At 34.6% G+C, this 139316-nt stretch overlaps 1 protein-coding gene across 1 annotated transcript; it reads right to left on the bottom strand.

Moving 5' to 3' along the window:
* Nucleotides 1-25059: 25059 nt before the first annotated feature.
* LOC138327587 (uncharacterized) lies at nt 25060-129637 on the bottom strand. The gene is made up of 17 exons (XM_069273785.1): nt 129520-129637; nt 84099-84602; nt 68903-69018; nt 54474-54633; nt 51158-51191; nt 44645-44789; nt 41486-42250; nt 36023-36187; nt 35709-35794; nt 35354-35454; nt 33789-33859; nt 33292-33399; nt 32617-32687; nt 32274-32394; nt 31894-32058; nt 31579-31666; nt 25060-31264 (listed from the first exon to the last, which is right to left on the bottom strand). Exons 2-17 carry the CDS (start codon nt 84577-84579, stop codon nt 27243-27245), a joined length of 6699 nt encoding a protein of 2232 aa, XP_069129886.1. The 5' UTR covers nt 84580-84602; nt 129520-129637; the 3' UTR covers nt 25060-27242.
* Nucleotides 129638-139316: the final 9679 nt, after the last annotated feature.

Here is a 139316-nt window from a genome sequence, read left to right as displayed (position 1 = left end):
AAACATCATCACATAGGATGCATCATCATGATTTAATGTTGCATCTAAGAAACCGTTTAAAGTGAAACTACACCCAACTGTTTTGTAATATGAGACTCATTAGAAATGCTTAAGATTAAGCTGCAGGAACCTGATTGATAGAATATCGAGGGACATCGATAATTTACATTGTATAACGGTTCTAAAAATAACATTATGAAATGTGTTTAGTATATTTTTTATTACATTTGTGGAAATATCTTACTAATATCATGAATGAAATAATGGCAAGAAGTATACATAAAACTCGTTGTTTTAACATTGATTCAGAACTCTGACCATGATATTTACCCTAACCTCCGATATTGACTCCGAGTTTGAGTTAAATTCATGGTCATAAATAGGCCTATCATACCGTGGGAAAATCCTCCCCAATTTGTCGTCCTTAAACGTTTTCGTTTAAAGTCAAACGATAAAAAGGATAAATCGATCTATATTAAGTTTTGGAAGACCTGGTCATTCGTGACGTGTTTGTTTACAATCATGGGGAGATTATCGACTTTTGTGTATAAATATACAAAATATTGAACTGGAGTTAAAGTCCTCCTTTGTCAGCCACGAGGCCAAGTTTTCTGCTATATTCTACTGACCGTTAATGTAAGGATTAAGTCGTAACATCAAACGTAGTCGAACGGATCCAACAGAGCTTTTCATTCTAATCAAAGGGTCAAACCGTCACGAATTATATTCCGGAATACGTTTAAACCTATTCCAAATACATTGTGTGTAATGCAGTACCATCCGATAAAAGATGAAAGCTACAACTCCCATTTGTGTACACTGCCGTATTCACGGTTTCACCGAAAACGCCTTCGGTAATTGGATTTTGAATATTTCTTTAAGGAGAGTAACGTTATGTACTCTTACATGAATTAACAAAAGGTCAGCTGGTTCTGTTGGGAGTTAAAAGGTTGTATCAAAATAATAAAACAATTTCTTTTTAAAGGAAGCAGGGACTTTCGCTTATTATTAAATCCTGGCATATTATGCATTATTTCATCATCTGAAATAATAATCACATTTAATTACAAATTCTATGGTTGTTTCATTGGTCTTCATATCATTGAATTAGCAAGAAGCATCGAATGCATTTCAATGAGACAGCATCTTGAGTTATAGTCAAACACGGCTTATTACAAATTTGATTGCAGAAATTCTACAATTGTTTGATAAGGCTTCATATCATCATATTAGCAACGACCATCGAGTGTTTTTTTGACAATGAGACAAGTTGTTTTCAAAGAAGCAATGGTACAACAGCCCAATGAAGGCAGTCTAATTACTTAACAGAAGACAGGAATGAATGTTGAAGGACAAAGGCTTACCATCAATGGGCTTTCCTTCAGAAGTGGATTTTACTGTTCAAAATTATGAAAATAGGAGAGCAAACATGCAATGAAGTCATTTAAGATAATGATAATTGTTTTGCTTTGCATAACTTTCATATATAGAGTATTCGTATGTGTAAGTAATACTACCAGGATATAAACTGCTCGTGACGTTCACAGCTCGTTTTTGTTTTAGAAATATAATTAAAATGTGTTAATTTTGCTTATTTAGATATATTTCTTGATATTTTTTCTTTGCTATATTTTATTTTGTGCTTTGCATAAATCATAAACCAGGAAGTACGGTTAATATCTTTATAAAAACATATCAAATATATACAAGACCGGGAAGGAATTTCCGTGTATTAGTTATATAACGGTTTTATACCCAAACTAGATATGAAATAGAGCCTACACGTCTCTACCTACAGTGTAAATCACAAAAGACCACCATGTTTAATTTTAATTACTTATTTATTGAGTTACTCATGTCAAACAAACGAAAACATCTTGTCGTTTGTCATCAAGTCCTTGTTTTGGTGTTTTAACCCTTCAGTGAAGGACTAGAAATGAAATGGCTATGCGCTTGACTTCGTATACGTCTATATGAAAGGGAGAAGCCGCGGCGATTTGTCAACCAAATTGACACTTTCAGTATGGTGTCTCTTGTCGTGAGGTTGTGTAATAAAACATTCTGTCGCAAAATTGATCACTTTGTAAATGTTTTTATTTTCCGCCTGACCGAATTTTAATTCTTAACAGTTTTATTTCGAAGGAAAATTAATTCGCACTTTTTAAACTTTCTTTACGAGAGTGTCCATTAATATTTATATTTCGGTCTCACCATACATTTTGCGTCATCATACCCTGGGATCTTTTCTAAGGTTTAATGCCGATTGGTATTCTGTACACATGGACTATAGTTGATAGTTCAATATGTTTTTATCAAATTGTGCAATGTCATTGGAAACCAATTGATCAACGATGTTTAACGAGTTGGACACACGACCTAGGGAGTAGTTTAAAAATCTTGTTCTCACAAATCAGCACAAGATAACACTCGATCTGCATTATCAGGAACCCGTGGCGTGTTTGGTATTATACAGATATGTTCCGTCTGTAGCTGACGACACACACTAGATCAGATAACGGCGATGATATCGCTAATGATAGAGCACGCAGACTACTATCTCAAAACAACATACGTATGTCCCATAGAAAATATCTATAAATTGCAATTAGATTTTGATATATCATGATATTACAATATTCGGGCCATCTCTACCCCCAAGAAGCTGATATTATCAAGTTCTAATTATTTGTAAACATATTGTTTATTTATGCAATTGCTTATCTATGTATATTAGTGTTGGTAACAGGCCTTATTTATACTTATATACGATAATCACTCAACAAATCGTCGACCCCCTGCATAGTCATTTTACGATGCCCTCAGTGAACTTCGTTTACAATATAAATTTAGTTACTTGAGTAAGGTCATATCAAATATTGAAATACTCATTGGGAATAAATAAGCTTCTTAATCAGATTCCTATATGAAACAAAGTGTATTGATATTGAATGTATCGTAGTAAGGGTACCTATTGGTTTAAATTCGTTTTTTCTTCGTCTTCTTCTTAGGGAATTTGCGGAATAGAATTGTAATGAAACATGCATTGCTATGGACTTTTCATGGGTCGAAATTTAGATATTGTCTGATTGCAGCCAAAGTTGGTATATAGAATGCAATGTTACGGTCGTTAGAGCGTAATGGTCATGAGTTCAATTAGCAAAAAAATCATCAAAATTTCCATATTGACATTAGATTTATCAAAAACAATTAACCCTTTAATAATGCTTTTTTTTCATTTTTTTTTTTTTTTTTTTATTTCAATATTGAGTGTCGGAAAAATAATTATGTACAAAAATATGTATTCTGATTACTATGAAAAATAATTTTTATGAGCATTTAGTTTTTATTCTAAACTTCTTATGGGGACGTTTTTGTGATATTTTAATTCATATAACGTTGTACAAAACGTGACTTTTTGTTTACACAGTTACTGAGACTATCATAAATATCAAAAGGAACTTTTGGACGTGTGTCTGTGTAAATGCTACTTATAGCATTTGACGCATCCCCGAACTATTTTAGCGTCCAACAATGTCAGCAGCTGTAAAGTGCCAGCTTAATCCTGACTTAGGGTGCCGAATATCTAATAATGTGTTCTTAAATAAATATATAAACAATTTAGCAACTTTAATATACATTATGTCGTAAAGAAACGTTTTAAACCATGACTCAACCTGTCTTTATGATAGACAAAGGTCGCGTGGCTTACTGACATCCGGCCTTTATCTCCGAAAGTCATCAACTTACTGGTAACAAAATAGTTCCTTGGTAGTCATACACACAGCCCAGGGCATAATTCGAATCTCGTAATCATTTGTCTCCGGAAAGAATGTTTAACATCTCGGTTCGTCCTGTCGCCTGTCTTTCAAAATAAAGATAATGAAAACAAAATAGATCTGCCCCGTTTATTTATTTATTGCGTTGACGTAAGATGATATTCTTGGTTTTCTTTACAAAATGGTTCATTATCCTATAGAACAAAGAAAGGCCATGAATCATTAACTATTGTGTAGTATAATATAATATACTGTTAACAATGTGATGTGGCGAACTATGTGGCTAAGGATAGTTATCGGATACTTCCATATTTGGGACATCTAAAACAGTACAACACATAGATATCATTACGTCATCATTTAATGCGCTCTAGAATTTACCAATTTTGGTTAAATAAAAAATTTGTATTCTTTTGAATATACTTCGATAGACGTTTTCTGTGACTTGTATGCGTTGTTTTGATTTGTTACAAAATTCACTTTAAGTCAACGGGGAGTATATTATGTATTTATTGCAAAGCAATGGAGTCACTTGTTAAGTTTTTCTTTACCTATAACGCATTTCAAAGTTGACCCCCAGTGTCAGTTATGTTGTAACCGGGAAAGAAAGCATCGACATTGTCAAACGTTTCACTCATTTCGCAATCAATATTTCACGGTTTCCAACTGACTTAGTAATGGACAATGGTATGAAATATACACCAAACACCAGAAATAGATTACAGATGTAACTTTTAGATTAGGAACAATACAATAATGAACACTGTGAAACTGTTTGTCTGTTTGCAGTGTATGAATGTACTTCTAAAAGTGTGTCACAGAAAAGTACATTATCCAGTTACATGTATGTCCACTAATTTGGTATGTATACAGTTTCACAGAATTTTGCACTTTTATTGCGAAGAAAACAAACATCTTTGAAGCTGCTTATCTACTTTGACAGGTATATATCTTAACACAGCAGAAGTATTATAGTGATTTATGTCAATTTTATTACTACTTACAATACGCCTCAAATAGTTGAACATTTCAAGGCTTTAGACTTTAAAACTTAAGGGGAGTTGGATCCATTCTTGGGCTTATGACACAAATACGACCAACAATATAAAAAAAACAAAGGATGCAACAGAAGAAAAATATCAAAGTGGCGAAATAACTTATTGTTGTCAACGATACCTTAAATAAACAAAACTAGGTCATTAGTAATAATGTTGCTGTATTTGTATACAATTATGTCAGAAAGGTTAAATATCTACTACACCAGGTTTGTTATCTAGATTGAATCACAAGGTTTGAAAGTTAAACGTCTGGTTTGTCTACTAGATTATGATGAACTGTGAGGCGCCATAAGTATGACCATTTGGACAAAATTTGGAAATATAGCTTATATATGTCATAGTTTTTCCATAGAAATATTTCTTGAAAGTAAAACGAAAATGCTGCCCTGAAAACTTGCTCTGTTGATATGAATTGTATTACGCAAAGTTATTTTGGTGTTATGTTTTAAGTTAAACTAACATCGAAAACCCGTACTGTTAAAATCACTCTCAACGTTCGATTTTAAGTGTTCATACAGTATTGAACACAATATCGCACAAAACACGAATCATTATCCTATAACACATTGAATACGTGGATTTCTAGATGTGATAATATCATTGACCACAAAACATTTCCTAGATGTTCAATAGCCATTTGAAGCCACACTTTCTTTTATTTGTACGAAATATTTGATGCTAGTTCCTATGACTGTTGTTGTTTTAAAATCATTTCTCTAGAGTCATACATGCATTTCAGAATATGAAACCTACTTGTAAAACACTCTCGGTTATTGAGACCTAACAAAAGAGACATTGACCCGTTTTATGTAAAACATTAGATGTAATGTCCGATAATCTCTTTGTTGTTCTTGGTGTCACTGAACTATCCGGGAAACTTGAGGACATTTTCAGTATACATTAGTATAATAATAGCAAACATTAAAATATGATAAGGTTCAATATATCTATTCACATGATGGTTCGATATTTTACGAACTTACAACACATTCCCAAGGTTTTTTTTACCTAAAACGCATAACTGGTTATTTGCGCATACAGAAAAAATCACGTTTTTTTCATAAAATAAAAATAACACAATATTTCACAAAATCTCGATACATGTATATGATATCTATTCAGGTACTTATTATTGGAATCTTTATACTTAAAAACATATGTGCTATTTATTCATTCTTTAACAGATTTACATTGTTCTTGTTATATATGAACGATTTTATCAGTGGATTAAAATTTTCGTGATTACAGCTTTAATGAGAATTTTTTTTTAATTTTCGCAATATAGCTATAAAGGTATGTATGATTTAAGATGCTCCACCGCCGACAGATCATAATTGATACTCATCATTTAAACAATAATCGGTGTTTAATCATGAATGCAATTTATTATTTTTGATATTTTCATCTTGAAATAAGATAAGAAGCGCAAACTTTTCAATGGTAGTGATGTTGTAAAGTAAGTAGCTTTTTTAACTGAAGAAAATACTAGTTTGTCTGCTTTTGTTTTTTATTGAGATAAAATACTATTTGTCAGCGGTGGAGCATCTTTAAATAACAAAAGCGACCATATCAATGTGACGCAAAATCACAAAAATATCATCCTCACAAAAATAACTTGCTATACGGTATATTTCTCAAATCAAATTATATGACCATGTTAATGATCCGCAATCATACTCGCGAAATAATCGTCTATACGGTATTTGCTTCACTAACCAAGAATTTTGCGAGTTTGTAAACTGGAATTTCGAATTTTAACATATTTACGATAGATCTAATTTAACTAAAGACAATGACTGAGAAGTCAAAACATATTAGTATTCTATACTATAGAAATGATGATCGAAACTCCTTGTTCTTTTAATGCTCTCACGACTCATGGAAGGAAAGCAATGCCAGCGGAGACCTACTGATGGCCCGGAACCGGAAATAGGATATCAAACAACTTCAAATGAATTTCAAGTCAAAACATCAAATGTTTCCGGTAGCAAATTTACCTTTGTGAGTGATTTGATGGCGTGTCGGAAACTCCATGTGGTCTTATTTTATGCTACACAAACATGGTCACTTCCCCTCCAGTCCCCCGCGTAGTGTATGTAAATACATAGGTACGGGCCGTGGTGGTAATGACCCCGGTCAGCAGGGTATATAATTCCTAATTGTTGACAAAAAGCCTTCTGGAATTTCTAGCCCTAGATTTAGTTAATAGTAAACATTATAATAAAATCTATTGTCTGCGTTTGAAAAAAAACAAACAACAAAAACATACGGACTGAGCATTGATTCTGGTACTTGAAGATTAATAATTTTTATCCATTCTTTTGTTGAAAATGTGTGCCAATTAAGATCTGTGGGGATGCGAAAAATTCCCTTTTCCCTCAAAATGTGTTACTCTATGCGACGACATGTTTAGCAATTTCATGTCTGACGTAAATCTGTCATTGACGGAAGAAGGTTCATTGTGGTAAAAATGTAACACATTCAACTGTTGAATAATGCATTGGCTTTTTATGTCTACATTATAGTGTATCTAAAGTATTTTCAATTTTACCAAGAAATGCTTAAAGATATTGTCAGTAGGTCATATATATACATGTGACTGGTTCATTGTTCTTTTCGACTTTTAAGTTTAGGCTTCGACGTTGATACCTTTGCTTAATTGTTTTCCTTGTTTTAAATTCATTTGATATTTTCTGTGTTAAGGATTCAGCACATTTGCTTTATAAATCTCCTCATTGCTTAAGATTTAGCTCACTGGCTTAATTATTTTTTTTATTCTCTAAGATTCAGCACGTTTAACCATTCACGTCATTGCAGAGTGCTGGAAGGGAGAATCAGCCTTTTGACGTAAAAAGGTGGTGGCAGGATTTTAACAATCCTTTGTTGTATGCGATTTAATGCTAGGGTATTTATTTGAGATATATATATGCATATATTGACCCTCTATCTCTAATAGCTGTATCTCCATAGGTGGTTCAAATAAAATTAAAGTTCAGATTGTTTTTATAAAGAGTTGAGTTTATATAAGATTACACTTAAGTTTACTTTTAATGAGCTACCGTTACCCAGCGTGTCATCCAGGATTGTTAAGTAAATTGAGAGGCTTTATGAGGCCGCAACCTGTAACACGTAAGGAATGGGGGGTGGTTGGAGGGCATACGAGGTGAACAAATATAAACCCACACGGAATGTTCGCTATTTAGAGGTTAAATGTTGAGGAGGTCAAGTACACTTTGATACCAAGGTAGCACTTCAAAGGCATGACGAACAAAGACGGTTAGAGATGTTAAGGTGATACCGTTTTTTTTTACCTTTTCGTTTAATTATAAAATTATAAATATTTGACTGCAGGCATTTAGGAACGTTTCTTGGAAATGAATTTTTGGTTATCTTAGTTCGCAATGTCCATGAATCCCAACTGAGCTATCGGCCATTTGCACTTTTCCTTCCATAATAGTTTTTCACCTCTACTTAGATCTATTTTTAGACCAGACCGATCACCTCGCATCGTCAATACTTTAGTCATATGTATTACCAGCGAACACTAGAGAGACAAAATATCAATAAGTCAATAATACACCAAAGACGGACTTTTTCGGTCTTTTTTTTTCTAACAGGCATAACACTTTTTAATTTCAATGTGTTTTTTATGTAAGTGGCTAATTACAGTATAATAACAGCTGATAAAATAATAGAAAAAGTACCAGACAAAACATATCTTAAAAACAGTTATGTTGAAATTGTGAAAAAAAAATCCCATCAAAATCTGATTTTTTTGCATTAATATGTCAGCGTTTCCTTAATTCCTTGTGAACTGGATTTTTACATCGTAGCTTTTACTCGCTCAGCCATATTTTCTTTGCTTGGTCCTGTTTTCGTATTATATTTTTCCGTTAGTTATGCCTTATATGAGTAGGTAAGTGTCTTAGCGAAGCTTTATATAACTTAAAAGGAAACCTAATAAACTTAATAGTACCTCTTTGGACCCTATTTTGTACAGATCGCCGGGTCATTTACAAATCTCCCCTCACACGTTATTTGAGAGGAAAACCATGACCTATTGAAATCTTGGCCAAACATGTCACGCCCCTGTTTGCTCTGGTGAGCTGACCAAACGTTGGAACGAGTGTTGACAAACACTACACAAGTAGCAAACGCATAGCACGTGTTGACTTTCGTGTCAATATTGTCGAGTTGAAAAAAGGGACTTTTGCGTCATGTGGAACTTCATCCTTAGGATAAACAAATAGAAGAGTTTGAGTGACAATGCAAAATTGAGATTTAAATTTTTCTCAGCTGTGTACTTCATACCTCTCAAAACTTTGTATGACTTTGGTTAACAACGAATTAGGATAAAATGCATTGAAAGGATAATTTAGATATTTTATCCATATTTGTTTAGAAAATATCAAATTATTTACAATCGTTAACCACATGAAGACCAAGGAACAGAATCACTTACCATATTAAAATTAATAATATTGATATTTAGGTTTCAGAATGTACCGAAAGGACACCATGTAATCTGGTCAGATAAATTAAACAGATATCAGAAGTAGTCCAACGTAGCAATCAAATACATGTATATGTATCAACATGTTATGTTTATATTGTGAAACGCACCGATTTCTGTATCGTAACAATTTCCATGATGTATTTTAGATGTTACCAAGACGACAAGGGCCGCAACTGTGTATTGCGCCTCGAATATGATTGGAATACGAAAACAGCTGGCTGGGTGAAAAAGAACAACATATGTAATGAACTAAATATGACAGGTTGTCATAACAAAAATGCGTTGTATTTAAGGAATTACAACAAAACATAATTCTGGAATACAGTGTTATACAAAGAACAAGAGCGAATTATAAACATATGATATATCTGTACGGGGATTAATCGAAAAGTGCAACAGTAGGTCTCAAGCACTTATACAGACTTTTGTTTCTTATTCAAAACGAATCTTATCGTTAATTATGCGATGTCACGTTTTCAAAATGAGAAACAAGGTAGACACTTACATTTATAGCAAGTAACAGGAAGAGTTGCATTTGTAATACACAGGTAAAATGCAAAAATAAATAAATAAAAAACCCACCAATGCAGCAACATAAAGGGTCAAGCAAAATATACCTACTTGGGAAAAACGTTTAAAGGAAACCGACTTCTGTTTATAATTTACATAAATTATGAATAAAGTCGAAAACGTGAGCATTAAAACATTTGGACAAACCCTTACGGTTTGCATCCATTCAATTTAAGTATTTCATAAAAGTAGTTAATGTTGATAAAGCATGATTTGGTCGTAGATTTTAAACAAAAACAGGATGGGATGCGACGTCGGTAATGGGGTTCATATTCATCTTTATGATATATGCAATAAAATGGAGCATTAATTCAAATAAAAAGATTTGTTGAAATTTGTTAACAATTGTATATCACGCGCTCTAATTTTATTATCACGTGACACATCCTTTTAGTATTGTTAAGGACTGCATTACATGGGGATAATACTCTCTTTCATAAATAGAATTAATGGATTTCTTCTTTTTTTAATTTGAATATTTAATGCCATTCCATAACGTTGTTATGTATATAAGGGTGTACATAACTGTATGCTAACAATACAATACGTTATCTGATACATCGATAATGTCAATCAACATTATATGATGTATGTAAATTAATGTCATTTTTGTACACATCTTATTACCTATCTTTGTAACGGATAGCGGTTAACACCCACATGTTCATGCAAGGCCTTTAGATATTGGATGAATTCTGCATATTGTTGTTCCGGTAATTTAAAAGACATACCATGAAATTACACAAAAATGTGCATGAATGATGTGATATTAAGTCAAATATATACTGTATAATACCACCATACCGATAATACCAGATAAAGCGATGACATGGTCTTCAACTCATTCTTTTTTACCATTTTTGGGCATGTCAGTAAACTAATGTGTTAAACTAGAAAGCGAAATCGAGAAAGACAGAAATTGGAAAAAACAACTATTTGTGATAAAAAAAACCCAGACTTGACTCCTGTCTATTAGGACTAACCATTATTGGCATTAAGGTTAAGATCTAATATGAATATATTATTTCATAATCGCCAAAAACTAGTTATATATGAGTTGAAAACCAATAAATCATAAGCAAAATATAAGAGTAAATATTTTCAATGATATACTTGCCTTATACCTTATATTCAAAGAAGGGGAAAAAGGGAGGGGAGAAGACGAAGAGGAAGAAGAAGAAGAAGGAGGGGAGGATGGCCATGACGACGATGAAGAAAAGTAGGCGGTAGAGAAGAAGTTACGACTATGTTTAAATTGATTTAGAGTTAAGATTATATGGTAAAGTAGACTGTTATAGCCATGTTACTGTGTTGTAATTATATTTGCCGTGGGAAGATACCACGGGCGTTTCTGATTTACTTATATCAACCTCCGGACTGTGTGTGGGTAGACACTTTTAAGTGATGATCTATTATTTATGATCTAGGTATAACTGATGTATAAGGTGAAAGCAATATATAAATATCAGTCATACAAAACATATGACTCAATGTATCCCCATTTAGGTTAATAATAACAGTAGATTCTTACCTCACCCACCTGTAATCATTATGCTAGAATACCCATATGATATGAATGAGATACGATATAGAGAGTCAGATCACTTGTTTAACATACGCATTAATTACAGTGAAACATATTCTCTATGCTCATTATACATTTTAATGGTATGCATCATGTAATTGTCAGTAACATCATACCACAAACAGTTTTCTCGGAAATGACATTTAAAGATTTTGGAAAATAGAAATACATCCTGTTGTCAGTTCTAAAAACAAAATTAAACGAGAAAACATGCATTTTCGGCGGATTACATGCTGAGGTAGGTATGATTTTACAAGTACTTATAACAAACTTATATCCGGGCTAGTATTCGTAGGTTTTTAATGGGACTTATCTAATGACATGGGTAAGAATCCGGGCAGTATAACTTACGATATCATCACCGAATCGACATGGTATTTCTGCATGTTTACATCTGTAAACTGAAGAAAAAAACCATTATCATTGAACAAACTTGCATAAGACACAATAAAAGCTCCTCAGTTACAAAGTTCATGCAAGATAAACGATAAGTACGTGACGGGGTATGAACACATGTTGTACTACAATACAGGCAAAAACTCTTTATTTGCGCTTGAATGTATTTCGGAGAACCCGATGGTAAAGAAATGAAAAGACTGATGTGCGAGAAATCATCATAACCGAAACTATTGCATTTGGCCTATTTTAAATTTCTTTTCAAATTATACGGTTGTGCACATGGCTATGGGAAATTTGTATAGCCAAATTATTTTAGCATTATTGCTAAAATGCAGGTGGAATACTTATAAACATTAATACCGTGAAATTGACCATGTAATGATCAAATTTCGTGTGAACTTGTTAGGAAATCAACATGAAACTGACACCGAAGCATTAAATCCACAACCCGTAACATCCCAAACACAAAATATAAATACATTCATAAAACTGTGAAGACATTGGCGGGTCGCGAACCTATAAATCATGGCTCTGCCCAGTGACTTTTGAACCAATATAATTGATGGCACTATCTATCAACAATATGTAAATTGGTCACGGATTACCCGAATTTCTCATCTGGAATAATGATTTACGTGGTACCGATATCTGTCCAATTTTGTGTCAGCACTCCGATATCAGTTGGTGTTATGGGAAAGCGTATAGTTGCATTGAAGAAAAAAAAAAGATTCGTCGAGTTTCTTACAAATTAAATGTTATTGAAACTGATATTGAACTGTTATTTCTTTTCGTTTAATAGATATACATATATATATATATTAGATGCACAAAATTATACAGATGAAACATTTTGATAAAACACAAATTTTTGTTGGCTATCCCTTATATGCATACATCAAAATAAAAATTCAGGAAAAACTTTAGACTTTTTCAAAAGAAACCAATTCATGTAATGAGCAATATCAATAAAATAAGTTAAGACTTAAAATGCAGTATGCTTTTATCAGTGTGAACTTCATAGCAAACAGTTATATGTCAGCGAAAATGCACGTCTCGATGAAGCATTTTTTATGTGATATATGCCCCCGAACAAGCATAATGTAATCCTGGTCAGTAAGATATCAAAATGAAAATAAAGATTGTCAAAATTACATATGCTGGTAAACTTAAGATAAGGTTGACTAAAACAAATACAAACATATGTGTAATACGTATAATATATGTATGAGCAGTTACCATAGCACAGCATATTTTGGAAAGAACAGTGTAAGACATGAGAATGGCGTTTCCGATATTTCCCCGTTTGATAAACGATCTGGCCTCCTATTACCACACACAGAGGAAGACACCTCAGCAGTGACTAATCACCGCTATAGACTTTTGACCTTCGATTCAAATCTAACCTTTTAGAATCGTAATCACCCTGTTCACACCTGTCGATTTAACGGTTTTATATTTCATAAACAATTTAAAGCTCTCTTTCATGAAATGTGGCGTAAATAACGTAAAGTAATATCACAAGAGAGTCACCCGAGGATCGAACCTTACCGATATAGGTCTCGCACTCTTCACATTGCTGATGGTTCGGGTCGTGGGGTTAACATTCGTGATATATTGATTTTAGATCGATATTTGATCGTTGAAAACCGAATGTTATATTGACGGTTGATTGATAAAGCATTTCAAGGCTACTTTCTCTATATGTTCGGCCCTTGATGCGGCGACGTTAGGACTAACGGACATTTTATCGTCGGTATCCGCTATAATGACAAATAACACGCACATACTAACGCACAAATTGTTCAAATTAATACCCGATGGTTTTCATTGAAATGTCAAACAAAGAAACATTTATTTCTGAAAACCGACATTTCGCGCTTTCATTCCTAACGCCAGTTTAAATGCGATTTCTTTTATCAGTAACAATTCAAATGTTTATTGTACTAGTAGTTGATTCTTATTCGCGACGATCGAATTTTCAGTATATACATAGTGCGCCAGATAAGCGAAATATAATCGTTTGATGGTACAAGACCAGAATAACAGGACAACGCAACCAACAACAACTTTCAACTTATGATATATAATGATGAAAAAGTGAACAATTTTCAACAAACTTCATAGCGACAGCAAGTGGCTGCGCACACCACCCGGAAATTCTTTAACATTACAAACATTAAGGTTGCGACGTTTTGCACTCAAACTATTTGAAGGCAATTAAGGATCAACCAAACGTGACAACAGCTCATTTTGATAATATGTTGCTTTTAGATACACTCACGGAAACATGTGGCCAAATATTCTGGTCAGTCGGCCAATATAATTATCTCGCCTTTCAGGAGATACACCAATTTAGTTAGTGAACACCTTCTGATTACAAAGTACAAAATTAGAAAAAAAGTCTTCGCATGGGTCATTGTGTGCATTTATTTTCGTATGAAATGAAAACATTCCTGGTCGTTGGGAAGCTTGTTTTCATTACGTCGTAAACGTGTTTCGATCCTGCCACCGAGGTCTCCAAAGCGTTTGATAGGGTCAAACTCAGGTCAAATTTAATGAAGCTGTAAGATGCTAGAATGCGGCAGCATGGGTCATTTTAGGCCAAGGAGGTCAAAAACGTGGTTTACACTATGGATCGTGTGGGTTAGCAATTGTGTTTGATATTATATTTACATGGATATGGCCATTTAGGGTTAAACATCCTATCTACGTGCTGAAGCGAATCATTACTTGAGATGTGAAATCAACACTGATTTATATAAACATGAATACCAAATTATGTTTATCCATCTCACTGCATGTTCAGTGCCATTTAAATAGGAGACCACTGTGTTATTTGATGTAAAAGTATTGGACTTCACTACTGCCTTTGACAGTGTCCACCTGTAACACTGTAGAAGTTATATTATATGTATGCTTTATAAATCATGTTTACGAACGTCGTCGTGGGTATGTATTATTGGTAAATAATGTCCAGTGGTAACCAACCATAGGCTGTATTATAAAGAGGTTTTAGAAATCCTGTTTTCAAATCTCATCTTTGTCATGCATTATATCTAAATCTTGAGATGAAGCTGAATCATTTGAAATAAATACTAAGGCAGATGAACCTTTCGATTAATTGAAACTGTTACACACACACTTAATCTAGAAACTTGATGGAAAATGTTTTCTTATATAATTAGATCAAGAACAGTCATGTTCTAACATAAAAATAAGCTTAATATTGGAGAGTCTCTTTAATAAGATTTTCATCAAATTGAGTTTCAATTTTATTTTCATCAAAAAGGAAACTATAATATTTCATGATATCACGTTACCTAAAACGTTACCATCATGCTAAAATATAGAACCTCTCTGGTCTCATCACACATATGCTATTTCATTGCCTTACATACTCCTAGTACTCCTTACGTACTCCTACGTAATCCTCAATATTAGAAGGAAACATTCATTTTACTCCACAATCCTACTTTTCCAACAGAAATATTCGTGGAGTGCATCGTTGCAAACTGCCTATTATTTTACACATTGGCCATGGCACAGAGGATGAGTTTAGTTAACAAGTCATGCTTCTCTTGACATCTTTCTATAATGCATACAGAGAAACGATGTTAGGTAATACAGTGCATTTCCAATGCAAAGCTTAATATCTCGGCCTACAAATACATTCCTCTCATGGTACTGTATCTTTGGTTATCTAGTACACATACCTAATGGATATAAAAGATTAATTATGTTTTTTTGTTGAAGAAGTGATAGGGTTATACTCTGTCATCTGTAACGTAGATGTATGAAAGGGTTATATTAAAATGTGCATACCGATGCCATAAGGATATGTGTATCAATTTAATTCAATTAATGATATAAATTTTAATTTAACAATAAGCTGTATGCGGTGACTGAAATACGTTGGTCTATGCATGGGTATACGTATGGTAAATGCATGTAATTATCATGAAAAGATTTAATATAGAAATGGAAATGGAAGATATGAACATTTTCGTATAAAGACCGTATATATTTTAAATTTTTTAACGCAAAACTGACCTTTTTGAAATAGGGATTAATAAAAGAACGAAAAGATATTTACTTTCGACTTTCGGAGCTAAACCTTATAACTTATCAATAAAATTGGCATCAATACTGATAATGACCTTCAAAAAAGCTTGCACAAATAGGCATTAAAATACACACATACTTTGCTACTAGTTAATTTCTTTTATATTATGTTCGAACAAAGAATATGATATCTAAAGATCGATTCTACGCGATATTTGCATATTTCAGAGAAAAATCTGTTTTGGTTAGTTAATTTTGTTATTTCACTTTCGTTCCTATACACACATGTAAATTACCCCTGCCAGGTGGAGACACGTTCAAGTATACTTTCACCTTATCTAGATTATATGGCACATATGGGGAAAATGCTAGACATGTGGGAATTGAAATATCTAAATCCATCCGTAAAATAATCTTAATATATGCAAAACAATTCGCCTTCTATGTTGTGATCCCAGGCCAGGATGTCTCCCCCACGATGGTCGAACCTTTTGACAAGAAGTGGAAAGGGCGCTGTGAATGATTCTACCTTTGTACCTCTCTATAGATGATGCCGTTTAGTTACCAGCCCACGTATTAGTGGTATAAAAGTAAATTTGGATAGATAGGTATTATATAAATCCTCCTCCTAGGTTAAATGAACATCTGTGGATGATGGTGTATTATCATGTTTTATGAGTCACGTATGTTTACTCATACCTCCCTCAATATATACACACTCCAGGTCAAACCTCTGTAATAAACATTTTATAATGCCCTATATCAAATTTCAATTTTTGAATATTTATTAAAAATTCAAAGAAATTTGAATTTATTACCTATGTACAATATTAACATCACATTAAGATGTTGTTGTTAATTAAATTCATTCTCACATTACTCAGGTACGTGTGGTGGTAGCATTAATAATCTTGTCTGGAAGCCCTTTGTTTTGTTGTTTACACAATGGATACCATGGTTACTGGTCACGTAAACAGAATTTGCAACCAACATTTATTATACACTGTATCATATTTATAGTCATAGTTTCGTTATCAACGTCATTATCATATTTCGTAGCTATAATGAATATTTATATATGAAGCCAGTTCTGATGCAAGATGTTAGGTCCAATTTGACCGTTCTTACTTTCGAAATTGATTTGCAATTGAAATACCAATTGTGCTTTTCCAATGTCTGAAAGGATTTTAAGTATATCTGATATTGGCAGTCTGTTAATGTTTGTTTGATTAGGCTTCACTTTCTACAAAATGCTAGGCTTATTTATGGACAGCATCCCCTGTAAGCAATGTGTTACACATGTAAATGTCCCTATGTTTTGGGAGGCTGTGGTATATTCGTATTGTGTTGTCTCCTAGTAATAGTTGAATTCTTTGAAACTTAGTCGTATGATTTATCTGAAGTTCTACGATTCCTTATATGTTGTGATGTTAGCAGTATCAACACAATGCGACCTTTCTCGAGAATGTGAACTACAATAAGTTTGACTTTTGGATAGTGGCGTAACAGAAATCATTAAGCCTTTTCTGCTGTGAAGTTTTATCGGAGGATCCATAAAGATCTATATATTTCTGTTTTTAACCTTCGTCTTAGCGTATATAGATTATTACTTTGCTGTTTCTTACTATCCCTTATTGTTTCGTTGCCTGTTTTATTATAATTACGACTATGCAACTAAATATAAATGTAAGGAATATTTCTATTTGTCGTCTCGACCAACATAAACTAGAATATGACAAACCTTGAGATATTAGTAAATCTTAATGTCTTCTTAACAAATATGTTTCTTCGTTATGGTAACGTTGCTGAGTCTTCAAAGAATAACGAATAACAAATTGTGACATACTGAATGTTATCATTATGTTAGCAGATAAACCTAGATATCTGCATAGATGTATGCATATATATTTATCGGTGTATAGTATGCAAATAAGCAAACTAGTGTTAATAATAATAATGTTTAAAGCATTTTAAAAGCGATCGTTATCTGTCTCAATAATAGAATTAGGATTATACCAGTAGGAGATTATAACCAAAGCTCTTTGTAATCTATAAAGCACTGCTTGAAATAAATACAACTTTAAATTCAGAAATGACTTGCGATTTTCAGATTTCAAATTTATTCCAAGCATGGTAGATGATTGAATAGAAATATGTATTTTTATCAAATTAAACGTTTTATGCGCACGTGAGTAGAAAGTTTTCTTTTGCTATACCTGATGAGAAGTGATATACCTGCTGACGAATGAAGATAGATACCTGTGGCTTACGTAACCAGACACAGCAGGTATATAATTTTGCCAAGACCTCCTCGTGACAAAAAGTTAAAAATAATATTACTCATCACCTCACGTACATTCAAATTAACCTATCTGTCAATTATCATGACGATATATCTATATGCGGAAGACAAAACTACTTTCTTAAATCGACCGATAATTACACATGGGATTTTAGTTTCCTAATGATCTGTTGATCGATCCATTTAAATCTATTATTAGGCGCATAATAAACATTTATTACATAACAGTGATAGTCTAGGTTTTCCTATTCAGATTCTGACATATTGTTACAATTCACTTTATCGCTGATATGACGTGGCCTACTGTAAATGAACTTATTTTCCCCACGGATTAATCCCGCGTCAAATGGAATAAGCTTAATTTTGAATAATTGAATAAACGATGCCAAAATAATTTAAAATGTTGATTTAATTTCGCCTTTACTGTCATAAAAGTGTTAATAGATCTGTGATCAGTACTATTTTACGACGATACGAATTCAATTTCCCTAAGAAACACGCGAAAGTAATTTCAAGTTATCAACCTAGAGATGTATCTTACATACGAGTTTTTGTTTTGTTCTTTCTATGTTATTTAATCTTTATTATTAGCAATGAATAATGTGAATAGATATGTCAATGTTGTAATTTCAATTTCGATTATTTTTGGGTTTCTGTACATCTAATCTGGCTCGCATTAATGATGTTTCTTCTGAGAATAAAAAAAAGTATATTGCCTGTAATACGTTTTGATATATTGCTATAAATACATCATTCATAGTATCTTCAGATACAGCAGAAAAAGTTTTAAAGTTTTGATTTAAATGTTAACCTTCGTCTGTTTATCCCAAAAATAAAAACAAATAAGTTTGGTTATCTGCTATAATATAAATGGGATAAAGAAGCTATCATCATGTGATGATATCGTGATGTACATGAAGGTGTTATGAGAACAAGGTCTACGTCCCCACGATTGAGACGTCGTGTGGATTTCTATCTAGGACGGTGACAACTCATTTCTATTCAGTAGAAACTCTTGATGAGCACAGCTTTATCTATCTTCACAACTGCGCAACATAGTCAATGATTCTTTCTCGGCCGCAGTTTCGTAAATTTCACACATGATTGAAAATGACTCATGGATTTATTTTAAAGGCAATACATGTGTTTAGAATGATGTTATTTACAGAAAAACAGATCCCAACTGAGGCTTCTGCTCTCCCACTAGGGTCGGGAATCGCTTTTTAATTTGTAGTGGGAGAAATGGAATATATAATATTACAGTTTGAAGAGGTAGAATTCGTCACATGGCCTTATGGTTTGCTTTGAATTTCTCATTTAACACCGAAAGTGCAACTATTGCATAAGCTGTAATCATCCATATGTCATTGACATTTAACATATTCTTGATGTTTTGATCCATAAGTGACAATGTAAACGTTTGAAGTATCTAACCAGGTCATCGCATTATCATCTTATGTTGATGTTTAAAATGTCGGTGTCAAGTTCGGGCCTCATTTACATCCGCAATTGCGGAACAAGCGTGGAAATATTGTCACATCATGATAATCTGAAACGTCAAACAACACACCAAAGTCCCTGGGAACTAGTGCTCACTGCTCAAATGTCATCACTTGATATTTGTTTATATTTGTTTGTATGGTTGTTTGTGTTTACGTCTTCAAAACACCTATGGCCATTGACGTATAAACGCTGAATATCAACTGTTTTTTATCTTCAAGTTATGTTTGAAGTTAACGCCAAACCACCATATTTGAGCAATAATACGTTACCACCCTTAGGCCATGGGCTAGGAGGGTCCCACATGCACCCCCCCCCAAACCTCCGAACCAATATTTTTCTGAACCCTTATGACCCACTGATCACAAATCCAAATGTTAACATTGCATAAGTTGGGATGAACTTCCGGTTATGACGTCATCAAGATGGCCGCCATCTCGAATTTCACTAAAAATTGAAAAATAGTCATAACATTAACATTTTTCAACCGAAGTAGACAAATGAGGTACCAAAATGACCACAATAGAACAACAAATACATATCAGGACCAAAAAATCCAATATATGTAGTGATTTCTACGCAGGAAATGAAAAAATCGGATTTAAAGCTCAAAAATGGTGATTTTTCAGCAAATTTTTCATATTTTGTTTGACGCAGCAAAAATGTTTCCCAACAGCAATCTATTATTTCTAATAAGTTTTTTGACCACTTGTCAATCAGTTTAAGCAACAAAAACAACCAAAACCAATGTTAACATCGTATAAGTTCCGGTTATGACGTCATCAAGATGGCCACCATCTCGAATTTCACTGAAAAATGAAAAATAGTCATAACATTGGCATTTTTCAACTGAAGTAGACAAATGAGGTATCAAAATGACCACAATAGAACAACAAATACATGTCGTGACCAAATAAGCCAATATATGTAGTATTTGAACGCAGGAAATGAAAAAAATAATATTTCACTAAAAATTGAAAAATAGTCATAACATCATAACATTAACATTTTTCAACAGAAGTAGACAAATGAGGTACCAAAATGACCACAATAGAACAACAAATACATATCAGGACCAAAAAATCCAATATATGTAGTGATTTCTACGCAGGAAATGAAAAAATCGGATTTAAAGCTCAAAAATGGTGATTTTTCAGCAAATTTTTCATATTTTGTTTGACAAATGAGGTATCAAAATGACCACAATAGAACAACAAATACATGTCGTGACCAAATAAGCCAATATATGTAGTGATTTGAACGCAGGAAATGAAAAAAAAAATATTTTAAGCTCAAAAATGGTAATTTTTCAGCATTTTTTCATATTTGGCTTGACGCAGCAAAATTGTTTCCCAACAACAAATTGTTATTCACAATCAGTTATTTGACCTCTTATCAATCTGTTAAAACAACAACAACAAAAAAATATATAGAAATGCAGCAGAGATTTGTTTATACCATCATTTGGTTTACAAAACATCACCGGATGCGGCATATGATTGTTATTTTTTTCCAAACCGCTAACACTACAGTTTCCTGGTGTCTTGGAATTTCCTGAATATAACATTGGCTATTGACGATTTATATCTTAACAAATTTGAATTTAAAGTTGGCTGAATATCTAAGTGGGACTTCAAAAAAATCCATTTTCATGCTCGAAATTTTGTAGACTAGTAGCCTCTCAAACTGAATTATTACAGCAAAACGCTAACTAATAGCTATAGGGTATCAAATTAAAGTTCCGTAAATACCATGACCCTTTTCGAAACATATTGTGTCTTTTAGAATGAGCACATCCATTGTTTATTTCCTGTGTATAACGCAAGATATAAGATGGTTACTGCAGTGTCACATATTTCTTTCACTAGTTCTTAATGCTAATCATTTTCGTTGTGTGTGCTTTCTCGCCAGAGTGTCGTCTTCGACCTCGGTGACCTGATGTGACATTACATTACCGGGTTACCATCGTGGTTCTAACTTGTCAACTGTCCATGGTCAGAGTTAAGATCAGAAACATCGGCTTCAGGGATGTGGGAGCTCTTCCTTCTTCCAACCTAGTTTCACCTAGATTCACATATCGTATATGATGTTCCAGACTTCCCCGGCAAGATGGAAAAGACACCAGATCAACATTCTGCGGAGGGTTGAGTTGGTTCTCCTTAATTCGTATGAAGCACAATTCCTAATTCTTGTGAACCTCAGTGACCATAGGTGGCACAGGTGGATTCTTTGAGGTCATATATGAGGTCTGCAGTGAAGTTTCACTCTTTGCCAAGTCTGGAAAGCACTTTAGAGAACTTTTTACTGGAGAGTCTTCAATGGTCTCTTTGCGCATACACCAGACGTGACACAACCAGCACCTTCAAGGGAGTGGGAAAAGTCAGACCAATGAAAAACATTTAACATTTATGCCCTCATTAATTACCTCGATGATATCACCAGTGCCATTTATGGTTGCACGAGGGTCCACAAGATTGATGAATAGTACTTCATACGAATTATGGAGTTATGTGCAAGAGAACCAATTCCACCATTGGAAGAATGTGCATCTGGTGTAATTTCCATTATGCCGGAGAAGTCTGAAACAGCATATACGTACGATATGTTAGAATCTGAAAGAGATCCCACATCCCTGAACCTGTTGTTCCTGATATGAACTCTGGTCATGGATGGGTCATAAAAGGCTAGAACAACACTGATAATGCAGTGTCACATTTCGACGAATTGAATACTGATATCTCGAGTACTCTGATTCGGACTGCATGTACCAGCTACCAGATATGCCGAGTCTCTTCAGTGGATAGGTCAGTGAGGCGAGAAAGCACGCACAATGATAATGGTTATCATTGAGAACCAGTGAAAGACATATTAGTGACATTGTAGTAACCATATGACATTTTGCTTATGCTATGCATAGGAAATGAATGTGCTCATTTTCAAAGACACAAACGCTTTGGGAACTGTTAATGATATTAACGGAAACACATGCTTAGCTTTGGTTACATTTGTTACGCTATCAGTAGGTGTTGTGTTATTTTTGAGACGCTGCTAATCTATAAAATTGAGGGTATAACAATAATTCTTTTTTTGCATTTCTATATATTTTTGTTGTTGTTGTTTTAACAGATTGATAAGAGGTCAAATAACTGATTGTGAATAACAATTTGTTGTTGGGAAACAATTTTGCTGCGTCAAGCCAAATATGAAAAAAAATGCTGAAAAATTACCATTTTTGAGCTTGAAATATTATTTTTTTCATTTCCTGCGTTCAAATACTACATATATTGGCTTATTTGGTCACGACATGTATTTGTTGTTCTATTGTGGTCATTTTGATACCTCATTTGTCTACTTCAGTTGAAAAAATGCCAATGTTATGACTATTTTTCATTTTTCAGTGAAATTCGAGATGGTGGCCATCTTGATGACGTCATAACCGGAACTTATACGATGTTAACATTGGTTTTGGTTGTTATTGTTGCTTAAACTGATTGACAAGTGGTCAAAAAACTTATTAGAAATAATAGATTGCTGTTGGGAAACATTTTTGCTGCGTCAAACAAAATATGAAAAATTTGCTGAAAAATCACCATTTTTGAGCTTTAAATCCGATTTTTTCATTTCCTGCGTAGAAATCACTACATATATTGGATTTTTTGGTCCTGATATGTATTTGTTGTTCTATTGTGGTCATTTTGGTACCTCATTTGTCTACTTCGGTTGAAAAATGTTAATGTTATGACTATTTTTCAATTTTTAGTGAAATTCGAGATGGCGGCCATCTTGATGACGTCATAACCGGAAGTTCATCCCAACTTATGCAATGTTAACATTTGGATTTGTGATCAGTGGGTCATAAGGGTTCAGAAAAATATTGGTTCGGAGGTTTGGGGGGGGGTGCATGTGGGACCCTCCTAGCCCATGGCCTAACTGGGAAAATCAGATTGTGTATTTCCGTTGTTCGGTATTATAATTGTTGAACCAGAACGCATAAACTTAGATCGCTCAAATTGAATATTTAGACGACTTCGGTGCAGCCTTACTATATTATAATCCAATGATCGCCCACTTTCCCATTTTATGATGTTAATTTGTTCAGTGCTTTCAACTGCCATCATTTCCCAAGGTCATTTTATTGTTTCAATAACATTATACTATAACACATACATGTATGAGCAATACTAAATAGGCCGTCCTCGTGATTTTGTAGTTCTACTAAGAAATCATTAATTGAATCGGACATGGTTTTGTTTTATGTTATTATGCTATCTGGGTTTATTAAACTTGACATTTAAATGTTCCTCCATTTAAGTGTGATAAGCATTGCCATTGTAATATTTAGTGTAAAAAATAGCAAATATATTTCTTGACTAAGTTTGATTTGTGGAAAGGTTGTCACTTTCAAAGGTTCAATTTTCGATCCTTACTTCCAAACATAAAAGTAAATCATATGATGCATTTGACTCGAGGGCATGTCAATTTCAAAAGATGTACTAAATCCAAGCAACATTTATTTGGGCGGACATTCATTAGACCTAGTAATTACCAGGAAGTCTGGGGTCAGCCCTTAAGTTTTTGAGAACTCTGGGGTCAGCCCCATATCTGTGAAAACTATGGGGTTAGCCGTCAGCCCCCATGTCTGTGAGAACTCGGGGGTCAGCCCTCATGTCTGTGAGATATCTGGGATCATCCTGCATGTATGTGAGAACGCTGGGACCAGCCCCGAATTTTGTGAGAACTCTGAGGACAGTCCCCATACCTGTGAGAATTCTGGGGTCAGTCCCATGTCTGTGAGAACTCTGGGGTCAGCCTCATGTCTGTGAGAACTCTGGGGTCAGCCTCCGTGTCTGTGTTTCTGGAGTCAGTCTCCATGTCCCTGAGAACTCTTGGGTCATCCCGTATGTCTATGAGAACTCTGGTATTAGCACCAATGTCTGTGGGAATTCTGGGATTACCCCCATGTCTGTGAAAACTGGGGTAAGTCTCCATGTCTGCGAGCGAGTACTCTGGGGCCAGCCACCAATTCAGTGAGAACTCTGGGGTCAGCCCCATGTCTGTGAGTATTCTGAGGTTAGGGCCTATGTCTGTAAGAGCTTGTGAGGAATTTTAGTAACTCTGGGGTCAGTCCCATGTCTGTGAGAACTCTGAGGTCAGCCCCATGACTGTGAGTATTCTGGGGTTAGTGCCTATGTTTGTAAGAACTTGTGAGGAATTTTAGTAACTCTGGGGTCAGCTCCATCTCTGTGAGAACTCATCATACGCAAGCACTTTGAAGATGAATGATAAACGAATTTTTTAATTATACATCATGGTTTAATTTATGTAATAAACATGATAAACATCACATAACAAATCTATGTAAACATGATTCCGCATTTCAACATAACATTAAAATGGTCATGTGGTTGTATTGTTCTATATAAATTGTATGGTATATACATACACAATGGTAACAAAGTGTTAAAATTGATACATTTAGCAGATAATGTATAAACGAGATATTATTTATAAATGTAAGGGATAACTCCCTTCTGTTAAGTTCAAATTACTAACTGTTTTACAAATAATGTTACGACCTGATAATGGATAGGATGATGTCAATGTTTTGTCATGAAAACAATGAAGGCGTATTAATACAAATGTATTACTTGATATAATTGATTTATATAATTGTTATAAATAATATGTCGTCTAGGCACCACGTATTACTAGTAAAATCATCTTCCTTAAGCGGAGTGAAGTAATATTGATTATTAATATTTCAGTAAATTTTATTTCCCACCTATTTTACCAGTCAAAATCATCGATATGTTAAGGAATATAGAGTACTGTATATGACTGGATCAATGAAATGGCTCATTAAATATATTTCAACAGATAAAGCAAAACGGTTACACGTTTGTAAATTGAATTAAATTAAGTTTCGTTGAAATAACAATTAAACGCATATATCGATTATCTATGTAACATATATCTGATCCAATGAAAGACAATGACGATTTGCTTTATCAGGAAACCTGACTGCTGGTCGATGGATGGAATTTACGATGAAGAATTTATGAATATATTTCAGTTATGAAGTTTATGTTACAAAGGAAGACAGTAATTTTTTGGGCGGGGCGTTAATATGAATATATGGCTATGATATATTTAAAATCATTTCATGATCAATGAATATTAGTATTGTTATCATTTAAAACATAATGAAATGCGTTCTATGTTGATGAATATTTTCCCTGCAGTAAGATTATTTAACAATCAACAAAAAGGTTAAAAGACATAATCCTTTAGTCTGAAAATTCTCGTAAAATATCAGGTCTCGGGTGATATTAACCCGTCGTTGCATATTACAAAGTGACCTCCCTTGCGGTAAGGCATACATTGTGACGTCATCATTTTATGAGTGAAATTTATGTCTGAAAAGTATGACGCTGCGCTCGCAAACACATGGCGTCACATTCAATACCTACGCTGAAGGTCAGATAACTATGCAATATGCAAATACGGAATTCGTTTGAGGACATTCATTTTACGAGTACAATACCAGAATGAAAGTACGTCTGTGCTTGTCTTTGCATTGTTGCGTAAGTAATATCATCGGGTTACTTCTCAAAAATATAATTATGATTTTCAGGTTTTACATATAATTCTGGCGAAACTCGTGTTCATGGAAAAATGACAAAATCTTTTGCGAAACATGAACACTGTAAATAAACGACCGATTTTGTTCATATCACCGACAGATAAAACAAACCCTCATATATCTGGCTATATTTTACATCTACACTAAAAATACTAAACTAGCAAATGCTTCTTTTCAGAAGTAGTTTTCTTTCGTAAGCAAATTGTAAGTGACTAAGCATGTCACTTTTGTAAGTGTTACAGGTGCATATGAAATAACGATAGCTTTGCCATCTGTCTTTTTCTTAATTCTACGAGACCAGCTCTATATATGTAAAATAAATAAATAGTCTAATTATGCCCTTGTATATTCGATAACAGATTTAACTATTCGAATATCCTTAGCGGATAATGTCAGTTAGCGTTTTCTACTAAATTGAGGGTTTGTTTCAATTGTTCAGCATTATAACTACTGTTTATGTAGTAACTCAGTTATATTTAAACATATTAAATACTATCAAGGACTAGATAGGTACAGATTCTTTTTCTTCACCATTTAAAGTTCCCATTTTGTATTCAAGGACTGCCTAGTTCGTCCATAGCACTTATAATGTTCAATACATGTATAACGGTACAATTATTTCCGATGTTTGTTAAGGCACATATCGGCGTATAGCTGTCCGAAATATTTGGCACATTGGAGTATATCAATAATAACATACGTATCACTAAGAATATCACAGGCCCTCATTTCAAGGGGTCATTCACCACTGTCATAAATATGACGTCATCATGTCTTATATAACACCACTGCATCCGGATATGACGTCACATTAAACCACGAAAGACATTGTCACTTTTTTACAGTCTTTTTTGTCGATTCTGTTTTCTTAATGTCTATAGATTTTTTGGGACTGGTTACTTTCGCCTTATTCACCATTCTTTTCATGAAAGATGATTTTTCGCCACTCTCCGTTCCCTGCTCATCGACAGTCTCTAATTTTTTAGGAGTCACGGCAGGTGCATCGGGTTTCACTTTATTACCGCCTAGTCTCCCCATGAAAGATTTGGATTTGTTCTCCGTCGATTGTGCTGCAGCCTCCTTTGAACTCAGAGGATATTCCTTGTGTGTAAGTCTACTCGCTGCAGCCCTTGCAGCAGGCAATCGCATGCTGTTATGTCGCTTCAAAGGAGAAGGATCAAGTGTTGAATTTGAAGGAGGTGCTGGGGCCCTACCTTTAGGCTTGGCCTCGGCAGTTTTCGTAGTTTTGCTTGTAGTCGGTGTACTCGTTGATGTTGTGCGAGGAGGTGGTGTCGGTGGTGCGGGTGATGTAGCTCCATCATCACGTAATTTTGAGGCTGATGATGCTGTAGGAGACATAAAAGATCGTCGTGGTGTTTTGTCCTTTGGTTTATCTGAACCAGCCCCGATAGCCGATAGTCGCTTTTTCTCTGCCGAAACTCCTACACTTGGTTTAGAGGTTGTTGATGTGACTCGTAGTGACTGAGTCCTTGTCAACCCCCTAGAACCTGATGAGGGAGTGTGAGAGGGTGTTGTTGGACGATCAAGGGGCGTAACTGGCCGAGAGGCAGAATGAGGAGTTGTTGATCGTGATGAAGATGAAGGTGGGTGGGGTGTAGTTGAACGAGACAATGGCGTACTGGCACGGGTGCTAGTGTTTGAAGATTTCCTGGTCGGGGTCGACTTTGAAGTGGTTGATGATTGGATGTCAGATATACCACTCACTGACGAAACAATGCTGGTATTTGATTCGGTCGTTTTAGATTTGTTCAGATTAGTTCTTGAACTTTTATGTGACGCCTTTTGGTTAGGCTTTGTCGAAAGATTTGCTGGAGTACTTCTCCTTTTGTTTTCAGTTGTCAATGATGTACGCGAAGTCTTTGTTCCGCTCGAAGCAGTGCCTTTCATATAACTTGGAACACGCTTCTGCTTCATGGAAATGTCGGAATTTTCAGGCATCGCAATTGGTGCTCCTTTAGGTCCTGTTGATATTGGGCTTGCTGGTGAGCCTTCGCGAAGTGTTGCAACAAGATCCAAGTTGGAACTCCAAACATCTTCCTTAGACGTTCCATGGCCACTATCTGGTGAAGTAGCAGAATATTCTAAAGAAGAATCCAAGGACGAATCCTTCAGGTTTGTGGCAACTACAGCTTCAGTCCATGATTCTGTTCGTTGTTTTCGTGCTGCTAACTCAGATTGCTTTTGAGCGCGTGCCACTGTGATTTCCTGTTTTTGTGGGACCAGAATATCCGGTTCACTTATCTTATCGCTGACAAGCGACTTTAGCGAAGGTTCTGGTTTGCGACTAAGCGTAGAGATCAGTTCTGATTCTAATGTACTACTCATTGACGTTCTTTGTGAGACGGTACCCGACATTGTCTCAAATCCTTCATCACGAGCGCTGTCACTGCTGCTGGCGTAACTACACCTTGAGCCAATATCATTTCGAAAAGAGTCACCACTTCCTTCAGATTTATGGTTTATTGTCAGGCCATTGTGAGTTCTTGTGATATGCGACTCATGATTGGATCGAGGTGAAGCAGGAGTTTCGTCCGTTACATTATCATAATAGCTTTGTCTCCTGCTCGTGTTTCGTCTCTCCTTCCATTTCGAAAGGAGAGTGTGTGGAAGCTGATCACCCTCTTCTAAATCAGGAGTGTTGGCTACTGTATTGTCTATTTCTGATTTTTCTATCATACTGGCCGGTCTTCGACGAGGTGGAGCAATTGGCTCTGAAGAGTTAAAGTCACTATTCACTGACGAACGCTTTGAAGACGCTAACTGATCTGTACTAGAACTTTCAGCGTCACTGTATGGTGTGTCACAACGTAAAGTTTCCGTGGAGGTACTAGTAGACTTGATGGATAGTCTGCTAGAACTTTTCGGACTGTCACTTTTGTAGCTTGAAGCCCGTTTTGGTGATGATGTACCGTCCGGTGGCACTTCACTGTCACTATCACTAGTTTGAATGTAAAGACAGTTTCTCCGAGGATCAGTAGTACTCAGACGGCCAACACTTCCTCGAAGTGACGATCTTCGCTCAGATTCATTAAAGTCAGACTGTTTTCCGTCAGCAAGAGAAAATTCACCGTTTTCACTTGCAGCTTTCCTAGCAACAGATTCATCGTAGGACTTCGACCTGCTCATGCCACTCTTTGCCTCCTTTAGAGCCTGGTCAACCTCATCGCGTTGCACGTCACTCTTCCATCTGCCATTGCTATTTTTAGATTGACCTTTATCTTTATCACCAAAACGTTTAAGTTTGAATCGCATGTGAGCGGCAATTTTCGCTGCTTTCTTAACTGTAGAGTCTTTGTCCTTTTTGTCTTTTTCTGGCGATTTGCTATCACTTTCACTTCCAGAACGGGATCGGCCTTTTGGTGTTCCCGGTGATTTCGGTACAGGGTTCATAGCTGCTGTCACCGTTGTTGTTACACTTTCATCTGTGTCCGATTTAGGTTTGTCATCTGTTTTAAACGTTTGCATAGCCGTATGTACATCCTCCATTGACAAATGAGATCGCAGTTTCCGTTTGGATCTACGTTGTTTTAATGCTTCCGATTCACCTGCAGGATTAGATTTGGACTCCGGAACAATTTGTTCGCTTTCAATGGGCTCTTTCCTCTTTTCGTTATCCTCAATTTGCTTAAGAACTTGGTCAATATCTGTTTTTCCAAGATCACTATGCCAACGACGGCCAATCTTTTTCTTTAATGAAACGGAGACATGAGGCTCTTCTGCATCGTTGGTTTCTTCTTTAGGCTGTACGTTTTCTAAAAGCGATTTAATCTGAGATGGATCAATGTCTTTTCCACTAAATCTTCGTTGCATTCTATCGCGACTTTGCTCCAGCGAATTTACAACTGTTGTCTCTGGTGTATCTTTTGTTTCACTAACTTTAGGTATTTCTAACCTTCCCTTTTCGTCAATGGTCTGAAGACCGCGAGGTGTTGTGTCAATACCACTTCTCCAGCGAGGAGAAGCTTTCGCATCAGTTTTGTCGGCTTCATTTGCCAGTGATGTAACCTTGTCTCCAACAGGTGTGATCGGACGAACAGACGTTGGATCGGGTGATTTAGTATCACGACGAGCAGCTAGCTTTCGTCTCAACCGATCTCCTACAGAATTGTCACTGTTTTCCTCCTTAGATTCGTGATTAGAAATTGCTCGTTCAACTGTTGACTTTTCCACCATACTTTGGACCCGTCGAACGGGTCTTTTCGGTGTATCATCTTCAATTTCACCCGATAACGGTCTGGCATTACCAAGTGATGTTGGCGTTCGCGATCTTCTAGGAACGCTATCCTCTTGTTTTAAAGTGTCTATCGACGGTGATTGTGCACGCTCACGATCACCAAATACATCGAGAGATTTGTTCTGTTGACGTTCGTTTCTTTTTCTGCGTAAACTACCGAATCGCTCAAATTTGGATTCAGACGGTTTCGTTTGGGCAGTCATTAGGATCTCAATAAGATTGTCATCCGATCCTTTCAATATTTTGTTAGAATTGATATCACTCGCGTCATCCAAACTACTGCATGTACTCTCCGAATCCGCACTATCGTCAGGCAAGGGAGCGGAGTTTTTCTTTCGTAAACTCTTCCGACCATAACCACCCCTTTGGAATCCTTTGTCTTTTTCCTTCTTGGAGGTTGAGTCGTCATTCAGATTGTTTTTATCACCACCCAAACTGACTTTCTGTACTTTCTTCACAGAGAAATTATTATCTCCAATTCTTCGACCAGTGAATCCCCGTCGAACGTCCGCCAATAATAATTCCACAATGGAACCTTTTGGTTCTTTTAGTTCACCTCGATCCATGACCATCTCTTCTGGTGACTTCACATCTTCAACTGTAAAAGAACACACAATCGTTAATATGATGTAAACAGCTTGATAATTTATTTGTTCCTATCAATAGTAATTCATTAAAAGTCCATGAGAAGCCTTTATCTCGGAGAAATTTAGAATTCCAACTCAGTTAGGCGTGTCAAGTCGATGAAACACTCAAATAATACCTCAGTTCAGTTCGCGTGTATTAGAATATAATTTTATAATTTTGGTTTCAAAACATTCTCTTTTACTCGCCAAATTGCATCATTAAACGAAAGCATTGATTGACAATGACAATGTCTTTTACTCTTTTTGATATATCTTTGATATTTACCTGGAGAGTTCTTGTTCTCATTATCCTTCATTTGTTGTTGTCTTCTGGCCTCTGCTTTCTTCTCTTGTTTCTGACGTTGACTGTTTTCCTGTTCAATGAAATTTAGACATATAAGTGAATTGTATTAAAAAGTAGATTATTATAAGTTTGACAGATACTGCAGAAGCAAAAGTTCTCACGTTGATACTCAATCCTATTAAATAAAATTCGACTAAAATAATTTGGACTTAAATTAAGTGCAGAATGCCTTTAAAATGTTAGCAGCTAATTAAAATAAAGAAAGATATTGCAAAACCAAAGTGAATTTTAACTTACCGTTACTGATTTCTTAAATCTTTCACAGAACGTGTGAAGTATTTTGAAGCATTCATCCAGTTTGAAGGTGTTTCTATCTTCACAGAAGAAATCCGCTAACTCAAGACGTAGATTTTCCATGTCTTCCATATCTGCCTGCAATTCCACTATGTCTTTTTCTGCTTCCTATAATTAGAAGTAACTAAATTTTAATACTGTAATTACCTGCATAAATTACCTGTTACTCAGTAGTAAACTGTAATATATTTCAATTTAGAATGTAATGCAATAGGAAAGAAGTGATACAAAAAGGAATTATTAATCATAATTTTATAAAATTAATTCCTGTAGAACTGTAACACATTTGATATCTGTCCTTTAACTATAGGAAAAATACTTACTGTTAAAAATCCAGTCATTTGCGCCTTAAAGTCAGGACCCACTGTTTCCAGTTCTTTTGATAGGGTTTTGACCCTACCGGCAAGGTTGGCAATGTCAGAGCCTAAGGTTTCCAGAGGGGCCCTGCAAAAATAAAAATCAAAAATGAATTTTACTTTAGATATCATTAATATATTTCTTTATTTAAGTGTGAGATGATGTAACTTCATATCGAACTTTTACTGCTAAAATCATAAAAAAGACAAATAAATATGCGGATCCTAATACCACCAATGGCGAACCGAAACATGAATTAACCATAACGACTCTGTGTATGTAATTGTTTGAAAGAAGACAGATCCTTACTGTGTTGCGTCTTTGAGATACTTCAGCTTCTCTGGGAAGGTCAGGAGTTCAGGGTTTTTATCCTCTGCTTGCTGTAAACATCAAATACGATTCCTTAGATTTTGATTGCATACGAAATGTTCATTAGAGGTTATAAATACTTATCACTAAGTGTGTAATTTTGAAAATCGTGCGTAAAAAACCCCCAGCTATTTATGGGTTGATCTTTTGCTTTTACTAGGGATACTAGGCATGAACAAAATCATAGTTTTATTTCTGTTTTTATTTACATGCGACACAGGTAAAAGTCATACGAGGTAGTATCACATATGTCAATCTCTGTCGCTCAAGGTCAGTCTCTCGTCTGGTCAAAAGGGAACGTGTTTCTGGACCACAACAATTACCACGACAATGAAAATATCAGTCACGCCCCTACTGACCTTGTTACAGTTTAAAAACTGCTGAATAATATAGGATCAATCGGTTACACGGTTTTTATCTGTTCGAGTATTATTGTGGTTTAGCCGTCTTAAGTGGAATATCCTCCATTCATTCAGATTTAAATTGACAATCCTTGAATTGTTTACGTTTTAACATGTTCAAGATTATATGATGCAGCGTAAAATTAATCAACATTTGATAACATCAGTGCGAGTTATTGTAATTATATCTAAAAATATCACAGTAGGTACTCACCATTATGACAAAATGCAGGAGATTCATTCGTGGTTTGTTTGCTCTGGTTTCCGTCAGTTTAACAAGAGACGAAAGTTTGAATCCAGCAGCATCACCTGCATAGTTTCCCTATAACAAAATTTGTCATTAACAAAAAGCTTGACACAAATTGTTCATCCTTGATCATTATCAGTTTTAAGGGTTCAAATAATCGCCGATTCAAGCATTTTTTCATGGAGGAAGCACAATTATCAAGATGAATGCTATTTTCATTTTTGTGTATTTATACAATGAATCAAACACAAACTTCACAGATTTGAAGCTTTAGATTATACTAATCAAAACTATTAAGTGAAGGCAAAAAACCATTTAATGTGATATAATTAGACTAATGATAACACATGTTGAATGACAAAATCTTCAAATGGTTGAGCTAGATGTGAATTGGCTATTAAGAGCTGTCACTGCACAAAAGAAAACTAAACCTATCCTATAGAGAATACACTAAGATAACCTACCCCATTTAAGTAATTTCCTGCTATTAGTACCAGGTAAAACAGTTCTTGCAGATCATCATGTGCCTTTATTTCTGAAAAGGAAGTAAAGAAACGACTATTAGTATTCATTGTAGATGGGAATTTTTCTCTGCCTAAATTATATTTATAGTTGAAAAATGTATATCAAACACATGTTGTTATTATGCTTTGTTAAGCCCATCGATTCAAAAGATTTAGGTAAGGTATACAAACAAAATAAAATTCTGTAAGAGCAGCACGTTGGTCTTTCTATCACTAAGATGAGAGGAAGTTTGTTTGAGGAGGTCACGAAATTATATTAAATTTACTCAAATATTTTACTTAGAGGCAAGAATTAATACTAGAAAGTGTTGAAACAGTTATACAGAAGATCAAACAGATTTACATTATTGTGACCCTAATTTATATTTGGATTAAAGACGAGTATAACCAATGGTAGAAGCAACGCTTTAAAATCATTAATTATATACCAATATAGTGAGTATTCTAATGTTTCAATACAGGACGTTTGTACTCCAACTGGGTCATTAGGTTTCCTTTCACGTGATTTATAAGGGTAGATCGAATAACAAGGTGTTTGAACCGTCGATAGGATTGGTTCAAAAGCCACAAATAACTATATCTGTGTGTATGTAACAATACACCCACATAGGGCCTAATACCTTACGACTGTCAACATGTTTACAAGATCATTTACCAGCGTCTTTATACACAGAATATATCTAATACACAAGTAAATGAAAATATTTTTGAAAAAAAAAACCAGCAACCTTAAGGCAATTTTAATTTGGTTTTAGAGAAATATGTTCAAAATGCATAAGAAATATATATAACTCAGCGTTTCGATAGCATCGAGAATAAGTGCTCTATTTATGTAAATATATATATATAAATTGTTTTTCTTTCATGTATTGTTACTTCGACCCAGTAGCCTATCGCGTTCAGCTTTGACAATGTTAAGATTACTCTAACATTAAAACGGAATTGATAGGGTTTAGCTCAAAATCAAACAAAGTAGAAAAACACCCTTGAAGTGCTGGGAAAATATTTAATTAGTAAATGTTCCTATTTTAAGATTTCTGCTTCACGTTTCAATAGGGTCATCGTGTGTAACGGTTATTTTAAAAAGGAAAATATTTAGGTCATTATGCTATGAAAGAAGGTTTTATATATAGTGGACATAGGTATTACACACATGAATGTATTCATTGGGTGCTCTAGCCCTTGCATAATGAATGCCAACCTAGAACGCTGTATATTTCAACTTGCCATTATGGCCGATTTGAAGAAAAGTGTCACTACTTCTTAAGTATTCTGTATTTGCATATGACAGAGTTATCTGCCCTTGCGAATAAGCATTGATTGCGATCGTAACTTCACACATTTCAGAGAAACCGACGTGAGTTTCGCTTACATATAATGTATATATATAATGTAATGAAATAATGGATATCCGCAAGGGAGCAAATTTTGTAATAGCATATGCAAAGACGGAATAACAATTGGTGATCAAGGAAAGAAAGCACAACAGCGTCAAAGTGACTTACCATTGGCTGTTTCTATGACGGCTTCCACGTGTGGTTTGATGTAATCCATGTTTGCTTTAAACTCCTCCTTAACTAACATGCCCTCTATTCTCAATTTGTACCTAAAGCGAAAATTATATTGATCAATGATTGGAATACTAATTAGATTTGTTTATTTTCAATAAAATGTGTCATATTCTTAGGCAAAATAAATTGTGAAAAGCACTTATTGGATTGTTTTGCCATTGATTTTATTTCCAGATTTAAAAGTATTCTATTTCGTAGATCTTAAACAACAGCCGAAATAAAATTGGCAAATTATTTAGATTTCATTTCCATGGTTTATTTCTGTGAGAGAGGAGAATAAATCACTTACTGAGGTAGTCCTAGTAGACATAGGAAGAACTGTTCAGCACTACCGAGTCTGTCTTTGTCGCCATCAAAACTCTGAAGTCTTTCAATCTATGAAATAGATACGCAATTATGTCACTAAACGTCTACAAATGTCATCATGCTTCGATGAACTCTTTTGTATTGAAATTTTATGCAGCACCCAAAGTCAAGCATATTCTCTAAACGGAAGCGTTCTACAAGGAACAGTCATAAAAAGGCATTATTTTTATTACTTTTGTAAATTGTTATCCGCAATGTGTTTATCAAAATTGTAGCAATACCAGAAAAACAACGTACCTCATCTTGATCAGGCAAGATTCTGAGTAAGCCCTTCAGGCGCTCTGATTCAAACCTCTCACTGGCCCCGTCTCGGAGAAGCTGGACAATCTGTTCGTTTGGCATGCGGAACTGCCTCAGGAAGATGTTTACATTCAGACTCCGTTTGCCGTCTAAAAGATTGACCTGATGGATGAAAAGGACAAAATAAATTCAATATCACCAGGGAGACATACAATATAATCACCCACCTCATAAACGAATGTGAGTTACTTTGTGAGTGATTTTGTTGAGTTCATGTAGCTAAAACAGACCATCGTGTGGTCAAAGCCTTATAATGAGATTCGTCTTAGGTCAAAGAGTAAAATAATTGTCTATGGAAATAGTTCATATATTTAATGATAACAATGTTACATAAACTTAACATCAAACATCAGTATAAGCGATACACAAGAAGGTAATGTATAACAATATCACAAACAAATCTATCTAATGTTATGAGTAGAACGTGGAATGATTCTCAGGTCTCGCTGCTGAACCATCACTTGACAATATAATTAAAAGTCGTTTACCTCACACTATTTAGTATTTAGGTCAACACCTCTTATCTGATATGTACATTTCTAATTCGATTTCCACGACTTGTCCACAATCGCCCTGTTCAGAGCGACCTCACGTATTTCTCCAAGCAATTGACCTAGCATTTTAATGTTCTTTATCTGAATAGTGTCATTTGTTTGGCGGTCACTATCTGATGTAGTTTCGCCCCAAAACCGCCTTTGATTATACCTTATTCCATAGTTAAATTGAAATTAAGCTAGATTCCATCAGAATCTCACTTAAAATACACCTGTATTCTTGTAGTGTAATGAACTTAACATGACAATGCGTTCGACCTTGGTCCAGTAGGTACGAATGTGACATACAGGCATGTATACATTGACCGGATGTAGTAAGCCATATGTCCAGATATCGATCTTAACTTTGACCAGTCATCTATGAATCATCACCTCACTGGGCAATTCAATTCACCGATACTACTGATTTAACCTTGTTCAATCCACATATCAAATCATATACCTATCCGCTGTTTTTTTATGGAACAAAAGTATACAGATATGTTGATTTTTCAAATACGTGACATATTCGCTTAGGTTTATTTTTGCGGTCACTAATCCCTAAAATTCGTAAAATTCATAAAATATATTCTGTTCTGTTGTTCAAAAGTAGCCTTTTTTAAAACAATTTGGTGGTGTTAAGATATTGCAGATTTCAGTTAAAATATGAGTATATCTATATTGTGTAATTAGTTTACTGCGGTCAACTACTTGACTTGTCAAAAAAAAAAAACCGATATGACAATATGACGCAAGTATACAAACGTCCTATATCAATGTTCTAGAAACCCCAATGTCATACAAGATAGTTTTATCCTAAATATTTTCCGTGATATAAACGAAACAGAAATTGTCTAATCATTGTTTGATCTGTGTGAAAAGCTCTTATGGGAGATGTGAGAAGGTGTGGTATAGAAAGGTTGCTCTCGAAATACTTCTGTTTCTACGTGAAAAAGAAACACAAGCCTGAATATCATTGCTTAATCTTCTGTACCGTTATCATCCTAAACATGTCACTCACACAGTTATATCACTACCCGGCATGAACTATGTACGGCAGCGCAAAATCACTAAGGTTGTCATTTTCGAAATGCGGACTAGGAAATGTTCTCAAATCGCTATGGTTGTCATTTTTAAATGCGGACTGAGAAATATTCTCAACTCACTATGGTGGTCATTTTTTAAATGTGGGTTAAAAGTTCTATTCAAATCATTAAGGTTGTCACTTTTGAAATGCAAGCTACAAGTTCTTCTTTCACTAATTCTTGGAATTTCTTATATCGACAAGATAAGATATGGCTATACATGTATCTATTACGAATAAGATACACTGATATCAAATCACTAAATCTAATATATCGATCAGTTTTTGGTTTGTGTTTTTTGCGGCTTATTCGCGTCCTATATAAATGTATATACACACATTCACGATATCTCAAATACCATATTCGTGTTTTGTTTAACTGTGATCTCATGAACATATCTTACTGATTGAGTTTGAAGAACAGAAGACGTTTAAATGCTATTGAATAGTATCTGTATATGTAACGCTAGATGGCTTTACACAGAGACCTCCTGCAGGGCCAGTCCTGATCTTTCTAGTCTTAACACTTTGTACAGTCTTACATAGGCTTAAACCAAATCCGTTAAATTTCCTATTGTCAATATTACAGAATGAACACAAGACATCGCCGGTAAATGTTCGATAGTTATTAAGATAAATTGAACATTTAACCGATAAGAGCGTTTGTATGTTTAAGACCTAAAATTCCAATCAGAGAGATAATTTATTTTTTACCGTTCATTCTGACAACGTTTACGTCCGCAATCTATGAGAAGGGTCTGTATTATGATATCGTGTCTTCCCATAACAGGTTTACAATATGGCCATTTTATCATTTTATCTTTCGGAATTGGCATGTAGAATGTCCTATGATTAAATCTGAAATAAAGACAAGATTATAGTGTCGCTTCTACGTCATACACATATAATATGTGCAAATGTACCGAACAAAGGGGCATAAGACGGAGGTATTCTATCTGAGGTTTTATTGGACTCGGAATTGAAACCAAACCATTGCGGGTTTTTTTCAGATAATTATTTTCTTTATCTTATCATCGCAATATTTCTCCAGATCGACTTCATGATAAAAACAACCCAGGTTTGCATATTACTATTGGAAAATTATCAGCTAATAAAAGAAAGCAATTATAACCCGACGGTTTTCTTGAAAATATATCGCTACTGAGTGATTTATTCATTAGTTGTGATTTTATTTTCATGGTGCATTTGATAACTTATTCAGGTTTTATTTTAAAAGTTTAAATTCTCACATATCCAGTACTATCACTTTTTATCCAACTTAGGTTTAAACGGAATCAGAGAAAAGGTAAAAGTTAAAATATATTTCCCTAGAAACATTTAACTTTCATATCATTATATCAATTTTATGGAATAGCAAAGAATTTCTTTCTCAGACGTAAAATATCTAGCGAAGTAGGCGTTCATAAAATCTTTCAAAGATAAAGTTTTCACTTGAGTGCGTATTTTGAATATTGAATCCATTTATTAGAATAACTTGTTTTGTAAGTTATAATTTATGGAAAATGCTTATCATTTATTAAATTAGGATGGGTAACTCGAGGAAAAAATATTTCGATTCCGGAATCTAAATCCTTTTTAATATTAGGATGAACATACGGACGTAGACATACTCTACAAACGTTTTGCTGAGATAGGCGAAACATACAATACCATTATATATGTAGATTGTAGATGAAAAGATGAAGAATGGGTTAAAATACCTGCGGAATAGACACAGTTTATTCAAACGGCGTACTGAAGAGGAAAAACTATTTCAGATATGTTAGTTTAAACCGGAATAGTCCATCCTATATTCATGGTTGACAAGTAAGCCTTTGTTGAAGCGACAGATACAGTTACACAAAACATGCTCGTATTTAAGCCCAGGGGCTAGGTATTACGTATACGGTATATATGAGGTTACCCACACTCCTTAACCTCAATCATATATAATATATTGTCATAATGGCTCTCGGCTATATAACATCCCGAGCGGAATGAAGATAATGACTAAAAAGTGGGAGTATTGCTTGAAGGGATGTTCATTAACAGACAAGATCTTTGAAATTATTCAAAAACAATGAAGCCAAAATAAAAAAAGACTTCATCTTGGAGATGTAAGGCTTTCACGATATTTTCAAAGTGTCGATAAATATTGAAATGATAATGAAAATATGACTTAGAAAATCGGACTAAGAAAGGACTAGATAAGCAGAATTTTACAATATTGCTAACATAAATATATTTAAAATTAACTTTCACACAAAAAGCTATTTTTATTTAGAAAAAAACATTGAAAATGTGTTTTATATTGTAAAAATGCTTCAGGTTCCTATATAGGTAAGCACTGATAGTGCGATAGAAATACCTTTCCTTAAAAGTACTGAATACATTAACAAGTTTTAATTTTGGTGCCCCACTGTCTACGTGTCATTAAAGTATATTGCAGTTTTTGTGTAATACTTTCTGATTAAAATCTGTGGGCGATAATGGCTGTTTTACACTGCATATATTCTACAGTACCTCTGGTTCGGTGAAGACGATATATAATGGTATCTTGTCGTGAAACTCATTAACATGGCGTCCCCTCAGTTATGATGCTGACGTAATCTGATTTGTTTTAAATCGCATTAACTCGTCGTGGTGGTATATAGAACGTATACTGCTATATCATACAACACTTTTCATACACAACAGTAATCTGATAACATACACTTGTATGCACAAATATGAAAATCCGTGAAATGAGTTTTCGTCCTATGTATTCAGACCTTATACTTTTTATGAATTAAAACTTTTTTCTTTTTTAAATGATAAAATATACATTGGACAGATTGTGTGACAAGACTTACAATATGTAGTATAAATCATTTCATTTGACTCTTGCAATCTACATCATCTGAGGAGACATTTGGGAGGAGAAGAGAAATTTGCCGCCATCGTTTATGATTTCTTTTTTAATTAACTGTCATACAACAAGGACACATTTAAAGAATGGTGACCTGCTCATTTTGCTAGCAAGGACATATATCAGAACAGAGCGACATTTTGTTTGCAATTTAAACGTATACCCTGACATTTTCTGTCGGTATGAAAAGGTGAATGCTTCATGTTTACAGTCGGAAAAATGACCATAAAATTCATTGTTCATTCATATATTAGCATGTGTTAAAGTTAGTCCTACTTTACATCATCATGTGTCTGCTCGAGCGAGAAGATAGAACACGAGATATGATTTTAAGGTTATGTGTTTTCGCCTTTGTTCTCTCAGTAAGTGTTTGTCTGTGTATTGACTCATCGTTGGACAGGTTAGATCTGAAATCTCGAGGTTAGAGGAAGTGCTGAATCACCCACCGTCGGCCACACACTACCACTCATTACAGTCTTCAGAACTTTTACACACACAGAAGAGCCAAACAGAAAATTTAAAATAGAATATTTATCTGTAAATCTAACACCAATTTCTCCCTTTTACTAAACTTGTCGAAATAGATTTCTGTTTTGATACTCCTTCTGATCGTCACGTATGCGCTTTTGAAGTCTTTCCCTATAGTACAAAAGTTTGTCAGAATGAAAAAAAAGACTGGACAATGAAAATACTTACATCCCTATTCCGTATTTGCATATTACAGAGCTTTCTGCCATTGCGGGTAGGTATTGATTGTAACGTCAAGTGTTTGCGAGCATAACATCAGTCTTTTCAGACAAGACGGTGTGTATTTCGCTAACAAAAATACAAACATATGAAGTACAATTATAAAATATAAGGATAAGGCTTCTCACCTCTGTGGACTCTTTCTTCTTCCGCTCCAATGTGCCTGGTGTACCGTTTTGATTTGTCGTGACGGCAGTAGTTTGTGGTGATGGAACACTGAAGAGTTCTTCAATTGCCTCAAAGTCCATATTACTAACGTATCCATTAAATCGGCGTCCTGCAGTCGACCAAATGTTAGGTTTACCAGAAAGCACTTTGTTTGTCGGGATTTTCTGCCACTGCAGTGAACGCATCTTTGTTTTGGGTTTGGGCACGTTTTGCTGAGGTAGTTTAATTATAACACCATTTCGGGCATTTGGTCCTTTTAGGTTGAATGATGGTGGCGGAGGGGGAGCCCCTGGCATTCCTGGCGGTGGGGGTGGTGGTGGTGCGCCTCCTATACCCGGGGGTGGAGGGGGAGGAGGTGGCGGTGGAGCCCCTCCCAGTATAGGAGGAGGTGGAGGGGGTGCAGCCGGGGGAGGTACAGGTGCAGTTTTTGGGGATTCATTACTGTCCGATAAACCAGGAAGCGCGATAGAACTGGAACTATTTCCACGTCGCGGTGATGTCACACGCTCATGAGCCTTGCAATTTGGACATTGTAGTCCGTCCGTGGAGCGTTCACGCTGTCTCAACAGTTTTTGTGCATCCGCCTCGGATTCCACAAGGGTAGCTCTGCATACTAGTTTTTCTACGGTCTGCCAAATTATGTCACAATTGGCATCGTTTGGGTCAATTTTAAGCATGTGTTGTAGGCACGTGAGGAAATGGATCTCCTGAGGAGTATCGTCCACCTGGAATGTAGATTGAAATGTTCTAACACATGATGTTTGATTTCTTACTATAATACATTGATATCAGATAAAAACACCTTACATTATCTTATTATAAATATCATGTAGAATAACAAACTATACTCAGTCCACCAAATATTTACAACTACACTTTTTCAGTTAAATTTATTTACTGGAAAACCCACACCGTAAACACATCAAGGACAAAATAACATTTTACGCATGGCGACATTAATTTTCATGCATATGTCTCCATGCTATGAGATCAAGACATGATATTAAATGTAAACACAAGAAATAAATAACGACCGATTAATCATATTCACGAAAAAATAGACAGAAAATGTCACGACAATTGAAATGTGTATTTCATTAAGCTTGAATAACAGACAGCGATCAAACGATCTCAGCAAGTAAATTGAATTGACATCTACATACGTTTGACGGATGTGTCACTGAAAACGGTCAACATGGTTACAGTCACCCTACCTGTATACATTGTGTTGTCATGATAACAGTTTAATGTCCAAAGTGACAGCTGAAGTGTTGCCGTTCTGTCAACGTTACGGCCGCTTAAATGACCATCAACAACCACACTGACTTTTACCAGTCCGGAAGTGTGGATTAATTTCAGGCTGCACTGGCCAACCCTCAAAGGCTTATTTACTTCGACTAATTTCGTCCAAAGAGAGCTAGGTAATCAAAACATAGGGCGCCCTGATAGCTCTTTGTTTCTTGTTTTCAAAGCAATCACTGCACTGTTGTTTGGTAAATAACATTATTGTAAACTCGAATTAGACACAAAAGGTAGATCCCAAGCTATAATACACCTGACGTACGACACCTGGCGAAGGTGTTTATTATAGTATTACAGAGGTAGCTTGGTGCTCTAGTTATTACCTGACTTAGCGCTATCGTCTATATATGACGGACAGGTATAACAAGACGCCTATGCGTTATTATATAGGCATTGGTTCGAAAACAAAAACATCAAACGTAAACCGATCATAGAAAAAGTTCACAGCATGATTTCTACTGTCAGACGGTGTTATGGGATATTAAAGATAGTGATGTCACAGTATATTCCCACATTGGAATGTTTTGTACATAACAAAATGCAACCAGTAGAAACGAAATTATGATTTGTCATAATGTCTTTATTGTTGTCTTACCACTAGCCGTTGTTAGTATCATTTTATTCTATGTGCATTTTTACGTAACATTTGAATTCAACGCAGGGGAACAAACCATGAAACCTGTCAAACCAAAGATATTTTAATTGTCCTTAAAGTTGAAGGAGAAGTGATACGTTATGGCTTAGAAATGCATTAAAACGTTTTTTTAAATAATATTTTTAGTTAAAAGGAACATTAAGTTAACCACAAACATCCTTCCACCGGAAGGAACTCCGACACATTTGTGTGTTTTTGTTACTTTTGTATATAATTGAAATCCGCGTTGGTGTATCATCGCCTACAGAAGATGATTAACTTGAGTTTGGTGTGAGATTTGTGATGTACAATGGGAACCCACTACTGTTTTCACAATCGATATGCATGATAATGCAGCGAAACGTTTCCAAATCACATCAAATACATACGAGGCAAAGATACAGGGAATTAACATTCACATCATGAACAACTATAGTCTATCAATTCAGCAGTGAAGCAATGATAAGATATATAATTGATCATATGACAACCCTGCCTTATGTTTACATTTAAAAAAAATGTTTTACGTACATTTCACTTTCGTTTCCTTGATCTAACTTTAAGGGATTCACAATATCTCTGTAGTTCTGCTTTATCCTTTTTAAAACCCGTTCGTGTTACCTTTTCCATACGGAAATAACAACGTGATCCGCTACCGCCAGTGCGGTGTTGCTATAATGATTTGCTCGGGTATCCGAGATAATTAAGGTAAGAATTTCGTCAGATACGATAAATATGTGATTGTGTATTTGTCAACCTAATCAAAGTCGAATGTTTTACTTGATAAATGTTCGTCGGCTATCCTTACTAAACAGTTGACTTAGTTACAATGCAACACATTGGTATGTACCTAGGAACTGTTATCATACTTAGTGTTTGAAGATACCGGTGTTTGTGAGTGCAAAGCAATGATCAAAATACAGATCTGAAACTTTCTAGGAACTGCGTTGCTATATTTGTATAAGAGTAATAATACAAGTATATAATACTAGTAATCGCAAAGAATAAATGAAATGTATATCTTTATCATTAGTAATTGTTTTATCTTGTTTGTCATTGATATTAACAGAGGGGTAAATGGTCAATCGTTCATGCGAACTACCTCCATATTACACCAGAAATTAACGCAACACATTGATTTATTAATTTATGATAAGATTGTAAAATGCGGAAATACACTCACCGTTTTAAAGATGGTATGGAAGACATCGAGGGAGCAGTTGAGGTCGACACCTTTGGCTCCAGGAAGTTGTTCATCATCATTTGCCTTGTGCTCTACGAAAACATCCAACTGTACGTTGACATTTGGGTCAAGGTCATCTTGTCGGCTACAAAATATTCAAAATGGCGGTTTTACAATGCAAGGTAAATTGTATTGTGGATTGTGGTGCAATAATTACAATTATATGGAACATATCTACAGACATCAATGGCACATGAAAACCCTATGTTAGTATTCGTACTATTGTCAAAATGTTTTCCAATAGCGAAAATACTTTTTGGTAATTCTGAATGATTATGACACGATATCTTCAATTGTTTACACGTTGGCATAATAATAGTGTTTAATCAAATTAGACTCTCAATGAAATACACCCTATTTTGCAATGAAAGGGTCATTAAAAGCCTGACGACAAATTTCCTGCTATCTAACAGTCATGTCTCTGTGTTGCCTTTAAAATAACACCGTACTTCAATCGTATCGCCTGTGTAATTATCGAATGAAGAAAACGGAATCTAGACCTAGTTTCCGTATCAAGGACGCATAAACTAATACCGGATTTTGAAAAGTCATAGGGGTTTTGTATTTACAAATGAAAAGTTGTGATCGAATGATCGTAGTGTTATTGAATTCAAGTATTTAAATAGAAGGTCGGAGGAAGTTTTAATGATAAAGGACAGACTATCCCGTGTAGTCTGTCCGCAGGGCGGTTACACAACAAACACTCCAGTCTGGACAGGACTGTCTAGTCGCTGTGGTCAGCAGGGATGACCTTCAAATCCCCAATGTAGGATATCATTAGATTATACGGTCTCCCTATTTTACAACGACATTCAATGTTTGATTTAACACTTTAACCCTCAAAATCACATCAAGATTATTTAAATGATATTAGAAATGAATTTGGAATTTTCGATTTGTAATTGAATCCTGTACCTAGACCTTATTAAATATAATAATAAATCAGTGATAAATATTTTTGATATTTTTTATCATTCAATTACTTAAAAAACTTTTATAATCTTTTATTAAAATCTCACAGTTGATCAGTATATTGGCAGAGGAGGTTTAGAAATACGGCTTTTTGGGTGATTTTCAAAATAGAGCGAAACTCAACAATAGTTATAATTGTGATGATATAATAATTCGTGATAATAGTAAATTGTAGATAATTGTGATAAAAGTAGGCATTAATTGATCGTTTAATGTCCTTATTGACAAGTTCGGTCAGAATTATTTCCGGAAAGTTGACATTTTTATATGTTAGAATAGCAACCACGCCATTGTTTATCACAGATGCCATGTCTTTCATAGCGACAGTACGTTGAGAAGGTAAATATTATGAAGAGTGTATCCTCATTTGCACAACTCGTGTCCATTTAAAAGTTTTCATCAAACAATTATTTAGAAATATCGTATTTCATTTCTTTGTGTGAAATGAAAGCATGGATTTGTAGATAAAGGTAAATTTGATTATTGCAATTACATCTATAGAAAACTTTTCTAGACCGTAGTTGGACAGGTCTGTCTGTATGTGTTTAGGGCACGCTGATGGACAAGGGCGAATTTGTAGACCGTTTAGATAGTATTTGTTTATCAAATATTTATATAAACGATATCATTGAGGGTCCGTGGAGCAGGTTAAATGTCTGTACAATGAAACTCTCCATGTTTGCGTTTTTCTCAATATTACTTTTACTTTTATCTAAACATGAAAGACGTTCACATAATAAACGGAGTCGATCTAATATCAACGTAACAGATTGGTGATGAATGTTCATGCTTGTGAGGTTTCTGTTTGAAACATATAATGTATTGACATGTAGAAGGAAAGTATATCTTAGAGCAATGCATTTCTCAAAATTGATTAGGGAAATCATACAATAAAATATCATGGCCGTTAATTCAACAGATGTGTGATATACTTGAAAAATAGCCATAATTTGTGGGAAATTAGTGTCGTTTATTATATAATTGGGACAGGAATAAACACGAATTTAGTTTATATATCATAAAACCCGCTTATTGTGTATAAACTATAGACAATAATACAATAACTCCATATTCAACACCAGTCTTGATTGCGCCGGAATACGCAAGATCTGCAGAACTATTGTCCTTTTATGATCTCTTGTAGGCATTTGTGAGCGATTTGTCTTGAGTAGGAATCTCAAGGTATTGAATTGATACGATATGTGAAGATACTAGCCTACAGGAGTATTGGAATATTGATAAGTTACCCCAAGTTTAGCTATGTTAAATAACAGAGTCGTTTTATATTGTAAATACACATATACACGTAATTTGTCTAAATAACATAGCTTTAATGGTTAGAAATCTAGAAATGTATATTTTACACTCTAAATTGTGTATTTCGAAAGACATTCCATTGTTTTTGTGGTATCGAAATTGATACGAGCTAACTACGCAGGTCTATATTCTAATTAATGTAGAAGTGTGGAATTACATCATTATCAATTCTGAAAATATTCAAATCCGACAAAATATAACACCATGTTAAAGTGCACCTGAATAGTGCAATGAAGATCAATTAAATATCGAGCACTAAATTCAAGTATCAGAGATTATTCTATGCAAACATGAAAGAACTTGAGACAAAAATGACTACTTGACGGTTAAAGCTGAAAAGCGTTATACCAAGGACTTACTTAGACGTCGGTAAGACGGGCCTCGGACATCGAGATATATGTTTTGTTTGTTCCACTAGAATCATGTTTAAGTTTAAGATATATCTCAATCATGTTCAAAGCACACATCCACAATGATTAATGTCGGTGCGACAAGTATGAGCCATAATTTTGAAAAGTCATATTTTAAGACGAAAAAGGACGGGGGATTATTGCGCGTCAAAGAAACCATTGTAGATCGCATTTCAAGCAATTCAACAAACAGTGGCTATTTCATTTGTGAAAAGTTCAAATTCTGACTCACCACGCTACTGCTGAATTCCAGACCAATCAGTTTTTCCGTTTGTGGTTACATTACTTACTTAGACCCCATTTCTTTATTTTAAAAGATCTATGTATGATTCACGCGCGTGTGTTCCAAGTTAAAGGTACATAGCGTTACTTCACACCTTCTCCATAAAATTTGTTTAAAATTTTAAAAACTGCACATTATCAAATGCATACTTAGTGCACACGGTACATTCACGCTTTAAGCGGCAGGCTTAAGAACGGTGTGATAGCCTACTTAAAATTCAAGAATGCGTAAATGAAACCAAAGAATGTTGCTGTCACGATGAACAACTTAACAAGATGATACGCCTTAAGGAATAAAATACGATTGCTAAATTCGAACAAAAAGGTAAAACAAAGTTTTCTTCATTGATGTTAGAGTTTATGTAAAATACTTCACCACAATTTCATTTTTCTTCCAATATCCACTATTTCTAATAATTAATTTCAAATAGCATTAAACACATCTATCTATTATGTATTCAATTAATTATTTCCCTATGGTTATATTCCAGGTTAATGCAACACTCCCTAACATTTAAAAACAACATTGGGTACATTGTTTTCATTAACATATACTATATGCCATATGGAAAGACTATGGAGGAATTTATAGATCAATTGGAGAGCTTGTCTACGCTTGCCTAAGCTTGCCTACAGGGTGAGTATTTTTTTAAAAGTAAATAAAAATGAAAATGCGCCGCGTTTCTCTAAGGCACTGTTCCTAACACAACATACCTAGCTGACACCACGTGACATGAGGTTAATACCCGCGCTCTGTTAAAGGGAGACTATTTTTGAAATTTGAAATAAATCCTAAGGACTGGCAGAAGTCCTTGTACCCATTGACGAGAGAACATGATTGTGATAAAGGAGACAAGGCGTCCTGGAGCGATCATGCTGTGGCCACGAGTTGTTTAGTGGTATTTTGTGACAAGGATAATCTAATTCATTGATAAGACATATTTTACTGAAGTACATCCGTCTTATTAGTATTTTCAAACCTGATCAATTGCAAATCGGAACCTGGAGTTTTATACAGCTAATGGAGTTGCGTCTCATCTTTGAAGACATAGATATTTAGTTATATTAATTTGTTACTTGAATATTTCAACTTTCTTACTACTTAACATAGCATATATTACATAAATACTTATAAAATGTTATAAAGTCAAGGAAGTCACTATTACTTTAAAGTTTTAATATTGTTAAAAACAACACTAGACGTATTTAAAACATCTAAAGGCAAGCATGCAACTTAAAACGCAATGAAAAGCCACGGGATGCCGTAAATCGTTCCTACTTCTGACACAACGACACCGGAAGTCGACTCGTGAAGGTGACAGGATGGCTAGGGCATAATCTATCACGTCACTACTGGACTGTTTATGGCATCCTCAGTCACCCCAAAGTGACCATTGAGGGTGGGGCAATTGTCGATCTAAAGTCCTCTTAAGACAAATATTTTGACCGGCCACTTTAGCACTACAAGGCCCCCTGCGTGGAAATTATGCTGTCCCTTTATTTGGTAGTGTTATCGGTTATAGCCAATAGACATAGCGAATAACCCTTACTTGGAGATTATGTCCACTTACAGATATGACGGGTCTGTGGACCTGGTGGGAACTCTCGATGACTGGGCGTAAGATTGTTTGCCTCTCAACAGTGTAAAACAATATACACTATCATTTTCACGGGTATATATCAAACAAAAGATGTAGTTTTATCGTCCCTTAACCCCTTTGTCGAATTCCAATGAAAAAAGTTATGACGCCTAAAAGATCATAAGAGAAATCAACCACAGTTATGTGTCAAATATGCCACTGTGGTTTTGAAGCTAATTTCGTATTCCAAATTCACGAACATTTCAAGAGATCAATCTTAACTTCGAGCGAGCGCTATCGATAATTTATTTCACCCTTTATCTTGACTATGGACCAACATTCCAGTAGTTTTCCGGATTTGTTTTGCTGTCGACCACTATTTGTTTCGAACTTTACAAACACGTTAGGGAATCTCCGGTCTTTATCAGAGAGATTTGTACTTAACCAAACAAAGATGGCTGAAGTTAAGAAGTTAATCTCTACAAAGTGTGCTTGTCTTTATACACCCTTCATATCAATTACATTTCTATGTTTAAGAGATTCAGATTATTTACTTATGAATGATCCAGCATCTTCGCGTTAAATGTTATTATAAGATTATTTTTGACGTCGATCTTGTCAAATGACATGTAGATATACTGCAGTTGTTTCTGACACACGCGAACAATTTAGCTCTTTTGGACAATTGTCTGAGATCAGAATAATATTTCTCAGGGACATTTTTTAATAGCCAGGTTCAAATAAGTATCTTCAAGTTTTAAAGGTAGAGGAATGAATACACGGTGAAAAGAAATCGACCCACGCTCAGAGACGGACAAATAAACAGCGCGAGTTTCAAACTTGTAACCGAGAAGCGGATGATAGTGGCAATACGTCAAAAGACCTTAACCATTTGATACCTTAACCATTTGATACCTTAGCTTCTACTAACACCAAGGGATCAACATGTACAGAAATTATAAGTATCAGTAGCAATATGTAAATTCATTTTTCAAGCATTTTTACCATAAAATAAAGCTACATTATTACTTATGTACCATTGGGATTAAGGTCTTAGGGCACTCCAAGGTGACTTTGAATATGTATCATACCGTCAGAAAAGTTAAAATGTTACCCACAGAAAAGAAATGGGAAAGTACACAATTTATATCATTTTTTCTTCATACCATATACACACATAAATCAATTGTTTTAAGTTATTGTCAAGAGGTCACGTGATACTAAAGTCAGAAACCGTGAAATATATGTGTAGAATTGTCACGAGCCTCTGTTCGAGGACACGGGATGTGATACTGTGACGCGAATTGAACATACTGAATAATTGTCACGGTATAACTTCAGTTTGATTGATTGTCCAAACATGGTGAAGCGTCGTTAATATGCCAACAGTGCAAGTAAGAATTAATTACAGTATGACATTGAAATCCATTGGATGTAGCATTCGCGGAAACTCGTTTTTCATGTATTGACTGAGATATATTTCATGGTCTCCACACGAAAGACGAAATCTCCGAATACCTCTGGTAACACTTTAACAATTAACAACACACGATACAGCGCCAGGTACCTTGAGATTTCCATCAAAATGTTATGTTTTTTGAAACGACGCAGGAACCAGAATAAATGTGACGCGAATAACACAACAGATGTCAACAAATTGATCTTAATTAAATTTCGCTTTTGACAAAAAACTCAAAAGAGGAACGAATTTGAGGTTTCGACGACAATTCATGATAAACTTAATTTGTCCATGCTTGCTTACATACATTTTCAGAGAATGGCGGATAATACAGAAAGTGCGTTCTAGCGGGAAATGTGAGAGGGATTATTGGTATTTAAAGGCCCAAAAACTCAGTCTTGTATTAAACTCTCTAAATAACTCATTAACTTACCGTAACTGATTGATGATTTCCTGCAATTTTAGACCTGAGAAAGAAAAAGAAAAGTCAAATCATAATATATCAGTAAAGTACAGCCTTTATACATTCGACAAAAAAGAGAATACTCCACATACAAAACACTGGATACTTTGAACCACATACATATATACGTTATACCTTCATTATCATTACGGTAACCATTGTTCGGTGTACATTTGGAAGGCAATCAAAAATGAATGGTATTTCTGTATCGTGTTAATTCTTTAATCTTGTAGATATATGACGCAGGCAGAGAAAGCAAACATTTATGAATGGAAAAGTTATGGAAGAAAACAAGTTATTGTTTTTTTTAATAAAAATCATCGAGTAATGCAAATTGTTATGGACAGCTACTCCTTGTGGGAGTGTAGAGTCAGAACAAACATGTAACAGAAAAGCATGTTGTAATGCAGGAATGTTCAAGTTTATATGTCAAGGTTCAGATTTAGCATGTAATAATATAAAGTTCGTTTGGTAAAAGACTACAGTTTGTTATATAGTGAATGGATCTTGAAGAAAATCAATAGGTGCTCTACCACAAAAAAAGGAAAAAGCTTTTTGCTGGGCTTATGTTACAATATTTTTGATATATATTGTTCTGGGCCAACAGAACATAACGACAGATAGCGATACGATTATATTGCTTTCAACATAAACTACTGCGTGTTATATTTAATATGTTGACTTGAGCATCTCATACATTTCTTATTGAAAGTAGTTGAGAGGTTAGAAGTCTGAGCATGTGATAGCCGTGGACTGGGATGTGACAAGACAGCTGAGGAGCTCATTTTTGTACGGGCTGACAACCCATAAATCTTCACACTTAGTTTCACTAACATCTTCCCCCACACTCCAAGGGTGATCTATTGCCATCTGAATACATTACAGACACTTTGAAATACAATATGCAACACATTAGGAAAGTACAAGTGTCAATTTTAAACCTGGCGATTTGTCTGAACTAAACTGCAATGGTTATAATTAAGCCAGTTCGAATTCTTGTAAACTATCTTTCTATAGATACGAAGATCAGAGAGAATGCGAGGACGGTTGTGACTAGATGGGTATCTATAGGGGACATGTATAACCGACTTGGAGTCTACTGATGTAGACAGAGACCTTGTTATTACTTCCACATGTCCTACTTGTATCTAAATCACATCTGTCTCCAGTTAATTTTTATTTATGAGATTCATTTGATTGTTGTGCAGTTTAAATAAAAATATAGGCTACATATTTTAAAAAAATATTTCATTGTTTTTCCATTATTTATTATTAATGGTTTCAAAAAGAAGCTATAATATCATATGTTTCCATGAAACAAATATGTCTCTTTTTGTATTGGTTATTTATCAAAATGTTCGTATTTTTGGATTGTAGTTTTATTAGGCAATGACAAGGTTTTCAATGCCCACGCGAGTGTAGACGTTTGTGTTACAGATAACACTATTCAGGGTTTCTAATACTAGGTAAAAACGTCCATGTTTTTATTAAGAAAAAAAGGCGGTTTCTTGGAAAGCGTAAAGTGCACTTTAATACTAATAAAACTCTTTCACTCGCTGGTGATCAAAGATACTTGTTAAGGATATGCAAAATATATACAATTACTTAACTTTCCATTTAGAATTCATGATAAACAAGATTAATATTCTCTCGTCGATAGTCACAATATATGGTTTAAAACCTGTATATTTTTATTCAATATGTTTGAGATGTTATTCTCGCAATGAATATATTAGCATGCAAGCGCAATTTTTCAGCTTTTTACAGTACAATGTTTTATAAAGAAAAGCACTTTTACAAGTTACTGGTTAAGTTATGAAGCAATATCCTCAAATATCATGACATGTTTGATGAACATACCTTCTGCAATTTAAAGGACATTTGTCCCACTTCCTCTCCCTACGTGACGCCCCTACTATAGGCCTACTCAATACGAGATATGACAAGTTGTTTCACGTATATATGAACAGATTTATTCCTAACATGTTGAATCTTTGGCTTTGATTTTATTAAAATTTCAGATGAGAATATTAAGCTGGGGGTCCTGCTATGCCAACTTTTAATATATCACATACCGTTTCATAAGAAATAAATACACTCAGGTACCACACAGACAAATGAATATAATACATTTATTTAAGCTATAGTGGTCGTGTTGGTTTAATAGGAATGACCTTTGTCCAGCGAGTGACCGGTCTGTGGTCATCGGAGCAGTAAGTATACTAAAATGCTTGTTCATTGCTCCATTGTGTAGGTAAGGAGGTTATAATTCCCTCTGGTCGATTCACTCGGCGAGAAGTACATCAAATATGTTTAAAAGGAGGTCTTCAAATTCTAAAGTAGGTCGAAATTGTTACGCATTTTAACCTTGGTTCTACTTTCAATGTTCCCATAAAACTAAAATTAGGTTATAGTCTCGTAGATCTTCCTGTACAAGCTGTTAACATAGTTCGCAGTGGGAGATGATCCAAATGTCCGGCGGGGAAATAAAAGAAAATTGTCGGTGGAAATCTTACCTACTTTTATGGGATTAAGTGGAATTTAAATTTTAATAGATTCAAATATCCTACCTATCCTTCAATCATCACTAGCCTAGTCTATTTGTAAAGATGGGTTAGTTCAACTTGTCACAAGCAGGTACGGAACATTTTAGGATTTCGTTTGAAGGGATAGATTAAAATAATTTTTTTGTATTGTCTGTCAGTTATAGCCTTCAGTAAAATAATGTAACATGAAAGTTTTAGCCAAATTTAATTTTGTATCAATGCTTGAAGTTTACTTAATGTCTTCTCCGAGACATAATTCACACATTAGGGAATGAATGGACTTGAGTAAGTATTAATAGAACTTAACGGTTTAATAAAACCTTTCTTAAATCAACAGTAGATTTTGATTGTATTTGTTTTCATTTCACATCATCGGTCGAATGCTTTATTTTTTTATGTGTGATTTTGTGTTTTAGATCAATACAAGGCTTTGGGGATGGACTTTCAAAACAAACACACAGTATATACAAATAATACACGTTCCTTAAGTTTGGTCTTTTTGCACTGAGTGAAACATTGGCGGGAAAGTCTTTGACGGAGACAAGGGGCAACGAAGGACACATATACAGGAAATACTTGCATGAGTAATAAAGAGCATCTGTCTCCACAAATCCTTTTTATGGGATGATTGATACATTTTGATTTAAGGTGGATTTCAGTCCCTTTAGCTAATATCGATACTTAAAGGTCAAAGAAAAGGTCATTTGGCTAACTTAACAAATAAATATTGCAATACTTACCAAAGAATTCATTTCGAATGCGTATTCGATCCTCGATCTTATTTGTGTAGATTATTATACAGTTGATAAACTCCAAAAGAATTGTTTTATATTCCACACTTTCTGCCGACTTCAGCTCGTCAATGAGCAAAGAAAATCTGTATTTTTGTTTCTTCGCTTCCTGGAAAAGACAGAACAAATATTCATGAATATACGTTGTTAAATAGAACTTACTTAAATTATCATCAGATGATCACACGTATAATATCATAATGTTGTTTTGTATTTCTAAACTCTTTTAGTTATAATGTTAAAGTGCATTTCTTATGGAATTACATTGAATTTTGTGTTTTCTTCTATTTCATATTTGATAAAGTACATTTCTTGTTGAAATACATTACAAATGTGAATACTAGATATCTACTTTAATCAAAAAGAAAAATGTCACATAAGAACAGGTATACTCTGTGTTCGTTTCATTTTAATATACAGGGTCATTGTTAGCTTTTCACTGTCTGGGCCTAAATAAAGATCCCGGTTCATTCATGCGCATACAGAAGTACGCCTAACTCGTGAACATTCTAATTTCATCCCGATCAGAACCTTACAGAAGTACAGGTTTGAAAAGGCGGGTTCTGTCCTACGATTTCACGCATTCTAGTTTCTATTATTGTAGATCTGTCCTCACAAGTTTAAGTATTGTTTTACCTAACAATCGTGACCAGGCTCACGGTCTGACTCAATCACACCTGTCGCAGGTATTGGCAAACACTAGTTTAAGTTTTATTTAAAGGCTTTATTACAACATATAAATAATGATTATTATGATGGATCAAGCAAACAAAAATGCTTGATCACGTCTAATTCTACAATAATATTTACATAAGGAATACTTGCAAGACTAGCATTTTTTATTTGTAGGCTTTTGAGATGGGATGTTTGTGAAAGTGGTGCTATTAATGGATTGGTGGATGAAATTTCACTTTTAAGATAACGTTTTCGTTAATATCGTTTCGTATTTCGGTTTTACTTCCTTCATCGAAATGGTTGGTATTTAATTCTCCATAAGTCTTGTATTGGTTATAATGTTTGGCAAATGCACATGATATCTGTGCCCCATATTGTGTTACATTACAAAAAACGCAAAGCACCTGTTCAGGAAAACAACAAATGGATATAAACGTAAGGACATGGATATCAGGTCTACAGCGATGTTGGCTATCCTCCACAATATCAGTGAGGCTGACCTCTTTTACAGGTCTAAGGTCCAGTCGGATACAACTGGTCGCCAGTATCATATATCCTATGTCTGGGAATGACATTAACAATATTGTTAACCAACAAAATGCTATTGTTAATTAACAATGCATTCGTCACATTTAGACAGTGGCGCAGACCCGGCGGTAGAATATTGGACGTTTTGAGATCAACGTTCGCTTGGCCGAATGGTGTATTGTCTCACTGTATTAACGCGAATGAACCATATATCAGATATGTATTAATAAAAAGCATATGGAATGGAAATATGTTTATCTATCCCGAAACTCGATACTGTATAGGCTTTAATTAAATTACTACTTCTGGCATTGTCACAAAGATAAACTTACAGATTTCATATTATATTTTGTTTGATACATTTAACTCATATTACATGTGTTTCAACATTGACAAATGTTTCTTTAATTGATTGCTGCAATGTATAGGATCCATAACAATAGCCTGGAAACCATAACTGTAATTAATAATAGCCTTTTAAACCCCAATACATTATGACATAAAAAGCAGAAATTCAATTTTTATAGTGAACTCTATTAGTTATTCTCATAAATATACAATAGGATTTAATTGCATGGATCTGTTTGAAATGAAAGGTGATATAAGACGGCGTACAACAATTTCCAATGAAATCTACGAAGCAAATTAATCAGTTTTGCTATTGTAATCATTTAACTTCAGTGTCTTCGTTGAATTCGTAACGCTCAAAAGAAATTGAATGACAAACACATGTATGTTTTTGAACCAAGCCATCGTACGTAAAGGTTATGATATCATAATATCATACTGGTTAAGGGGCGTAAGTGTCATAATATATTATATGTTTGCATTTGTGGCATTGTAGCTCCAAGTCAAACAACTGACTAAATTATCCAGGAATGAAGATATTTTGGCGTTCGTGACATTGCAAGAGAGTCAAACACTCTCAAACACAATCGTGAGTGTTTTGTTTCATAACTTCGTAAATATTTTCAAATGAAAATATTGTTTTCATAAAAACTCATATTCATGCTTTTTAGTAACATGACATGGATAGCTAAACAAACAGGTTTTTCATGTTATCAAATAACCAACAACATGTATTTGCAAGTCATGCTAAATCATTATAGTATGGTTTACCGAATGTTTTCAAAAGCTTTCCAATGAGAACCAGTTCTACGCGCTAATTTGTCTTAAAATCAATTTTAAAGTTTGTCATCAAATCACTAAGGTTATAACGGTCGTGGGAGGGTGGTGAAGATAGATCCAAAAATAAACTTCTGATATTGTTTGCAAAAATTCTTTTGAAGTAGAAATATATTTTCTCTCTCTTTTACTTAACCAGTGCCCCTTCGACGAATCTTGAATCTCAAGTGGTAATAAGAAATATAATTCTATTTTTGGATGATGTAGGTGGGTGTGTCATATTATCATGCTAAAGAAACTATTAACCGTTCATGCCTGTTCCATTTCGTTCCGATTAAACCAATACCATTACTACTAGTGTGTCTCAAATTCAAAACGATTTTAAACAGAACGGGGTATCGCGTCTACTAACAGACATCTGTAAGGTGATCCGGGCCTTTTCAACGTCCTTTTTATGTTGTTCGTAAATTATCTCGACATGTTAATAGAACTCAAAGCTTTCTCGTGTGTCCACGCCTGAAATGTTCTCTTTTCTGTAATTACCTTTGTTATCAATTAGCGCTTAACCTCCGTATAGAATTGGATAATATATGTCAGCAAGATATTGGCCTATAGTTTATAAGCAGGTAATGAGTGAAATGAATCCTACCAAAATCATCAATTATTTTTATTACCTCTTTAATCCCCATAAATTCAGTAATGTTATTCTTTGAACTTATAATTTAGAAATGCTCTGTGATTTATGAATATTATGTTAGTGGTTAGATATAATTTCGTATTTTAACGAAAGAAGAATTAAGAAATATATATTTATGACATTTAATTTTTTTTAAACTTTGATGCAATTGTCATTACAAAAATTGGCATGTCATGGTTGGGATATATGTGGTGAAATCGATTTAAATCCATCGATTTGGAATCACATTTATTATAACATCAAGAATGATCTTTAAACTCCAGTTAGACTCTTGATATATTGAAAATGTCTAGTCCATTATCGTGATATTCATCATGTAAATAAACAGGAAATGACATAGTAATGCCCCTCCCACGCTGAAAAGTCATAAGTTTATCAGAAATGTCATCTTCCATGTCATCCTCAATTTCCAGTTAAAAAACCCTTAAACATGAATAAAACAGCAGAGAAATGATGTGTCATCCCGGTGATATCGGTAAATTTAATGAAAAAAGAATGTTTTTTTACAGAGGGATCAGGAGATCGAATTGATTTCATTAATTACTTCTCAGTCTAAACCAACAAGGTCCGCCAAGGAAACACAGGTATGTCAATTGGTCCATTCTTATCAACTTATGCTTGAAAAACATAAGGAGTGACAAGGAAAAAGATATATAAGTAATCTATGATATTTATTTTTTATTTGTAGGAAGGATAGTGATAACAAAACAATATTTACGGCCAATCCCTTCCTTAAAATATGATTTCGACTGACGTATGATATATAGGAGGCGTATTATACGGTTGAAAGTGCAGATTTGACGAATTATTTCAGAGATTATTGTCGAAAAACACCAAGTCATAACATAGAATATGTCAGGATGGATAAAAATAGAATTGTTTTTAATTTCCTGTATTTATTTGTCGCAATACGTAGTGTTACGAATGTGCAAATTTATTTTCCCCAGTCCCCGCCATATGTGAAGTCACGATCGGATCATTCAAGTGTTTTGCATCACTCGTTATGTATCATTACTATTTCTCTTACACAAGGAAATACATCATTCTCTTTCCGTTCATTATATAAACATTCTTCATTTAATGATTGATTGACATCTAAAAATGCATACCATCGTTTAATGCAAATATCATTTTAGCTGTTTAAATGACATTTGAACGACACATTGTGGGATGTGCTAAAATATAGTTCAAAGAATTTGTGTAATCATTAGAATTGATATTCATATCTGACTAGTTATATGCTAGTTTTCTATATTTAGTATACATCGATACTCTTTTAAGTGTTACTACCATGTCTGTAACTGTGGCAGACGACACGGAGGCGGGAAAGGTACTGTAATCTTTCAACCAAGAGAGTGTTTCTGTCAAAAGCCTTTAGAAATCTTTGTTCATTTTTTCCGGATTGCTTCAGTCGTTGTGCTATATCATTATCCATCACGACCGACCAATAAAAAGTCATATACTGAACTACAAAATGTGCACATATAAATCGTTCTTTTATTGACGAAATTCAAAATCCATATATAGCAAATGCATCATTTGCAATTATAACTTACAAAAAAGATTTAAAAGTTTCATATCATGGCATTGAAGAAACAGAATATATTTTGGGCGGGGTGGCGAATTTCTCAGGCTGATAAGATGTTGCTAGTGTTAAATGAATTAATCATACGACCATATATATCATGATATGTTAGAATCTAAAGGCGGTCACTATCCGTAATCACACATTAATGTTTATTTCCTTTGTGGAGAACTGAATGTATAACAACATTATGTTGACAGAACAAGAAGGAATTGCCTTTAAAATCCACATGCATACACATGCTATAATCAAATTAAACTTTTTTAGACACATGATTGGGATAAATTGCAGGTATTCACATTAAGGGTACGCCTCTCAACGTTCTTCGACGAGTTGCAAACTCAAACGAAAGTCACACCCATTGCACGAAAACGTTTCTCACGGGTAAAACTAATTGATACTTTACGCTGGAAGGTTAAACATGCAAGCTCATAGTCACGTTGTTATTCTTGTATTCGTGAAGATTACAGAATTTAACCTAAATTCACATGGTGAGATGCAGCCCCGTATTTAACAACAGATTAGCAAAGTCTGGTGGGAAAAGGATAAACCATAGAAAAACAAAGCTGTGTCTTAATCAAAATTAAATCAAAAACAAAAAAATAAGCCGTTAATTTGAGAGAATTTTGACAGTGCATTCCAATTCATTTGCGCCGTCTATAACCCTATCATTGAAGCATATGTTGAGATGTATTGAATAGTAAACGACCATTGAGCTTAATAGTTCTGCTTTGTATGGGACCAATACAAAATATTACAAGTTCTCTCATCACCTGTCCGCAAACACGCTTTGAACAAGAACAGAAATCTCTGAAAGGAGATTTGTTCGTTAATACACTCGTAAGCTGACAGTATAACAATGGTTTTTGAAGACCACGTATAGACTTAAGTAACCGAGATGAATATGATCTCTATAAGCCATGGGATAGTCCCATAATGACCGCCTTGGGAAAACTCGAATACACGAAACGTCGCACAGGGCCGCTCTATTGTTATCCAATCAAAACTGTCGTTGTGTATGTTGACGGTTTTGTCAGCTATGGCGATATTTGTTCGCGATTACAACTGAACAGTATTTACACAAGTCTCTCCTTTACAGTTTCCATTTCTTGTCTCTTTATATTACTTATCTACTGGAATTGAAACCAATCGAATGATCGTGCCAAGTCTTTATTCTAGTATTGGGATCACGGCAGACGAATGGCGTCCATTTCTTGATAAAACCGAAATTAAATTAAGAAATCGTCGCTCCCATCATCTCGCCGTGACACATCTGTAAATATGTCTCATGTTTTATCATTTTAATCTGATAGTTTCACGTTTGTATTCTTTACAATCCCTACACCTATACAAATGTTTAGATGTCGTGATGGTATCCCGAGGACGTTAAGAATCCTACAGTAGTATAAAGCTGTGTACTCATATCGCACAATCAGCTATATATATAACATGACAGTATCGCCGATGAACATCAAATTTAGAAAAGTTATTTCTGAATTCATGAAAAAGATGTAGCCATATCTGTTACAATGTTTGGTAAAACAAAACTTTAAGCTAATGTCATGCTGCCCTTTATCGGTAGTTTTATTTTCTTGTCCTAGGCTTCTTAACGTACAAATGTACATTAGGGCCCATCTCAGCCAACCCAATATAATGGAAATATACGTCGCCTATATATACATGCCTTTTGTGATTTATACATAAGAAACCTTTTTGAAATATGCCTTCTTGAGTAAAGTACCCCATTTACTTTGAAATTTGACGAATTGGAGCCACAGAGAGAAGTATTGATGAAATACAGAAGAAGGAAGAGGAGATAACTCTATTGTTTACATCCGGTCTCACCGAAGAAGAGAGTTCGAACTTTTATGGTAATAAGATAGAACTGATTCATGCTTGATAATGACATTGTCCTTTCCCTTCACGTGTAAGACGCCATATCACACATTCCATACATCGGTCACACGTGCATAGTGTTATGAATCACGTCATTAATTTCATATTGTCTTAATTACCATAGATGCTGTGGTTATGTGGCTTATGCTACATAAACACTGCAGCGTTCGTGTCGACTTGTCAGCGTACACTTTACATTAGCGGCTACAAATGTCATTTCACTTTCAACATGTCATACACACATATGTCAGGGCCTAGAACAGGAAGCCTAGCTCCTGAATAGCTAATTGTAATTAATATTAAAAAAGAATATCAATTTTAAAGCTTAAGGACTTCTCTTCGTGTTTTTATTAATTAGCTACGCCAGAAGTTTGACTAATCACATACCTCAGTAAGCATGTGATGGGCGACATGGGATATTTGTTATCAAGGACCTGTCTAGAATGAAAATATGTTTCGCTTCTTAATGAATACACATCTATACCATGGTATTTTACTCTCTCGTACAGTACACATGTGAACTACAAAACCCCTCTAAGTCATTAGTTGTCGAAACCTAAGCATCTATTAAACAAATTAAAACAATTATAAACATAAAAGGTTGGGTAAATCTTATCCTTGAAAAACCAGCATGGTGGTCACTTTAGTGTCCACTATTCTTGCAGTACATATTGCATCACTTGTTGTTTTCTCTTTTTATTGAAAATAGTGATACATATTTGTTAATTTCTGAAGTTAACCATCCCATTTATCACATCATCGAATGCATCTTAAGAAGCCTACATAACGAGTAATAATAACTCTAAAAGAAACACGTTCAAATATACGAGTGCATTGAGGCGTATATCTGCTTCTATATAGTACTCATTTAGTTCTAAACCAACTAGCAAAATTTGACAGTTTTTGACAAAAGGAAAACATATCTCGTGTAGAAAGAAAAGCTTATCAGATGCTAAGGTAAACAAATTACGAGCATAAGTTTTTTTCCTGTTCATAAAAGCTGAGCAGATCATTTCTCGACAAGAATGGATAAATATATCAGTTCTGTTGACTGATACGTAATGTCGTACTGATTTCCAGTCAGATTCTTTACAAAAACAGCTCGGTATTTAACACTTGGATTGCATGCAGGGCTAATCCGTGTTATAATCTCCGCAAGCCCATGCTCATGCTGCCAATATATCATTGTAACTGCACAAGTTTTTTTTAGAAACAAGAGGAAAAGTTAAAAGTGCTTTTGAAAGTTTAACACGTTAAAGTGTGATATCTGGTATTGAATTATTCTTTTGTTCCAATGTGTTAAGAGAGACTTAATCAAGTCGTGACGATTCTTCACGGTTCATTGAATCAAAAAATAAAATAGTTTCAAACATGAAATGTAACATATATTTTCTAAACTTCGATTTTATTTTATTTGCAGGTGTTACTTTATAAAAAACACGTTCTTCATATTAAATGATTTATTCATAAACTTGTGTAAATATTTGTAGGTGGTTCAATATTAATTTCTATAAAGTCATGTCAGTGAAATTCGATATAATTTGATACATTTCTCTTTGATATCGATTGCAATAGGTGTTAGATCGTAATAGATTAACTATTGCCTTGTTCACGTAAGGAATAGGACCTACTGGGGCGAGACGTGTGGACATGAATCTCTATTAAATCTACCGGTCTGTTGATATGACTTTGATCCCGCAGTGATAAACAAAAGTGATTCGTCTGAAGGAGAAATTGTCAAAACAACAAATGCCATTTCTTAAGTTGTTATTCAAAGATGTGACGAAAGTCTGTTACGCCATCCCCTTTTAAGTAGTCCATATTGTACAGACGATATTATTATGATTATTATGACTGCTCAGCTGATACGATCAGAATTAACAATTGCCGCCATTACGGTATCTCTCAGACTGACAATGTGGTCTGTTTACGATTGCGCAATAGTGATACAACACGGCGCGATCCACGCGGGCTATCATGGCGGGAGATTTTAGTCTGTTCCAGCCTGCAGGCACCTCTTACCGCCTATTTGATTGGTGCAAATAATAATATGTCGAGTGATTAAGAATGCATGGAAAGGACAGGTGCGTTGTAAAATCATAATCAAATAAATTCTAATAACAATAGAAGCCATTCAGCTAAAGAGTTTTTGCATCTTTGATATAGTCTTTGATGTAATACAGGTTTTATTGTTTAATAATATAAAAGTACAACTTATCTTTGATTAGAATTTTCGAAAAACACAAACAGGTGTTTGATAAAATATACCAATTTTAAGTCTGTTTTATGTAATATATGATACTCTGTGCTACTCTGTCAGTGGGCGAGATACAAAATATACTATTACAATGTATTTTGTTGATTGATGAAGATGTATACAATAACGTTGTGAACAAATGACGATAAACTTAATAACACTACATCATGTCCACGTGCACTTCGTAGATAGACAAGAAATGTATAAATGTCCTGAAAAGCACCAATGGTGAAATTTCGACAAAGTTCATTCGTTCAAAACATCTGCTTATTTCACCCTCGATTGGTGTTAAATCCACGTATACGGTATATCATAACGATCGTCAGTCTCTACATAAGGTTGTTCACCGACTTATCGGGACTGACAAACCGGTTTGTGAAAAGGACAGGGGTTACTTTAATCCTCATCCCGTCATAGCTGTCTGTGATGTCAGACTGGCGTAATGATATAGCTGATAATTCTAACATTCCTGACGTGTTATGTGGGATTGTGTCTGTGAATGGCGTAAGGGAAACAATAAGTACAAAGGTTATAGATCTTCATAAGTACAGATATTAGAAGGTGTAACATTACAGATAAAGGTCATCAAATAACATTAAAAGAAATCGTATGGATATGATACATGTCTCAATTTTTAATTTCTCTTGTGTCATATCAGGTTTATGGCAATTTAGGTTTGGACTTGAACACAGGTAAAAAACTGACTTTAGAAATTTCATGATTTGTTATTTCGAACTTTTCACATTCTATTTCGATGAATACGTCTTTGAATACGCGAGCGAATTATTCGGTAGTCTGACAAATACATGCATAAAATGCATATTAAAACAATAAAACTAAGATATGCAAGTTATTGTTACTATCCAACTGAATTTCATTTTTAGGCTTAAAAACATTGCACCTCACTCTACGTAAAAACACGCCGCACGATGGTGAAACAAACCCTATAGAACTCTTTTGACTACCAAGGTGTTATCACTACAATTCAATGTCGCCATCTTCACCGTATATGAGTGGTATTATACCATTGTATATTTTTGTTACTAATCTAGCCAGATGATCTTGGCCTGATGCACGTGTGTAGTCATGAATTATATCTAGTTAACTATTTCCACTGAAGGTGTCAATGCGGTGATTTATCACCCCAGTACTACGAAATATTAGGTGTTTCCTTGTATTGTTCCCGACTAAACCTATGTCTGATCGTCCCCTGTACCCTATACTTATTAAACACATATAATGTCTTAAATCTGGAAGATTATCTGTGTCATTCACAACGCTTTTTTTCTATCTATCTAAGTTATAACGTATGTTATTGTTCACTTTATGGTAAACGTGAGCAGCCACATGTTGGAGTCGAGCAAAAAAATAAAAAAAATGATCATCGAGACCTTCCCTCTTTGACCTTGACACTATCTTTGACATTGACACCTGCCTTTTGACACCGGAAATCTTTGCCAAAATGGGATATTGTACGACTTCCTGTGAAATTTTGAGCCAGTTCAGCAAATTACCCAGGAAGACATTTGATATTACACAATCAGGATTGATTCCTAGAATTGTTTAGTAGAAAACGACATACCAATTTACAGATTTAACAATAGCTTCAATTAGACAAAGTTATATGAATGTAATGCTAAATCACAAGGTATACCGTAGGGCGAGCGTTGTCAATGTTTTATAGCCATAAAAACATTTATAATAGTGAGAGTCATCATCATTAGAATATATGATTACTATCTCATAGTTAAATCCAAAACAACCAGATGTTTCTAATAAAAATAGGAAATTAATTCCGGAAATTGGGATCCTTTGTAGTGTTCCTGCGTATGTAATTGTAATATAAATATATTCGGAAGAAGGTACCCTGCTCGTTTATGCGTTTAATTAAATATTTGAGAGGCACATCTCTTAATTAAATGTTCAGCATAAAGATTCCCAATTGTAATTCATTGTTAAAATGCCTTTAATCGTAAAATCTTGCGTTACATTAGTTTCAGTAAGTGTTAAATAATGATAGAAACGGGGAAAAGTAAAAGGATGAAATTCCGTAAATAAACTGATTGATTACAAGCCGAATATTGTTCAGAGGATGGGCTATCTATTTTGTGCCTTTGAACTCCTGGGTGATAAAATGAAGCTATTACACTAGATCGAACGATCGTATAATCGCCGCATTGAAAGTGTTACAAGTAGGTGAGTCGGCCATTGTGAAAGGTGCTCGTCCTTTCTGTATAGGTTGAAGAGGTAGTAACTTTCGTAATGATATTTCTCACGAGGGAGGTCCCGGACCGGGATGGTGTTGGCCGTACAATTTGGTCCCGGTAATTAAATAGGTAAACCGTTACTATCTATACGCCTACATGGGCTGCCGCCCAAGGCCTTTTTAGTGTTTCCAGTACCATGCCTATACTTGTCCTTGCCAAACTTTGAGAATCTTTCTAAGTATGCATTATTACATGAATCATTTCACCAAGTATAGAAAAATGATTGTCAAAGAGAGAAGAAGCCTAAATGTTGCTAAATGATTGAAGCATTAAACAGATGGTAGAAACACTTTAACAGTCAATTTCTCTTGTTTTTACACGACGCATTTGGTCAGTTTCGTTCATTAATATGTGACGATTTTAGAAGGACGAAATATCCATAGGCTTTAATTAGGTCGCACACTCCTTTTCTCTCCAAAAATACATTTACAATTAATCATTCCTGTTTTGACTACAATGAGTTGTAGTGATGATACCAATTCCATTGATTTTCACCTGAACCAAAACAGTACCAAATATTAGCACTGTGCGATGACGTCAGCTTTATCTAGGACTAAGGTCAGGGGTATGGAGGATCAGGCTATACGATCACCATCGGGTGTGACAGAAAACGACCTGTTATATCCACCAAAAGGCCCCAGTTCAATAGGGCCCATACAGAGCAAACACTGGCCTGTATTGGACATCAGCAGTTTAGAGAAGACTTAAACCCCGGCGTTTTGTAAACACTCTAGTAAAATAGGAATTGTACTAGTTGTAGTATTTCTGAGTCACTGTATATACCTATATACTTGGTCCTATTTGTGGATGACGACAAAATCGTACTCAATAATGAGACCTATACACGGGGACATAACCTTTAGCGACTTGTTTAATTAATTCATGTATATAAGGACACTAAAAGCTATATCGGGCTGTATTTTAGAAAATTAAATTTTCCAGAGATGAATGAGAAAAAATGTAAAGTCACGTATGTGATAAGGGTGAATTTGTACACAAACATGTTGATTTTACCGCTCTAAAGCCTCAAAGGGTCCAATCAGATTCAAACATCAGTTGTTATTTTATATTAATGGATCATAAAAATATGTAATGGATTATATCTTAAGCCCTCTAACGGAAAATGTACTAGTACAACATCAACTAACAAGAACCTAGTTCGTAGCGTTATCGTAAAAAGCCTGTTAAAAGCTTTGAAAATTATTGCCAAATTTGCAGCTTGTTGAGTTCGTATCATGATCTGAGACCTACGTGAGAGAATATGAATATGAAAGAAAGTCATCATGTGCATCGAAATCTCGCGAGATTTCCTATCAGAACATCTCAGTCTTTATTAATTATCGGTACATCTCGGCAATTATCATACGGAATACACTGACCTGAGATTCAAAAGATGAACACGAAGTTTGCCAAGTTTAATCAAGTGCATCAGATTTTAGAAGGAAGCCGACAAGATGTTTTGTATTTAGGTAAATAAAGAAGATATTTATCTCGAGTCTTTGTATTTGAGGGGTCGCCGTGGCCCTTCAAAGATCAGACTACTCTGACTTCGGTGGCACTGACCACAGATCACGGGATCAGATGTCATCGACACTCATCTGGCAGAAATCATCGACCTTTTAAAGATTCGCGGTAACCTTTGAGAGTTATCTACACCGATCTGTCAAGAATATTTAACATAAAAACCTTATCGATGTTTAAACCAAGATATTCTACACATCCCACATACATTTATCAACATTTCCTATGAATTAAACATTTTTTGTGGATACATCACCCACTTCATGCATAGTTTTAAGATTTGTTATTCCAAAAATTGCATTAACATTAGAATATTAATGTGTTATAAAGAATTTCATTTTGAGAATAATTCATTTCACGCTAGAACTCAAATTTGGGTTGTATTTGACAGGTCATGAACTATAAGGTTCAGTATATAAATGGTGTCCTGAAGCTGACGTGAGTATCGGACGTAGTGTTAACCCGCTAGTCCCGAGTGATAGGATTAGCTAGCTAATCAGTGGGCTGGGAAAATACACAGGAGTATGGTTTGAAGTGAATGTCAATATTGGCCTTCAGAAATAAGGGTAACCTTAAACTAATATGATGATTTTAAATATCTAAAACATACAAGTCATGATATGGATTTAAATGTCTCTTTTTATCACATGAATCAAACTTGGGGAGGTAACGGTTTTTTGGTTAATGATGTTGACTAGTATTGTGGCGTTACGATTAGTTACCAATATTTTGTTTCCAACACATGACATAAATAATCGAACAAGTTACGACTGTATAGGCTAAATACACGCCATGGCTTGTTGCTGTTTTCAATGTTGATATCAATAACAATGTTTTATAGCGTTTTAAAGCTAACCAGCCAGTCGATTTATTGATCCTGAAAACACCCATACACAAAAAATAACATTACTCACTTTCTGACGCCCAAATCATGTTCCATAAATCCTTTGAAAAGTTTGTGAAGGAAAGCTTATCCTTTGCTGACCCCTAAACCTAAATCAAAGTTTTTGTTGATCTTTCGAATTTTCTAAAAGTTAATACACTGACCTAGTATAGAAGATAATGTTTGAGGAGAAAGAATATCTATAATCCTACAAAATACTTTTCAATGGTGTAAGCGGCCTAGGTTCATACAGATATGCGGGCCAGCGAATCGCAGGGCTAAGTTTAGCCATCCTTTTTGTATGGACAAAGTAACTTTAAACGAATCATGTAATCCAGGCTTTATTTATGCTTTTTCATATGACAAAGACGATTCCGGCTATTTAGCTTGTGTATTAGTCCCCATTTCTGGGTCATAAACTTACGATATCCTAACACAAATAAAGTTTTAAATTTGTACGAAATCTGAGTTTTAAGTATAATTTATGAATTCTGTACTTGTCAGTCATTAGTTTGGGAAATCATTCGAGTCAGTAGATACAGGTGTTCACGAGTGTCGCCAGTCTGGATCACGATTTTGTACCACCTTCTAAACTTTAGAAGGTGTTTCAGATAGATGTGTTGTCCCTAACCTGATATACACATAGCTGGGAATAGTTAAACACGTGTCGTTTCAAAGACGATATAGCGTTACATAACTGAGTGGGTGGAATTAGTAGTGATCTTGACTGTGAATATTACTGTTAAACATCGTATTTTTGCTACAGTATAATTTCGCGATATAGCATCAGAAGGATCTACTGCACGTACACCTAAAACTTTCATCTCGGCAAGTTATTTCGTGATTTCTACTTGTCTGGGAAACACGCGAATTCAAGTCGCTTACGAAAATTTGCTGGTATACAGTATATTGAGGATGTTTTGAACAAAATGGTTTAGCCTTACCTTGTATTTATCCAAGGCTTCCAGCGCCCGTGTGTACCCATCTTTAGAGTACACACACAGTGCGGATAGGAGTTCGAATACCTGTTTCTTTACCGTCACATTTTCAGTGTCCAAAGCTACAAGGTAAAAATATAAAATCATTAAATTCATGGCCAATTGCAAAGATAATGGATCTTACTGAAAAAAAATACTTCATAACTATGCACATGGTTGAAAATCTGAAACCAAAAACATTTAGTCATATTATCTTTCAAAATATGAAATATACATTGCAAACATCCTTTTAAAGAAAGATTTTCATTTTTAAAACGAAAAGATATCTAAAGCACATCTTAAATATAGTTATTTTTGGTACGGCTAGTGGTTAGTTCCTAAAAAGATATAAATGAATATGTTTAATCATAACGGAATTCCTTATTATTCGGTGTTTATAGAATTAGTACCAACATATCTAAAACGACTACAATTGTATGGATCCCTATCATAGCCATCTGTGAAGTCACAGTGGACGACGTGACTGTGTACCTACCATCGAGTTCCATTCTCATCGTTACCTCAATATGATAATAAATAAACTACATAACGGTTATATCGAGGAGATTGAAATGATGTTAAAGTCAATGAAGCGTGATAGATCAGAATCCAATTCGATGGCAAGTATTTTTTATATTACGATGTCACTTTATATACAAAGGTTGGTATATATAGTAACTCTATTAAAAAGCTTTTGGTATACTTATTTATTTATATATCCGTGTTTATATATATAGGGAGGAAAAAACTGTTTTACAGTTGTGTTTTCTTTTTATGTATATGGAAACCATCACATGGACACGGTTCTTTTTTACTTATATATATATATATATATTTACCTTGGCACCCAAATGACAACACTTGTATATGTAAATGTGGTACTACTATTTGACCGAATAACAAACGCAATGTTGCCTCTCTACATGGAAGTATTGAATCTCTTTCTCTAAGCCAATGCATGTTAATTTATTGTTTCTTGATTATAGTTCAATGTTTATATATGGTTCATGTAACTATGGGACAGAGGCTATGTGGCAATGTTATTGTCAAGAGCATGATCTACTATTTCATTAACTCTGGGGTTCGGGTAAGGTAAATGTCATAATGTTGACAACACGTTACCGTAACAACATTTGATTTTATTTGGAGCATGTTTCACTAAAATACAGCAGGATAATGCATTCAACTACCATTGTGAACAATCTCAATTTGAAGTCGTATAACACAATAAAAACCATATACAGTCATAGACAATTGCTCAGCAACCAAGTCGTGACTGCCACTGTTTCAGGTGCAAGTGGAATACCATTGTCACATTTGTTGCACTAATTGAAATATAAATGACTTGTGTAGATAGTGGTCGTCTGCTACTTATGTCGTTTGGTTTCTGGTGAACACACGAGAGGTGAAAAGGCGGAAATACTTTTCTAGACTTAGATTTTGACATGTTGTGGAGCAGACGTTAGAGATGAATGACGATCACAACCACAAGTCATATTGAGTCATCACCAGAATGTTACAAGGTCATTGTCTTCGTAGTAAGTGTGAAACAAGGTGGTCCTCATTGTGACATGTTTAGTCCTCTGCCTGCTCCATGTTTGTTGACAAGTGATTTACATATATTGAACAAATAAAGCTGCCAGGTGCTACAAAGTACATGTCAAACCAATGACAACATCGACAGTTCATCGAATTATGCACACTATGCGGGAAAGCCGGGACATAGAGGAATGCGATTTCACTATACAATACCAGGTGACGGGAACCGCAGAAGAATGGCGTCCACTAAGCTTTCTCGACACTAAATAAGCGAGCTATTTGATACAATAATGCACTTGTAATGCACAAGATCCGGGTAAGGAAAGAATCCAAATTAAGTATACACTGAAAACATTTTCGTCCGTGTCTTTAACAAATTCGCTATAAATTGATTCAGTATACCGATTTGTAAAGCGTGCTTCTCAAAAACGACATTTTGATTGACAAAGAAATAAATTAGGTACCATTAATTCTCTATAGGTAATGTTACATGTTAAAATATCGATTTAAATAAAGTAAAAAAACGACCGTCTCCAAAGTGGCCGTGTATCATGTTCGACTATATACATATATTAGGAATAAATGAGACTATCAACCTATCAAATGAGATAAGCGATCTTATTTGACTCCAATCGAACAATTTCACGGACTCGAGTACATAGACTAGTTGTATTTAGATTACGTGGCGTTATGGGGACTTCTCAATCTGAGCGACTAAACGTTATACATTATAGGTAGGAGTAGTGTTGTGATCTAAGAACACCCGCGCTAATTACTAGGCGCAAGGTGCCCTATAGCTTCCCCGGCAAGTCATTCAAACCTTTTATTGGTTCGGCACGTAAAATAACATTATATACCGTAGTCTGCCAAACGAGTCCTTCGATCTGTAAAACAATTCTGCTGTAGAATTGATATCAATTCTAGACTTTGAATTAGCAACAACACACCATTTTACCAGATTAATAAAACGATACGCTAAAGTAATAGTGTTGAATTGTACCTAGATCACAATCACTCTTGGCTATATACTGAACATTAGTGATAAATCTTAACTTGATAAAATGTCTAACTTGACGAATATGTTAGCGTCATACATGCACCCACACCCACCATTAACCAAACATCAACCATGACTATTGCACAGTCAGCAAAACGTTTGATCCCGTTGTTATTGCGATACTGATACTGATTGCACATGATTTTAACTATGATCACAGTAATTTATCCCAACAAGGGAAATTATTGAGGTTAAGTTAAAAAGATAATTTTACTTATGTAAATACACAATAATCCGCCAGCACCTGTGATATTTGAATACTTGTGGTTGACAATTACTGAGTCAGTCTACCTTATCCACTATGGCGAACGGATGCAGTTTGTGCAGGACGTTAGACCGAAGCACTGAACACCCTAACAAAATCAGTCAGGCTTCACATTGGATGACAGTGTGCAGTGCAATTCATGGGATTATACGAAGAAGAAAAACGTGGAAAAGACAGGAAACAGTGATCTTATACCAAATCTAATGATCTTGAACACTGTGTAATGAATCGTGCAGCTAAACATTCGTGTGACTCAGTGTTTACACACACGCTCGTATAGTCACAGACCAACTATATTATATATCTTTCCAAATCAGAACCTTTCTTGTGCAAGTTTAGATTAAACAGTACAGAGGAATAGATTGTATTTACATTACACCACAGTCGGCTAGAAAAACGAAAGGTTGTCACCAATTTGTAGGTGACCTGAAATGATCTTACCCATAATGATACCCAATATTGCGTGCACCGTTTATTGACTTAAGAGAAAATTTCATTATATATTTTCTGTACATTCGGCAATTTTGTTATTACAAAAACCATTCAATCAAAGTTTTGAATGAAACAGAAAATAGTACACACCCATGCAATAGAATTGTGAATGGACCTACTAAGCGAGGCATTGTATAGCAATTGACATAATATCACATTCTGTACCACCAGAATTTAGCGTGTAATTGTAGCGTGAGTGGCCCGTTTAACCCATATTGAAGTATCTACTTTCTCTTTATCTTGGTAAATACACAAATGAGAGTTTCTGGTCTCCCAGGTAGAGAGAAGGTGTCGCTTACATCTAAATGGACTGTTTCCATTAACACGAAGCAAAGATATGTCCGTACATACATTGGCCCTAATACATCGTATATTTTAGTGACTTTCAAACTTTTTGAAACTATGTTAGGAAGATGTTTTAGCATTTGCTTATAAAGAAAAAAAGATAATATTTTACAAGATGTCTTCCGAAATTTCCTAAACACTTTTTATGACTGTGTATTGCTTTAAGTATAGGAAAATTGTCTCAGGGGAAAGTTTTTTAAAAAGGTAATACATGTACTTAGTATCTATATGTCAACACCATTTGCTACACCTGGTCAGGTAAGTGATGAGTCATACATGTATCTAAACAGTCATTCTCTTATCGCTAATGTGGGTACCAAACTGGTCCAGCTTTCCCTAGGAGCCAAAACTAACACACCTAGCTAAAATAACAATATCGGTCCTGTGTCGCATGCTGAATCACAGTTGCAGTTGACACGATACTGGAATTTGTGTACTCGTATCTCGGGAATAAAACATCTCATCTCTTGTCCTGGTCTTAAAAGTCTGCTATACAGTCATCTTTAACCTGACAAATTCACCAAGATAAATGTCGCGCAAAAATCATATTTACAAACTAAATTAAATCCTTGACTTTCATGGCTCTTTTTATATAGATAAATGTACATATGAAACGCATAAGACGGAATCTATGAAATTGATACACACATGTACACATAATAACTACATGCCCGTGTCTCCCGTTCAGGTAATCTTATTTTGTTGTTCGATACGTTTGTTAGTTGTTAAGCTGCTCAAAAATACTAAAATACTACAAGCTACTCTTGTAAAGAGAAAATAAAGAATGACTGTCTTTCTAACTGGTCAACTCGTTCAGAATAATTCACTTCATCTCAAATAAGTTAATTACAATGTCTTAATTATGTTCCCATGATTTGTGTTACTTCGAATGTTTTGTTTTTCTTTTTAGTCGACTTGTGAAGTTTATTGTATTACGCAAGTTGCATGTTATGGAATATTGATATGGATAGATTATGGCGCATTTGGTAATAAAAGCCTGAACAGAGAGATGCCAATATCTGCAAGAATACATAACGTCATGTATCATTTCATTTGTTCATCTAATGTTAAGACTTCATTCCCACAATATTATATGTTTTTCCCACAATATTATATGTTTTTCCCACAATATTATATGTTTGAATAAAAGTTACAAAAGTCGTTTTGAAAAACAACATTGTCACGCTACTTCATTCAAATTATCCTAGTTCAAAAGTCAGGACAGTATTGGGAGGTCATGACCGGCCAAGTTCACAGTCAAGGTCATACATACGGGCACTTCACGGCGACAAAACATGGATATGTCGCCATTTCTAACCAATTTAAATAATATCCATTTGATCTCCTCCATATCGACCTGGAATAGTGCAGTGTCATTAACAGGTTTGACTTCATCATTCGCTGGGCCATACACGGCCATTTACCTGGTGTAAATGGATTCGCTGACATTCGGAAATCAAGGGGAACTAATCGCCATGTTGTCATATTGAAATCGATCTTTGTACGATTACTTAATTATATTCCTATTGGCTGTGGAGGTTACCAAGAGGACATGCGAACGATCGTACGCTTTAAACGCTATACTTCGCGACAAAACAGTCTTCTCTCAAAGTCAGAACAGCAACATATTTGAATTCATAATTTAGTCTATGAATCAAGTCTATCTTTGTTCACTGTTGATATGTGTTTTCTGATTCGTCGCGTAATTAATCATGATATTTTGACATTGCTGAATTAATAGAAATGAACTAAAACCCCAAAGTCTTCAACGATAGGGAAACTAACTTTTTTTTTGTATCATGACTGTATGCTATATAATTCAATAGCATCGTTTAGACAACTTTGCTAACATTGTCTGCCTATTTTTGTATTATCATATTTGGATTGCTTTGTTAACACGAAGTCCAAGTATAAGTAAGCGGACAAATATCATATTTCCAATATTTACTTTGCCTAGTTAGAATTATTCGGTAGCAAAAGTTACGAGGGTTCGTTCGAGTAGAAATACTAAAAGGTGTGTTCGACTCTTTCACCGGAGACATCCGAGTGTAGTTCCGTTTCTTTTAGCGTATTCATTACACCGAATGGGTTTGTGTAGTACGAAGAGAAAGATGTTTATTTATGCTAAACACGGTCTTTATTGTAGGTGACAGTCTGTTTGTCTCTGGACTTAATCAGGCGAATATTGACTTATGTTTTAGTCGACTGATAACGAGGGCGAGATGAAAGCAATACAAGATATAAAATCTTCACGGCTACATATGACTTCTAGTGATATTGTAATATATTACAGAAATCGAGAAGTATGACAGGTAACTGACAGAATTCGTCAGGTCACATGGCCCCATTGATACCTATCAGCAAAGATGTGGCGATTTCTAACAGAAAATATAAACAGGTGATGTCTTTCAAACAAATTGAAAAATTGATAAAGATAAATTAAAACTGACAAGTACACAAATTCTTTACTTGGATGAAAAATGACTTTTTCATAACGACGTCCTGCAGCTAGTATATGTATGAGTAATGCACACTACACCGGCAGATGGTAAGGGACAGCTCGGTTGACAGTTGTACTCGGAGCGCGGCGCCTTGGGGAACACCAAATCTTTTCTGTTAACTGTTAATCTTATCTCAACATCTTCTTTCGGAAGAAAAATGTGAGATTATGTTTTATAATTGACGTGTTTAGCCGATATCTTTGCACATCCGGCGATTAATTCAAGTTTAATGCTGTTCCGTAGGGAATATGACAATAAAAACATAATTTTAATATTTATTTTACTCGATTTCTAAAAAAGATTCCAAACTAAACATTAATCATGTATTATAACATATAAAAGAAACCAGATGGTAATAAATGTTTTCGTATAAAGGATAAAAATATAAGCTACATCTGAAAAAGCTAGGGTAAGCATAAAATCATATTTTAGTTAATGTACGAATGCACTTTTAAGAATACGGGAAACACGTGAAGCCGCAGACATGCGCAGGATATATGATATAATGTTTAAAAAAAAATAATTCAATTTCTTTGATGTGTGTGGTATCCTACAGTAAAAACAAACTCGTTTCCTGTAAATTTTCAATCATTTTATAGTGAATACAATGAGAGAATAGTGTAGCATTATGGGAAAACAGCTGGCAGACGACATTTAGAAGCCATTATTGTCAAAACGCGGGAAAGATGAAAGACTACGATCCTTCTTACTCCCAATAGTAGATTTATCATACGTCTCCTGTAGACAGAGAAAGACAAGAGGAAGTGTTTAGCGGCCGTAGGATGTTAACATAGAAAACTATAGATGACATACCAGTATAACTCCCGCCTTTAGCTCCATAGTATACAAATTAGGCTACATATATACATCAAAAAGTACACCGTCGGATCGCCGACGACCCCAAAAGGCAAAACAATTTGTTTACTGTCAACCATTTGTTGTTCATTCGACATGGAGTGGGCGACTTGTTTATGTATTTCTCCGTTTTGGACATGTAAGCGGTGTCCTTGAAAACATAATATCATCTATTCTTATTTATCATAATGTCAATTTTGATTTTGAGATGAAACTTTTGATTAAAAAAGGCTACGATTTAGTGATAATACTGCGTCTATGCTATAAACACTATATTACAGACAAAGGTTGACAAACTAAGAAATTAAACATTTAGAGAAATATACCTGGCTTTTCGTATATCCAAGCTTCTTTTCGAACCCCCACAAACTATCGCCAATCTTAACTTGCAAAGAAGCATAGTCATACCTTTTGAGTGCATTTGGTACATTGAGTCACCGTTTATGATTTTCTTGTTGGTTTATGCTAATATTTGCATTACCAATGGTATAATTACCACAGTAAAGGCTCTCACCGAGTCTCTAATAATCGTGTACAAAAGTAAAATGTTCCCAATGTTAAAAATCAAATGCTGCCTACCACATCCCAAAAGTATCTAGATTACAAGTAAACATTGCTATCCAAACACTCAGGATTGGAGTTAGATGACGTCATATTAAACCTATACAAATTTGCACCGACCCTTAGGACTGATACAAGCAAAATATAATACAAAAGCATTTTAACATAAAATAAAGTTTAAGTTGATTAAAAAGCTAAACTAATTCTTTCAATGTTTGCCAATGAAATGTTGAATAGGTGTTTTAGAGCCTTGTTGTCTGCAAGAACATGGTGTGAACAAAGTAAATAGTAATACATATATTTTATGTCGGATTAAATACAGCGATGTTTATTTACACATTACACTCTCTATACAACAATATACATATTCATCCACACAATCTCGACTTTTCATTGATCTTTGTATGGTTCGAGAATGTATCGGCAAATCTGGTGGTCTCATATATTCCTTTGACGAATTTCTTTATGTAATAACCCCTGGATCTGAAACATCCCAAGATAACTACAGCTCGAAATCTTTTTCTCATCTGAAATGATACTTATACTTCCAAATTTGATATCGTCAAGGTATCCATGAACAAACTTATAGAATATTGATATTTGTATCCAATGTTTGACTGGAAAGAAGTCCATGGATGTACGTAAACTGCAATTATGACGAAGCGACCTCGAATAATCCCAAATGACTGGTTGACCTTCGGTCAGTTAGGCTTTTCAGGCCAAGGATAAAGAATACACATCTTATGTGTCAATGTAGACTTTGTTATCATTCCGTAGAGTGTACGCAAACAATAATTACCGCCATGTTTTTGGCACCGACAGTGAGACATATAGCACCCCAAGCGATTTTATTGCGGAGAAGATCGATGTCGTGAATTAATCCTGGACATTAATGGAGTCTGTGAATTCGTCCGAGCGAGACGGTTCATTTACCAGCATTCTAGCGTATAAAATGAGAAACAAGACTCGCCATTTTATTGAATTATAATGGCAGCAAGGCTGTGTGTACTCTATCATTGTGCAGCCTGATCCCGCAATCCGGGTGCAGTTTGATGGCCAGAGAGTGGGTGTCCGACGAATTTAGACCGTATTGGTCGGCAGTTAAGTTGTGGGTGTCCATTGACCAGAATGGAAAGACCCCCAGTGGGCCGTCAAGTAAAATAATAATTAAATGTATCGGATGTCTGTCCATCTGGTCAAGGCTACAAATACTTGTGTTTGACTTACGACTATTTTGTGTCAGTTGGTCTCTTTTCTTGTCGTATTGTTTCCACGACATTCCAATAGCCGGGAAGAGGAACATTGTTTTCCATAACGAATTTCAATGTAGGATGAACATATTTTGAAGTTAACGAACTCACAATTTAATCAAGGGAACACATTCAAAGATGCCTAATTCTTTAGAAGGAAGATATTTTAGGCCTTTTTCATGGTGGCCAATGGCATAATTCATCAATGTTTGTTTTAATCATCATTTTTTTCAAATTCCGGTATTAAACTGCTGTTAAGGTTTGAAGAAATCTCCAGAGGTGACTGTAGAGTTTGAGTATTGTTGTTGGTTATTGATAATCACAAATGTCCACAACATTAGTCACATGCTCTCTGTCCGTAGAGTGCATTTTATTGCGATGGCCAGTTGTAAGGTCCAGCCTTACTGTTACGGGGTGAAAGGCCGTTCGGCTTGATGGTCACTCTAAAGGTCCAGTTTGACCATTGAGAGATGTAAGGGACAAGATTGATCCGATTCTCGGTGGGAGTTCCGTCACTGACCATTCATAACCATTGCTTTGATCCAAACAGTCAATTCTAAAACAATTTGTCGTCAATTTCTCTCCGCCGAGGAAATGAAACCCGGTATGAAATGGACCAGGTATAGTATTAGATTGAAACCCTACACCGGCCAGGCAGGGAGTACGGACGCTGTAATGAAAGCCAGTGATGTACTATTTCTATCGAAATCAGATTCATTCATCAAACCCATCAATATTGTACTGTGCAGACAGGTCGATATGTCTGTGGTCACTTATTTATAAATACGTATTTATAGACAAATATTAGTCTAGGCACTGAAAATACGTATTTATAGATACATATTAGGCTGGGCACTGACAATACGTATTTATAGATACATATTAGTCTAGGCACTGACAATACGTATTTATCGATACATATTAGTCAAGGCACTGACAATACATATTTATAGATACATATTAGTCTGGGCACTGAAAATACGTATTTATAGATACATATTAGTCTAGGCACTCACAATACGTATTTATAGATACATATTAGTCTGGGCACTACAAAATCATTATTTTGATCTTTTGTTGTGTTCCAATCGTGATCACAATAAACATGGTTATTACAAGCGAAAGCTAGACAGAAAATCAGATTCCAATTTTATCAGAAATATATATTGATAAGGAGAACCCGCGATTGTTGGTGTCTAAAGAAGACCTACAAAAGTGACTGATGCATTGACAAATGAGTAGACATTCTAGTGATGTCATTCCTCAATAGAAAGTATGTAATTTACAAGCAGAGAAGCAACGATGTATATATTGAAACATCAGGTGTTTGACATACGGATTTTCTCGTGCAAAGCCGACATGACTAAACAAACGTTCAAAAGACCCGACTTGTTGAATTGACTGTGATCTGAACATATGAGGGTTTGAATCCGATAATCCCAGATATCCCTCGTATAATGTGCAAAACAGACGCCACTCAAAACGAGAGCGTGATCCTCTAGCGAAAAGGAAGCAATATTTCCAGATCTCGATAAAGAACAAACAGGAAATTTGATCTTAAGATATGAGAAGGTATGCACATATCAGATGTGACCAGAGGTCATAAACTTTTCTGCTGTTGAATTAAATGGTAATGGATCCTTTACACTCGCCAACAAATTCTAATCAGTGAAATACTTTGCTGCTGACCAAAGAAAATTCTTGTTATTTTACGCTTTTAAATAAAATGCCGTCAGTGAAAGCATACCATATCATGTTTGCTAGTTCAACAAGACAAATGGTTAGATTCTTCAGTTTAAAGTAATAGATAAATTTCATTGTGTATTCAACATAAATTTCGTTCTTAAAGGCAAATGCTAGTACTTGCTCCAAACTCTAACTTATCATCATGCTTTGAAAACTGGTTCTGACATTGCAAATAAATAATTCGCATGCTTGCACTACGGAAACCCTATTGTTAAAAATTGGAACGGTAATTGTTTGGACAGGTAAACACATTAGTGGAGAATGATGTTTTAATGGCCTACTCAGACCAGATGTGTATCTCATATCACAGCGGTACTGGTCAAACATCTTATAGTAATGACCAGTAACGAGATGACCACAAGCACTGTCTGATAACATCGATACAGGACTTAGTATCAGTGTCCACAATACAAACAGAACGCTTGCAGGTTGTCTGCAAATTCTCTCCATAATTATATCACTTCCCGTCGAGCTTCGGCCATTGACCACGTCCACGACTAATGATATCCAGTAGCGCGCAGTGACTTTGCATGTTTTCTAAAATGACCAGCAAAAATAAAGATTGTCCTGGGGCAGTTTGTATGGTCAACCCGAAATGTACTTTTACGCTGTACATTATCGCCGGAGCAAGTCATAAGCTGTCAATTTTTGAAAAAGGGTTATTAGTAGGGGACAAATATAATCCAATCAGAAGTGTGTTTACATGTCAGCAAAGGTGTGGAAGTGTGAGCTCGAGGACAGATTATCCATAATTCCGTAATAGAGGAACAAACAAGGCCACGTGGGTGACACTTCCCGTACTATAAATATGTCAAAGTAAGTGATTTACATGCATCGCGTGTGAATGGTAGGCAACAATGTAGCGAGTTAAAGAAATACATCTGAATCAAACTGTATACCAGACGTACTGACTGATTAACCCGGTACAGTGAAATTACATGGTTGAGCTGATGGTATATAAACAAAAATTATAAATAAAACACTTATTGTATGTAAACCGCAAAAAAACATCACAAGTTGTTCTGGCATTTTTATGAATGTATGGCATGATTGATTGATCGGTAATATATACGGAAGAAGGGATTGTCGAAAAAATGTCACGAAGAAACTAAAGATCAAACATATAATTGGCGTTGGTTTAAACAAACAAACAAATAAAGTAAGAAAATAAATAAGTTTGGACCTGTTTAACAATGAATAAATCGTCATTGAAATAAGTAACGACTTCTAAAACGAAAGACAAGAATTTAAAAACATCCAAAGAGAAGCCAGTAGTCCAAGGATAAATGGGAGATAGCAGTACTGGAAGTCCAGTGCAGACCGATATAGGGCGGCCATGACACAAAGACGTGCATATTTGACCTAAATAACCCGGAGATGATCTCGTGTGAACTTAAAATTCACGGACCAGAAAAGACAAAATGCTCATAAAACATATAATTACGTAGGATATGTTACGCATTGGTGGAAGGGGACTATCCCGTGGTGACATCTAGGAGTCGGGACACAATGGGAGAACATACATATACTGTACCAAGTATAACCTTGATGATTTGCGGAGGGGCATTTAAAAGAGAATATGTAATTACACATTCTGTCAAAAGAGGACAGCGGAACTTGTCAGCGCCATTGAGGATCCTTTATGGAATATAACTATACTTTAGAAATTCGTGTGTGTGCTCGGAAAATTTTAGACACAGTCTAAATATTTTTCGACAGAATAAGACGCCTTGGAATATGTCAATATAAATAGCATCTTTATTGCTTAATAGGACATTTAAAAGCGTAATTACATAGTACTGGCAATATATAGGGATGAAGTTTTATCCTATATTGTAAACATGAAACGGGTGTTCCTAATAGTTTTAAGTCGCCATGATCTATGGTCGTACTTTTGGAGGCTACTTGTACAATACAATGAGATTGGTAGGAGCATTCCGAGATCACTTTCACTGTTCTTCTGTTATCTAAATACCCATACTATCTCGATACCAACCCACACACAGGCCAAACACTAATGTCTCGTTAGCTTTAACTGAACCTTTAAGCTCGAAATCTTAATTATTTCCCACTGCAAATCTAATATAGAAGTCCCAACTCGAAAATAAGTTAGCTTGCATTATAATATTAGGTATATAATTGAAAGAGTATATTGCTATTCCTCCAGAAATAATTAATATTCTAGTCAAATGATATCAAGTTTATCGTATTGTAAACAAGGTGTTGTGATCATTGGTATATATGAAGGAGATTTTCGGAGACTGGTGGTTGATAAGTATGGACATGACAATCTCGGTATGTAGGTGCTTAGTATGTCCACTAGCACCCATTAATGGAACTGACCACGACCCAATCTCTAACCTGGCTGGACGCCAGTTGCAACGGGGCTTGACCAAATTTTTCTGTTGACTTACATTTACGTCGGCAAATCAAAACATTCCGTAATACATACTTAGATAGTCGCGAAGACTATATACATATACGATGTAAAGTGTCCTAATTGAAAATTATTTCATTTAATAGGCCGTCTTTTCGTCGCTGCATTAGAAACCTCACAAAACAACTTAAGAATCAATCATCAACGTCTGAAATCCGTTCTTTATGTTTGCAAAACCCGACAGCGTAAGTAACTGTAAGAGATATTGACCTTCGGAATGGAAATCCACATAAGAACTTATTTCTAGTGTAATGAAGTTATCTGTTCAAGGAAGTAGTTTGCTCCATTTTCCCTACCATTATAAAGAAGTTTAAACTTATTTTTTATGAAACCGGTAATATGATGTTGTTATTTCGGTCAAAATGTCTTCACATGTTCCGTAATTTGATCTTTAGGAATCCGACACGACGAAAATTGGTCTGATATTTTTGTCGACTGTCACAGGGTACATCTTTAAAGTCAGGCTGCAGTACACCAATTATCATCACCTAAATATGCCTAACCAAGGATGACACTCTACCTTTACACGGCTGACCTAGTTACATAAATTCATCCGTGTCGCGCTAACCGTCTTACGTTTCAAATAAAGTACGAACGAGCCATCTTGCTTGAAAATGCTATCTCCCAGCCTTCGTCATGTTTCATCAAACTTACCACTTGTTTTTTGATACGATAGGTACTTAGCTCTTGTATCCCCAACAAACAACACTAGATCTGGATTTATGACGTAGGATGATTGTTAAAAACCTATACTGACCATGTCTGGTCATTATGGTGTAATGGTCAGCCAGTAATTGGCCACTGTGACGTTCATACCTGTTTTCCTCTACATGGATACACATCTACGTCATTAGAGACATTTTAGTTCATTAAGCAGTATAACCATTGGTTTTCCTATTCTTGCTCTTTGACGTTGCATGTTTTTTTTTATAATTCTCTCGATGGCTGTTATGTATATGTCAATAAAAACGATTTCATAGCGTTATGACTTCGATATCAGCTATAATTCTAACATATTTAATCTATAAACACTTGCTCTTTTGCGTTTTATGTCCGTTTGATGGAGAAGGTGAATCAGGTAATGTCAAGCGACAGCGAAATGACGTAGTGAAATAAAACAATGATCTCTATATAATTTGCGTATGTGATACTAATAAGGTAACAGAGACGGGCAAAGCGACATTGTCAAGGGGTCAAAAAGGTCTACTGACAGCATCTGTATCCAAAATTCGGGCCAAATTGTCCGAGCACATAGCTCATACATAGGCTGTCTGAGAACCAGAAAAGGTTATAGGTATTGATTTCCCTAAAACTGTTCCATGCAGTACAGGATTCTATAGCGCACGTAGAGTTTAATCACCTGTTGACGTTTTGTCTGCTGCGGGGGCTCAAAGAACAAGTGAAGATCGTCAAAATGTATTTTTAACTTGGTATATAATATTAATATGATGTCCCACATGTAGAAGACAATGTGAAAGTGTCTAAGAAAAAATTCCCATATGAAGATTTTTCTAGGTTATTACATTTTATTGTACGTTTTAATCTATAATTTTAATCATCGTTTAATCTAAAAAGTACAGAAATTTCAAAATAAAAAAAAATCAAATGGTTTTTGTATAGATAATAATAAAAAATGAAGTTAATAATAATTCTTTAAATATAAATCAATAAGGGAATAATTAAATAATATGTGAATGTTGTTCATGTAGATATAACCACTGACTTATTAATTCGATCGTTTACATTAAAACATTTAATGAGCTTAACATAATAGGTACTTAAACCATACCATGAAAGAAATCAGGAGTGGGTATATATTACTGTGGTATTTAGAATGTAAGAAACGTTTGATTTGTAAATGAAAAGTTCCTCCGGACACCTATATAGTAAGCAAGGTACAGATAGACCATAAAAGTGCCCAGGTAAATGATACCTGTCCACGCAGGTGTGCCCTATCTACGGTGTAGGCCCTTTAACAGTTAGTATGACGAGCGAACACGGAGACAGCGACTGTCGTCTCACCTGTTCAATCTTATCACTCATATAACTAAATAAAATAATGACAGCTCTCTCATAAAATAAAATATGGAAGAAAAATATATAATTAATACATACCTGCAGCGAATTTAGGTGTAAAATCCTTATTTTCCACAATGTAATCCAATCCGAGCGAGCTATCCATAACGGTTTTCACACACTCTACACACCCAACTTGAAGCACGGCATCGAGAAAACTAATTGGCTTTTGTTTAGATATTTGTTCCAAACTTTCGAACAATAATTCCAATCCATCGCTATGCAGAAAGCGGAGAATCCATTCCGGGTTCGCCTTAGCTTTTAGAAGCTTCCGTTTGAGTGTTGTGTATGTTTGAACTGAAGGAGAGCGTAGAAGCTCTACCACTCGTTCTGGTTGGATGGCGGTCTCTCCACTGTGATCCGCCGTACTATCTGTGCCGGGGCTGTGAGGCGACCAACCAATCGACGCTCGCCTTACTGCGTAGGCCCACCGCTTTGAACCTTTCTTTGGCAGATTGGTCTTAAACTCTGATTTCGGATTGAAGAAATCGACTTCACTATCAGATACGGACTCCTCCATGATAGGAAGGTTAATAGGGGTCTCTGAAAAACATGGAAAATATCATCACTTTAATATGAATATTTCTTCAGTTTCTGACATGGACATTATTTTGTGTTACCAACGATGGACTCGAAATGTGTTTTTCATGGACTACCTTACTTATGAAAAAAGTTTAATTTTTGTTGGATATTGAACTTAAGGACATATGCTCTTAGCCGTGGATATGAACTTAACATTCAAAATATCTCGGTGTAAATATACAGTACATTCATATGGATTTTAAACTAAAATACTTGTTCAATACATCTTCCCCGATACAACTTTAAACATATATGGATTACAAAGACTCTATCAAACTATGATATTTTGAAAAGATAAAAAAATGTTTCTATGTGACAAAGACTGATGGATATACACAACGTATATATTGTAGAGAAGCACAATTTAAATTCATCGCCAAACACAATCTGGTGAAAGCACAATATATATGTTATATTGTAAAACACCAAACTAGATATCTATCTAGATCTTAAAGATATACTCATTCATTGAATATATGATATTATAATGACATACATTTATCTTAAATCTATACTTTTGTGGGGGAAGTTATGATATTTCATATTTTCTCATTTTTGGGGCCACGACAAATGAAAGTTGTCGCTACGAACTTGATCAATGATGGACACGGCTGAACCTATTTCTTTGTTGTCGAGGAAACCAGAGCGTAACATTTCAATCTACTGTCACGGGATCGACTTATACATACATATCGCCGGCACATTTCTAAACAAAAAATGTACACCCGACTACTTATACACGAAAGTATACATGTGATATTAAATGAATACAAATAGATCCTGTGTGATATAGGTTTATTCTGTATTTGATAATCTTTTACAGTATAAATACTACACCCCTACGCGCCTACACCGGTTTGTCAATAGGTTCTAGCTTTATCACAGCATATGAAAATATCCTCGTTGATATTACGATATAAGATATGTATTACATTTCATAAAGAAATGTGCATAGTAATGTCGGCTGATATTTTGTACTGCATGACCAATCGGATGAATTCTATAAACTTATCTATGATCTTGAAATTGTATTGTACTAATTATGAAGCAGCTGATATAAATCTTATTAATCTTATCGGCTCCGATAGAAGCTTATATTCGTCCTATTCGAGAAGAAATCGGTAAACTCAGACAAATTAGTCCTGAACAAATGATACAATTTTTTCATTCCGTTATCGAGATCGATAACTTGACCAGGCCGTTTCGGTGAATATCTAGCACACTATCCTCTAAGCCAGGCTATATACTAGCGTTCTTTTAAGGGATGGATACTTTAAAACAATCTGGGGGAAGTGTTCATTTAAAGTTGTAATAAGGAAATAAACATCCGTATCTAAAAAAATAAATCATTTCTATAAGTGAACCTTCTGGAAATCCCCAATGTCGGTCACCACGCAAAAGTCGCTCCCATATAAATCAACACCTTACTGAATAAAACTCATTATATAGGGACAAATTGCCATTGTAGCTAGCCCTGAATTGTAAGTGTATCAACCAAGGACAACTTCGCACATCGGTTATGTTCAATTTTGATAACAAACTGTCCTTATTTACCTTTCTTCTTAAAACTCGAATAAGACGATTTGATTAAATTACATAGATCAATAATTGAAATAACTTCGATCAATCACCGATACGTAGTTCGTGAATAGGACAGTTATTGACATCATACATACAATAAAAGAATGACTTTTTACATAACGGTATAATAATGAAGCCCTTTATGGGTTTTTGTTGGCGTTTTATACAGGGACTGTATTGTAAGGTAATCTTTATCGCTGTAGAGTATATGTGTGTGTGTACGGTGATTGGGCCGTGATCGATGTGTAAAGTATCGCCGACAAATTAGTCAATGCAACAACAGGCAGTTAGGCAAGGCGTGACGTACAGTGATAAATGATGTCTGATGTTGTTACCGTAGTTAGTGTAAAGAAACATGGATTCATATTGATTAAAGTACTTCGTTTAAGGTACCGTCGTTAGTCTAAAGAGACAAGGATTCATATGTAAGGTACTTTTTCTAAAAGATCATAGATTATCTGAATTACCATAGTTAGTGTAAAGAAATATGGATTCATATTTCTAATAGATCACAAATTATCTGAATTACCGTAGTTAGTGGAAAGAAACACGGATTCATATTTAACATACTTTGTGTAATAGATCACAAATTAACTGCATTACCGTTGTTAGTCTAAAGAAACGCGGATACACATTTATTAACGTAGTTCGTTTAATAGAGCAAAAATTCATTACACTAATGGGTACCGTTGTTAGTCTAAAGAAACACGGGTACACACCTAACGTGGTTCGTCTAATAGATCACAGATTAACCAACTACCGTTGTTAGTTTAAATACATGCATTTCGTCATATAGAGCACGTAATAGAGCACAGCTTCATTGCACTAACCTTTCGCACTGCATATTCAATAGTAAGTCACCTAGAACATTATCCCGATGTCTTACAGCACATATCGCACCTACTCTTAAATGACATGAGTAAAAATAACAATATGCCGATTTCCCATATAGAACATGGACATTGATTACATGTACACTTCTCACGGCATAGAAACCATAGTGTACCTAACGAAACATTAGCATGAATCCTGCATTTATTTCATAGATATGGCTTCTCAACAAATTGATATAATTCTTTCAGTTACATACAACACCTTGCATTAAGATATTGGTTATCGAAGCAATATGTACAGTACAATAAGTATTGCTTCTCTCGTACTGAATACAATGTCTCTGATACCCCAAATGGTAGCACGTTGACTGCAAGGCAATTCAGACTCTAAACGAACCGATTAAATTTGTGTTATGGCAATGACTTACAAACACGTTCTTACAAAGGACAGCACGCACTTACACGTCCTCATCAAGGTCATGTAACATATAATTGCCCCTCCCGTCAAGGTCACGGAGTAGAGGCCACCCGTGCAACTCTTGTCAGGGTAGATGTGCTCCACAATTAATACGTACTCTTAGAGTACGCAGATATCGCCTTCCCACAATACTATGCGACAATGGCCGATTGTCAACACCGAACATTCGACTCAACAAAGAATTAACACCGAACATTCGACTCAACAAAGAATTAACGCCATATTTCATTCTGGATTATTAAAATGACAAAATATTTCTTTTCATTTGCAATTCAAGCTAGATGACATCATAATGGACTGCGTTACAGCAGACTTATTGTAAACTGCAGTATGCACATCTCTAGGAGAGATTAATCACCATGATGTATCTATATAAAGTTTAAATTACCTTTACTTATATAGAATACATAGCGACTGGTGATTAATACATTCTGTACATGTTTGGCAATAGATTGTGACTCCAGTATCAATTTGGCATATAGATCATATTAGACCGATTTGAACATTCTCCATAGATCTACGGTAAAAATGCAATAAGCTAAGGACTTCTTGGGTGTTCTCTCCTGTGGTAGCTACCCGCTACTACAGAAAATTTGAACTGCAATGAACAACTTTTTCATCGACAAATTCATTTGGGAAGCAGGCAGACAAACAGGCAATCAAACAAACCAATGTCTGTTTGCGTCATTCAAGCAAATAATTTGAATAAAAAGGCCAGTAACACATATTTCGAATGCATGAATTTTTGTACTGAAAATACCATATGGGTGTTATAATACGTTAGCTACTTATTTCGACTTTGACTAGCCTTCGGGCGCATTTTAAGATTAATCTGGTTATAGTAACAAACTTAAAATCAGCGCTTTCTAATCTAACTCAAATACCTGCCTATGTAATTCCTGATCATAAGGTCTAACGGTAATTTCGGCAGCATTGCAATCTCGTTATAACGTTAATTTTAATCAGCTTGTGGCGGAATGTTGATCCTCGAATCTGCAATAGGATTTTTAGGTCGCTAACTCCATGTGCATGTAGATAATGATCTAATACTTTTACTGTATAGACAATCCCCTACAATACACCTCACCAGTAATATACAAACATGCTGACCACATAGAAGAGAAACAATTAAAGGTGTGTGAATACACAATAGTTATTTTTGTTTATTACAATAATACCAAATATTTTAACGATTTCAAATAATAAAAAATAGATTCGTCAATTAGTTCAGTATATGGAATTAAAACACATTTTATAGCAGGTTTTATCAATGCATTTGAATAAGCGGAATAAATGTAAGGAATTTCGGAAACAATTTATCGGGCCATCGAGCTCGGATATGCGTTTGGCGAGAGATCAATTTCTTAGGCACGCTTTGGAACTCTTCAGTGTCGAATATACACGTGTTTGAAACGCTCAAAATAACATGAGACGAGTCGCGCGGTGGAGGGCGATAGGGGTCGAAAGTATAATTTTCGATTTCTTATCTTGACATGTTTAATCCAATCCGTTCGATCTTACTTACACAGGCCGTGTCTGTGACGGAACTAGACGCCAGGGACGGTTTTTACACACCGGTTTAAGGAAACGCGATCTATCTCCGAACTGGTTTGTTTTACGCACATGCATAATGTCGATATAAAATATTTGAATACTGCTACTGTGTTCATGCAAATAAATGTTAAAATATCAGTCAAAAAATAGAATATTGATATTTCGATTTTCAGTTTGGTCACATATTCACAAAGCCATGTTTTTATTTCAATTTCTTATGTTGTTTTCAATTATGAGTGAAGACATATTTTGACTAATATCTTTTTATCAGTTCAAGTTTCATAATATTATGTTGTCAAAAACGACACCAATATTCCGTATTTGCATATTACAGAGTTAGCTCCCTTGCGGGTAGGTATTGATTGTTACGTCATGTGTTTTCGAGCGTAACGTCATACTTTTCGGAGAATTGTAAATTGCGCTGAAAACCTTATGATTATTTAATACTATATACTATATATTTATATTTTGGCAGAGGACAGTGTGAATAATGAAGCTAAAACCTCCCTTACTGCGGCCTATACCTTACCACGAAAATACAGACGATTTTCTGATACATTGTTGTTTATTTCGACATATAGTGTATGATTTATGAACGCAATTAATGTTTGGACCTTCTTATCAGGAAAACAGACGAATAGAGTAAAAATAGCAACCACAAAAGGTCCGTAGTGGTAGGATCAAGATGAACCGACAGACCCTTGAGTCACTGTCCGAGAGGTCCACCCGGTCTAGTTTATGTGGCGAAAAAGGCAGATAAATTAACAAGTGACATTGTGTCCCCTGACGGGCAGATGAGCGCTGTTTAGTACCCCATAAACAATGAATAGACACAAACACGTCACTGTAACAATGGAATTAATTAGCCATACATTAGCGGTTTGTACCGAGTTCAATGTCTTGTCCTTGGTCCGAGGAAAGTTGAAACAATGACCTGTACAAACTGTTTTGAAGTTTAAACGTTATGGAGAATAAAAGAAATACGATTTTTGTAATTGTTTAACGGCTTTTAATTATCCGCTTCAATCTTGGTGGCATTGTTAAATAATTACAATGCTGTAGTTTCAAAATTAATTATCACCTTTAAGACATTTTCAAAGCAATAATTAGATGAATAAGCCTTTGTCTATTTGTGCCACAGATCTGACTATTATTTCAGTTATAAATCAATTTTGAAATGAAGTAAGATATGACTAAATCTGTACTATTGGTCTTTGTGAGGTTTTTGATACATAAAAAGCTATTTTATTTCACTTTCTGTTTTGAAATATTTAGCGTTAGTTTCTGCTACTACTCAGCCAACGATGTCGTAGGCAATGTGCTTCATGGACATTCAGCGAGAAGGTAGGAGCAATTTCTTACCACCACAACGCGATTATATTAGTATCTGAGAATAGTCCTTGAAAGTAACGACGATACATTTAATAGTGCAGGCAATCATTAAAAACGACATTATCTGACTACATAAGAAATAAGTTTACCAAAATAATTGAACAATTTTTGCATACTAGGTTTCTATAAGCCAAACTAGATCATTTATTGTCGCCTACTTATTTTCATTCCAAATTTTCTCTTGACCTAAATTGCAGGGGGTATGAAGATATGCATCTTCCAGAACGCCTGGTTCAGTGATAAAGAGGCATTTAAGACATAAGTGATTTTACTTTTTTTTATAAATGGCCATATAAGTTCTTAAAAATAACATTTAGAAGTGCATTACTCCATGACTAACTGTCGGAATTCTGAAAAAAACGCACAATATAATCAACAGACTCGGTTTTGTATTGGTAAATATACAAATGCCACAATAGGTAATCGTAATAGACAAACATAATTAATCATCAAATCTTAAACCCCATGAACAACATAATGGTCATGCCACCAACTTAAACAAATGAATAAGGAATTAAGTAACAAGCGAAATATATTCTAAAAGAAAAAAAAAATAGAGACCCGATGATACGCATATCAATATTTTGCAATATTGTTGAATACATGATGTCACTAACTGGACGAGGACATGTAGAAAATGATATATTTGGTAAAAGTACACGTGCTGTCGATGCACTATAAGGTTGACCGTTATATAGTCTGTATATCAAATATCCTGCTAGAATCATTAAAACAGACTAAGTTTGTCATCAGCCAGGCCTTGTTTCGTCTTCATTAACAGGTGTTTGGAAATGTGATACTTATTGTCCCCCTTTTTGCGATATGACGAATAGATTTGATCAATTGATTGTCCAATTTATTTTTTTATTTGAAATATATCCATGTGTGTTGTATAACGTTTTATCTGCTATACATATCTTGGTGTTTTTTCTCTCTCCGTGTCCTTTGCTTGACAATGCCGTCTTGATGAGCACGATTTTGAATAAACAGGTGGTGTGTATGATCGTCCCAGAATTAAACCCATAAAACATAAATCGTCTTCAAACCATCTGCCTGTCTAACTTTTGACGAAAAATTATTTATCATTTCTTAACCCGACCAAAATGTAAATAATTTTCATCAGCAGTTAAGCGACTGACAATATATTCCGGAAATTGTGTAACAGCTGTTTGTTGTATTTTAGAAACGACACATTGAAATAAAAATGGCGATGGTTTATGATAATTTGCTTAATCTCAACAATAAATCAAAAAACTGATTCATAATTATACTAACATTATTCGTTTGGTGATAGCATCAGTATTTAGAAGTTTATTATTTCTTTAATTATCAACATATGTTTGACTCACTAAACCATTACAATACTAGGTAAAGGAAAAATAAAAAAAAAGTGAAAGTGATTTCATGTTCTAGAAATGTGAAAAGACATTATGTATATAAGAACATTCCTAACGTGTAAAATACTAGGTATATGTCCCTCGTAAACATCCAACAGGACCTGCCTTCACGGCAATGACAAAGTCATTTGCAAGTTAAAAACACAAGTGATATATGTAGTTTTCTTCTTTGGGATAATGAAGTATAAGAGAGAACGTTCGTCATATGCTACCTGTGCAGGTAAAACTACAGGTGAGATAGGGACTGTATGATACATCCATCTGATTTTAGGCGTGGTGACATTTTCATTAACTCCGGAGAACCACAACTCATTAATATGTATATCCATGATCAGCCATGGTTACCAAAAATGTGCATCAACGAGGTCGTGACCCCAGATCGGAATCTGGGAGAGACTGTAATGTTTCAGAGCTTTAATAAATGACGGTTTGTACCTGTATTGGTACGCAATTACGACATGTATGGCCCACGTGACGTAGATAGGTCACTTGCTGCTGGTACCGGTTTCGGATGCATAAATTATGCACTTTCAATTAGTCTTTAAGATAAACACATGTATGTGCTCGTAAATAAGTTCAGATAAACAAACAGCTGGTAAATCTTCTCCAAGGTATCGCCAAATACTACGTGATAAATGATTGGATATGTAGGTTTTCGTAGTCTGAAGTTCACGGCACAAGTGTAAAAAGACAACAAGGCACACGACTATTTAGATGTAATGTAGCTGAACTAGGACAGTCTACACTTAAATTGCTTGACAGAACATGCAATTATAAAAACACCAATATCTGTTTTAAATCTTAGGTAATTTGTCAGATGAGTGTTCACCTGCAGACAGACACAAAAGGGCAATTTTGACGCCAGGTAAAACAAACAGGGAAACGACACTTTGATTATGTATGGTAAATTGCAAAGAACACTTTTGTTATAATTTGAAATGTATCAAAGAAAAACGAAACAATAAGAAATAGAAAGGGGTGAAGGGATATTGTAAACATATATGACCCATATAAGAAATTGATTTAAGGATATTTATCATCCTGAAGGGTTACGTCGTGACCTTGTGAGAGAGGTGGGAGCGCCTCAAGGTCATTTGAGTGGACATGGTATATAATATTGTAACTAACCAGCGCATTACCTGACAATGCATATACATTTTTGTATGAGTATCGGTTGTAGCAGAAGTATTCTTACTGTGATTATGATATGAGAAATGATGATACGAAAGTCATATGTTTGCCTTGGTTCAATATTTTCACTCACTTTTTGTCTTATAGCAGAATTTAGGAGGTATTAATGACATGATCCGTCAAATGGCATCTATACAGTGCACTGTATGTAAAAATGAAATCTATACAGCAATCACCAAAATAAAGAATGCGCATTGTAATGCATTTCCGGAGATAAAGTGCTGGTTCGTTTCTGTTTTTAATACATGTCGCTTTGTTTTGGCTTTCCTAAATCTACTTCCTGTTCATATCAGTTTTCTGAAAACCGTAACACTACGCTCAAAAACGAAATAAATGTTACATTTAGGCATTTCATTCGAATATAATCTGCAGGATAGTTTGTCATATTTTTTGCAATAAAATATTGTAATAAAAAAGCAATTTTTTTATATGTATCTGATATACTTAGATACAGACACGGAAGATGTTGGTGTTTATATGGGAGAATCGCCGACATGTAGGTCTAATGTGTACAGGTGTCAACTGTAACAATATGGATCATCTTTCCTTTCGTTCACTCAGTCGATGGACGGAAACATTTGTTCTCTCTCAAGATTCTGTTCAAGGTGTTTTTATTTTGGAAGACAACTTGACATGATACTATTATTTTCAATTCTTCTGCGTCACTTCTCTTTGCATATTACATTACCTTGTATGATGTATTTGTAGTGAGGTAAAGCGGCAACACTCTTTCGTTAAACAGGTGAGTTTTCACCTTGAAGAAAAGATAAAACTGAAGTGTATGAAAATTGCTGCGTTAACATTATGAGAGCAGTAAGGCTTAGTTTATAGTCCTTTAACACACCAAGTGTCACAATAAATTTAGTTGTGGTGTAAAACTCTGAACAAAATGTTCAATTCAAGGACAGATGATTTAGTCATAAAACAGACGAAACGACGATTTTTGTAATTTTCTGCATTGAAGTAACCTAGATGGCGCATATCGCACATCAATGTTAAAAATACAGGTGGGGGCAACCTGCGAAAATTAAGACCTGTTAGGTGTGTTATCACAATAGGTAGGTTATATATAGAGAGGCATGCTTGGTTTACTGTATTATATTAAACAGGCAGGGTCATGTAAGGACGAGATGGAGGAAAGTTGGCTGGATATTTGCATAGGATTATACAACTAAGTGAAATAAAATGTCAAAGAGAAAGTAAATGTTTTGAAAAAGTAATAACAAATCATTACTATGATTATGTTCTTAGGTTTTCCCAAAATATGGCTAATTAATGGATGATATTATTTTGAGCATGGTTTAAGAACATTGACAAATCAAATGACTCATGGAAATGGTTATATTTCTTTATGAATAATCAATGATATCGATGGAAAAACAGGGGCCGGGGTGACCGAGTGGTTAAAATGTCTCGATATATTACCACGAGTCCTCCACCTCTGAGTCGCAAGTTCTAATCCAAGGTTGGCAGTTGCCAGGTAATGACCGTTGGTCGGTGTTTTTTCTCCGGATATTTAGGCTTTCCTCCACTAACAAACCTGGCACGTCCTCACAAGACCCTGGATGTTAATAGGACGTCGTTCAACTAATAAAAACCCAAACCCGATGACAAAACAATATTAAAGATCAAGTCGACTTGCACCGATAGCTGACAGTAATGCTAATGATGTACTTGACCATTTTTAATTATTTAAAATCAGGATATTGCCATTACGTCTATTACACCATTTATTGCTTTATCATACCTTTTATTGTCGATGGATATAAATTTAGAAAAAAACATGAGCTCTTACAATTATCTTGTAATAAAGTGTTGTTGTTCATGTAGGAATATGTTTACTACACAAACAGAATCGACATAACCGTGTCATGGGAAATACCAGAACATTGGTCTCTAAACAAAACAGCTTACATGTGCGTTATCTCTACAATTGAATACCATGGAAAGTTAAGCCTTTTGGCGCGAAATGTATCGTGGAATTAGTATACGCAGACATTGATCGAGCAGACGCCGGAAGGATGTTACGTAACACACGTGCGAAACCTCATCACAGCGACACTAGAGAAAGGAAACCGATTTGAATACGGATAATACTGCAACATGAAATAGTTAGAAGGCCCTGCATATACTGTGTATATAATTCCTAAACAACAAATCAACAGTGGCTGATAGGCTGCCGGAGATTTATCAGTTTCGTCGCAATTATTTTAGAGAAGACATTTGTATGGGATTAATTGGTTTATATAAACGCACCTAAAAGCTACAAGACAACGACTCGAGATAACAATGAACAGAAGCATTACCAATTTATCAGGCAAGATAAACCCATTAATGTGCGATTTAAAGGTACTGAATTACAGGTTCAGTAGCGAGACTTAGATAAACCGATGTGTATTGTGACATCAAAAGTGCAGCTGCTTATTTATTACTGCAAAAATAGTTAGAATTAGGAAGATGCAGTGCTTTTACAGTTGAAATTCATTAACGCGAACTAAAATCAACCTACAACTCGAAGTGTTCCTCTGATCTAAACAACTTTGAGTTAAAGACGTTTGACTGTATCTAAAATGCCCACCATAATTGCTGTATATCGAAAAGACAACAAGAAGTGCTGGGAATGAAACTGACACACATTTACAAAACAAATATTAGTTATGTCTAGTTAAACGATGAGATACAATCCTTCTAACTTCACCATACTCAATTCTGGATGACGAAGCATTAACTACTTTTTAACGTAACCTTCAGAAAACCATACATCTTTGTCAGATGAGGAGTGATGTTTAGTTAAAACATTACCGCCCAAACACGGCCGATATCGCTACCATTTGTTACCCTTTCGATCTGTATACAAATTGTCTCATACACATGATGTATTTGTATATACTGTGTTTTGATAATGCTTAATCTGCAGTAGAGCGCACAATTATCCCTTCGGGGTATGTTTCATTTATATCCATCTCACAATCCTACATAGAAAAGCACAATAAATCGACGTAGATAAAATAAAAAAAATATCATAAATACAAAATTATTATATGTACATGACACGTAATTATGATAAATTTAACCCATTAACCACGACGGTTTAAATATGAGTAGTCACGTGGTAAAGAAGAGCTATGAGCGTGAAATAGTCATGCTGATCATAACATCTTAAGCATTACGCGGTCTAACTTCTGTACAAAAGCAGAATAAAGACGTTTGCACTTTTAGATCTGTTCTGCACAGTATCGTCGATATATCTCCGAAAGTCATTTATGATTGTATGAATATAAATGACAAGTAAGTCACGAGTTTGAACACTGAACACCTGAAAAATGTTGAAATTCAATTTCATTTTATCATTGACTAATTTGAATTGGTATTTTACTAACTTAAAGGTATGTGATGTTCATGATACACGAAATGCATCTAAATACAGAGATAAAGGGAAAGGAATGGTGTATTGCATGCTCTTCCCTATTACACAGGAACGGTTACGTAACATGCTCACATTTGAGTGTGTCGTGCGAGACAGTCGCGTGACCAGGTATGGTTTGGGAGCGGAGTTGTTGCCAAACTTCCCGAATGAAGGTATCATACTGCCACATACAATTCGGAGGGACGGAGCAAACAGATAAAAGTTTAATGAGTGACAATACAAGCCTATCTGTTACTAGTAATCAATGTTCTTCTTCGCTAAATATAACACAGTTTTGTTCAGCTGATTAATTTGGACTTCTTCCTATTTTGGCTATTTTCAGAAACCGGAAAAAGGTGCTTTTTCAATATTTCAAAGCAAGATGTTTTCCAGTACTACTGATGGGTAAGTAACAGTGACAATACGTATTGACCGCATGGTTTTCCGTCTTTCTTGTTACAGACTGAGCGGTATCTCATCTCTTAATGCTTAATTCATGTTTGAATAAGAAGAATTTTACAAACCAACATGCTAATAAAGAATAACAGCATCTGTCAAAACCAGGGCAAACGCTACATAGATTGATTATTCTTCGACTAGGACTTTCCATATTATAAAATTCCAAATACAACCTGCCTAAACAAAAAAACCATGCTATTGACGGTTGTCAGCCATATTCGTGGGTTGGCATATTAAGTGCTAGTTCTAGGAACGCTCCCGATTATTAACGTCAATTTTCGATCGAGAGCTACTTCCAATGACCACCCATCCAACGTTTTCATTAGGTATCATCTGAACGTGTGCCAACACTCTGTCTTCCTACAGTGAAGTTCAAAGTTACGGAGCGATGAGGTGAATAAGGGCGTACAGAATTAATACCTAGTATGATGGACAGCTGGTAATGATATGCATGACCCGTCACATCAGTCGTAATTTAACACAGTTAAGTTACGGTCATCATAACCGCCACGTGACCACCACAGGTTGTGGAGAAAAACTGACATTTATGGTACATAGTGTTTAGGACAGCGGTACATCACTGGAGGGGATGTATACATCTAACAGGTCCTTTTGTATCCGTGATGAAGACTGATACGGTAATGTCAATTAAACCTAAAAATATTGTTATTAAGATTTTCTGAACCTTCACTAACCCACCACTGGCTGGGATGTGTATGGTGATATATATGATTTAACAATAAACTGTAATGTTAGAAACCCACCTGGACACAAAAAAATCTTAAGTGTAACGTCCTTTTAAGAATAAGTGGTCTTCAATACATGCAGTGTTTTGTGGGTGTGAATTGCGTGCATGTTTAGGAGACAGCAGTATGATGTGACTCTCTGTAATAGTGCCTTTTTATAGCGCTATCCCACTGTAATACCGATAGATCTTCAGGGAATAACGAATATGGAAATATGTAAAAGAAAATATGTTATTTTTTCCACTAAAAATAAAGATTTCTGTTTCTGATTCCGAACCATTATCGCGAGTAAGTGAGCCTGTTACGTTTGGTGCGGCACAGGGTGACAGCCGCCGTGCTGAATACATAATAGAATATTGACATCAAATTGTTCACAGGTGAAATATTTTCTAATGTATTTATGCATATATTATAAGCAGCAAATACTAAAGATGTTACCTTGCGTATATCTGATGTTACTTCTTGTCATTTCATATTCGTAAACATCTTGGTGAACAAGATTACTTCATTTTTTTCTGACGTCATCGTTAATTGCGTCTGCATAAATTATAAAGATACATGCATATGTAATACACAACTCTGGAATTATGATGTATGCCATAAATAATCTTCTTTGGATATTTTACCATATAAGGAACAACAAACCTAATTAGGATGTTTATTTAGCCCTATCAGTTCTATTAGAGAAATATTTTGTAGCCAAAGAAAGCAAACTGTAGAAAACAAGGCGCTATAGATGCATTGTCATAAATAAATAATAAACCATGTCCATACCATATAAGGACAGACATTGATATAATTTATGTTTAAAAACCCTTTTGATCTGAAAAGGAGATATTTTGAAGTCAGAGAAGACAAAAAAAAAAAAAAAAAAAAAAAAAAAACACGTAGCATACATGCATCACGATATAATGCACTATATAAAAACTAATCATAATGCCAAATTTAGATTTCCCCCGTGGCAACAGTTTTGGTAGTACCGAATTCCCATGGTTAACAGGCTGCCGAGATCTGTAAAGATTGACGTAATCTGTTTAACTACCATGATAAAACTACAAGTATATCGATTGCTTTCTCTAAGAGAGACATCAGTGCAACAACTAAATACAGCCTCAGACACCTAAACACGGTGGCGGATAGAACTAGCTATAGATTTAACACCAGACTGCGAATTACCTCAGTATTTACTGTGTAAATTGGGATGTCATCAATCAAAAACCGAGCTGGTAGATGATCTATTGTATTCTATCAGCTATTATTTCTTTAACTGAGGTGATTTTCTTCGTCGGAGAGATGTGATTAAAAAAACAACGAAAATGTCTCTGACGTTTGGATTTTATCACTTTCTTTGGAATTGCCATAATTCTTGGCGTACGGAATAAAATTAGAAATATGTGCAAAATGAAAGATGTTCTTAGATTTAAAATGACCAAACTATTCCACTTTTATTGATTAATATAAAGGTTTTTGCACACAACCCTTATTGCTTTTGATATTGATATTTGCAAAGCATTACGTTATATGTACATGCGTTTGATAACTTACTCGCCTACGGTTTCGTCGTTTAACTCTCGAGTTTTATGTAGTGTTAGATATGTTTGTGTTGAACAGAGTGAGGACCGACAGAGAACAAACATGCTCCAGACGGAACATGACCATATTCTCTGTAATAGGGTGCTTTTTATATCAAGTTTAGCTTGAGTGCCTGCGGCAGGATGAGACGCAAATGAACATACATATGGGAGAAATGACAATACCCCCTGTCTCGGATAGTTTTTTTTTACATCATTGGAGGCGCAAAGGAACATACACAAGAGGAAAATGACAATATCTCCTGCCTCAGATAGTTTTTTTTAAATCATTGGAGGCGCAAAGGAACATACACAAGGGGAAAATGACAATATCCCCTGCCTCAGATAGTTTTTTTACATGATTTGAGGCACAAAGGAATATACACAAGTGGAAAATGACAATATCCCTTACCCCAGATAGTGATAGTGGTTTTTACATCACGTTATAGAGGGCCTCAAACAGACAAATCCGCCACGCCTGAGGACACATACGGCTTCAGTACCAGGGAGAGTTCATCCCGACCTCCCTGGTCAATAGCCGCAATTACAACAGTGAAAGGAGAGTCTGGCGAAGCGAAAAAGGATCATTGGGAGCTAAGGAAAGTCTATGAAGCGTTCAGTAGAAAAAATTATACGAAGTTAAATTCAGCAAAAACTAATAATTGTTGTTTAGGTTTCCTACCGGTAAAAGTTGCCATAGACTTCTACAAGGTTTACATATCTAATTCACATAAGAGGTTATGGACTTGTGGTTGGTAAAGATTCTCTAGTCGATTGATATTTTAGAGTGACCTTAGTCAATTAGGTAAAGTATAATGAGATATGGTTCTACGATATATCTGTTAATGCAAGCTAATGTATAGTTTAACAACATGCCAAGCAGATAGTCATACTCCAAAAACGCATAATAATAATAATTTTCCCCGTTATGTAATTATCAGCTATAGTTTATATACCTGTTCTTCTGCCATCGCTCACTCAAATCTCCCTTACTTTAGCAACATCGACATTTCTTTTAAAACAGTCTTCGCTCAACAACCAGAATATCCCTACTTCATTCAGATCAACTATTCTCATACATTTGTCTGCCATTTTTGTCTATCTTTGACATTCCTCATTTAATGCTATTTTTATTATTTACAAAAGTATTTTGTAAAATTTACGAATTTAGTTTCTATAATAAATCAGTCATGTAAATGGATTTCTAAACAAACTGTGGTACAAGAAAAGCATTATTCATATATATACTACTGTAAGACGGTATATACTAATCCTATACAGAACTTCTTGCATCATGTTACTTCAGCTTGTTTCCAGAGTGTTGTCTACACCCTACTAATACATATCGTTCAAAGGTTTTGTTATATTGTACGACATTAACGAAGCCCGTAACATACACTCAGCCCAAACACCTAAGTCATCCTACGTTCTCTAGCCTCTCCCGTTGTTACCCTCGCCCCTGTATACATTACGTAGAACTATATGTTAGTTGCCGATGTGACAGGCAATGCTCTGATAGTGTTAGAGTGGGTATCAAACGACAGCGTCAAACCAGCAGGACACCATTGAAACTGGGAAAATCTGGATCAGAGTTCTCCTTCGATCCTCTAAAAAAACTCGATCACGCGACATTCCGACGCCAGACCCTGCACCACGGCGGACACTGATACTGATGTTGACAAATAAAGCCAACAATGGAAATATTCAAATTTTTTGGAAACAATCTTTGTAAAAAGTTCAGAAGAACATCAATTTGTCAAAAAGCTACCTCAATGGAAAATGTCTTTGTGGATTCGAAAGGGTTTGGTGATGTGTGAAAGCATTGGCCTGGAAAACTGGCTATGAATGATGTGTTCTTCAGACAACGGATAGAGGTTGGAGATACACATGATCTGACGTGAATAAAGAGTCAATATGAATATGTTGTGAAAATATCTAAAGTCATAAATTTACATAAAAATTATATCAATCTAAAATCATATGGGTCATACATATTAATGCCGATTATCGTCCCTGTATGGGAGTAGTTCCCAGCAGGTGGAAGGAACCTATCTTCCAATGTATTCTGACTGGAGAAACATGGAAGTAAGTCCAATCTTACCTCTCGTGACACAGCGAAATGTGAACGAGATTTAGATTCAGTAGACCAGAACCTTTAGTGAATGACATTGATTTAATTTTCATGGTGTGTATATTATCATTGATGTCTTTACATTTAAGATTCTGATCGCTTACCGAAAACATATTAAGGCGGTATTACTCTATTTAAAGTGGATGGAAGGTTATGTGAGAAGCTCATCACTAGGTGTTACCGGTCATCTGAGTACAGAATACAGTAAGACAACACCAATATTTAAACCAGATAAATTTAACAGCATCCGACATGCTTGACTGATTCGGATTCTCAGATATTTCGAGGCTAGTTACATATCACGTTGTATATATACACGTATATGTATGTAATGTGACCTTACTGACGTCAGAAGGGTCACGCACTATCTGGTTGATAATTTGAATAAAGCCTGCAGCATGATTTAATTGAAATATCAGTCTATCTGTAACCTGGGATGACAATAATATAGGTATTACCTGCATGTTTGTCCAAATACCTGTAGAGTTCACGTTGAGGTCACGTTGTATATTAGTTGTAAGTCCAGTTTATTAGGAGGTATCTGATGCTATTTAGTACATTTAAGATGATTTAAAAGATAGAGGTTTATTTTGCTAAACTCTAATCACCCATCACTATATACGATGATATCGTTTTCACTCTAGCGGTTTATCTGCTCAGAATCTAAAGATATGAAACCTTCGCTGTACAGGTTTCGGATGCTCTTCCTGTTTTTGTTAACGTTACTGATGTCAAAATTCCTATCCACGCCTCGATATTTCTAGAATTACATAATATAGTTATCATGGTATCATGTTGGTATCCTGGTACGGGTATGTAAATTGATGAACGTATCCGCCGTTACGGTAAGGTTGCCTAACAAATCGTGATGGGACATTACAATGAAGGACAACCAGTCTTTATACACATATGGAGAATATCACACGAACTTTTATTAGATTTCGATTGTTTCCAATGCTTGACCTGAGCTTACATGGCAATCTTTGATTTAACATCACATTACTTATTTCTATATTCATTATATTACAAGCCACGTTCTATTTAAGTAGCATGATTGTTTCGTAAAACGAGTGGAATGAGAAGTGTATATTATATAAATACTACCTGCATTAGAGGGTGACAGTGCCTAGTGTCACCCCTCGGAATATCACTGTCACCCTCGGCTTCGCCTCGGGTGACAGTGATATCCTCGAGGTGACACTAGGCGCTTCGCCTCGGGTGACAGTGATATCCTCGGGGTGACACTAGACACTGTCACCCTCTAATGCAGGTAGTATTATTCTTATTATACCAAAAGTCTAGAAACAAAACTAGTTTTCAAGTATTTGCAATCTATTGAAACATTTGATTTTAGCAAAAGTCGAACAGTCTTACCGTCGGCAGCAGAATAGCATATCAGCTTCTACTCAGTAGCGCTAACTATCATTGCATTATAAAAAAGAATACTAAATTAAGCATTTAGTGAAAATTCTTGTTGTCTTGTCTCCTGCGTTTGTTAAAATCTGAAGGTTTTTGTAAATCTCAATGAAACGGAAAGCTCCGTCCTTAATTTGAAAAAATGATAACTTGAGATATGATAAGAATAATTATGAAGAAAAAAATGCGCCACCAATTATTTTGAAAAAAAAAATGAAATTTTGAAAATGTTAGAATATGTTATTTTCTCCGTTTAATGCAGTCTAAAATTATGACATTCTCTCTCGCAATTGGCTAGCATTTCTAAGATATATAATAATTGATGGTTTTGCATGCTTTTCAACCTTTTTATAATCATAATGTCACCAGATAATGCAATTCTTTGTGATGGTAAAAAATAAAAGTATGCCTTGGCACACGTATATTGTTAACAATAAAAATATATATTCCACGAATTCCTATGGAATTATGTAAAAACAGAACGATTGCAATGGATAAAAGAGGTCGGATTCGGGGACTTAGTTGATGATTAACATATCTTTGATATTTTGCCAACTACTCTTGAGATCGTGAATATGTCAAAAAATCAATTTTACATGAATTTATATTTCAACACGCAACTCTATTAGTTAAATGCAGCTGATGTCACTGTTGTCTTTGTAAGTGAGTTATTTTACACAAAAACATTGACATGCAGTCCATGGCACGCATATCGTATGCAGAAACGCATTGCGAAAGACGCTAGGACATGTATATATATTTACCTGTTCTGTTTTGACAGTTGTAATGGAAACTGAAAGTTAATGAAAAGTCTCCTATACACACCTGTTGTGATAGACATGTGATACATGCATGTTACACACATGTACAAGATATACGAGCCAATCTTTCTTACTTTAATTGCATGTCAGATAGATGTCGGGGGATATTCCATCGAAAAAACACTGGAAGTGATGCATACTACTTCCCGGTGAAGTTAAATTCGGAATAACAAGGATACAGTTTCAATGACCATAGCGATTGTCGTCAATAAAAAGAAGTTATACACCTAAATTTTAGCGACTGCAGTACACCTTTAGCCGAAGAAGTAGAATGATGTTATGATGAAGATGAAAACATGACGCAAACGACGACGAGGAAGAAAAAAACGACAACGACAATGCCACAGCGAGGCAGTGTCCGCCAACACAAATAAGAAGAGTTTTAACACCGAGATATAATGAAGTTTGTCAGATACCATATATAATGCACAGTTAGTGTTGAACCCGTCAACTAATTACTTCTAAATGCACACATGGTGTTGGTTTGTACAAACATGAATCCGGCTTTAGCACTGTGGTCAAAACTGACCGTTTACCCGGACCACGGCACGCGTTCGGTCATTAAAACATTCGTCTTCTGAGTTTTATGACCCTCACAGCCAAACACACATGCTTACATTTATGTTTGTACTTATGGTGCAGAGAAAGTCACATCAATATGCATAAGACTAATTGGAGAGGTAAAAACATATACTTACACAAATAGTCGGTGGTGGGACTACCTTTTATCTATAAACTGCAACATTATTGCTTTAAGCCAATAAGTCAGTAATGCAAATAGCAGATGTGGAGAATATCTGAGTGTAATTATAGTACAAAAAACGGATGACATGACTTATAATTTAGCAGGTAATTAGTATGTGTTTGACCTCCTTGATGCTCTTTTTGTTCCGTAGCGTTGTTTCTAGCGCTATTGAAGCATTCAAGAATGACGAAATGGTTTAATAATTTTCATTTATTCATCACTTAACATATGCTGTGTTTACATCCTAATTTATATTTAATACTAGTCCCTGAGGTAACTTTTGTACATCCCTTTTATGCCCCCGTTAGGGACTGAAGAAGGCACCTTACTTTAACTGATTTTAATCTATTTGATTAAAAAACAGCTGTTTTTGTTGTTTAGGGAGGTGGTGGTTCTTTTTACAGTGTTAAATATCCTTTATAGGAATAAACCTGTCTAAAGCAGAAGATTGTTTCAATGATGATCACATATTTGTGCCTTTGTCGCAAAAAAATTAAAAATAATAACAACTAGACAAAGACCTATATATCACAACGATCAGGCAGGTTAAACTTTATTAAATTTGATATATCCAATCTGAAATAACGTCAGCGGATTAGATTTTTATTAGTATACACCATAAAATGATATTTACTTGTATGTTACAAAATGACACACCATACATGTTTTTGAATATTGTTGATTCGAAAAGCCTCTTTCAGCAAGTATTTATTAAATGCGTCAGGTTGCATCTGTTGACATAGTTTTTACAATTTGTTCTCTTTTGGTGAAAACAAAAATGCAGTTGTGATGTAGATTGTATTTTTTTCTTTCATATCTACACGTGTAATACTGGCTGGTCTAGGGCAATATACTTATGTCGCCTGAGGCTGTATTGCATGGCTACCCATGCAATAAAGCCTCGTTACGTCACGGCGTCAACAAAATCTCTATTTCCTCGATAAAATTTTAACATTTTTTTTCATAACATTGACTGGTTTTACTATAAAAGATGCATGCAACGGAATTTGTGTTGAAAAATATCATGTAATTTTTCATGTATGGAAATAGACTTCATGCAGTCGTGGATTTCTTCGAATTTATTTCAAAATGGCGGGATATTATAGTTGTAAAATTGCAATAAATCGTCGAGGTATGAAAGAAAAATACTTTTTCATAAGTGGATATGAAGGATAGGGATATTCTACCCTCGGAATCACAAAATATTGCAAAACCCTCGGCAAGCCTCGGGTTTTACTACATTTTGTGACCCTCGGGTAGAATATCCCTATCCTTCATATCCACTTATGAAAGAGTCTTATAATATTGAATGCAAATGGTCACAAGGTGAGAATCGCTGACATGGATAAGCTAGACGCCACCAACGCAGTTTGTTGATTATCAAGTTTGGTGAATAAGATATACATTATACCAACATCACAAAAAGCGATTATCATAAACATTTATTGACTAGATTTTTATTTTGACTTCAAATGGGTTAACTTTTGGTTTAAGTCAACATTTAAGGGTTAACCTTTGTGATAAAGATAATACATAGCATTAACTGTTTAAATACGCATATATATCTATAAGATACATATTTGTTATTAATTTCGATGGATATCAATGCATTTTGTTAAATTCTCTCGCATCAACCAATAGATTAACTCTATATCATCTAATGTAAATACGACTAAAAGTACAAATCACAATACACTATTCCTTTGTACTTTCAGTTAAGTTTAAGACCGCGTGAGACCTGCAGACTTGTTAAATCTAACAAACAGCTTCAGAGATTCGTCCGAGTCTTAACGAAGTATGGACAAAGGCCGACAGGTGTACGACTGACCACATCCAGGTGAGATCACCTGTTGTTGTTTACCAGTTATCTATGTGTACGATCAAAACACTAATGAATACAGACGTCTATGCGGACTACTAGTGTATGGCGATAGGAGTGTGGTGGTGGCCCCCGCCCCGGCCAGAAATGACATATGGCTTTCTCCGGTGGTCTCTAGCGTAAGATGTTTTATCTTCATGTTTTCAGTAATATAGACATGTCTCCATTTATGCTTTGTGTAATGTATATATATATATATACGTAAATGTTGCTGAACTTTAGTTGGAAATCGACAGCAAATCATTTAGTAAATAGGATAAGTATTTGTAGCTTATGTTTTCATTTTGTTTTCAATAACAAAATAAAACATTTAATTATTTTCGGTGTATTGGAAAATATACGCAATTTTGGTAACTTTAGTTAACACCATTTGGTCTTCTTGTTTATCGGTGCAATATAAAACTATTACTAAGTACAGCTCATACCCGTAAATATTGAATAATGCATCCCTATTCAAGGAGGTGAATTGCATTAAAAGATGATGACTGACGGTATACGGAAACAATTGGTCAAATACAATTAAAGATATAAAACAGATAAGAGTGGGAAAGAATAACAATGAATTAGATTGTGCTGTTCAACTATTTCGACCAACTATGACGTTCAAACGGTAAACAAGTTGATTGATAATTACAGCAAAAAAAAACCCAAAAGAACAAAGAGATGTGAAAGATTGATATGCATATATTAAATTACATATATTACATCTATATCAATAATCAATTTCTCCAGCATAAAAGAAAATAATTCCTATTCTCTGAACACTAGACAAAGGACTCTGAGATAAATATCGATACTTACCAGCGTCAGGGATTGGGAGGAACCGACGCGACACCTAGGGACAGACACAAGTGGGGGTGTAAAAATGGCCGAAACGGCGCCGGATTCCGTAGATATCGCAAGCACCCTCGGGCTTCACCAGCCAATGAACACAGATATATGATCGAATACCCCCGGGACACACTCAGGAGAGAACATCTGAGGTGAAATGAAGTTTAGAAAGTCAGATGACTGATCAGGTACAAAAACATAAATGCAAGATGTATCGGGCGCAATGGCGGACCAGGCAATACTATAGGGCTTCCATCTGTTTACAGGTCAATCAGAAGAATACAATGTAAAGACAGGTAAGACAAGACAATTCACCTTCACGAGTCTTGTTAGGTGTCGCATGATTAGGACTAGTGAGTCTAAAGGTTTGCTCAAGTGCCGATTATAAAATGTAACTGAAAATAGAGTTTACATATGGAGGAGTTTGATAAAGGTACGAATTAAATTAAATTACATGTAACTAAGACCCCTGTGCATTGCGACAACGAGCCTCTTGTTTAGCATAAATACTGTAAGGTAAAGCTAGAATATATGCAGACTGTTTTTGAAGACAAAAATAGCAATATCTTGCAAGAACTTTTATAATAAAATGAATTGTTTATCGAATTAAGACATTAGTACATATAATATGTTAATGTTACAAGCTTGTTTTTTTCAATTTTTCATCAATTGGAAAGTTTTAGAAAGAAATCATAAATGAAACAAAATGCAACTATAGTGTGATTTTAATAAAAGACAATACCTAATCCTAATGACGTGATTCCTCTGATAAAAAATAAGCAAATCTGTAGCACTTAATCAGAGTTAAATTAAAAAATACCTTGCTAAATATTAACACTGAATTTTGACGAAAAACACTTTCCACAGCCATCAAAATGCTTCTAATACAAATACTTTGTAGTGATTTCCAAAATTACCTTAACCATGTCAAAATATTAAAAAAATATGATCTAAGATTCTGATCAATGTATATCAGAAAAATATCACAAGTAATCGACTTTATTCATATAGTCATACTATTTTATATTGGATTTATGACCTTGAAGAAGCTAAGTAGAGGGATGATAACCGACGAATCTCCGGTATTTCGACAATGCAGAAAACATAAATTTTCTGGCCACGAGAATTCACAAGTATAATATAAATCTTATACATAAACACACAACAATTTCACAGCTTGTTTATACGGCTATCGTGAGTAGACAGCATCCATGCTTTGATCTAAAAATCATGTTCCAAAATAAATCACACGTAACGAGAAAGTTAGGTATCCTATTTCTCGTATGGGATACTGTGATAGTATTGGAGGAACACCCGACCGCCACCCGGGAATATACCCAGCCAAGGACCCATACCACCCCGGGACCATTGTACCTTAGACGTAAAAAACATATAAAGCGACATGCACCATAACTTGGACCATATACCAACCATAAAAAATCCACTTCTGATAATAATATGGAAATAATATATTTATACTTGATCTGTATCCCTGATTTTCCAGACCTTTCAGCCGTGATGTTATAGAAAAGACCTTTTTGAATACAATCAGTGTGTAACTCCCTATCGAATGCGCCCCTTTAAGATAGAAGTACTTTGCTTCACGCTCCTTGTGCACACGGCGATTTTAATTTGGTATAAATGGCAGATTAAAAACTTATTATAAAGGTTATTTATTGGGCATCACTGTTCAAACTTGATTGTTATTGGACCAGGTAAAACTTATGTGAACATTATTGCCTTCTGATGCACTGATAATGTCAAAGATATCTATGAAATTAATGGTCTGCCGACAAACTAAATGATCAATATAACCCATGGTGATTAAAATATCCCCTTTTCCAGGTAACAAATGTGTTTCATATTCATAATAATGATATCTGCCCCGTTCTGACCAGTCCGGTTGTCTGCACCATGAAGTCCGACTGATTTACTGGTTCGATAGCTGGACCTCTATACCCCGAAGGATGGAAGTGTTCGGTTGTAAAAGTCAGATCACTACATTTCTACGTATAAAATGAAAGTGATCGCGAGTTTATTATTGTGAATCATAAAACATAAAACTTGTACTTTTAGCTAATTCCATTCAATAGAGCTTCTTTGATTGAAATTGAACACCTTTGACTGTTTACAGCTTCGATACTCTCATCTGAGATTCAGAAGTTCAGTGACATGACCTTCAAAACGTGATATCCTTTGCGAAAAATGACGTCATATACACCATGTAATATGAATATTTGACTTTGCCGACTTTGTAATAAAGACCCTATAATTGATTGTGATTTAGATTTAAGCTAGAGGAACAACATATTGTTATGTTGTTGACATGTTTAGCATCACTCTTATTTTTAACTTTTGCTATATCCATGTTTAAGAAAATGGCAGACGTTTTGCGGATATCACTGCAAAAGTAAGAAAGGAAAACGCACGACCAATAATATAAGAATGTAGTTCCTCTTATATGGGATATAATACTTTCATGTCAGTTTCAGCAATTATTGTAAGTATGTTTGAATGCTGGTATCCAAACATTTTAAGACTCATTTTATAGTATTTTGTGGGATAGCCTAATATACACAAATTGCCTTCTCGACTATCCTTTATGACCAGAAAGATCCGTTTTGCGAGTTGTAGTCCACCTGTTCGTGACAAAGCTATAGAAGGTATATAACACTAGGTAAAGATTCTCATTTTCCTTTGAAATAAATACGACACCCGACACCTACTTAACCGCCAAGGTATGATGATCCAATCACCTGAGATATAAACCAATCCCAATTGTTGACTATCTATGTCAAATACGAGACAGTTAATACTTTTTATCAGAATTTAATTTTTATCGTTTTGATACGCATTAGAGTCATTCACCGGAAGTTAATGAACCAAGAAATTAACTTCCGGTGCAGTTAATATATTTATCGACGTTGCGTTTATTTCTACATTTAAACGAGTCAGTTAAATAAACAAAGTGTACCAATACCGAATATGTGGGTATATATATATTTGACTCTGGTGGTTTTATGAATGAATGCGCTTTTGCGTTTTGCAGGCAACTTATTTGAAAGGCATTTCATTCATCAGCAACTATCTAAAGATCTTCAAACAAAACCACAACGAACGAAACTTCTCGAAAGGAAAGGATTGTACTTTTGTGGCTAGACATGAATTGTTGTACTCATGATATATGACAAGAAGACGAAAGTTTTTATCTGTTTAGACTAGTCTCAATTACAGAGGCCAAAGGTCATGTCAAGAACAGTTTTTAATGACGTTATAGGCAAACAAGTATAGACGTAGCTTTAACTAAACAACAAATCGGACACGGAAATCCCCGCCGGATAAACAATACATTTCTTTTTTTGGATATAAAAAGTTAGTTGTTAATCTTTATGAGGCGTGAACTTATGTTTGTGGTTATGCGCTTACGCTGTAAACAATGTTTGGAGGCTGATTCAGGAGCTCTCCCACAAAAAATGAAAAATGGAATTTTTGTTTCGTGTGTGTGGAATGAAAACAATAATAATGATAAAAGCAATCTAATTTGGAGACAAATCTCCTCGAATGCACCCATGTATTAGGGGAGCATATGAAAAGATCAGGTGCATAAATATCCTCCATACTAAACAGATATGACAACACGTTTGTAATAATTAGAGCCTCAACGCATAGGCAGAGTGTGCAAATATTATAATTGCACAAAATATAATCATAAAACATAGTTAGAAATATGATATATTTCAAGGTCAAAAATATGACTTACAAATTAATCTTTAAACTTCACACAATATCTGTCAAAATTATGATTTTTTTTCTCAAAAGTCGAAAAATAATTGGCGTTTCTTAAAGTACATATCACAAAGGGTAGTTGAAACTTTAGATTTCTGTTTAAACATGGTGTACAAACGCTTCGTCGGAAATATGGACAGGTGCCTTTGTGCTGTCGAAGACACCCGGTGCCACGTTAAATGGTAAAACAATTAAGTAGGACTTTGTGTTTCAGTGTAAAACAATGATGATATTTCTTATATATCGGGGGATTCACCGGGTTATCAACATACACGCACTTGTATTATCTCACTATTGCAATATAAAAACAAAAAAATCGTCCACATACTCAATTAGAAAGGTGAACTATTTTTATACCTTTATATATGTTTTGCGTAATAAATAAGTGTGAAATTAAAATGATCTAAGAGGTGATAGGAAAGACGAATAAGGGCAGAGACGGAACAGAAGGAAAGTAGTATTTTTACGACAATTTCATGATGAAACTTCCTATTCAAGCGGATGACCCGAACACCTGTTGTATTAAAATGCTTCATAAATGAAAATAATTTTTATTATTGAATCTCAAGTTATGTTTATTTGTCTTTTATTGTGGAGGAAATACCGTTACTATAATTGACATAGTAATAATTATAAAATGACTAATTATCGTCGATATAAATTACGACATAATTTGTACGATAAATAACACTTTGTTGAATGACTTTCCACAGGGTTTACAAAAGCAACATGCAATATATGTACTGTTATGACAATACCAAGTCTCATATCGAGACAAGTCCATAAACATTTTGCAGGTGGTCTTAAATATGTGTAATAGAATTGAAATGTTGGTGTAATTTATCTTACCGAGCCAGTCTAAAAACCAATATCAAAATAGCGAGTACTTTTAGCGGTGTACACACGCGAGCAATGATTTGACAGAAAGTATTATGTAATTTTAGAATCATTACCTACCTTAGATTATATATAGATTTACCTGATAATTGTTGTTTTCGCTTCTTTTTGACCATGACGCATAAGTACATAACAAACCATAAGTGTACTTTTAACATATTGTTTCCAGGAATATAAGCGTCATTTAAAGCAGTCGGCATACAGGATTTTTTTTATTCCTGAAGCCCAATTTGTATTGAAGCATTATTTTGAAAGTTAATTTTACCTCATAACCTCAACGGTCATTAAACGACTTTCAGATGGATTTAAGCCTGACAATAAAAAAAAACATCATCGACCTACGGTCAGTAACTGACAACTGCCCATATTGGTCTCTTATTGATAACTTAGAATTGGAAGGGTAGAGTAATGAAATATGAGGAAATCTAAATCACATCAATAACACAACCTCTGAATTTAGAAGTTTAATTTTAAATGGTTAGTTTACATATCAAAGTAGAAACTATGTATATGCTCCAAATTTTTAAAGCCTATTATTATGTACCTTCACATCTAGATCTATTATTTCACCTTTACAGACATGCTATATCATTTGTAAAACAAGCATAATGCAAAACCTTTATGCACATACTAATGAAATCTACTTTGATGTAGTATAACATCTTACAGCTTCAGCTTTGGTGTTCTCACACGTGGTGCAGCCAGGCCATGTCTATCTCTGTCAGAATTAGTCACGGAGTTCACACGACATCAGATCATAATGAATTTACGGCCTGTTAGTATGGCAACCGGCCTGGCGAAACTTCAGATAATCTCAAACTAAGACCCCAAGCCCTTTAATCCACGGCGTAAGGAAGACAGGTACTAAATTTTACGGAACTGTAGCTTAGGCAACAAACGAAACGTAACAATGATCGGTGTTGTTTCGTCTGAATGCTGTTAGAAAAGGGTGAAGATTTATCATCTGAACACTTTAATCAGTCAAGTGTGAGAGATACAGAACCCACAAGTATGAACAAATCTCGCTGAATCACGCTGAATCACGCTGTAGAAAGCTGGAGGAGTATCGCTAGTGGGTAAAACAAAGTTAGATCCTCATCTTTTATCTATTACGGAAGCAAAACCGTAACAAATTCAAGTTAAATCTGTTCAACGCGTGCTTTATGGTGGAGAGATTAGGCAAGAAGAAGATTCATACCTAATAAAGACAAAATGTCAATACCAATCAAAAAGATAAAACTAGAATAAAGTTTGAAAACATAACAGCACATTAGAATAAGATAGAAAGAAAAATTTAGATTATTCGAACAGATGAACTTATCGCGATTTTTACAAGTACTAAAACAACGCGACAAATACAATAATTCAAAGAAGTATATAAGCAGTCATATACTTATTTTATGTATATCTATAAGCATTAGTTATTTAATGATGAGGTAGTCGACATGTAACCAATTTGGACATTGGTACTAATATTACTTATTCTCAAATCTTGGCAATTATTCCAAATATGCCATATTTAGTTTTAAATGCTATCAACATTTAGAAGTTTGTCAACAGTCGTGATATTTGATCAACATATATGATAAAACATCACTTTAATGAGAAACACATTTATTCATTTTAAACTCATTAGCTTTGTGGTAAATACTGAACTATTTAAATGGGTTAGACGGGACAATGCTTTGGATCATCTCTGGCCTTCTTACAGTTGGTCATGTTTCATGTTGTGTACGCTGGTTCCCCTCGGACTAATTGTGCAGCGTTTACATTAAAATATAAGGTGAATTACGTTCTGTTTGATAATCATTATTCAATCTATCAATGATAATTTGGGATTTGGGTTGAAATATTCGTAAATAAATTATGTCTATTATGGTGTTCCAGTAACACAATACAACAGAAAATTAAATCATGCATAGTACTAAGTTTATCTATTAGAACAATACCAATTTGAATAACAAGGATTTGATGATTGCAAAGGATTTGTTTTTTATTTGATTATATGCGCACACGTATATCACATTATCCATATATATGGTATTCAAATAGATAAATGCATAATCAGAAGGTAAATGACATTAACAACGGAAAATAGAATATTACTGTAAATCGAGCATTATACAAAAGCAAACTAGATCCTTTTCCCATAATCATTAATAGATACATTGACAATTTATTTACTCTAAATCTTATTATCTCTTAATATTTACAGTTTGTACTGATATAGACTCAATAACCAAGCTTTCTAGTATTATCATTATCAGTGTATAATGATAGTACATCACGTGCGGCGATTCTATTTTTACAGGAATAGTCGCTAGCGTAGCAAAGTGGGGTCATGACTCCATGACCCCACTTTTGGTGGGAACATATGAATGAATCTATTCTGATCAGCTGTTCAATCGAACTAGTTGACGATGACGGGAGAGAAAACAATATGGGTATTTTAATAAAAATTATGCAACTGTCGCGAGAATAATTAATATTCATTTACGTGAAAAACTGTAAATATAAGGAATAGATATTTATTTTGTTGAGGTTATGAGGGTATAATGATAATGTCGCCCGTGTAAATTATGAATCTGTTGAATATATGCATCAGTTGAATATATTAATGTAGCTTAAAAGCAGGACGAATGTGACTTAGTAAAAGATGATACGCAATATCAAAACAGCAAAATTAATTATTCAGTGTCTGTGATATAACTGTGTAAATGTCTAAATTAAAGAGACAAACCGTCAGATGTTTTTTTTTTATATTTGTATAATGTTGACGTTTTATGTGTAGTCTTGCTTACTGACGATCCTTGGGTGATCCCCAATTTAACTGTGCAGCAGTCTTACGTGTGAAAATCAAAAGTAGGCGTGGTTTAGAGGTCACGTGGGTCAATAACCATGTAATCTTGGGTAATAATTCAATGGTAATAGTGACGTAGGTCCTATACAGGTGACAGACCACCTCCTAGGAAGGGCGCCGTTTCCATGGGAACCTGTCACGCTAAAACTATCACTGAATCACAAACATTATGTAAGAGGTTTAAAAATCTTCTCCTGGTCGGTGAGTTGTGAGGCTCACAAAAATTTAGGATGACGGAATATGTTTGTCTTCTTGAAGTTAATATAAAATGTCAACTTACATAGAAATTACACGAGGATAGCAAAGGTGTTAGGTTCGAACCTTTGAGGAGGCCTACCGATTATTTTGTTCGCAAGGTGTAATCTATAGCGAAAAAAACATTCGACAGCAATATGTTGCTGGAGACAAATCAATACGTGAATATATCACACGAATTCAGTGACAGAAATACATTTGTATATTAATTGAAATACAGACGCCATATTTTCAGCCTATAAATCATGAATGCTATTCCCGAAAACAAATAAACTTTAAGCAATGCAACATCTATTTTAGATTAATACAATCTACAGCACGCGATACAGTAGTTTTGATGTCAGTGTTGCTATTGTACTGTGGCTCACATTTGATAATATTTACGCATAATTATGCTGCTATTTTTCAAACTTCATTAGCTCAGCAAAATCAGAGAAACAAGCCCGTGAATTTTTGATAACTATTAAGAGAGTGTTTTGAGAAATAATTATATCATGATAACTTAATATTAACGAAATCTATCTACTTACCTATCTGAGGTATATAACGTTAAGATGGCATTGTGTGACCTTTGTCAAGTTTTAGGATCGTTCGCCAGGTGAAGGAAGTATGTCACCAAGAAACCACCATACCTGTTCGCGCCGCGGTGTTAACTTGAGTTGTGCTTCAGAGATTTCCAACACACGCGTAATTAATCTGAGGATCAGATTCGAGTGTACACCAGTAAAAATTGAAGCTATCCCCTTGTTATCAGAGACCAAGATCAAAGAAACGTCAACGTACTTGGTTTGTATTCCTGACATTGTCAAGATATACACTTGAACTTTGTTTGATAAGAGAATGGTACATTTAATTAATATCAAAACCCCGTTGTTAGGTATTGAGCACATTTGAAATTGAAGTTTAAACTAGAATAAAGCTAGAATTAGCCAATTTTCACGCTTATTTCCCGATGTATCAGTTTTGCTTGGGTCCTGGTTTTGTTAGTGTTAAATAAGCTTCGCCCGATTACACTTGATTCCATTGTAAGTAGGAGCATTGACTTCTTGGAGTTAACGCCCTTTTGGGGTTAGAACACTTAACAATGTGCCGCTTATAACATAAAAAATGACATGTGATGGGTCGCTCGTATTATTAAAAATGATATTATCCCTTTTCTTCTTAACAAGATGTTGGACATATAATTTCATAGCAAAACAGTTTTTTTAAAAGGTGGACTCTTAAGATTTAACGCATTTCTAGGGTTAATATACCAAGCAATTGTACGCGTCTTATAACATAGAACATGACTAGTGATGGACCGGTCGCATTGATAACAATGCTATCTTCATTTATTTCTCAACAATATCTTGGACATTTTATTGATAGCAAAACAAACTTCTTGAACATAATATTATCGTGTATAGAAAGAACTTACTTAAATATTATAAAGTGATTTTAGTTGGCATAATGCTACGGATGTGAAGTTAAAACCACACACATAGCCCTAAAACAATGCTCCACTTTAGGGGCAAGTAGTCTAGATATCGAGTAAATGTCTGTCTAAAGTAACCGTGATACTATCGAGAGTCAATGACGTGGTTCATTTCGCTCTTGTCCCAATGACGTCACGGTATCTGCACGTCAACAAAGCCATTGCGGTATAATCTGCACTAGGGTATTGCACCATTGACCTGTCAGTTGTGTGCATTAGTCGGCGCATTTAATAGGTTAATTTACGACCGGCAGATTAGGCTGGTAGACATGTTACTGAACGTAATGTTTACCATGGGAGGTTTCATTTAAACTTCATACAATGTCATAGCGATACTAGGAATCAATTAAGAAAGTTTCAGTGTAAATGTACGGTCTACAATCAAAACGATATTTTTCCACAGAAATCTACACATGAATTTGTTGTTCTTATTCATCTTTTGGTACCAGGTGGTGGTTGTTCACAGATATCGTCCAAATAGAATTATTGCTATATTTGTCGTATGGAGTAACATCGCACTCATTCACTTGTGTATCTTATATGCAATCATCATTGTCAGTACTGTCCTCTTGACAATCCTGATAATACGGATCTGCTGAAAGCTTCTTCTGACAGTTAGGATCAGTAGGTACAGCTCAATAGGCATAGATTCACTATTTTCCAATTGTTGAGTATTTATTTACCAGGTCTCACGTGCCCCTGCTACAGGTGTTTGGTCATTTCTATTTGACAAAAAACATTTTGATGTTGTTTTGTTGTTGTTGTATTGAATAAATGAGAACAGCAATATACAAGTATATTGTATCTGAATTGCAGATTAAAACCGATAAAATGAAAGTGAATATAATACATTATGTATTGGAAAGTATTATTCTGAAGGATCAACGACTTTATTGTTATGTTTATCAAGGTCAAAGGCGGGTAATGTAATTGTTTCAAAATGAGGATTGAGGGATGGAATATTTACATCGAACTACTTAAGTATCACAATATCACCAGTAATAATGATTATTTATGCAGTTTTAGTTCAGAAACGGTCGTACAATTCGTTTGTATTAATTTTGCTTTCATATTTATTTTTTATCAGTAATGTACACGTATATAGTTTGAAGAAATGAAATGAGCATTAGGCATTACGAATAAGGAGGTGTTGATAAGAAGCAAATATTTTGTGCAGTCATTAGCTTGTGAAGTTTAAATGAATACCCTACAGAGATATTATTTGTTGATTATCTAATAATCTCTGCGCTACATTGCTATACTTATCAATCAGTACAAACATCTACAACTTAAATTTAATCATCATTTTTAACATACGTAATTAATTAACAGTACAATTGAGTAAACTACGACCTATAAAATAATCATACTAAATACGTACACAATCGACACTTAAAACAATAGAGCGATACATATCTTTACGTCATGCTAATTAATTTTATGTAATGACTTGGCCAATTTTAATTTAGTTTTCTAAACAAAGTCATCATATCGTGCGAAATCAATTATTGTTATGTTAAAATAGCTCCATCAGATATGTGTAAACAGGTTTGGTCAACAGCTTGTGTAGTTTGACATTGTATGACACTTATATTACATGATCAACATAAAATCACGAATCTCCTTTTCTCCTTATCATGATAAGATATTATATACAAATATATTAGAACAGACTTACGGTCTAGAACTCCAATCTAGGGTGTAGATAATCCCGGTAGTAACTCCAATCACATTAATATTGAAATTTAAAATTTAACAGTAGATTGAATTCCATTGGCAAAAATTCACCAGAACTTAAAAAAAGTCTAACTTAATATCATATGCTACATTATGCACATGTCTAGAACATTTTATATTTATTCTGAATATAGGAGCCAAAATATGGCATATATATAACATATACAACAATAGATTTAACGTTGGTAGACGTGGAGGGGTTGGATACATTGGAAGACAGGCGAAGCGTTTAACTTCAGCTTAGGGACAAAGGTTCGAACACAAATTACAGCCATTGTTAAAAGACACATTGGAACAAACGACATTAAAATGGATGTGTCAACAGGATTTAAAGCTACTTTGTAACTCTGACAAGGACATAGAGTAATACGTATTGAATGCTACACTGAATCCGTATCTTATTTCTTTTGTACTGTTAGATATTGGAAGTGTGTATTCGGTGATACGACTCTACGATCGAACATTAGCCTTCAGAAATCTCAGTGTTAGAATATACTTTAAATTTGATGTCCTGGAAAGCAATATATGTTCATGAACGATAATTTAGCATAATGTATACTAATACATCTGAGATAGAAATATCCAAAGGCAATGCTGCAAATAACTCTTATTTCAGGTCTAGATTAAAACGATTTTAGTTGTTTTTATCTTTAATCTATTAATCATTTTTTTAAAGAAAGTTAATTTCATTTAGAGTCATGAAACCTAATGTTGCTTGAAAGAGAGAAAACAAAATAAACTACTGGTAAAATATTGTAATAAATATGTGCACGATAAAATTCAAATTGAATAGGGAGGATAAGGATCGTAAATACAGTCTACTATGGCTACAAATTATGATCGCTTTAGAGACCTCAATGAGGAAATAACTACATTTTCGCGGCGAGTAAAAATCGCGTTTCATTGTCGCTGGAAATTTCCACGATGACACAATTTCGTGATTTACTCTACTATAATTGTAGCTGAATTTTTGCCACTGTGAAATTTTGCCTGAAATTTTGTGAATTGTGAACAGCTGAGAAATACGCAAATGAAATGTAATCGCACGCAAAAATAGGTTGGTTTGCAATATCAGAAAATGCATTGTATGATTACTAAGATACCCAGTCACGGTAAACATAACAACAGTAACAGTTGCGTCATTTGATGGTATTCCACCGCACCTCACCAGCAGACAAATCTAATAGCACTGTTGATAGGTCACAATATATTACAATGTTATGATTAATCGTGCTAACATATACTCTGTATTGGATAGGGGAAAGAATAATGCTTAAATGCAGTAGGAAGAAAATGAAATTGGAACTCCCCTAAAACATTTTTCGTGATATGAATCTTAGGAGATTCCGACTGGGAGAAATTTATAACATCACGACAGATATTTATATGTACAGGTGTTCAATCGAGAACATTATTTTACCAAATCTATGACCTTATGTAAGCAAACGTGGCACGTTTTGTTGATAAAACGGATCAGGTAGCTTAAGTTTTCCAGTGATAACGTTCACCCCAATCTAGATTGTAAAGTACGTACGAGGGATAAAATAAAAGTTTATGAATTTTGATGGAATAAAGCACGGTATATGCCTGAATAATATAAAGTACTGTCGACCCTGCCTGGTAAGTCTTAGTCATAAATATCAATATCTTTACCCAGACGGCAAGATGTAATCGGTAATACTATCCATCACATGGAGTCAACTCTGAGTGATTGTAAAGACCACACAGTCACATCGATTATATTCATGTTCATCTCATTACAAAGGACAGGAGTTTGACCTATCTGCAGTTGGTGTGAAGTATTAATGATGATGTCTAATTATAATGTATTTTCATATTACAGAGTTATCCTTTCGGGTAGGTATCCATTGTGATGTCATAATTTTGTGAACGCGACTCACGTTGTTTTCCCTGAAAAAGTATGACATTCTCCGCTTAAACACATGACGTCACAATCAATACCTACTCACAAGGGCAGATAACTCTGTAATATGCAAATACGAAATAGAATACCCAGGTGAACAATCTGGAACTATTTCCTAATATAAAAATTCTCACATTGGAAATACTCGGGATAATGACAATTTAAAAATAATTCTACTGAAAGAAAATTGCATTTTATCTGTGTGATGTAAGAAACCAAATAAATATCATACAGAGATTTGAAAATATCGAATATACAAATGCTTTAAGCATTTAACTATCTTCATATGGAATCTATGGTCTATATAGATGCCAGAGCTTTGCAGACAATCTTCATAATGCGTATTTTGAAATATAAAGTGACAAGGGAATGTAAATATTTAAATTTAAACAACAACTTGCCATAACTGTCAGCTGCTTCGATACCAACATGACTATAGAAAATTTCGTTGTTTTCTAGAATGCTATTTAACCACAAATATAGATTCAAGAAATGTTTTAAAAGTTCCAAAAATCCCCACGAATATTCCCTGCAAAACACTATGCCAAGAAATCAAATATTGCCATTTTGAAATGAATAAGTAAGGTTATAAAACAATAGAAAATAACTACCAAGATAATTTTCAAATGAATATTGTGTGTTGTTCTAACTGAAATCCTGCTGTTTACCTTTTTTACTTGAATGTTTTTTTTTCACGAGAAAACAGTATATGGTGGCGCAGTGGTGTCGCTAGATTGTATTGAATGTGTAACCGTGTAACCGTGCATAAGATATACTAGCAGCACACCAGCAGGTATGAGAGAAAAAAATATCAAGATAGCAAAGGCAATATGAAAAGGAAACCAATAATTATAGTACTATAAGCGTAAGCGATCCGTATGTTGTGTAACACGCATTATCTGCTACTTGTCTATATAAGTCATCAATCGTAAATATAAAAAGCCCTGTGAGACGCTTATGAGTAATTAATGAACATTCATGAATTCATGAATAAAATTCAAGAATATTCTTTAATTATTCATTAATATTTTCATGCAATTCATGAACTTAGAAAACGTCATGAATAATTTAGGAAAAAATATTTCATGAACATTCATGAATCCTTTCAGTTATAAATTCATGAACGTTTATGAATCTCTTTTATTCATAAAATCATGAACATTCATGAACAACTCTGTCATGAAAATTCATAAAAAGTTCATGAATGTTTTCAGAATATTCATGAACTTAAAACCATCATGAAAGATCATGAATATTTATTCATGATAATTCATTAATTAATCATGAACTACAGCTCGCAGCCGTATGCACAAACAATTCATGAATATTTATGAAACTTCATACACTGGAACAATTCATGAATATTCATGAACTAGAGTCGTGTTCATGAAGTTTAATGAAAGCAAGTGGGAGTCAGCGGCATCTGAATTTCATGAACTCTACAGGGGGTCCAGGATTGAAATTTTCTATCAAACAAATGACAATTCTATTGGAATCAACTTATGACAATAGATATAATATATATTAATATATTACATCAGAAGACCACCAACAGTTTACTGTGTTCATTATATTTTTAACTGCCACAGATAAGTGCTAACAAAATCTGTTTTCATAGTTGTAAAGCATGATAGTTTATATGAGCAATTTGATTCAGTAACATTTGACAAAATTTCACAAACCAAAATCTATGCATAATCACTATAACAATATGAGTGTGCAACAATTTAATGTTGAAAAAGAACTGCAGATATATCAAAACTTGCTGAAAAGTGTTCATCTGTGCTTAAAGAAATCATGGAATGGAGTAATCCGTTCACGTGTGTGCCAAAACTTCCATTTTAAGAAGAATAATGTTTTCCTTTCCACGCGCCAGCAGATACAGCAGCCATTTTGGATTGTGACTGTTCTGGCGGGAACTGTATATAGAAGTCATGTGACTCATATGGTCATGTGACAAGTAATGTGACTTCAGTGGATATTCATTAAAATTCATCAAAATGAATGAAATAGTATATCACGAATCATTTATGAAGTTTTATGCATAACTAATATTCATTAAAATTCTTAAAAAAATGAATGAAACATTTACGTTCAGTCAATATCAGTCATGCATAAAACTTCATGGATAATTCTTGACACATTGATCATGTATAATCATGAATGTTTCATGGATTCATAAAACTTCATGAAGAGTTCATAAGAGTCATTTAATGAATATTCATGAACTTTTCTTCATGAACCACAATCTGCTAATATTCTTGAAAGTTCATAAACATTCATGAATACAAGAATACCATCTCGCAGGGGTAAGAAGACAATAATCAGACATAGCTACGTTGGTACGAGATGTACTACATGTATAACACTGTACTAGAAAAATCAAAATAAACTATTATATACTATACTAGAAGGCATTAATAAAAGAAATTAATAACCGTTTCAATTTTATAAAGTTTGGCTTGTTTTTGGTTTTTTCTCCAGATAATTCAGGAAGTGATTTACAAAACGTGCTTTTGTTTAAGCCTCAGTTTATTTCGTCACGGAAATGACCTTTAGATCCAGTCACCTACCCTTTTCAGTACAAGCTGGAGGGTATCCAAATAACAGTCAAATTTTGACCCAGGTTATAAATTTATCGTTATGTTTTTGATTGCCACCAAGTCAATATTTTACATGTCGTTGGAATTTTTATTCAAACTATAAATGAAATATGTAGTATACATGTACACAGGTCACGGTCACGTGACCGAATCTGGGTGGACATGGGACGTGGCACGGGTGTGTCGGGGTCATTGAGTGCACAAGATATCACAGGCCAATTCTAATAACAAGAATTATTAACTATATATTCCGGAAATATTACACCTTAATGTTTATAATGCACTTGCAATCATTTTAAATTCAATTCGACAAAATTTATTTGTGATTATCCATAGATATCATTCAATCCCATTTATATATATCTTCACAAAAATATCACAAAAACGTGAAAGATATGATTTAAATTGTTGACACACAATGTAAAATATGTCAATAAATTGCACCTGTATTACGATTCGGAACCAATTAAATTGCCATCATGATGTTACGGTCATAATAGGTAGCTTATCAAAAAGATAAGCTGGTGCAATCCTATTGAAACACGTGTCAAATGCACTCTTTCTACTTATGTATGACGTTACTTGGCAAAAAATAATAATTGCCTTATTAAGGCATAAAATAACTAATGCAGTTCTCATTTGTTTATCAGATATTTCAAATACCTTTTTGTTTACTTTATTTTAAAATCATATTCAATAATGTAATTGCATTAGTAGATAATGTCAAACGCCCCATAAATTTTGTGTTGTTGCATTTAATCTCTATTCAGGAATATAAATGAGTAATCCGTTTTATTAAGGTTAAGAAATATTTGAATTATTTGAAACATTCATAATATTAAATTTGATTTAAATTAGGTGCATAATGTAAGGGGTAAGGGTAAGGGGTATCAATTACAAGTTAATAGAACGCAATGTGCATAACAAAGTGTTCACAAACATATTGACCACGTACTGGAATATATAATAAAAAGTTCAAATATTTAATCATTTGAAGAAGTAGCAATATATGTAAAAAGGCATGAATGCTTCCATACTTTCCATTTAAAACTACGTGTAGTTCTGCTGAACTCTATAAAACTACAAAATCAGAATTTTGAGATTCACGATTCGATGTTTTTTTTCCACAAAATTAATGGGACCTTGTAATATAACAAATTTAATGCAGATCAATGGTCTTTGATGTTTTATTCAAAAATAAGAAAAAAAAATCATAGTGTGAGGCACCATGCTAATTATGCATGGAAACAGTGATGACAATCTTAGTGGTATTTATTCAATTTAGCTTGTCAAGCTACATCGAACCCGATAGAAAAAAGTCGGGACGAGATATGATAATTATAGGAAACATTTTATGTATCGTATATATTGGCAAAGCTGAAGAAATGATTAAAGAAATTGCGTTAAATATTAACTAGTGTAATTTATTTTTCAACTATTGTTATGAAGAGTTCATTAACTGCAGCCTTATGACTGAAACATACGATGCTATATTATCAGGTTTACTATATTATCAACACAAATAATATACAATATACTAGCAACGCCAAACCACTATGTCAGTCAAAATCTTATCTCTAACTCCTTCAATTTGTAAAGAAAATATATACGGACCGAAGTATGGAGTTATCGTCCTTGAGTAAGAGTATTGACAATCTAACACATACATATTACATAACTCAATATTCAATCGTAAATGGTAAAATGATTTGGTGTATACAAATCAATTTCGTGATACCTCTTAGAGGCCAAACAAATGTAAACGCCTCTCAAACATCAAAGGGGGACGTTGTTGAGACCAAAATAGTGGAATACAACCAGTCATTTATTCACTAGGAGCATTATTGGATTAAGTGAAGTGTATCTTCGATTGATTGAATTGGTTTTCGTCGTCTGGCTTTTTAGGTTAGTTGTACGATAACATGACTTTGTCTGTTCGTTATTGACCCAGTACCTCTGCACTGCTTACGCTATTGAAGACCAGTCGTATATATATCTATATCTCAGAGCCAAACTATGTGTTTAAAAAAACTGTCTGTGTTTTGGTTAGACGTGCACGCAATAAAAGTACACGCGGAACCAATAGAACGTCAGAAACGTTCTAAACCCTCACCAATTCAGGTTTAACTTCAAAGTACTTTATAACAGTCGTTGATCTAATGTATGTGTATCATATGTCTAATTATTATATAATTAGCATATATGAAAATCAGTAAATGACAAGGATACCAATCACTCATATTAATACATTTTAGTATTTGTTCCCTATTGTGGCTTTGTATGTTATTTCAACATTTTAAGCGCGTTTAAACATCAAGAAACTGAACACTATTAAGACAACTGCACTGAAAACTTATACTTGTTACCTTTACTTGGCAACATTACATAATTTCTAGTCTAGACAAACGGAATATGATCCCATTTATCGGTGATGATGTTGAAGATACTGTGCTACTGTTTTCTTTATAAGTATTAAGAGTGTGATTTAAATCAACATTGCTGCTCTACGAAAAACAAAATTTCCTTACGACGGACTGTGCGCCAGGAATTTTATGAGAAATTCAACATTTTTACAGACGCTTTTATGATCATAGACATTTTCAAAAGTTCATAATGTATTGAATTTATCATATTACATATAAATTGTTTTGCATTTTAGTACCAACCAAACATTATTGTCAAAATCAGCTTGACTTAAGTATTTTCCAAAAAAGGTTTTTTTTGTGTTGGATTATATAAAGTAGTCTCAAACCTTTACTATTCACCAAAATGTCTTCTTCACATAGATTTTCCTTTTATAAATAAATATTGTTTGGAAATAAACTGCATATGCGAGATGACAGAGCATTATTAGCGCCCTGAAACATGAAAATGAAACCTTGTTGTTAACAAGCTAACGCCCAGTATAAACAAAAGGCTGAAACTTCCTAAGATACAATTGGAATTATCTTGTCAGTAATATGAACCACTCTAGGCTTTGTTTCCTCTTTAAGAGTAAAACCCTGTATCATAATTACGTGCTTGTGACTAGTCTGTATTATAAGGTGCTTCCTCCTTCCTAAATATAACCATTACAAAGAGTTAAGAAAAAAGTTAAGCGACGTTTGTAATCATATTTCCATTATTAATTAAATAGAAATAAAAACCGATACCATGTTTACAGTGTAGATATTTCAATTACTTAATAAAGATTCATGGTATTAATGTCTCAATGATAATGCGGAAATATAATAGCAATTAATATAATCATGTTGTTTTAGCGACAATGGAGTATTGAACAAAATAGTAATCTATGGAAAATATTCTTGAGATCAAAGCAAATAAATTATCTATTGCATGCCACGTTTCATAATTAGAATAAAAAATATACATGTATGTTGTTAGTGATCTTATAATCATCTTCTACTAGCGCTTATTTATATAAGTTCCAGGTATAAAAGTCACATTTTCAGATATACAGAAAAAACTTAATTACAGACAGTACCTGGTTAGAAGATTTCTAAAAGTGACCGTGCATCCGGCTTCATATCCTCAAGATGTTTGTTCTGCTGAGCAAGCATACCGACGGACAATTTCTTTTTTCCTTCAGTACAGCTCTGATAATGTGTAATATTTACTTTGTACCAAAGTGGAGGATTCTAAGTACCAGACGATCTGATTCGACATACCAAGACCCCAATATCTATGAACGAAGTCAACTTTTAAATGCGTGACGCAGGATAGGGTCTTATTTGGCCTATCAATATAAGAAACCACATAAAAAACAAACAAGAAAAACACACAAAAAGTCATTGACATGTACAATAAGTATCACAGTTATGATGACGTCAAAGAGACAAGATACAGCATAAATTATATCCAACTTTATTCCACTTTAAGGAAGCAAACCTACTTCAAAGGCATTTGATGTAGGTCTAGGGTGGAATCAATTCAATCCTGCACAAGTTATGGCATGTTTTGTTTTTTTTGTTGGCTTGGTCCTATATACAGCCAGGGTCGTTAAGGATGTTGATTATAATTTTATCCAATATGCATGGAATACAAAAACTGCATTAGGTCAAGAGTAAGAAAGAGATATTTGTTAATAAGGTTTTTTTAATTCCATTTAGAATATTTCTCAACGACGTTTGGTTTATTTATTTTTACGTCCTATTAACAGCCAGGGTCATGTAAGGACGTGCCAGGTTTGTTGGTGGAGGAAAGCCGGAGTACCCGGAGAAAAACCACCGACCAGCGGTCAGTACCTGGCAACTGCCCCACATGGGATTCGAACCCGCATCCCAGAGGTGGAGGGCTTGTGGTAATATGTCGGGACATCTTAACCATTCGGCCACCGCGGCCCCGATCTCAACGACGACAGTTTGAGATGCAATATCAAATAGTTTTAGCGAGGTCATGGGCTCTCAGTTCGGTTGCTAAAATCTTGCCGCTGATCCTTACAGACAGAGACTTAAAATTGAGTGACAAATATTAAACATCTCTTTTCGTCATGTGTATCCCCATGCCTGTTATTAAAAAGCTTGATTATCTCAAAGACATCATATAGTTCTAAATAACCATTAAGAACCTAAAGCACACCCCTGTTGACATATTCTTAAACAAGAAAATCCGTGGAGCTGAGACTAAGATAGAGGGCCGTGGAACGGTGTTCGGTACCGGCGGTCCATTGGGGGTCCCGAATTGTCGGTTCATGATAAAACGACTTTGCAGGGGTTGCTTACTTGTTACTTATAGTAGTTATGTGAAAGCTACACGTTATATCTAAAAAAACAATGACACCTTGTTCATTGTAGCTTTTTACCTTGTGTTTTTATCACTGTAAGGTATACATAAAAATAGGTCTTCACGTCTCCTACCTGAGGAGGATTTTGAGTGCTACCTGTGTGCGTATGCCTTTGATGATATGACAATATGACACGCCTCCTGTACCACTCCGCCAAATAAAAGAGAACCAACAGGAACCTTTGACGAAAGGTTCTCTCTTGATTATGTCAGAAAAAATCAAAGGTCAAATTTTGTTCAAACAATTTGACTCCCGCTGAGAGAACGAGTTAGATATATCAATACTTTAGCCCCACTGTTTCTATAGCCGAGGTGCCTTGGCTTGACTTTCCAGTTAAATACGGTGACCACTTTCTCAATTTTACACCGATTTATCTGCTCAACGAGGATAAGCGCAAAATCAATTTCAGTAAAGCGTCGAACTAGCCTTGACCTCAGATACACCTAAAATAAACACGGAGGCGATTTGCCTTCATCCGGATATTGATAACTGGACACACTTACTGATATACGACCTTAAAATAGTAATTTGAATATCATGCTTGTGCCCAATATGTTTGGTCTGTCCCTATGAACGATTTCTGATGACGTAGGCTTATCAGGGGTATTCATTCGACGCTTTATAAGATGTTTTGACTGGTTCTATTCCGCGTCATCCACACTGTCCAAAATTAATTTCAGTCATTAGTAACTGTTATGCAGTATATAAGAGAGGATAATGATGCGTTGAACGTTTTATGGTAACATGTATTATGTGCTACTATACCAGAAGGGACAACATTACCAGTCATTTGTGAACATCGTCTTATTTAACCTTCTGCATTCATTATGTCTACAGCTACACTATATGTTGAGGGGTCTAACGCATATTAACGTTTTAACTGGATGATAGATGTTTTAAGTTATATTTTAATACAAAGACGTATAGCTTGTGTCTATTCGAAGTTTGTATCGCAAATTTCGCGATGCAATATCCTGAAATGTCAAAACCTGAAATATCAAAATTGCCACAAACTTATTTCAACTGAAATTAATCAGACATTTAAAAGTTGCAAGTTATGCTGTTCATATATGAAGTAATCAAATAATATAGCAAAAATAGCAAGAATTTGACAGACTTCCGTTTATATTATCTATAAAAGAAATTTTACCGTCGGTGGAACTAATTGTAAATGACGGATTTACTGGATAATTGATCGCTGATAGAAAAAGAACATTCTGAAATAACAGTATGACTCATTGTCAGTAAAGAAACTTCACAAAGTGAAGAGAAATTCTTCGATGTTTTTCTCATTTTTTCTGACGTCCCAAATTGCGAAGTCAGCAGGTTCTTGACTATCTCTGAACTATCTCTGACAATGCATTGCATTGGCTAAAGATATTTTTTATGTACTCAGTAAATGCCTCGCAGTGTCATATACACTCCAATTAAACTATGCAAACATTAGTTCTACCGTTATGTTAAAGGTGACTATAAGCAAAAGTTATATAAAGTACGAAGACTTAAGATGTTGTTATGTGCTATTCACGAGTATAAATTTGACGAAGTTTGTAGTTTTGACTCTTGATAGAGGCATTGATGTACCGTTATACTTCTGACCTTGCTCTATGCTTTGTATAGTATATATTCATTTGCGGTTTTAAAGTAGGTCATATTGACATTTTAATGTGTTTCGCATGCATGATGTACGAAAACTAAAATGACAAGGCATGACATCTAAATTATGGATTCTATATGGACAATCGACAAACAACAAGTTATTGAAAACGTGTTTTATCTAGTTTTCGTTGATGTTGATATCGTTGGTATCGTTTTAAAGGTTGTGTTATTTTTCATTTGTGAGCTAGTTGCAGACCAAACTGTTGCCTTTCAGAAGATGCTTTTACTATGACACATACTAGATACAGTTCATAAACATCTCAAAAAAGGATAGAAAACGAGACATTAATACTTAAAAAGAAATAGAAATCAAATGTATGCTGAATACATTAATATCTACATGTAATGCGTGACGTAAATGAATGCGCAGTTAACGGAACCATTCATAGTACTACTAAGTATTTTTAGACATTCCCTATAATGACACATCAATTAGCAGGGCAATATATAGTATTAATGGCCTACTTACCGTATTAGATATTCCTCTTAAGATACTTGCAATTAGTCCTCACAAGCACATACATTTGTAATTGTCGATGGGGTACTGATGCACAGAAACGTCCCAGTAAGATGGATCAGTGGTCGGTATTAAATCTTGTTAACACAAAATTAAACCCAATCACACGCCTGATCAAGATTCAACACGCAGACTGATTAACATATTATCAAGAAAATTTAAAATTGATACGGTTACTTAACTTTGTTGACGCCCCACCGTTGTCGTAAGTATCTGAATATATAATCCGTTTACTCTGAGACTTAAGGAACAGTAATCGAATTGACTTTGGTTAGACAAAGGGAACGTTTTATGCTATCTATACAGGTAAACATGTACAAGGCTGTTTAGCTGTCAGTTAAAATTAACCGTGATCGAAGGCAATTAAAATTATCGATTTATTGATCGCTTTCTGTGGTGTTAAATGTCGCGTGCGCTGAATGGTTTTTGACAGGGTGATGTTATCCAAAGGAACGGTACCTATGTTGTCTTGGAATTCCCGACTCCGCTAGCGTCGGGTACTGGTCAATATTTGGTATCAAAGTGATGGAATCTGCTTGTACAATCTCCTAGATGATCACACGTATCTATCAACACCAAAATTTGTATTCTCGTTTGATAAATGATGTATTAGTTCACCGCTAATTGCATTTTCTGGTGCCTAATTAGGATACGACCACGCAACATTAATGAAGATCAACAAATCTTGAAATATTTGACAATTAAAAGCATGCGTTCGACAAGTTACGTGCAAATAAAAGGATTTGTTTTGAATTACATATTAGTGTTGAATTAAAGATAAAAGGATGTTTATTAAAAACATGGTTGTTTTTTATCATGTGGTTCAAAGGTTATATACAGGTCAGTTGATTGTTCGGACATCATTGGTATCCTACCTAAACATATGTTAAATACCCTGTTCACACGAAACAGGAAAATGTCAATTAGAAAAAGACATTTTAGTTCAATTATAACTATGATAATTATAGCCATTTGCTTTATTGAAATGTCAATTATGCAAAGCAGTCAAATGGTCGTTATTTTAATGTTATAATTATCACAATAGAACATGTTTGTCCACTGTTGTCCATTCTCACTTCACTGACCAAACACATAACTGAGGTCAGTCAAATTTACCCGAACACAAGTATTGGTTGCCGTGAAAAAAGGAGATGTGTAGATACACTTTAATTGTATTTGACTAGTCCTCAACTGGAACGCATCATACAAGTCAAGGCTTTTACTCATGAACCTTCAAACAAAAAGTAAGACTTACATCAAGATGACAAAAATATCGACCCAGCCTGCCTTGCATTTCAAAAGATCAAATACTTCCCAATTCGACCGGTGACATCGCAGCTCGACGGCGAGCCAGGGCGTTTCCTTGGCTGTTTAGAAATCATTAATTGAAGTTCTTATGCTATGTAAACATATGTTTTATGGTATTCCTAAGTAAAGCTGAAATGGGTTGTAAAGAGGGAGATCACCCTCTATTTACATGACCACCTTTACAATTACATTATCGGGACGTTTTCACATACAAACACAAAACTGACTACTATCTGACGCTTCTGTCCACACAAACACATCGTAAGACTGCCCATTAGGCGTCTTCACTGTCAATATTGCTTCAGATGTTTTATTTGAATCCCCAGAAATAGGAGTAATATTAAGAGTAAAGTTTCCTGTGGCACCTACTATTTGCTACAAAAACAAATGTCACGTCATAAATAAATTTATATTTTTAATGACAATATTTCATCAATATTTCATTGGCTATACGGCATTCGTGTAAAATATAGAGAATAAGAAGGAGGGAAATGAAAGAAATTTGGTAAAGATGGAACACAATCGGACATAATGACGAACTACGAGGACGTATACCACTGACACTGTACCTCTGAATTTAGATACTTTCTGCGAAAAAAGAAACTTTAAGTTTCAAGACTTTATGCAATACTTCTTATTTACTATTTGCAGTATACTATTGTGTAAAAAATAAGCCCTTGTAAATGACCTGTTGAAATGTGATCTGATAAAAAACACTGTAACACTGTCTAACAACAGTGCTTAGGGAAAGTACTAGTGACGTGTTTGATTAATGTATCAATCACAGGGATACAGGTAATCCAATTTCTACTTTCGCTTAAAGATGCTCCACCGCTGACAGAGCACAAATGGTATTCATTATTTGAACAATGATTGGTGTGTAATCGTGTATACATATGCCTAATTAACACAGAAAATAATATTAAATAATCTATTTCGCCTTTGGTGCATGGGGAATCATTACTTCATTCCATATATGATATAGTGCAACGGAAGTTTTTCGGGATGCAATTAATTATTTTTCATATTTTTAACTTGAAGTAAAATTAGAAGCTCAAACTTTTCAATGGTGGTAATGGTGTAAAGTAAGTAATTTTTGTAACTAAAGAAAAATACTAAATCGTCTTCTCCTGTTTTTGATGGTGAAAAAAATACCATTTGTCAGCGGTGGAGAATCTTTTAAGCAACAGGCCCAACAACCAATTACCAGCAATAAAGTTAAATTGAATGAATGGAATGTCTAATCATGTACTTTGTTATTAGCAACTTGCATTCTTCTTTGTGTGATATCTGGACTCCAAACCTCGACTGTTTTAAACATAATATAGTTCAAAATTTCACAGACATGTTAATAGATAAACTTAACTTAATATACGTAAGTGAAATTCATTAACACACTCGCGATGACTACACGCGTGACTAAATCTGACGTCATTATGCAAATTTATTAATACAATTAGCATAAAAGTCGATATTTCTAATATTTAACGTCTGGTGTGCAAAGCCTGATTAAATTAAACTTTCATTTACTATTGGGAATGTTTTTATGTCAACATATGACGCCAGTCAGAGGTTTCGACATATTACTGAAGTGAATGTAAACATACAGGTCTGGACCTCTATGACCTAGACATATTTGTATCAATAATTCAATATTACGAAGATAAGGGTTTTATGTCATAAATTTCTAGTATGCAAACAGAAACCTCAATGATCTCACGCCCAAACCATATAATGCTATGACTACTTTCATCTTTGCCGATATGAATACATACATGCATATGTGCATCTTTAACATATATCAGTGTCTACAAGGTTGACATCTTTGGTGTCCGCTACATTACTGACTAATGGTGTTCGTGATTAGCAATGATCTTTTTTTTTACATTTAATTACATGTGTCATAATCTAATAAATGAAATATGATCTACAGTTTGTTTTTAATACTTTAAAACAGATAATATGGAAGAGGACCCCAATTTACATGAGGCTGCCATTACACTAAATAACATCTATAATTTCTCGTCAAAGAGCGGTGAGACAAATTACAATCACGACAGACAGTAATTAAAGACAAAACAATGTATATAACACTTCAATTAATCTATGTGAAATGTACATAAGGGTTATAAGACAATACATCTGTGGTTGAGAAAATCTGTTTACAAATGCCCGAGGCGCTACCATTCTACGTGTGGTGTATACGATAGCATAGTTTTATTACTTATTAAATAGTAGAGGTGACGATATCAACTGAAATAAAAGTCGAAAACATTACGTATGTTGGGAACAAAAACAATACCGTTGACATTCCTGACCCGGACTTCGATGACAAGTGACGTTGGAGTTATGCATATATGCGAATGTAATACAATGTAAGTTGGTATGTTAAAACAAGGACGTATATGAATAAATATATATCTTTATAAATCTTTGGTTAAAAAAAAACAGAATAAATTATCTAATAGGTCGTACATTTACACATATTACAACACTGATAAATTCTTAAAGGGAAATTCAGATAAGTTTGCAGATTTTTTTGGGATGGATTTACCAACTTGCTTTCAAAGGTATTTGCATAACAAATCATGTTGATATTTTCATCATTAGGCTAAATATACTAACCAGACGTATGTTCGGTAACTCTTAATCTATATCGAGGATTATATATGAGGACAGGAGTGAGGACAAACATCGAAGCGACAAATAAATAAAAAATAATGTCAAAAGTAAAACCTCCACGACACGGTTAACAAATAAAACCACCACGATCAAATCATATTGATTCTATTCCTATTTTGTATCACAGTAAAACTAAATTTACTTCTGAAGTTATACCATGTAACAAGCGGTCAGGTTCAAAACATCACTTAAAGCTAGGTAGACCTCGTGTTGAATCATAAAGAGGAAAATCGCATAATTTTATTACGAATTTTAGAAGCATAGAGAAAGTATGATATTACAACCATAAAGTACATTGGAATTTGATAAGTTATTACTCCCTTGTCGAGAGGTGGTATCACTTTTAAATAAGCAAATTGTTTAAAGGATAAAAATTGTCATGGTAAGCTTTGAAGATAATTCAACTTATTTTATCAGCGAAATACATTGTGACAGCCATGAATAGATTAATCAAACGCTTAGCTTATATATTTCAATATATTTCTAAAATGAGTCACGCGAATACACCAATGGAATTTTATGCTAAAAAAACATCACCGAGTGTATCACAATCAATAAAACACCAAAATTTCTAAAAATAGAGAAAAAGTGTATTTATGTTAATAATTTTTCAGAAATTCAGATAACCTTAGAGCCAGTAATTTGAATACACATTCGAGATAAATATGTATATAAAAATCATGTATTACTTTCATATATCAAAAGCAAACATATGCTGTAGGGCCTAGTTTTTGGTCTGACCAGATATAGCTTCTCAATATGAATACGAATATCAAAATATCTAAATGAGGAGCACTCTTTAACTTGTATCCTCGGGTGACCGTTAGATAAATAGATACTCCACTTCATTAGTGCTAGGAGGTATTGGAAGGCCAATGACCCCCTGGAGAACAACACTGCCCTACTGTAACTTTGACCGATATTCGTCACCTCATTAGTAAATCATAACTGGACAGTTCAATTTATTTTTACGTTTTTAACCCTCCTATTAAAACCCTGAATGAAAAATGTCTTGAAGTACATAACCATAAATAAAAATGGAAAAGTTCCTGGCAAATACTAATTTTATTGGTGAAAAAAATGAACTATTTGCACTTAATTTACCCATGATTTTCATGAAATTAAATAACTAGTTAAATTTTCAAAAAATATCCTCGTCGATTGTGACAAATGGTATCTCTAAAAGAATACGCATTGTTATTTCCGGACGAAGAAAAGATTATGGCGGTCATTGAAGAGGAACCAATTTGAGAGAGTCGTCAAATATTTACCAAATTAAAGAAATATTATTTGTTCGTTAGGATACCATTACCATCGTTAGTGTTTTGTCACTATTTCGTTGTACTAGACTTAAGCGTGGGTAGTCCTTTCTGAATGAAGAGCTGTTAACCGCTGTTGTAATTCTTATGTCCACCAAAGAAAGACCACTCTCAAAATGACCAAGGGCTATCGAGTGGTCACTCTATAACAATACATCTTGGTCAGTTAGCGTTAAAATGGATCAACACCACTTGTAGACCGTATAAATACCAGGTAAGTAACAATTGTGTGCCTACCTATTACGTACATGTAAATGCAATCATAGGTATTCACACCCACAGGTGAGAATAGGTCTACAAGTACACAAATACACAAACACCTATATCAATCGGTAAACAAAAACTACTCATCCATTATTCCCTGTGACATGCAATCGTCAATAAACACTTAACTACAACGACATAACAATAGAGACTTTACAATGTGCTGTCACAATAACATCGGGATAATGACTTGTTTAGTGGTTATAGATCAATAGATTTATCAATTCCCGTCATAATTAACGTATCAGTGTATATCAGTTATAATATGTCATTCTGTGTGAGCTCAAAAATATATTCATAATTCTGTTGTTGATTTATATTCAATTAAATCCTTAATGTTATTTTTGACAGAGTTGAGACAACTTCTGTATGGGATGTTTGTAAAAAGTATTTTTAAAGATGTTTTTAATTGAAAAAATATCAAAGTAATTATAACGCATGTCAAAATATTTAATAGCAATTATTATATTTTCTATAAAAAGAGAAACTGCAGGTGGTCGCCCACCCAAATTTATGACATAATTACGGAGAAATTAAATTACAATTTATGTAATACGCTTCTGCATTTATTTCATTCAAGTGAAAATGAAAATAACATCGATAAACAGAATGATTGATTACAATAATAGCCGTGGGATAGCCTGAAAACGCCCATTCGGTAATTTAATGACAGATATAGTGTATTTGACCACAATGTTTACATTTTACACTCTATCACCTAACACTTATATCTTTAATCACCAATTTCATGCTTCTGAATACAATTTAAATTATGTATTCATCATATCAATTGTCACAGAAAATAGGAATGATTCGTTAAAGACATGCTTTTTTCATATTCAGTAGATATTTGCCGTTATGTAATATCAATGAAATTAAGTTGGCGTCAAATATAGCGTAATTGAATCTCAGCGTTATTAAAACAACTTATAAAAGTTTTCTTCTTTATAGCTTTTCATCGAAGACGGTTTTAAATTTGCCACATACTCTAAAGCTACTGCTATGGATTAATGCTGTGAGTTCATATTCATTAATATAACAACGTATTTCTTTTCGTTTCATTTTACATATGCACACTGTATTTCAATGTCTATACACAGGGATGTGTTATTTTTTACAAAATAAAACAGAAAAGCAATTACCAAGCACTTCGATAGGCACTGGATACTTTTACAAGTCACCACTGACAATCAAATTCCTAACAACGTAAAACATTGAGCGTAACATGGCGACATGTAACCTGGGAGTGATACTATTTCATCCCCTACAATAATTCGGGTTAAGACAGAACACCCATTATTTGATTTAAATTACAACTTAGAAATAATTCTAAATTCAATTTAAGCAAATTATTGCCCAATTTTACGAGAAACATTGAATGAAGCACTGTCGCATTCTGTAATTGCCTATACAAATCCTAGAAACCAAACTGTGCACCACTACCGTCATGTCTAGCAGAAAGTGGTTCCTGTCTTAATAAACATCACTTACTGCTTACTCAATTATTGAAAACAAATGTTTTCTCTGTGGAATGGTGTAATACTCTATTAAACTATTTGAAATGGTAATTTATTTGGTCTAGACGTTGCCTCCCGGGTTGAACATGTACTCAGTGCTGGCTACACCACCCGCGTGGCTTCATACATAATCTTACCGAATTTGTTACATTTCAATCATCGTTCATGATCTTTATTGTTTTACACATAAGTTAGCCTCTTAATCGAAACTCTTTTTATACAGCGACAGTACAGTATAAACAATTTTGAAATTTTATTATAAACTCAACTGTAATTACAGCTCTTTACAAACCATTTTCTTTTATCCTATGACCTACCCATACCAACATTTAGTTTCTCTGCTGATTGGTCAATTAACAGCACTAAGGAAACTGTCTGTACTAGACATCTGTCAATTTATGTATCTGATTTGATATCGGACTGATTCCAGAAACAGTCTTCAACATCTTAAACAGTGTATGGCTATTTCTGGTTTGTTTTGACTGGAACCTCAGACGCGGAAATGCCACCAAGGTCGTTCGGTCAGGAGATAGAAATGCTGACATTGCAAATAGAAAGTCAGACGTATTGCCAAATATTGGAGATTAATCGAAGAGTTTTTATATTGATAACCGTGAATAGCGATAATATCTTGTCTTGAAAGTCAATAATGCATTTCACCTGCTGTGAGACACAGCCCATGTCATCTCTATCTTAATGACACAAGATAATCAATTAAACAGTGTGGTGATATGCTAGCAGTTTTGCAAAAACAGCCAAATATTCGATGTAGACAACGCAGATAACACAGAAATGTCATACAGATTAAATTAAAAAAAAACCACTTCACCTTGTTTGCTCGAACTATTATTAACTCTAATATTTCTTATATATGTCTCAGTCTTCTGTTGGTATTTTTCATTATATATTTAATATGTACAACATGAATTTTCAGATAACTTGTATTCAAAATTTAATAATGATCTAATCAAATTTGAGTTTACGATATTTTACTGTATAATTCCGGATGCTAAAAGAATTCAGTCGTCGGATTTACCATCAGTGAAACTGTAAGTTAAAAAGTTTCACGCGATATTAACCAGACATCCCAACTCCACGCGCTGCACCGGAACATTGAGGTACTGGTCGATACACGTGATTTCCTACAGCGACCTCTGGTGATTAATTTGACAGGCAAAGTTTCAGGAGCATGATTCTATCCAATATGTCAATGTCTCGTACGAACGTTTTCATCTGGCGCTATTCACAAAGATCTAATACATGTATATCAAGGATGTAACACATCATGTATGTTCAATACTGAGCATGTTACATTCTAACAAAAAAAGACTGGATTCTTAAAGCGTTGTCTGCTCAAAGTGTCTTCGATTACGTTTTTCATGAGGCACGAGTTATTTTGGAGTCGAAATGTATATTAATTTCGATTTGTGAATATACAAAACAAACAAAATCACATTTTTCTATGAATGCAGTCGTTTATGACTTTCATGAAAAGTCGTATACATTGAAAGACAGTTTAATTATAAAACAATAGTTTTTGACAGACGTTTTGCCAAGATAGTGTGAAGGAACTGAAACAAAAGCACTCATTCTGTTTTATCATCTCCATACTACCTCACCATCAACCATAATGGTATTAACTAATTGGAATAGACATAGTACTGATATCATTTATGAAGGAATTTCATCAAAAAGGCTAATGAGTAAACTAAAATAATGCAATGGTAAGATTGCTATGACATGCATGAAACATACGCATGAAAAAATATCAGTTCAAGACGGAACTGACGTGCCAAAATGAACTTCATTTTTTGTATTCGTCATGATTCCATAACTGACCATTGTATACATACTTCCATACCCCCTTCCCATGAACTAACATTTCCCGAGGTCATGTTTCCATCTTTTCCGGTTTTGTTAGTAAAGCCCTTTACACATCACACAATTAAAAAAAGGGCCGTCCTAATTTCTTTTCTCTCAGTGATTGTTAAACAATATGTTAAGGGTTACGCAAGAATTTAACTCCACTTGGCTTTTGACATTCTTATCTTGAATCATGCATAAATTTTATGGTTGATCACTTTAGGAGAAAAGGGTATCTGGGGCAAGAGTTCGACATAGACTACACACTTCCCGAACATTGTTGAAGTTTTCGAAAGAGTGAACAATTTAACACTAAGCCTAGTGTCTGATTTTCCGAAATATTTGAAAGTAATACAAGCCAGTTTTCATTGTATTTACCACATTTATCTCAAAGTATTCTACGTAAATATTCGTGAATAGAATTACAATTTTTCTTGATCGACTTTCAACACTTGATGACCCCCGCAATTTAAAACATTTTACACGCTTTTGATATAAATGTACTAGCCTTCACCTTTTCTTCTCTGTATTTACATTGTAATAAAACTATTTGTGTTTCGTCTTGGTAATTAATATCTTATATGAAAGCAGACATGCAAACATATGTCATTGTAGAAATAATGCAGATAAGAATACAGTAATCTGTTATGTTACTGTAGCTATGTATTATCTTTAAACACCACCTGACATAACAGATAGCGTCGTAATGCATTAGGTCATCACTGAATTATTTCGTTTAAATATTACCTCTAACAAAGACAAATATGCAGTTGAGGAAATGTGCACCTAGATTATG

Source organism: Argopecten irradians, chromosome 7 (genome assembly GCF_041381155.1).
Source record: "Argopecten irradians isolate NY chromosome 7, Ai_NY, whole genome shotgun sequence".
Classification (NCBI taxonomy): Eukaryota; Metazoa; Mollusca; class Bivalvia; order Pectinida; family Pectinidae; genus Argopecten; species Argopecten irradians.
Note: the sequence above shows the minus strand (reverse complement) of the source record. Positions and strands in the feature narration are given on the sequence as shown.

Bases quoted from the DNA above. Each gene is read 5' to 3' on its own strand.
- LOC138327587 (XM_069273785.1), bottom strand. From the start codon at position 84,579: ATGGAGGAGTCCGTATCTGATAGTGAAGTCGATTTCTTCAATCCGAAA. The intron at 44,790-51,157 runs GTAAGTTAATGA...AATATTTTGTAG, and splicing joins GAAATCATCAATCAGTTACG to CCGACAAGATGACCTTGACC. The intron at 32,395-32,616 runs GTAAGGATCTGT...TTATTTTTGCAG, and splicing joins TATCTCAAAGACGCAACACA to GGCCCCTCTGGAAACCTTAG.